The following is a 144,179-nucleotide window of genomic DNA, read 5'->3' as shown; positions in this document are numbered from 1 at the left end:
ACTGTCAGAAAGAAAAACAAAAACAGACATGCTTTTGGATGCAGATAACTTGAAGATCTTAGGAGGAACATCTGTTTGATCTAAAACATTATTATGCCTACTCTAGAACTGAATGTGATTAGAAGAAAGTGGGTGAGGCAGGGTTTATAACAGGGACAATATCTGGGTTTAGACCAACTGATATAACTGAAAAAAAAAACCAGCTAACTTGAAAAGCTTTGTGCCTGAAAGCACATCAAACAATACAACAAAGTTTTAGATCAAAGTTTGTTTATTTTTAAGTGAAGGAACTTACTGGTTTTCAAAGGCTAAGCAGCTACACAGAGTATTTATGGAATATTAGGGCTGGATGGGGCCCCGAGAGGCCACACAAGCTGTTCCCTGCCTCAAGACAAGATCAGCCGTGTTCCTAAAGGCTTCGGTAATAAGAGAAGCTGCAGGTTTCTCAGGCATCTCTCCTGGAGCTTCACCATCTGTACTGGGCTCTGTTCAACTCACTGAAATTTGACCTATGTAGTGTGGTTTTTTTTAACAGAAAGTTTGCGCCATTCCTCGGCAATACAATAGCTTGTGTTATCACTTAGTAGGAAAACATTTCAGAGACTCAGTCCTGTGTTTGAAACCACTGGAAAATGGGCAGCAAGCAGAAATGGTTGAAGCCACAACATTTGCCTCTACAGCTAGGGCTACCGTTTGATCATGGCAGTATTTGAGAAAACGTATCAGGAATGAGGATCGTCAGAGCAGTGGCACTAGAGCTGTGATGAACACAGGAACTGCTGTATTCGGGAAGCCTTTCCTCATCAAATATGATCCGAGACAGCCACGCCGAGTGGCAGGAAGGAAAGCATTTTCTACAGCATCGTTTCCCCCAACCCCTCAGTCATGTTTAAACATCAGCCTCAGCTGAGCATTTCCTTCACAAGCAGCATGCAAAGTGACTGGCTGTGATGTTGCTTGCTGGTACACCAGCCAAAAGAGCTGAGGGTTCACCAGGGAGGAAGGGAAAAACTCTTTAAAAATGCTGTGGGCACAGAAAGTCTGAGCGATGTTTCTCTGGAAAGCTCAGCAAGTTGAAAAACATCCAGATGAAGACAAAAGGGTTTGGTAAGAGGTCGATTCCCTCCCTGCCCCTCACCAATAAACTGCAATGTTTTGTCTGCAGATGCCAAAGAGGATGAATTTGTGTGCTTGCTTGCACTGTTTAGTGAGTACTTGTGCAAAGAAAAAAGCATACTGCTTACGCATGTTAACATCAATTAAGAAAATTAATTTAGTTATTTGTTACCGGAAAGTTTCATTTGCCGAGCAATGGGCCATACCCAAAATGCTGGACTGCACATATAAGGAGAAGCTATGAACGTAGCTATTCAGCCCATTTTTCTTTGCTTTGTCTTTCTCCACCCCTTTCCCCCAATACCAACTTAAATAAGTATGCTAATGAAGAGTGAGCCTTTTCTACTTCAACGCTTTATACTCTTAGATTCACATTGTCTGATCTTCAGCATTTGGCAGTAGCGCTTCCAAACTCGGGGCAGTTTTTACTATCTGCATGAATGAGTCATTATGTTTCACTTACCCTGGTGACATTTTGGCTGACATGAGTATAATCCATTTTGGATCACCATATAAAAGGAATTTATACAGAATCCGCATTTTAACTACTTGCCTGCCCTGGCATGAATTGGCATTGATTTATCTTCATGATCTCTAGAATTCTTTTTCTATGTGTCTGCAGAGGGTTACATGTTAAAAGATAAATAAAAATGAGTTTACCCAAATAAAGCTTTAGAGAAATATTTCTGCAGGTGTTTGAAAGCAAAATTTTATACTGAAGTATTTTACTGGGAGGAACATGACATTTATGAAACCAGCAAAATAGCCATAGCATCTGTGCTTTCCTCTTTGTTGTTCATAAATGTCTGAATTAGTTTAAGCTTACCTCTTATAAGGCCCAGTGAGTCTTTGCAGAGAATCAATAATGTACAACACAACACCAATGCCCAGTATTTTCAAGTAATCAAACCGATTACATTACAATTCTAGCATGTCCATAGATTAGTTTACTAAAAAGAAACACAGTTACCATTTAAAGGGACAAATTAAATGTTAAGTTTCTTTACTGTCTGGGCTTCTGAGGGACTTTGGCAGAGGGTATTGAGACAGAAGCAGACATTTTAAGTAAACAGACATAATAAATGGAAGATTTACTGATACTAGCAAAAACACTTCCCAGTCTTGCTGAATGGCAAAATCTTCTAGAATATGGAAGAAAACCTGAGTTTGCTTTATAAACACCCAAGTCCATTCACTCATTCATTCAGCTATGTAACTTGTTTTAGAACATACAAATTCATTTGTTAAACACACTTTGCATTTCAGGTAGCAGGTTAACCCAAAACGCAAAAAAAATTACAGAAAAAGAAGTCATGAAAATCAAGTTCTCTTGCATGTACTTCTATACATTACCATCAATACGCCCAGGTTTTGAGTTAGCTTATCATTGATGGTTTTGTTAGGATGTATGAAGAAGAAAGAGAAAGACTTCTTGGATTTTCATGATTTAACAATTTGATCTTCTCAAGAGCAAAGGCAGTGCAGAAGTTACTTACTCAGGTGCACACAAGAGTGGTGATCAGCACTTGGTCTAATTTCCACTGTTATAAAAGGTAGAAATGAAAACTTGATCTAAAAATCCATGAGAAAAACCATGGAGCTGGGTCTCCAAAATTTTATAATCCATGAAAAGAGAGAGAAGGAAGCTTTCTCTTAGCAACCAGCTGATCCTCTTTAGCATATAAGCAAAGCATTCACCTTTATATCTATTGCGTGCATACACATCTTCGTCATCTTCAAGGGGTGAATATCCCGATCCTACAATACAAAATAGAGAAAAAAACTACAGCAAGAAAGGAAATATAAATTAAGAATAAAAGAAAGCTTTGCGAAAAGACATGCAAGATTAGGATGCAATAATCTATGCAATGCCATCAGCACAGGCTTCTCTGAAGCTCAGATTCATAGCAGACCCATTTTATAGTGAATTTGGAAGGGGCAAATCGATTTGATAATCAAGTGAAATAGTAAATCTCTTTTAACTGCTCCTAGAGCAACGTTGCGCAATGCCATGTTGCACATGTCAACTCATTGCTCCTCTGTTACGGAAAGCCCACCTACCATGAAGCTGATCTATTGAGCAGAGAGAACAGAGGAGGTACAGGTGAAGGGGCACGTCACAGGTTTCACTATAAAGTGGTTCCATAGCGTCAGTGGCTGTTAACAGCCATCAGGCCAAACAGCAGCAGTAAAATGTGCATAACTCAATAACAACCCTGTTTTATAACCTGTATGATCTTCATACCAAGAACAAAACATTGAGGTACGTTACCTGCAAACACAAGTTACACTCACATCAAAAACACAGTTTGGTATCAAGCAGTCTTCTGGAGTTGTTCAAAATGAAGAGAGAGTATAGTTTTGTACTTTTAAAAACCTGTGCAACAGTTAAAACCTTAAAATACAGGTAGAAACTTCTTTACAAAACCCAGAAACCATTTGGAGCAGGACCGTTCAAGTAATTCATCAGTAAAACACGGAGGTTGGCAAGAAAGCCTTCAAAACATCCTTATGCGACATTTGTTTAAAATCAGCAGCTCCCAATCATGAAGTCTAGTCTAAGTTCTAGACAAGACTTCTCCAAGAAGAAGGTCTCATACAAACTTCCCCTTTGAGAAATCTTTCTAAAAACCTTGCACACAACTGGTACTAAGGAGGCTCAGCACTACACTACAGGAGCTTCTCACACATGATACCTTGAATTGCAGCTGTGGGGATATTTCATCATCATGTGTTGAGGTCTGAGATCATGGTCTGTACAAGCTGCTGCTTAATGTTAGGCTAAATTAAATAATTCAGGCACCTCAATAAGCTACTAATTTCATGTGTAAAGCACATAATTTTCTGCAGAAATCAAACCTAACAGACATTAACAGCTAGAATGGTTTAGCATAAGGATAAAAGGGCTCCCAAAACAAGGTTTGTCTCCCCAAAATTACTGTCAGCATCTGTCAACAGATTTCACTTGTTATAAAAAACAAACTAAACTGCCCAGAAAGCAGTGAAACTCTACTTCTTATTCTACCAGCCTCAGGAAAACCCAGGAGAGAAAGCCAGCCCGTGCATCTGCAGCTGCTCCATGGGAGTAGCCGTAGTGCTTAGGGTCCGTCTACAGACAGGCAGTGCCCTCCACAGCATCGGCCGCCGCACCGCTCGCAAGGGTTCAGACCGCCTGAAGATTAAACTCTTCGCATCTCCCATGACCCTTCTCACCATGTTATTTGCACATCGGGCGCTAGCACCCAGGACCCGTGACCAGCACCCAGCACCCAGCAGCACCTTCCAGGAACCACAGGGAAGAGGGGTATGCGTGCGCTCCACGTCAGACCAAAAGTCTTGCACCAATACTACAGCTATGGGAACCATGCTCCTGCATCTGAAAAATCAAGAGAGTCATGTTCATGTCTACAATAAGTAGCAAAAACCACAATTCACCTTGGACCTGATTCAGAGATTGCTATTATCACCGGGAATCCTTCCACCAGTTTTCAGAAGGCTTTGAGCTGGGACCTGAAGAAGCCACCTTCCAAACGGCTTCTCCCCTGAAATCGAGGGCTTTATATAGCACAGGCTTCCAATCGCTTGAGAGCCGCTTCTCTGGATTTTCAAACTTTTGTTAATGCGGTTGAATTTTTGACACCTAAGCACTGATATCTGAGAAACTTCTCGACATAAAAATGTTAAACTTTGTTGCATTTGAAGTCTGACTGTATAACATACAGAGCAAGCTGTGATCCCCGAGGGCTTCATGGAGGCCTTGATATGCAAATGAATGCCTCTCCAAGCATCAATTATTCTGTCAGAAATTGGGATACTCTTAGCTATTTACTCAATTTGAGGGTGTTACTGTTACCTCAGTGTTATCATTCTTAATTGTCCAAATTTTAGTGTGCAGTGACATTAGCATTTAAAATCAGTAAATGTTACAGCTTATGCAACTCTTACGTATTTACCTTTCCTTAGAGGAGAAATAAACGCTTTTGGAAGTAATCTAACAAAAATTGGCCTTAAGGAGTTATTCAGTACTCTTGCCCTCAAACGAGGGTCAGTTCATGGAGTCTGACATCTCCCATTTCCAGCTCATTTTCTAGCTCGAAATGAGAAGCGAGTTGCGTTTCTTTCCCGCGGCCTCTCCCCGGAGAGCCCACCGGCCGACGCCGTGCCTCAGCGGGGCTGGCAGGGCCTGCGCCAGCTGAAGGCACCAAGGGCAGTTTGGGCACTGCCCACCGGCCCCGGGCCATGCCACGAAGAACCGACCCAGACCAGAGGGCTGATCCTGAAGAGCGGGGCTGGCTGTGGGAGGACGTATCTACACCACCATGCCACCGCCCCGGGCACTGCGGCACCACCTCACACGGGGGAGGTGCTGGATTTTCTCGTGTCTCCATATGCCCTTCTTCACACGTGCCTGGACCTGGTACGCTCCCGTCCCTCTCTCCATCTTCGCCCACCCACGTTGCTCTGACAGACCTGTCCTCACTGCTCCGGGCACGTACAGCCACGTTAGGCGGCAGCCCGCCAAAAAAGCTGTCCCACCTTGGCAGACGGCTTCTGTCCCAGCAGCCACGAGGCCTGGCCTGGCACCTCACTCCCCGCCGGTGCCACCCCATGAGCAATCCTGAGCAAACTGCCATTTCGTCTTCATTTTCTCAGCCGAACTATTTCTGCTTCACGTACGTTCAAAATTAGCTACCAAGCCACGTAAGGACAAAGCGTTGTTCTGCGTTCAAAGTGCTAAAATTACCACAGTACAAAAACTGGGTATTTGAGGAAGAATGAGAAGAACAACAAGTTGTTTTACAGATACCCCACATCACGGTTCAGAGTATCGCAGACTCCCACAAAAAACAGCTGTTGAGTTTTGTGCTGGCAAAAGGCATGAGGTAACACTTTCATTTGAAGACTAATCTATTATGAGATTCATCTATGGACTGAGACAATTCTCCTTATGTTAGGAAAAAAGATTTCTTCATTCACAAAATAATCACCACATTCTTCCAAGCAGGGGATGTACAGGAAAGCTTTCTCTTTACATACATTTTATTAGGGCATAGTTTTAATGAAACGACACGCAACCTAGTAGAAAACACATAGCAGTGTGTGCCACCAAGAACCCAATAGTCTGTGCTGAATGAATAAATCCAGGGATATGACTGACAGACAGGGCAGGAGGAGCTATGACAGAAAGTCAGTAAGCCTTCTGACGAAGTAAAAACCCTCATACAAGAAGAACTCATGATTAAGAGAACACATTTACTTTTAGTGTTCAAACTGGTAAGCTAATGGGACACTCAGACACACAACAGTTACCCATTTGCGCAAAACCTAAATCAGACCATTTCAGGATCAGTTTTGCCTGTGTTTTGTGGTTGCCAAATCAACTCCAAGAGTCCTGAAGCCAGCCTTCAAGCCAATTCTCATTCAGCAAAACACTTAAGTATCTCCTGAATTGGTCTCACCAGCCTCAAGGAGAGCACTCGTTTAACCCTAAACCCACTGGAAATTGATTACGGATGTTTACACTCAACATCAAGCATCTGATGCAGTACTCTCCTGCTTTAGTACCACAATCTACATCCAGTGAAGGCAGCTATTCTCAGTTTCTCATGGCAGCTCCATTTCCACACTTACAGCCCAGCATTTGCTCTCCTGGCCAGGGGCCTTGGTCTGCTGAAAAAGAAAGGGAGGGAAGTGGAGCATATAGCTGCATTCATGAACTAGCAGAGATTACAATGGCACATTCACATATGCACAAAATATAAGATATATAAATTAAATACACGCAGCCAAACATGCATTAAGCAAGATACTTTCTATATTTCTATGATCCCATCATCCTCCCTTTCGCCTGTTTGTTAATTAAGCCTGCAAAAGCTTTGAGAGGCGAGTGCTTCGATTGCTACACAAGAGCAACAACCAATTTGTTGGCATTTGCTGAGACAGAGAAGAAAAATGCTATCAGATTGCAGAGGAAGTTTTAAGAGGACTGCTGTCCCTCAATTTTGCTCAAAACCTGACTTTTAAGTACATTGCTCCTTTGTGCACCACAGATCCCTGAGCAGATAGACACTATTCCAGACAACAAGATCCCAAACTTCACCACACTTGTCAGGCACACTCATTTAGGCCATGGCAGGCAAAACCCTCCACAACAAAACATTTAGGTATTTCAGCTCCAGACAGGGGGACCCAGGCTGGAGCAGTCTGCTCCTGAAGGACGGCACCCCGTGGAAGGGACCCAGGCTGGAGCAGTTCATGAAGAACTGCAGCCCGGTGGAAGGACTCATGTTGGAGAAGTTCATGGAGAACTGTCTCCCGTGGGAGGGATCCCACGCTGGAGCCGGGGAAGAGTGTGAGGATTCCTCCCCCTGAGGAAGAAGGAGCAGCAGAGATAACATGTAATGAACAGACCACCAATTCCCATTCCCTGTCTCCCGGCGCCACGCAGGGGGAGGAGGTAGAGAAAATTGGGAATGAAGTTGAGCCTTAGAAGAAAGGAGGTTTGGGGGGAAGGTGTTTTAAGATTTGGTTTTATTTCTCATTACCCTACTCTGATTTGATTGGTAATAAATGAAATTAATTTCCCCAAGTCAAGTCTGTTTTGCCTGTGATGGTAATTGCTGAGTGATCTCCCTGTCCTTATCTCAACCCATGAGCCTTTCGTCATACTTTTTTCTCCCCCTGCCCAGATGAGAAGGGGAGGGACAGAGCGGCTTCGGTGGGCATCTGGTGTCCAGCCAGGGTCAACCCACTACGTATTGTAAAAATCAGCAGCAAAAGTCAATGTTTCAGTTTATGCTCTACTGAAGCTTGAATTCTTAAATATAGCATCAATTTACTTAAATATGTATTTCAGAAAAGACCACTGCATTTCCAATTTTTTGAACGTTGCTGGGAAATGGAAAACAGAAAAAAACAAGCCTAAAAATACAGTGATAATTTCCGATTTCCAGTTTCAGCTGCATGGCAAATTTCATAGAATAACCAAAAGAAAACAAAGTGGAAAAAAAACCAAACCAAAAAACAGTAGTAATGACACTGTGTGCTGCAAGTTAAATGAGCTTGGATGGCATCTTCTCTGGTCTGCAGGCACTGGTGACTCCTGATACTGGGAGGAAAGAAAAGGCTCATTCTACACGTGTTCTATCTTTCAAAAGAGAGGGAGACTGCTTAGGAATTCCTTCTGTATTCAAACAGCGGATCAGTTTAAGCATGTGTAAGAAGAGGACGATCAGTTTCCACCAATAATTCTGTAACATCTGGACTTAGTTCCTCCAGTGTTTCGCAGAGCTTTACATTCCACAGTACCTTAAGCCATATCAAATATATGAATTTTAAAAAACCCTTAGTTTTATGTGCAGCAGACTGTAGAGCTTCTTGCAGTATGGCAGGACTAGGTCACGCTAAGACCTCAGAAGTCTGGAAGATGTATATGAAGAGGCAGAAAACAATGGTCATGACCTTCACATTTGAGGGCTTTATTCTGTGTATAAAAATACTTGCACCCATTTTATGATGGTAGTAAAAATGGAAAGCCAAGTTCTTAATCTCATTCTTTACTGGTTAAACGTTACACCCCAGTTCTGCAAAGCTCATGCTTAAATGCCATTGGCTTTGGTGGGATTCCAGTATTTGTTTAAAAGCTGTCTGCACACTAAGGTGTTTTGTTGCATCCGGTCTGTAAGGCTTAAAAAAACCCAAAACCAGAAAACAACAAAACAACAGAAAACAAAGATAAAATATATTTTGTTACAGAAATCAAAGCAGAGCAAATAGCAGAGGAAGAGTCAGAAAAATCAGGTAATAAATAGTCAGAGATACTGATTTGCTTTGAACCTTCCTACAGGTGGTTGAGATAGAAATGCAACTGTATTAATGAACATGTTTAAATGCAGAGAATATAATGGCAACTGCTCATATTAAGCAGTCTTCAACATGCATAGTAACTCAAAAGATATCATCTGCCCTCCTCTTTCCTCAAAGGATGTTCCCATTGGCCACACCACTTTCAGTCTCCTGCTTGACTCAATCAGTAGTCCCAACTGTCTTTGCAATGCATGGGAAAGCAAGTTAAAGCACAGAAACCTGACAATCTTGTATTCAGCAAGAGTTGTGCTGAGCTAAGAAGTAAAGGATATAAAGACAGTCATGGCATGCTTCAGAACCCAAATGCAGCTCACCCATCCAGACCAAGTTAATAATCCTGTGTGCAGTTTAGTAGCTGAGATGATTAACTTCCAGAGATGTCTAGAAATTTCCCTGCCTGTATTGGTTTAGATTGGATATTAAGAAAAATTTCTTTACTGAAAGAGCTGTCAAGCATTGGAATAGGCTGTCCAGGGAGGTGGTGGAGTCACCATCATTGGAGGTGTTCAAAAAACGTGTAGACGTGGCACTTTGGGACATGGTTTAGGGGGCACGGTGGCGTTGGGTTGACGGTTGGACTTGACGATCTTAGAGGTCTTTTCCAACCTTAATGATTCTGTGATTCTATGATTTATGGAAATACACATGTAGATAGCACAGATTTGAGCTTCCATGCACAACCGCAAGCTCCAGGCCACTGTTGTGCTTCTATTCCTTGCAGGTGTAAGGTCTTTCAGGCACAGAAAGTAATCCTATACTAAGAAGATCCCCTCGGGGCTATACACAGACTAATTCACTGTGTCTCTGTATTGATTAAGATGCAAACACCAAGTTTTAAAGCACATGTTTTAACTTGCTTCCAGAGAGATGCCTCATAGGAGATTCCATCAAAGTACAGTTCTTTCAAAGTCGTCATAATCAAAGCACAACTGAAATGCAAAACAGAAAGCTTCAGAATTAGCAAGTTCAAAAGAGGTCAGAGATGTCTGAAGTTTGCATGCCAGCAGTACCTTATGCTTTGTGAAATAAAACAGCCCAATTACACAGAAATCACCAATCTGATTCGGAAAATGCAGGCACAAGTTCTTTTCCGAAAAGATAATCTGTTCCCTCTTCCCTTGCCATCTGTGACCCCATGTGACTATGAAGAAACTCTGCAGCTGACACCCAGCCATGAAGGCATTTCAAAACAGATCAATTACACATGTTGAGAAAACTATTGCTTTACATGGAAGTCAGCTAACAAAACAAAACTCGTTTCATGTGCTGGTGAATACTGTGTGACAAAGAAAACACTACCCCTGGCATAAGGTGCCTCGTTCAGTTCCGTGAAGTCACACATCCAGAAGTAGGCAGCCATGCCCGTGCAGTTTACTCTTACAAAAATCAGTGGTGGGATGGAAACTGCATGGACACAGAGGTTAGTGTTAGTCCAGAAAGGCTCTGTGAAGTACAATTCGACTCTGCTTCCTTTTATGTGCACACGTAGCTATCTTAGATACAGCAAATCCAAAGCAAAACACTTTCCACCACTGATTTTTGTTTATTTTTCCCTCTCCAGACTGGCAATAAAAGTGGAAGTTGTTCAAGTGGCTCTGACTCAACCCAGGCAGAAGTCCTGTAACACAGCAGCAGTCAAAGGAAAAGCTGGCAGACTTAACGAGAGGCTACAAACACCTTTGCCAACATGCGTGTGCAGTCCAGGAACCTTAGTGCCTTCGTAGGCTGCTCCCAGTTATCCTACTCCTCTGCAAATGCATTTGCTTTTACTATAATCATGTGTTTAGCGTTAGGATGAGCACTGCATTCAAATACTGCTTGCAGCATACACACATAAAATGACCAAAGGCCTTGGGTTTTTAAATACTATTCACTTGAAGCTGTAAAAAAATAATATCCTTCATGACAATTGTGTCCTTACATTTAATGAAAACAAATGAGGCATTTCCAGAATCCTAATTCTAGAAATTCTGGTTTGCTCTGCGTTGCTCTTGTGATGTGACATTTTGAGTGATTCAATGGGAACTGAGATTTTAATCAAATTTTGCTTTAAATGCAATTTCAGAGTTGTAAGATATATATACATATATATGGCTGGCTTTCAACAGAAAATTAATTTTAAAAATATCTAGACAAAAAGGTATGGATCTAGACAAAAACATATGGATGAAAGGCCTCCGCTATTGAAATAAAGCATTGATTTCGGGACGGGGGCAGGGGGGAAGCAGCTCAACAGGCTAATAAAGATACATTTGGGAGCTGACATTGGTAAATCTTCAAGAGAAATATCAGCCATCTCCTGGGTTGCTCCCTATTTCCCACATAGGCCACATTCCTTTGATTGCTGAACAGTACAACCCACAAGGTACCACAATGATTCATCAAGTAGATGGGCTATGGGGGTCAAGCTGGGAACTTGGCTCGAAGGGAAAAATCTGAACATTATGTATGTGAACAGTGCTCTCACGAAATGCTGATTTTCAACATGATCACTGAGGGATTTTTTATTTGGACTCATCGCCAAACTGAACATTGAAATAACTAGGTGCAGAGAAAGAGGAAGAAGTTAGCTGCTGTGATTTTTTTAAGCTAGCAAGAAAAGGTCCAAGAGCATCTGCCCTCGCTTTTGAAGAGCTCCAACTGATAAGGATCTTGCAATAAACTGAAATTCAGCAAAACAAAATAAAAAACCCCAAAAGACAGGCGAATGAAAGAAGTCCCAGCTAGCTATACCAGCAGGTGACCAACAGGGAGGAGGACGGAGAAAAATGTTTCCTTTGTTTAGGCCATAAGGAACTCAAAGTTTGATTTTTGCTTAAGGAACTCTTCAATAAATAATGCTAAAAAAAGGTAATGGCAGCATCTCTCTTTATGATCAGGAACAGTCACAGTACCACAGACCGTTATCAAAGAAAGGACAAAAAGTGTCATGAACACTAAAATGTAAATCAATTCAGATGAACAAAATGTACATTCTTTAATGAATAGGTTTAAGGAGGGTAAACGCACTGCATTACATCTATGTAAAACACAGCTACCACAGTTGCATACTGCATAATAATTATATTATTTGCTATTCTGAGCACATACGTGGTCTAAGCCAGAGGTTAAGCATATCAGGAAACCAAAACCTTCATTATTTACAGCAGCTATGGGGTTGTGCATGGAAAATACAGACAGTTCTTGATATAGAAGAATTTGCACCCTGTGCCTGACAAGCTACAAGAGCTCTGCAAAGGCTGTCCACACGTTGCCCGTGGTCTGGACATCTGTAAGCATTACTGGTTTCTTTGCTGCTCTCACACAGCATCATCCACCAGTAACACTTGTCTACAGCTGAACCCAGACTCTGTCCCATCCCGTCACATACCAGCTCTTCTCAGTTATTCACAGCTTTGCCACTGGTCAAATGGACTACAATAGCCTAGTCTACCTAAGCATGAGGTTCCAGGCAATTAAGGAAATTCCAGCTATTTTATAACCCTGCACCACATCTCCACGTGCCCTCTGTTTTCTAGTCTAGCTTCTCACAGCACTTCTACTGTTGACGTATGTTTGGCCCTTTTCCCCACAGTGGTTTAGCAGCCTGAGCTGAGAATCGCCCACCTGCATCCTGCTAGCAACCCCTCCTCTTCTGCCAGGACTTCGCAGACCGCGTGACGCCCTAGAGATGCGCGTGACTAGCGCCCGGAGGTGCTCTATTTCCAAAGCTGCTTTGCTGATGGATCTTACTTACACATCCTAAAAAAAAAAAAAAAAAAAAAAAATCAAACTGACGTGTGAATTTGGAGTCATGAGGAAACGATGGGCTGGCAGGGACCTTGCGAGCTTTCACCTCACTGAAAGCAAGCAACACAGGTCTGTTGACAGCATCGTTCAGCTGTGCATACCTGGTCTCATCAGAGTTTCCTAAGAGCTGGGATGGCTGGAGCCATAAGCTGCATACCGGTGAAGCCAACAGCCGCCCTCACGCAACAGCCACACCAACTAGTCTGCCTCCAGGCTACTTGAAAGACTACCTCAGGCATTGGGATGAAACCCTGTTCAGATGCACATACTTGGATGCCGCAGTGGTTTCCATCCCTGACAGCTGGGCACACCTCCATCAGGACAGCAGATCCTGAGGACCAGATCCCACCAGTGGCATAAACTCTTCTGCCACAAAGGGCTCTTACAGGCCATTGCTACCTTCTATGCTAAGCAGAAGCAACTGGGTTTTGGTTGTTTTTTTTTGGGGGGGGGGGGGGTGGTGGTGGTGTTGGTTTTGTTTTTTTGGGTTTGTTTGGTTTTTTGTTTTGGTTTTTTTTAAGATTTTTGTCATGAAATTTCTAAAACTGAGTTTATAACAAATCAAGCCTGAATTACACATGAAGCTCTATACAAACAAGATGCTTCAACAGCTTCTTCAATGGGGAAAGCGTGGGAGGCCAGGGTACGTTGCAGGCAGGCACACCATTAGAGGCACTAGAAGGCTGCAAGGTGGAAAAGCAAACTGCGACTCTGAAGAGACAAACAAATGGTAGCACATATAGACAAGACTGTTATCTTTTAAGAGCCAGAGAAAGAATTCCTGTGAACATACTTCAATATGCTTTTCTTCCCATATACTAAGGTATTACGTGGTCTTTAATGTAGGCCTACATTTTAGGAACAGATTGAAAAGGCAGAAAAACAGGAGGCCACCTAGAGAAGGCCAGTAAGAGACTGTAAAGAGGTGTTACTACTGGTAACTAAAAAGAGGTAGAACTACTAGTAACTGGTTAATTAAGTAAAGAATATTTAAGCTGAAAGTCTCCTTAATGACAAGTTCTAGTGGACTTTGGGATAACTTTCCAAAGGAAGAGACTGAAAACTAATTCAGATTTATTCTGAATTGGTGACAGATGGAAGAAATTTTTTTTTTTTTTTTAAATGCTGACAGTGGAAACTGGCATATCTTAGTATCTAATATTTATTAATACAGCATCAGATACACTGTTTTCTTCTCTTTATCCTTGAGTCACGTGTTATTTCTGAAGTTCTGCCATTTTTAAAGTATTTTTCAGATTTTATGAGGAGACTAAAAGAAAAGCTCCCTAGGAAAAAAATCTTAGCTTTAAGTATCAGACTACACCAACACTTGAAAACTAGCATCAGGAGCTGCCTGTAAACCATAGGAAACTCTCCAACAAGTTCCTAGAAAGCAGAAGGGGAGCAGAAAAATATAAAGTTACTGACTGTGATCCCGTCTTGCTCTTTAGTAAATGGAGTCACACAGTGTCAGAAGCAACAGAGAACTACTGTAACCTCTGCTGGCAGCGAGCTACCTTGAGGAATTCTCCCTTGAGGACGTCTCCCCTGCATAACTTTACCTTACCTTCTCTGCTTAAGTCACCACTTAAAAAAAAAAAATATATATCTTCTGTTGTGGCTCATTATCCTCAACTGGCTCAAGCAGGACTTCTCCCCAAGTTAGTTTCAGCTTGTCAGCTTGCATTTTCTCACTAGTTATCTTATGAATAAATACGACTGCAGTCCACGAGAAGTCTGTCACAGCACACTTTATGTCTCACTTCCACATGAGCAGCTTCCTTTTAGAGAAACTAGAAGCATAAACATTGGTTTACAAAGTCCCTGCTCTAGAAAATTTGTTATTTCATCCATGACACCTGCAAACACTCTGCAAACAGACGAAAGCATTAAGGACTTTTGGTATTAATGCTGGAAGCCCTTCTTGGAAGAAAAATAGAGAGTTCTGAGAACTCCAGGACTACTCATGCTTTACTACTGCTTTGCAAGGGTAACATGAAGGAAAAAAAGCAGTCATTACACTAGGGAGGAAAAGCTGAAGCAAAAACTCAGAGCCATGTAGGGCAGTCAACAGGTCAAAAACTGAGCAAAGACAACAGAAAACCAGGTGGAACTTAAAAAGAAAAGGTGCAGAGGAACTTAAAATTTAATAGCAAACTAATCAATTGAAGGAAAAAGTCAACAACTGCTGTCAAGACTTGGGAGGTAGGAATTTAATTTATTTCTCAAGACTATTATTAAAAGCAGCCTCAAAGCAAACAGTATTTTATATGGAGTTCACAGCCAAAAGCCCAGAAGTTGTATAAACCAACTGACAAGAATTAGCTTGCTCATTTTGTTTAAAATAACAAATGTTAATCATATCCTAAGGCAGATTGAAAAGTTCTTTGCTACAGCCAGCACAAAATAATGCCGATGAGATTTTAAAGGAGCATTTGAGATACTCCCTTGAAACCTTTGCTCATTTTTCATTAATATTCATATCAGTGGCAACTCCCAATTGGATGGATATTCTCCAAGTTCTCAATTCCATCGAAAACACGAGGGTAAACAAGTTTCCTTCTGAAAGAGTGGTTACCAAGGTCATTTGTAAGGATACTGGCTTAGGTGCCCCAGTTTCACTAATGATACATGTGCATCACAAAAGTCACAAGAGTATTAAAAAAAATATACTGTACTGATGGCTTTTGATATGACAGACTTTGATCTTTTGGTGATCCTTTTAAATTATAACCAGTGAAATGACATTATTTGTGAGAAGCATTAGCTTTACATTAAAAAACATATACACAGCCATACTGCCAAAGACAATGCTTAGAAACTCCAAACATCCCAAACTAGAAAGTAAATAAAAATAGATCAACATAAAATTAAATTCTGTCAGTCTTTGCAACCCTAAATAAGGGTTTAAGGTAAAGAAAAACCTGGCAACACCAATATAATAATGCAAACAGAATTAATGACCTCAACGCACTGAAGCCACGTTTCCAGAATTGCACCCTGCTTCTTCAGGAGAGGGAAAAGGGCAGTGAAAATCACTGCCACTACCAGGAACAGCAGAGGTGACTGAAGCACCTGAAGGGCGACACTAAAAGAAACCTTTTTGGAGAGAGGGGGAACGTGTATGTGACCAACCTGCACATTCTTCAAAAGGTATGAGCTTGAAGATGGAATGGAAACATGTTTTTTCCAAGTCCTTGCAGCAAATGCTGAGGGCTTCTCCTTCTCCCTCAGCCAGCCGGTCCCCAGTTCAGCAAAGCCCCCGCGCCCCTCAGCCCAGCAGCGAGTGAGCCGGGGAAGCAGAAGCCAGAAGCACGTCCTCGGCTAGCGCAGGGCAACAGAAACGGTGAGCGTATGTGCCTACCTCTCTCCTCCTCCCGCTTGCACCACACCATTACCCAATACCCCGTAGCACCCCTTTTCCTTCTCCCCCCATCCCTCCCACCCTGCGAGGCCAAGAGCAGATACGGAGAGGCTGTGGCCAGCACCGTGATCCCCAGCTTGGGGGACGATGCCCCATCTCCTGCAGCCGCCTCACCATCGGCCGCAGCCAGTCCAGCCCCAGCCGCCTGACATCCGGACAGGGCGTTCTGGGAGGCTGCAGGGTTAAGCAGGAAAACACGAAGTCGCTGCGTTACCTCAGGATGGCTGTACTCCGGGTGCCTTTCATGAAGGGGAGGCTGATGCCTAGCACTGATGAACAACATCTGGCGGGAACAACCAGCTCCAGCTAGCAAGCTGGCAGGCCGCTTCAAATTACCAAGGTCAGGGTTGACTCAACATACTTAGGATATAATTTTTTAATAGCCAGTTCTATGAGTTTTAGTTGTCGACAAAGGCAGTTTTGTACCGAAAAATTGCTCAAGTTTCATAAACGTCCTGAAGACGGTAACTAGATGCTCTCAAAAAGAACAAGCCAAACTTGCAGCAGAACAGACATTTTTAAATAACAGATTTATGGGTTCGTTTGCATTCTTGTAACACCAAGTTTCTTCTCAGTGTCAAAATATGCTGTTCAAAGAAACCGGGGACATACAGCAAAGATCAGTTGTTTTGTCTCGTAAAGACAGGATGGGGATGCCATCGTACTTCTGTTTCCTCCTCACAGGAGCATCCAACTCTGAAAAACTGACTTGTGAGATTTCGGGGCTTGCCATTACAGGCTGGCTGACAACCTGCAAAAGTTTGTCATACAGACTGGAGATATGGATGTAAAAAGGGAGCATGTCAAACACACTGGGGAAAAAAAAATAATAATCAACACAAGAACTACTAAGCTAGTAATAATTCTGACAGAAAAATGAAATCATTTCCTAATTCGTTACTAAGAATTAATAAACTGTAAACGAAGTGGAATTTAACCCGAACTCCATCTGGAAGTCCAACATGTGAGACCCATCACTCCCCATAACGCTCACACCAGCTCCAACCCCGCCAGCCCCTCACCCATCGGGGCCCCTGGCTCAGCCTCGGAGCCGCCCTGTCCCTGCAGCGGGAGCCAGTCCCCATCCCAGCTCCGCTCCCGGCCTCTGGGCATGGTGGGACCGGGTTGCTGGGGGAGGTCCCTGTCCCACTGCCAGCCCTCGTGGTGCCAAGACAGACCTAACTCTGAAGTCTTCTATGTAGAAACAAGAAATTCGAAAGCTCCCTGCCTCCCCCTTTTTTTTTTTTTAAATAATTGAAAAATATTGACTTTGTTTTCTATGCCTCGCAAGCAAACATGATGTTTCACAGAAAAAAAAAAAAATCAGCTGAGAAGCCTGCACAGCTTCTGGAAAAAGCCGTAGTGATTTGGACAACCCAGACAAGAAAATAAAATCAAGTGCCCAGGTTCCTTGATTTAGTACTCTAGCCTTCCATTTATGAATCCGACCCTGTGCAATTAAAAATGATGAAAGATTTCACGAGGATTTCCACTGCAGACAGACCAAATAATAACCAATGGGTCCATCCACTTGCCTGTCTACAAATGTGCTTTTGAGTTTTATTGATTTCTTTTAATGATTTAAAATTTCCCTTCTTCCCTATGAAATTTTACTATGATATGCAAAATGGGAAACGTACTGTACAATCTGTTCCACAGTGTGGTGTGCCCTGTGTGTAAAAGACAACCAGCATTAACTCCCCCAGTGTTTATATATAGTCCTGTACCAGCCTTTTCACATCAAGGAAAACGGGATGCTGCATTTAGCACGAACGCCTAGCAGAAGGCAAGGGTTTACACAGGCTGTACCCAGCCGCTCGTCCAGTCATCTGCCTCTCACCGCTCTGCCCCTCCGCAGTGGACAGGCTCTTCGGCATCTCTTATTTGCAAAGGCACCAGTTCAACAGCAGCCTGAGACAAGTCAACATTTGCCAGCAAGAAATCAGGCCAAGGGCAACCTCCAACAAGATCTGACAACAGGCTCCTTGGTTCCAACTCCCTCATCCAGCCAGCTCTGAAAGCAGAAATGGTTTTCTGGGAAAAAGCAGCTATATTACAGGTAGTTTTAAACATCACTCAACAACCCACCGCCTCGGCAAGAAGCTGTTAGCAGGACCAGTCCATCAGCCAGCTCCCCGATGTAAATTATGCTCCAGCCTTCAAAAATTTTCAGGAGCTTGTTAGGGGGCTGGAGCACTCTCATCGCAGGCAGCTGAGAACTAAAAGTCCAAAAGAGATGCAATCCTGTATGAACTTGTAAAGCTGCTGTGTATCGTGCAGCCTGCCAAGCCTTCCTCCTCCCCTGCTCACACATACACACCGAGTATCTCACTGTGATGGCAGGGATTCCTCACAGCTTCTTCCACAGTGGAAACCAGAAGTGACTAAGAATTAAGTAGGACCATTTTGGAAGAGCTGTTTGAGCAAATATAATCTGAAACACAAATTGCTGCATCAGCTCTCACAAGGCCTCAGAAGGAGGGCGATGAGGAGAAGAACCTGCAGTTTGTTGAACAGTACTGGTGCATGGGGCTTTCCAGCTGAAGTTTATTTAAATTGTGCCATAATTAATCTGTGCAGCCACAAGATCTTATTGATGCCTTCCCTTTGCGTACTTCTGTTGCCATTCATCAGTCCCACTTACCACGATGTCTTCATCCAAGAAAGACTGAGAACATTTTGGAGGGCACGGCTTGCCGTGAACTGGAACCCTGAGAACCATCAGGCTCTACACCACAAAACCCATTAATAATACATGAATTTATTCTCATGTGTCACGGACTACAATATGATTTTTTTTTTGTTCCCCACCCCGCCTTTCATTGCCTTTGTGCAATAAAGAAAAGCTTTGTTAAAGGAGGCAGAAGAGTAAAGAGAGACCAGGCTTGTGCTTTAGAGATGACATTTACCCACTGCAAATAAATCAAAACCCATTTATATTGTGAGGGGCTTACAAATACGGAAATATTTTATAACTCAAACGGAAGACTTATTTTCAATTCCATTGTACTGATCTGTTTTGGCAAACCGGTTTACTCTTTCAACAGGAGAATCAGCTATAAATCAATCATACTCTCTTTCTGATGAGTTACAAGTTGTCTTTCATTGCACACACGATATATGTGGTTTTTAATGTATGTTATAGTTAAAATGTCCGAGTCACTTTATAAGCATGCCACATATTGAAGATTTCCCTATGAAATGGCAGACAAAAAGATTGCAAAAGGAAGATTTTGGGTAAGAATAAAACAAAAGAACTTCCAGGGCTGCAGTGCACATCCTGCGCTGTTACTGGTATCTAAGAGGTCTGAAATGCCTTGGAGCCATCTAAAGGTAGAGTTTAGTGTTCTTGGTTATGACATTCAGCTGGAGGGAGGCACCAAATCCCCAGTCAGAAGCACTTCTCTTAAAAAGAGAGCCAAAAAAACAATGCAGGTGTTCATGTTTTCCGAAAAGGTGACAAGCTGTCAGCCAGTTGGCCACTGCAAGCTTCAAGTATACTGGTGGAAAGGACAAAAAGGTATCAGTGATACACCAGCGGCGCTGCTGGCATTCATACAAAACGTGCTTCCCTTATTACAGAACTACTCAGGATTTGATGCATCTGACTGGAAGTTTCCTTAAACTCAAAGTCAAAGCAAGTTTACAGCTTACAGTTATCTCCCGTTTCTCCCAGACATATATTTCCCATCTCATTACGACAGTTGCCAAGTACCAATGAGAAGCTCAAAATGTGGTTTCTGATACCTACCAGAAGCTGTAACCAAAGCAGTAACGGGGGCAATGGAAAGACTGGCCAGAAGAGCGCACAGGTACATCCAGAACCACTACCTGTCAGATGCCTTCACAAAAAACACCTTCAGCAAGTCAGCCCTTTTTTCCTTTCTACAGTAACAGGAAAGATCCTCCCTTCAGCATCAAGTATCCTTCTGGGGCACTCACATCCGTTCCTTTGCCAGAAAAGTAAAGTACGGGATAAGTAAGTGAAACCTTTTAATTATTTGTTGGGTTGTTTTTTTATTTAAACATTTCACTACCACCGTAACTCAGAACCAGGCATATTGTTTCTGGTATCTGCCTCTGGGCAGCTTAGAACAGCGAACGTCTGCAAGCCAACACATTTTTAATCTTCAAGAATAGCTGGATAGAGGCATGTTAATTTTGGCCTGTTTTACTTATGAGTGACACAGTGTAACTAGAGAGCCACAATGGAGGGACTCAAGACAGGCAGATTCAAAACAAGTATTTTTCAGTGCACTGCCCTGAAGTTGACAACTCTAAAGAAAAGTGGAATTGGCACAGGCTTGCAACTTCACTCTGAGGCAGGAGGTGGAAGCAGCATCTCCCCTCATCTGGCCAGTCAGTGGCAGGAAGCCTGACTAAAGACTTCTGAGGGACACCAGGAGGGACCACAGACCCTCGCAGGTTAAAACTCTCACGGTACAGCCTAAAATTGGCTTTGCTAAGTGACTCATGTTGCCAGCCCACACTGGTTAAGTGTAGGCTTTGGGTAAACCATGGAGCATGACAAGGCACTGCTGGAGAAGCCTGAATATATGACTGCTTTCAAACTGCAATGCTATTCTTAGTGGATAGATGTACAACACATCTAGATCCAGTACCCTAAATGGCAATGGCATTTCCTGAAAAGAAGAAGAAGAGGGTGAGAAGTACGGAAGAAGAAAATCAGATGTCTTCAATCACACTGCTCAAATTGTAAGAAAACCTGTGTATTCAGAGTTGTGACAAATTTTAAATTTTACACAACTGGAAAAAAAGGGCTTCCTTCTGTAACACCACCACAGTCATTCCAGAATCTTCAAAACAAACTTCCCTTATAATACAAACTTCTAAATCATCCAAATTGTATATATGGAGTATTCTCACATGTGTATTTTTACCCACTGCAAGATCCAGAGCAAAATAGAGCAGTAATGTAAAATGTATTGTTATATATTTTGCTGTAAAGCTGCAGACGTTTCTTCTGTGCCTCCCTGAAGGACACAGCTGCATGTCAGAATTCAAAGACTATACAAATCAAAGACATATATACACATATGTAGGTACTTACTCACCAGCGATAAACAAATGCAATCAAGAATCTTTATGATATGTATCTTGCATGTTTTGGCTGTGGGGTTTTTTTCCCCTCCCTTTGAAAATAGCTCACAATGACCCATCTCACAAGAGCAACCCAGAACATGCATCATTTTAAGCACTCTCACTTCTTTTTGAGCTCTACGCACCGAGCAAAACTCGGTCTCTCCGAGCAGCTAACCTCAACCCCACTGATGCCATCTGTGCTCAGATGGAGACACAGCTTCACTGAGGATGCAAAAAAAGCGTGAAGTTCTACAAACTGTGTCTGTTCAAACGGCAAAAAGCTTTGCCAAAAATGCCCGACTGCCCCCAGCTTGAGTTGCACAGGCTGGCAGAGGCTCAGCGCTCCGGCAGGGCTGGGGGTGTTTCCCTCTCCCAGCCTGTAATTTGCCCTGCACGCTGCCAGGAGGGGACAGCAGCTCCCCCAGCCAACGCTCGACAGCCAAAACCAGGCCACCGAAGACCCGCAGAAGGCCAGCTGAAAGAGGCAGCACCAGCCAAAGCCATAAAACGGGTCCCCACCCTCCCTGCTTATTTCACCCCAAACAGCACGAGAGGGTAAGGGAAGGCACCCTAGCTAAACTTATGTGAGCTGCGTCCCGATTTAGCCTCGCCAGCGGGCTTCCTTCTCCCCGGAGGCTTGCAACAGCTCGCTGCGAGGTCGCGCACGAAGCCACCGCGTTCCTCGCGCTCGGGGGCAGTGGGGAAAGCCGGGCAGCCCGCCTCAAAGTCAAGAGCTAAGCTAAAAAACACAAGCAGGAGAGTAGAAAAGAATTGAAAACTGCCGCCTGGCTGAGAGAAGAGGGGATGTTTCCAGCAGTGCAAAACAGGAACAAAAGTAGCTTTGGGAAAAAGCCACGTTGGAAATCTCTGCTGGACGGCAGACATGCCCGGGAGCCCAGCCCGGGGCCCAGATCCCACTGCGCTAGCACCCCAACAAAGAGGGGCCGAGGTGAGGGACCCTGCCCAAGGCCTTACGTGCCAGGGCCGGGCAGCACAGATGGGTAGCAGCCAGCCCAGGACAGCCAGGGAGAGAACGAGGGGCCCACCCTGATGGGCAAAACCAGGCCAGAGCTGTCCAGTGTGTCCTGGAGAGAAAGCACAACTCCCAAAACGTAACCAAGAAAAGAGACGCTGTTTGAGAAGGATATGAAGGAACGCAGCGTAGCTGCTTTTGCAAGGTAGCACCTGCTAAGTGCCCGAGAAGAAAGCACAAAAATAGCACTAAAAATAAAAATTGGGAGTTCGTGATGAAGGCTAGCCAGCCAAACCGGGGAACCACAGCACAGCCAGTCCAGTAACTTCTGTTCAGGAAACAGGCAAAAACCCATGAGCAACACTTTCTCCTTGAAAAAGCCTTTTAGCAGAAAAGTTTCATTGCAACAGCACCAAGGTATTTTGACAGACTCACTTCGGCAGGCCGCTAGCGGGCTCAACACGTGCTCCCATGTTAAACGCGTTTTCCCTCCATCTTCACAGAAATGAGGAGGGGGATGTAATTTTAGACATTTCTCTCAGGGAAAATCCCTGCAGCTGCCAAGAAACATTAGTTAGAGATACTGGGGGGTGGGGGAAGGATTCCTTATCACCCTAACATTGCACTTGACAGAGCTTTACTCTCCGTGTAACTACTCCTTCCACATTTCTGTGCATTATGTACACAGCAAAGACACCATTTATTTCCTCAAGCACGACAAAATCTTGTCAAGATTGTTCAGGCAAACCAAAAGAAGGTATTGGCAAAGCTGAGTTTCCCATATTTATTAACTTCGCGAAATTTAATTTACTTCCACGGGTCTCAAGAAATATAAAAATCCTTTCTTTCTTCATGTAAAGATACGCCAAATGAAATGTTGAAGTGGTTTCAAACTCTGGCAGAGCTCTTAAGTGGCTATTTCAAGTTACAGGAAAGATCAGAATTGTTAAAGCCTATAATTTAGAGCCACTTTCAAGGTACTGCAGCATAAATTTTCAGTTTGAACAACCTTAACGTTGCCTTTTAAACATTATCAATAGTTAGAAACAGTGGCAGAGAACTGCCAGTCAGCCAGCAATGTCCTGTATGCTGAGCTGTTCATTTACCGCACTAAAAAAATTTAAGTGAATGCCTTGTGAAACAGACAATCTCCACCGTAATTTTTAACATATAGCTTGAAACACCAAATTAAACACCAACACAAAAAAAGCACAACTCCCCCCCCCCCCAAAAACACAACACAAAAAACCCACACACAAAAAAAACCCAAACAACACCAAAACAACACCACGTAGCCATTTCAGAAGCAGAAAAATTAGCCAAGTATTTAAAGGTACATGTAATTTGTTACCCCAGTTGGGGAAAAAACATCTGTACTTTCAGAAGTTTCACAGAAGTACCATGAAAGACACAAAGATTGACCATATTAAATTACAGTTTGTATTACAATACAGTACACATTACAATTTCATGAAAGATTCGATTACCGATATGCTTTCTGGACAAAAAATTAGCAGTGTGATGGGCATGGAGGTAGGGAGGGATGGGAGTGTTGGTGCTTGCCTCTTCATTGCTCTCCACTCCAAACAATCACACTAGTGGGCTGGGGACCCACCCCTCAGAAACAGTCTCTCCCAACGAAGATGCTCCTGGGACACTTACACAACCTAGTCTCATGTATGGCAGCACAGTACGGGGCTCGAGAGTTACGACTAGTGTATTAGTACCAAAAAATTTAAGTATATTTTTACACATCAGTATATATTCATACATGATTCATCATTTGTGTCTTTATAGCACATCCATGCACGGTGCTCCTCACACACTCTCTGGCCTGCAGTCAGTTATGCAAAGTTTAGCAACAGCACATCTCGAGGCATCTGAAAGCATGGGCCAAATTCCATGCTCATCTCCGAACTCCATTCTTTCTGTAAAGCAGTACACAGCAGTATTTAAGTAGTAGACTTTTTACACAAGCATCTCCAATGGGGAAAAGCAAGGAAGAGCAAGTAAGTCTAAGCAACTTGCCTAAGATTATATATCAACTATGTAAAGGAGACTGAATTTTCAACCCAGTGGCTTACTCAACTGAATGCCAATACAACAGCATGCCTAACCTTGTTCCCTGCCACCTTCATGAGCCACAAATTTGACCCAACTGATACCCATCCAATTCATATCTCTAAAGTGAGAGGAAAAAAAAGTGTCTTAGTAACGTTCATTTACAACTACTGGTTTCAACTGTCCAAGAGATGAGCTGACTACAGTAAAATAGACCTCAACAGCAACATTCAGAAATTGTTTTCAGAATCAATGTTTTTGGTAATCCAAGTTATAAACTCATTCGTATTTTCCACAGGCAAGAACCTCACCTATACTGATGGCAATCTCAACTGCAAGTTTTTAAAAATACTGTGTTTATACACTCTAGATGTTCAGGAAGGCCGTGTCATGTCTGCTAGTATTTACTACTGCAGTGGACCGACGATAAAAGGGATCCAGCAGCTTGCAGGCATGCAGAATAACCGCTACTGATTGTTCTGTTGCACCTCCTGTACCGTCTCCAATGCTTTCCTAGACTTAACTACCCAAGCAGTTATATGCAGTTAGCTTTCCTGTGCTCCTTGGCCAGGTGTACTTCACTGTGGGGAAGGACAGCCAAGCAACTCATCAAAAGCACCTATCAGAAAATTTTCTTAATTTCACTCTTTGTTTTAATAATCTCACTCAGGAGATTTCAGTCGCACCGAAGCCCCCAGGTGCTGCTGAAGAGCGAGCAGTCTGAGCAGGTCTGGCACGGAGGATGCGATGACCTGATTACTTAAGGACCACTCAGAGAGACATGTAGTGCTTTGGTAATGCTTTAAGCTGTGAGGAGCTTTCAGTAGGGAATTACTACAGCTCACGAAGATGGCCCACTTCACATGAGAAAATAGGAAAGCAGGGTGAAGGGATGACTTAATATTATTGATTGATATAAACATGACAGATCTGTTGCATTTGAGGTCACTTGAGAATTTTTAATTTCTATTAGGCTTCTCTGCTGCTGGAAGCTGTATTCATCCACATGCAATCATCCAGCGAACTGGAGCTTATGTAGAGGGAGCCAACCCGTCCAAAGCACAACTCTTCGGATAAAGCTGTGCCTGGGGACATACTTATCTGTTTGTATTCATGTGATGGTTTTTGTCCTGTACTTGGACTGCAAGTGATTTGAGGGCAGCCCCTGCCTTTCTGTTCTGCGCTTAGCCAGCACGCACACCACTTCAGTCTGCCTCCACCACCGGCTGGCTATCAGCCCCCTCAGCTTCAGGGGACCAGCGCACACAGAACCAAGAACACGTGTGGATCCTCCATGTAATTCTACAAAACCTGTCACCTAAGATTAACAGGCAGAGAGCAAGCTGTATCTAAAAAAAAAAAAAAAACAAAACAAAAAACCAAAACACAAAAACAACAACAAGAAGGCTCAGCTGACACAACGGGCCCCACCCTTGGCAATGCGGAACACCAGCTGCTTAGGGGCCTGGAGACTATTTCTTGACCATTTTGCAGCTTGGTCTGACGGATAAGAGCTATGAGTGGGAATCAAGATATAAATCACAGTGTCATATCTTTTTGAAGCCTGCCATATGACTCTAAGCAATCTTAAAAATATACTTCCTTCAGTTTTGTCCTCCTATCCTTTGTCTATTAACAGTATAAACTCAATTGGACAAGGACTGCCTCTCTCTGAACGGCTGCAGCACTGAGAAGTCTCACCCACTGATTCACCTCTTGCTCTACAACGCAGCTTTGGTGGTTGTGGAAAGGGTAGCTCTTCTCAAACAGGCTTCCATCCACTCATATTTAATCCAAATATAGACAGATGTTTTCAAGCATACCACTTCTATATATTGTTTTTCACAGAATCACTAGGTTGGAAAGGACCTTCAAGATCATCAAGTCCAACCATTAATCCAGCGCCACCATGTCCCCTAAACCATGTCCTGAAGTGCCACATCCACACGTTTTTTGAACACTTCCAGGGATGGCGACTCCACCACCTCCCGGGGCAGCCTGTTCCAATGCCTGACCACCCTCTCAGTGAAGAAATTTTTCCTAATATCCAATCTAAACCTCCCCTGGCGCAACTTCAGGCCATTTCCTCTTGTCCTATCACTAGTTACTTGGGAGAAGAGACTAACACCCACCTCACCACAACCCCTTTTCAGGTAGTTGTAGAGAGCGATAAGGTCTCCCCTCAGCCTCCTCTTCTCCAGACTAAACGACCCCAGTTCCCTCAGCCACTCCTCATAAGACTTGTGCTCCAGCCCCCTCACCAGCTTCGTTGCCCTTCTCTGGACACGCTCCAGCACCTCAACATCCTTCTTGTAGTGAGGGGCCCAAAACTGAACACAGTATTCAAGCTGCGGCCTCACCAGTGCCGAGTACAGGGGCACCATCACTTTTCATTGAATTAATTCTCATACAGGTTTTGAAAATAGTTCTGCAATATTACATAGTCTTCAAGTGATTTTACTGGCATCTCTCTTGAGGTTCACAGTCCCTTCACACCAATACCCTGTTCCAATGCACAGTTTCTTTTTTAATGCAGTATAACCATACCATTAATTTTGTCATAGATTAGCTTTTCCTTTCATCTGTCTACTAAAAGCATAAAGACATGAGTACAACAGTCTTACACCAGGCAGCGCCACTTGATTTCATCTCTGTGTACCCACAACACCAAACAAGTGATTTCCATACATACATATGTATCTATGTACAGCTGTACCCTCACCCGGCACTACTGGATGGTCAGTAGTGCCGTGCCTGCGCCCAGCCGAGTAAGGATCTACACTGGATTTTCACAGCTCAGAAAACCAGAGATAGGAGGAGCTCTGGGGAAGACTAGAACCACCTGATGAGAAAGAGTCACTGAAGAGCTCAAAGGTGCTCTCTCTCTCTCTCCTTAGTCCTTAGGGAAAAGGTTTTAAGGTTGTTTCACTTCCAGAAGTTGCATCTCTCAAACGCTCTTCAAGAGCAAATGGTGTTTTCTCCAAGTGCTGCTGTCGGGGAGATTTTGTCAGTGCATCGCAGGGCTTTGAATGGAACAACACAAAAAGACCACGGGCATCGTTTCAAGATTCGAAACTAGTTACTGGTCATACAGCAGATGCTTCCAATGCTTTCAAGTGTTTTAAGAATTTTAAGTATTCAGGTACTTTTCAATTGCCTAATGCCAAGGAGATAGTTAATTCAATGACATTTTCACAGACAGAATCCTGTCTTGATTTTTACTGCCTACCGTCAAATACTGATCACAGTACTCTGCTTACGGGAGGTAAATTACTGCTAGTTACTGTGGAGTTCACCATAGTCTTTGGTCTATGGAGCGCAAATGTTCTACACTAAAATCTTCTGTGTTACCAAATTATGAATTCAAGAGCCGATTAGACTATTTCTGATGTTTAGATAACAATCTACTACCAAAAATAAGCATTTTGTATGAATCCAAAATAGATTGTTTGGCTTTGTCTACAAAATAGCCAAGTGTCAACTTCCTGGTAACAGTTCATTAAAGTATGTGCATGTATAATCTGTATTCAAGAGGCCCACATATACACACCTCCTATGGAGATTTTTTGAAGAAGTCTATTTTAGTTTACTTAATGTCATTCCGTACCTAATGTGCACAGTCACCAACACAGCATCATTAAAGAAAATACCCATTTACAGTTTTACTAGATTTCATATTGTGAATAAAGATTTGAAAGAATATCACATTTTCTCTATTAAAAAACAAACAAACAAAAGAAATGGAACCTGAAACCTTAACTTCATATTAGGGTTTACAAATACAGCTGCTGCTGATTTAAGCTCTTTGGAGCCTTTGACACTTAAGCTTAAGAGGAAAATTGGACTTTCAAATGAGCGAAAGCTGAAACAAGCAGGCTATTGTGCAGCCAACTTGAAGATTACATGCAAAAAATTGGATTTTTGAGATTGGATAAGTTACATTTGGCCTTTTAGGAAGAAAGAGAAGGACAGGATATTAGCATCCTCTGCAAACTGATTGAAGACTAACATTCACATGAACCGCAAAGTAAAGCATTCAGTCATCTTCCTAAGAAAATAAAGCAATTTTGGCAGTGCAATAGTCCTCAGAGGAATGCCAGGACAACAGAAACTTCTGTTGTCTTTGTTGATTTAGCAACTGATGTGTCCAATACCTTAGTGTTTTGTAAAGAAAGACCATAAATGCGTGTTCCAGGATCTTTTGTGTTGGAAAGAAGCCACCTGAAGCACACCGACAAACATAAGAAAAGCCAACTTCAACTCACAAACACCATCATTAGGCCATTTTACACGCCTCCACGGGCAGAACTATGGCTTAAATAGGGATGGATAAAAAAAAAAAAATAGGTTATCAGCACCAGAGGTTCTCCACATGAATAGCTGTGGATTGTATTAGCCACTTTTCTGCCCTGTTCATTGCCTCTCTTCCCTGTCAACCCCCAGCAATGCACCTCAATTTGAAGCAATACCCACTTACTCCGAAGGCTCTGTTCTGAGCACAAACTTTTATTGACTACACCTGTCAAACCACCACTGCACTCTGGTTTATACTGGCTTTACTCGCAATGTCCGCCAAATCGGCGATGTTTAATCTGACAAGATGCAGCTGCTTTAAAAGAACAGGCAGACCTACATACTGATTTCCTTTTGCCATGGAAATGGGCCTAAATTCGAGCTTATGTCAAATTTCGCTAAAGCAAATACAAATAATTAGAAGTGAAATTGCATAAGCATACATTATTTTTTAATTACCAGGGGCACAGGAACCCAGCCAGATTTACCCCTTCGTTTGTCACACTGCAAACTGAGATCAGCTTTCTGCATGTGCCGTCACACACGGGCAACAAAAACTGGAGAAAAGCTTTGAAGTGCCAAGGTCCTGGAGCCAGGGTTGGCAGATCAGGCATAAACTCGCCCCATCCCTTTACAGCTAAGGACATCACTGAGTCTCCAAGCCTGCTCAAGCAACTTTTCTCCTCTTTTTTTCCAGTCTTCTGCCAGTTTGCCAGGATAACGGCACGGAGATGCGCATACGACGCCCAATGTGAAAACGGGGTGCGCTACCACCAGCCCGCGCTCCCCGTGCTTAATCCCGAAACAGATCCAAGTTTTGATCATGCCGGAACAACCCGGCGCTCGCACCCGAGGATGAGGCTTCAGCCGAGCGGGCGGTCGTCCCGGGACGAGCCGAGGGGAGGACGCGACGGAGGACGAGACAAAGCAGAAAGGGCCCCCCGCACCCCCCCCACCTCCCCGCCACCGCCCCGGGCCGAGGCGCGGCAGCGCAGCCCCTGCCTTGCCCGGGCGGGACGAGGCGGCTCTGCCGCCGCGCCCCCCGCTCCCCGCCGCGGCTGCGCCGCCGCGGGGGGCTCCCCGGCCCCCGCCGCCCCCTTCCTTCCCCTCCCTACCCTCGTACGCCAGGCTGGGGCAGGCGCCCAGGGCAAGCAGCGCGGCGAGGCGCAGCCAGCAGCTCCCCATGCTGCGCGGCGGCGGCGGCGGCCCTTCCCGGCTGAGGGCTGCGCGGCAAAGGGGCAGGCGGAGGAGGAGTGGGACGGAGACATTCTCCGAGCGGGCTCCGGAGCGCCGCCGGAGACTCCTCCTCCTCCTCCCGCCGCCGCCGAGGCAGGCCGCCCGCCCCGCCCCACCTCGCCTCCCGCTGGGAGCGGGAAGGGGCTCGGGTGAGTGGGAAGGACGCGCTGCCGCCCCCGGGCTCCGGAATCGGTGTGCCCCGCGGTTGCCCCCCGAAGGGCTCCTCCCTCCGACGTGGCCTCCGGGAATGGCCCGGCAGTGCCCTGGCCCAGCGAGAGGTGTGGGGTCCCTCGCCCTGGTGCATGGCCTGGGGTCCCGTGTGACAGCCCCCCTCCTCCGTGCCGTGTGCCCCGACCGCAGCGCCGTCCCCACATCAACCAGGGCGCCGAGCTGGCCGGGACAATGTCGCCTCCAAGGCTGGGCAGGAGCCAGCCCCGCCTGCACCCTCTATGCCTTTTGGGGCGTCGGGGGTCCCCCAGAGCGGGGGCATGGTGCGGAGGGAAAACCGTGCTCCCCCTCCGGGTCCCGTCTCTGGCAACGTGGGGCCCGGCGGGGCCGCTTTTCGGCGCTGGCTCGCCTCCCGTCTAGGCTGCCGGCGCAGGCCCGGGGGGTCGTGCGGGCTGCAATGCGGGGCAACAGACGGCGCTTTTCAAGATGAACTGCACCGGTGGCTCAGCAATTTGCAGACGGACAGCCTTACGTGTTCAAAAATCATGAGTCAGGTCCTCAAGTCATGAGATTATGAAAAAAAATTGAAGTCTTCGCATTTCCCATTAACTTATTGAGCTGCTTGGGTGTTGCGAGGTCACTTTTTCAGGCTTTCTTCCATAACCACAAAGATTAGAGGCTTTTTTTCCACCTTCCAGATGAAATCAAGTTCTCCAATCACTCCTAGCCTACAGAAAGGAAGAGCTTCAGGCAGAGCATCAAATGTTCCAACACTTTTGATTTAATGTTGAGATCTGTCAACCCTGCATCTTGACTCCAGCTAGACTTGAACATTTTTTTTTGTTTTTTCAATTTCCACCATTAGAGGTAGCATCTAATGTGCACTATGAACTGTGAAGGTGCAGGACAGCACTGGCCCCAGCTCGTGTGCTGCCTGTAAAGAGTTTGCATGCTGGGACAGTAAGGTGGAGAGATCCCAAGGGAGTTCCTAGGGTCCCACCTGCATAGAATCATAGAACAATTTATGTTGGAAAAGACCTTTAAGATCATCAGGTCCAATCATTAACCTGGCACTGCCAAGTCCCCCACTAAACAATGTCCCTAAGCACCACATATACATGTCTTTTAAATACCTCCAGGGATGGTGACTCAACCACTTCCTTGGGCAGCCTGTTCCAATGCCTGACAACCCTTTCAGTGAAGAAATTTCTCCCAATATCCAAACTAAACCTCCCCTGGCGCAACTTGAGGCCATTTCCTCTTGTCTTATTGCTTGTTACTTGGGAGAAGAGACCAACATCCACTGCACCACAACCTCCTTTCAGGTAGTTGTAGAGAGCGATGAGGTCTCCCCTCAGCCGTCTCTTATCCAGACTAAACAACCCCAGGTCCCTCAGCTGCTTCTCATGAGACTTGTTCTCCAGACCCCTCATCAGCTTTGTTGCCCTTCTCTGGACACGCTTGAGCACCTCAACATCCTTCTTGTAGTGAGGGGCCCAAAACTGAACACAGCATTTGAGGTGCGGCGTCACCAGTGCCAAGTACAGGGGCACGATCACTTCCCTACTCCTGCTGGCCACACGGTTTCTGATACAGGCCAGGATGCCATTGGCCTTTTTGGCCACCTGGGCACACTGCTGGCTCATGTTCAGCTGGCTGTTGAGCAACACCCCCAGATCCTTTTCTGCCGAGCAGCTCTCCAGCCACTCCTCCCCAAGCCTGGAGCATTGCATGGGGTTGTTGTGACCTAAGTGCAGGACCCTGCACTTGGCCTTATTAAACCTCATACAGTTGACCTCTGCCCATCGATCCAGCGTGTCCAGATCCCTCTGCAGAGCCCTCCTACCCTCCAGCAGATCAACATTCCCACCCAACTTGGTGTCGTCTGCAAACTTACTCAGGGACCACTTGATCCCCTCATCCAGATCATCGATAAAGATATTGAACAAGACCGGCCCCAAAACTGAGCCCTGGGGGACACCACTTGTGACCAGCCACCAGATTTAACTCCATTCTCATGTCGCAGCATTTGCAACGAAGCACAGACAAATAGGGAAATAGTATCTAGTAAGTAAAGGAGTATTTCTTCAAAAATGAGAGACACCAGTTTTCAGAGAAAGGATAATTGTCTCAAGGGGAAATGTTAGTTTTGAAACTGAGGAAGAAGAGGCACTAGTTTTGTCTCGCTCAAAGCTATACCAAAATGCCCTAAGAAAGAAATGGGATCTTGCTGTTAATTACAATAAAAATCTGGATGGGTGTTATGTTTGGGAGCTTGCTCCAAAATGTTTTCTTCTAGTCAGAGTTTTTGTCTGGATCAGGGGTGCACCTGAAGTATACCTCCCCACTGGAATCCACTGCATTTGCTGTCCAAGACTGAAATGTGCCCCAGGAGTGAGTGTACCTCCTGCACCCATGGGTCCAGGCTAGAGCTCCTCTTGAGTAAAATACCCAGATGGGTACGGGTAGGCACTGGGTCCTCAGCACCAGCTCTTCTCCAGCTTGATCATGCTCTGCCCAGTGCAGATGCAGCTTGAGTATGGTAGGCTTCAATATTTGGATTTGATCACTTCATGTTTTTTTTTAAAAAAGCGTAACAAAAACAACAGCGGTATCATCTGAGCCATTGCCTTTTAACAGCCTAAGGAAAGATTAGATTTCCGTGTGAGGTGAGATTAAAAAGACCCACGTTACTCTGTTTGAAAGTAGAAGAATAAGGAAAAAAGTTGAAAGTAGAAGAATAAGGAAAAAAAGGATTGCTTTAGGCTGTTATTATTGGCACAGATATCATAGAAAAGATTAAACTAAAAGGTTAGAAATCTGTAACAAACAGTGATAATCTCTGTCATTTATCGGTGCTGCAAGGCTTTGGTTAAAAGTTCAGTCTGCGAATTTGCTGGAACAATAGAGGTACCTGAAGCAGATTTAACGGGTCAGGTATCTCTTGCTTTCCCTTTGTGTATGTCCTTTTAGCTGCCCTGTGTATGTCCTTTTAGCTGCCCCTTTCCGAATCAGTGGCCTTCCTTTCGACCTTCTTCCTAAGAATATACGGTCTACACTAGGATGATAGCATTGTCCAAGAAGCCGCTGCCAGCAGAAGACTATGCTGCAAGTTACGGCTCAAATTCAGATGCAAGCGCGAGCAAGGCATGCAGCCTCAACGTATCCTTCACAGCCCGTTTGAAATGAGCCGTGTAAACTTGCGAATGCTGCGGTGTGCGTTCATTCAGGTGCCGCTTGGCTCTGGCGTTCCCCCGCGCAATGTAACCCTCATGCTGCGCCTTTGTTAGAATGACAGCTATGTGAAACCACCCCAAAGACTGGGCCTTGAAAGACAAGTTCAAGGCATCTTTAAAAAAACTGTTTTGAATTTGTAATACAAATTCAATTTTTGCAAAGTAGTTTTCTTAAGGGACCTTTTAATAGGAGAAAGCATCTGGAACTAGGAATGTGTTAAACATTAATGTGTTTTGTTTAATGTAAACATTAAAAAAATGTCACATTTATTGAATTTGAAAGCGTAGTCCTGGTCTTTTTTTTCCTCATGGTTCAGCTTTCAGTTTTCATAGAAAAAATTACAAGTATTTAAGCCTGTGGTCATTTGGAGTTCCAGGCAGTACTGGCATTACAGAAGAATTAACCAGCGTGCTTTTCATCGGAGGTTCACAGTTTTTGACTGCTCAGGGGTAAATGAAATGCAGTCCCAGGTTGCATAAAGAAAACTTTCAAAACTGAAGTTAAGCAACAGTACAGGATGAAAGTGTGTGAGAACCTCTTAGCTGAATAAACAATAAGACCCAAAGCAAAGTTAAGTGCTCTTGGAGACTTAAAGATATATTCTTATTATGCCAAAGAGTTAATTTAAGCACATAATTTCTCTTTCATGCTTTTTTTTACTAGCAGTTAGAAGTATAATTTTATTATTCTATACCAGAATAGCTGTAACTTAGCTACAGTTACAGTAATAATAAAAATACAGCTTTTGACGAAGGGGAGAAATTCATTAAAGTACAGTTTTTAATAATTTTTAACAATCTAATCATCTTTCTCCAAATAGTAAAAGAATGATAAGGGGAAAAAAATAACCCAATAACCCATCTGCATGTAATTAAGTTTTGGAAACCCCACATAAGATTTGATTAGTCATGACAAGAGGATGACAAACTGGGGGCCCAATCCAAACTACACTCTGTTTTTAGCCCGGTGGCTAGCCTTACTGAATGAGAATGCTCTAATACTTTTTTAAATATCTGCAGAAATAGAGACAGTCCTAAAATAATAGTGTTAAAAAAAAAAAGCAAAAAAAAAAGCAATTCTTCTGTACAATAGTTACAATTCTTGAAGTCTATTAATTACTTTCTTATGATGCTTAGTGGCAGCAACAGTTAGAAATACTTATTTGTTGCTCAATCTTTGCCGTTATCAGACCCTCCTTCCAGCTGCTTGTAACTGCCAGCTCCCAGAGCCAATTTTTTCCCTCCGGACGTCAGCCGGTTGCGAATGAACCTTGCTAGGACACTGGTCCCTGTGAGCATCCCACTCCGGGGTGTGCTGGGTGCTTGCAGGCTGATGGGGTGCACTTCAGTGTTGGGGTGTTCCTGAAGCTCTGACAAAGGGTCCTGGAGGGAGGGAGAGCGTAGTGGAAGCAAAGATTGGGACCGACCTGCAGAGATAACGGGCGGGAAGAGCAGCTCTGCTGTAGGCACCGCTGAGGTGAGGAACTGGCAGCGTCGAGAGGAAAACAGGTAAGAAAAGAGTCAGGGGAAGACGTGGTCAGAAAGAGGCAGGTGGATGTGTGTCACGTAGAGCACCGTCTGGGGAATGGCAGACAAAACTCCTCAGTCTTACCCGTGCTGCTGCTGTCAGCGCATGCCCGTGAAACCCCGCTGCCAGCACATGTGCTTCTGTTCGTGCGGAGTGGGTGCTTCACTCGGGGCGGCTTCCCAAAGGCATCTCACTGCAGATAGCATGCCTGTCAAAGAGACTTTGCTCATTCTGCGTTTTTAAGTGATAGGTTCATGTTTTCTAACAGAAAGCTGGTTTTCCTAAGATGACGGGCGGAAAAGAAACACTAGAGCCCAGGCTACAAGGCAGTGTCACTGGCTAAAAACATCAGAAGGATGTAGACCAATGGAAATTCTTGTTCCATAAGCTTAAATAACAGAGGTAATGATCAAAGAGTTTCTTGTGTGAAACAACAATCTTAAGTTATATCCTAGTAATTTTCTTTCTTAGGTCAGACCTAAACCTTAATGGCACATTCCTTGACAAAAATACAAAGGAATATACTGCCCTGGCTGTAGAAATAACGTATTTTAGGGAAATTAGATGTTCATCAGGGCAGAGATGTTCATCAGGGCAGCACTCTCTTGCCCGTGTGTTCCATCCCTGAGCAGTTATGTGCTCCATACATCAGTGGTCTGAAGAAGTCTCCCTGGGTTTTCCCCGTTGACGGTGGCCTCACGCCCTCCCTTTCAGCAATGGCATAAAGGAGATGGCTAGACTAACTTGCCCTCAATTTCTCCACTACCAAAAACCTTGCTATGGAAAATTTCAACATGAAAGTCCAGGTCAGGCACATACATAGCATATACGCAGTATACATAGCAAGTCTTTGAAAACACCAGTTGCCTTTCCCCCTTCCGTCTGGTGGGGTGCACGTGTCCTACTCACACAGTGTTTTAGGCAACCAGCAAACCAGAACTTTTTGGGGAAGACAATATTGCATTCTTAGTTAGATAATGAATGATGCATAAATATTTTTAAGAATAGTATGTGGTATATCAGCAGATACATGGTTTAGTGTTTAATAGATATACTGAAAAACAAAACCTCTGTATTTCTGATTTTTTTAAAGCTGTTAACATCTCTCAAAATTCCAACTGTTAACATCTCTTCAGCTTTTGATGAGTGTGACTGGAAACAGCTATGTCTAAACTGTTTCAACATCAAATGAGAATGGGCTTGAAAATGCAAGATTTCTTTGTGTACAAATAAAAGAACAACAGTTTAGATGAATTTAGATTTTGCAATGTTTTTGTTGAGTCATTACTATCTGGTCCTGAAAAAGAGACTGGTAATTATACAGCGTGATTAAAATGTAATTCTAACAGTGTCTTGGAAGGCAAATAGGTGTAAAGTTTGAGACCTCATCAGTATAAGGTGTTGGGCAAAGCAGAGCTACTAGCAAAGCATTAATTTCTCTAATTCTCACCGCTGATAGTGGTCTCATCACACTTAGCCAGGACACTATTTATGCTTTTAAAGGAATTTAGATATAACAGGATGTGAAAATGATGTATACCTCTAAGTAGTGAATAGTATAAATAATATAGCTCTTAAAAACACACTGAGAGAATTTAGAGATAGCTTATTTATATTTTAAAGAGAGAAAATAGTCTGAGGATGCGCTAAATAGTTATAAATTTCCTATAGAATATTTGGGTATTTTTAAACGTGCTCAGTATTGGATTTTAATATCTAACTCAAGTAGATTTCCTTTCTACTACTAATTCAGCTATCTTAGGTATTTTTGGAACTTTTTTTTTCCTGTGTTGTTAAGTATCTGTACTGGCTAGGTGCATGTCATAAATCTAAGTGTTACTCCTTCACCCGGGGGTATTACACGTAGGGAGTAGCAGCAGGAGTATCAGTAGTGGCAGCGTAACTGTGTTGCTTGAAGAAGCACCCCGTCTGGGACAGCAAGGAGCTCGGCCAGCAGTTTCAGCAGAAATTGAGTACAGAATGGGCTTCGTGTGCAGGAAAGCATTTCTGATATACTAAGTACATGTCAAAAATGCTAGATGTCAAAAGCCAGTTGTCAAAAACTGGAGAAGTTAATGTCTTATTGATGAATACATTTTAAGTGAACCCCTTAATATATAACTATTTATACTTAGTTTATAAATTACGTAATGTAAGATTAGCTTGTGTATACATGATTATCAGGACTTACAGTCATTTACCATCATGATATTAATTCAATTTACTTCAACTCCCCGAATGTCAACATTAAAACATGACTTAAAATATTTCCCAGGGACAAAGATTTGATGTAGTTGTATATTATACAACTATTTTCTGAAAGAAAAAGGAAAAAAGTTGCACAAAGTTAATTTAACATATTATTATTATCTTTATGTATATAAAATACTGTCTAAAGAGCATGTTCTCTCCTCTTATACTTCAGTCAGCACAAACTTCCATAGGAATGGTAGCTGCATAAATGAATCCTGTGCTTCCCAGCAATCACTAAACATGCATATGTAAATATATGGATGACATGGAAGTTTCAGGAGGTCAGCTACAGGTTTGATCGTTCATATACATACATACACATACACACACATCCCTATAAATACATGTATCTTTGTATATATACAAACATATATACATATATCAGTGCATATACGTATATGTAGGTATGCAAGATGCACTAACAGACCTTCTTTTTAGATCAAACATGTATACCTAGACTTACATTTGTGTATCAGAATTTGACCACTGAACATCTATGTATACCTTGAGAAACACATGAGTAGCCGTATTTTTCTGCCTTTGCATTTTTACAAATACACATAGTCTAAAACTTCAAAAATACACTACACAAACACGTCAAGGTACCAGAGTACTTCAACGCCAAAAGCAATATGCCAGAAAACATAAAGTGTTCAGAGAATTTTGAATCAGAAAATATGATACAGCGTGAGTATTTTTAACGGCTTTTCAGGGGCCAGGGGAAGGAAAATTTCTGGCTTCAGAGACTGGGTGAGATGAGGCAGTTACACCTTCGCAGAGCACAAACTCCACCTAATGGTAGGTTCGATGGTGAAATTTTAGAAAACTGGCAATTCTAAAGCACAGTCTCAGTTGTATGACAGGGCTGTGAAATCTAGAAATAAAGATTTAGGTTGATACAGTTATATTTGGGAAAGTAAGAAAAAACAGATAAAAATGTACTATAAATGTTTCTACAACTTTTTGCTACTCATCAGTCGATGAAAGCCTTTCAGCAATAAAACCTCCTTACATTTTTACATGAAGGATCGTGAATTTGTTACAAAAACCCTTTAAAATAATACACATGTACATGTAACTTGGTTTATTTGTTTAATATTTTTATTACCGAGGAAGACATGTAAAAAAGACATCTGAATGGATTAATTTGCTCCTACTTCTTCTTAAGTGAAGTGTATGGACCAGACAAATCCCTGAACAAGTCCCTGAACAAGTCCCTGAAACTCCTTTGGGGTACATCAGTTTAGAATCCATTACATAAACTTCTGTAGCATTAGGTCCAAGGGTAATTTCCACTTTAAAGCAATATTTTTCACTAAATTAGTTCACATTTTAAAAAAAGAAATTGTCCTTACAGTAACAATTTTTGTGATTGATCTCCACTTAAAAAAAATTAAAGCTTATTTAAATTAATGAGAACACTCTTTACTTTATTTCTCCTTTTCCACTTCTTTACTATTCACAACAGTATCCAAATAGAACAGAAACCACATGTGCAGTCAGGAAAACAAGAAAATATGTAAATATAATGCACACTGGCAGAAAAAAAACAGCTAATGTAAGGTTCATTGCAGAACTCAAGAGTAGCCCAAAGAAAAATAACAGAAACAAAAGGATCTTAATTAACTCTGGCTTGGGTCATCATCCAAGCATCCAGGTTTTTAGTATGATGCTTACTGTAGCACAGAGGAGGCCCCGTGGAAGAAGCTGGGCACCTGCCATCCTTACAGGGACAAAGTGTTCAGCTGAATCAACTTCTAGGTCGAATACAACTCCATACACTTCTAACTATGTTATATAAAACTTAAGCAACAATGAAAACGGAAAACGGACAAACCAAAGACAAAAATATGGCCAAAGGCATATTAAAATGAGTTCGTATGTCAGTGAAATTATGTAACATTTTCCTAGATTTTCTACAAAGATCATCTGTCCCTTATAAAGTATCCTGAGAAGTACTCAGTTTAGAAATAATTCTTTATTCTATATTTATGCTAGAGCTTGTGTACACTTGTAAAACTAAGCATACTTTAGTGTGATCAGTTTTTCGTTTGGGGGCAAACACAGACCCTGGATCAGAGTCATCATGGTAAGGGTTATATTTCTTATTCTGAAAATTACAAAATTTTCAAAAATCAAATTGTATTTAGAGGGAATGCTGGTAATTAGAATAGTGGGTTTATTGCTTCTGCTTCTTGGACCAATTCAAAAAACCACCATTCTGCTCATCCATACCAATAATGGCATTCATTACTCCTGCTGCTCAGACTCCATCTGAAGAAAAGCCAGGTCGCCTGAGAAAAACATGAATATTTAGCCCATACTGATCTGTTTGCCATACCAATGTATTCCATAGTAACTCTGGTCACATTATTTTCTTCTAAGAAAAGCTACACTGGAGACTCATTAAGGTATGGATGTTCAAAGAATATACGATTAGAATCCAACTGAAACAACAGTGAGGATGACCAGTTTTTATTGGGCCTGATTCTGGGAGCAGAGAGTCCCATCAGCTTATGCCAATTTCAGCAGGAGTGAAGGTGTTCAGCACCTCTCAGAAATGAAAGGTTTCTTCAAGTCCCAGATTGGCAGGATACTTACTTATATACTTACACTACTCTTAGGTACTGTTTCCAGTGGAACTACTGCCATATATAAAATTAGGCACATACTTAAGTAACGTCCTCAATAATGGCCTACATGTTAACTGGAATGTTTTATTGCTATTTTCCTAAGTCAAAACAGAAAGAGGCATATGTATTTCTAAGTAACTGAGTACCCTCTTCAAAACGTGAACTTCAGTATTCTTACCTAGATTGTTAAACCAAATAATATCTTACATAAAATATTATAATTTTGTAAGAGGATCATACTGAAAGTGGTACTCTGTAGACTGAAACAGAATAAAATTATTTCGCAAAAAACATGTAATGCCTGTATTCAACTTTTCACATAAAAAAATATATTTTGTTTTACAACACTAACAGTTAAGGCCACAGAACTCCAGCAAGATGCTGATAAGCATATAAATTGCAACTGTTAAAATTATCAATAAATATCAAGAAAATGGTCTATGGTTTAAAATCACAGCAATCAATTCAATCAAAAAAGCAACTATCAACATCTCTAGTGAGTCATAACTGTGTTCAAGTAAAAACTGCACTATGTGCTTTAAGACTGTCACATTCTTACGTGCTGTAACAGTGTTAGAGTAATATACAAGTAGAAGATTTCACCCTTCTGTCCTGGTTAGTCACAGTTTCCCTGGAATTCTCCAATGTATGATTTTGGTTTTCATCTTTACTGTCTTCACCAGATAAATCTTCCTTTTCTTTTTCTTGTCCACTCTGTAATGGCTTTCCAGATCTGTCCTCCTTTGTGCTACATAGATTCTTTTGGCCTGTCAGTGGCTTTCGCTTAAACAGGGAAAACTGAAGTAAAAAACAGGTCAATAATATGCCTAAAACAGTTACTTGTGAAATTCAAGGTTAAAAACACCACAAAGCCTTTTGTATATACTAAGGTTAACTTAGGTCGTGAATTTCTCTTTGGTAAAAATAAATCGTTTTTTCAAAACAACATGACTACTTAAAAAATGCTCATGAAAAACATTCTGCTGCAATATTTGAAATGTGTCAAAATAGCACAAAGGAATCGGAGAAGTTAAAAGGATTGCATTTTGTCAAATTACACACTGTAGAGTTTGTACAAAATACTGCAAGTGGTGCAAAATTGTTTGTGTTTCTTTCAAACAAGAGTCTGAGGCAGAAATATAGGCTCAGATCTGCAAAGCCCCAGAGCAGTAAATGCTTAATATGCTTCATTATAAACATGTGTGTAGTCCCATTAAAGTTAATGACAATGTGTTTTTCTGTCAGTGAGACCACACACGTGCTTGAAGTTAATTGGTGCTTAAGGTCTTTGTTCAACAGGAAACATAGCAGCCAGTTTCTGCAGAAGTCTTTGGATCCTAAACCTGTAAGAAATTCCATACAAGGTACTCCTCAACATGCATATATATATATATATATAAACAGGCTCTTTAAATCAGTGCATGTTGGAAATAGATACAAGGTCAACTAGCTCAGCTGCTGCTTTCAGAGAAAAATATGGTGGAAAATATTTTTACGTAATGTCCCATAAGAATCAAGTCCTAAGTTTTCACCTCACCAAAATCTGATGTGATTAACAACCTGTCTTTTATGGGCATACTACACATTACCAGGTGATAATGGGCTTTATCTCATTTCTACTGACAGAAGTACTATGACTTATTTTAACAGAGCAATTATTTGGACAATTTTAAGTTATTTTATCACAAAAAGGAACAGATTGCTCAGCAGTTTAACTGTTTATACAGATCAGGTAAATTGGGGTATTTGATTCAGCTTGGTAACTGCCCACCGCCGCATTGGTCACTGCTAAAACTATAAGGAAAAATCAGGCCACGTACCTTTTTCGTCCCAATGATTCCTCCAGTTATTTGGTCATCAGTGTTCTCTGAAGAATTGTTCACAGTGTGATTGTCAGTGCTTGCTTTCTCTACAAAAATATGAACCTTTATATTAACTTCCTTCTCATTCTTGCAAATTAAGAGCAGAGAAAACTGTTCTTCAAATTATTTTTAAAGTAAAAGTCATTAAATAAAATGTGGATCTTAAAAAAAAAAAAATCAGAATATTCAGTTCAACTTGATGCGCAGCCTGGGAAGAATGTTTTTATTTTTTTAATCTCTCTGTATAATGCCCTTGTATTAGTCTCCAGATGCTCGGTTTTCAAGAACAGAACATTTATGGCAGTGACATTATATAAAATGTTTTGATTTGACACTCATAGCTTCCTCTTGCTGACAGAAGACAATGTCTTGCACACTGATTTTGAAAGTATATTCTAATTTGGAAAAGCTGACTTTCAGGGCAGGCGTTATGGTTCAGCATGAATTTTATTCCATAGAAACAATTCTGGGAAAGGAAGAACTTTCCGAGTTGATGTTCCTCTGTTTAAATTTTCCTATACTCCCTGTAGGAATGATATAAATTTAGAACTTAATATCAAAACTTCCAGATCACTGGATGATGGAAAAATATTTAAGCATCCATTCTGGACAAGCTATTTCCATCATAAGATTTAAAATAAATTGCATAGCTTCTTCAGTATTAAGGCAGTGATCTTTTTTATACCACATTTATTATTTTATTTCAAAAGAACAATTACAGATTATTCCAGAAATTCTAAAATAAAAGAAGTATTTTTAAGTTGTCTTGCATATACGGCATGCAACTATATGCTTGCAAGCTTTTCTAAGGAAATACACAGTTCACTCAAACTGTCATGAAGACTACAAGCAACATCTAGACTTACATCTTCAGCATCTCCAAGCAGTGCTCACTAATTAACACATTCCACCTAAAATAATCTGTTTGTGAATGTAATGAGGAAATGTCAGCTGGCAGAGATGAGAAAGACTTTTGACAAGATTCTCTGTTGAAGTAAGAAACACGTACCTAAAGAAATTACCATTACTTTGTGACCACAAAACTAGATCTGCTCTTAGCAAGGAACACACAGTCCTGCTAAAAGAAAGTCCTTCTCGTGGACTTCCTCCAATACATAATTGGGAAAAGTAATATTTTCTTTCAAATCATTAACAATTAGTAATGGTTTGTTGCCTCTCAAATTTCATCACCTCTCAAGAACTGCTTTACCAAATACTGACAATAATTGTATTGTTTGGTATTTTTATAATAGAGATTGTTTAGAAAAGTTTTATCTTTTGAAATGTTTTATTTCCTTTTAGAATGTCCATAATGAGGTTTACACAGCACCGGGCCTGCTGGCAGCAGATGGAGTTCAACTGTCTCCAAAGGGGAAAGGATTCTCGCTTACAAGTTGGCGGGGCTCATCGGGAGGGCTTTAAACTGGATTTGAAGAGGGAAGGGGATAAAACCAGGCTCACTAGAGATGAGCCTAGGTGTGGCATGCTGGAGTTGGGGGCGAAATCGATGGCCCAGCTCAAGTGCATCTACACCAATGCACGCAGCATGGGCAGCAAACAGGAGGAGCTGGAAGCCATTGTGCAGCGGGACAGCTATGATGTAGTTGCCATCACAGAAACATGGTGGGATGCTTCTCATGACTGGAGTGCTGCAATGGATGGCTATAAGCTCTTCCGAAGGGACACGCAAGGAAGGAGAGGCAGTGGAGTGGCTCTGTATGTTAGGGAGTGTTTTGATTATATAGAGCTCAACGACTGTGATGACAACGTCGAGTGCTTATGGGTAAGGATGAGGGGGAAGGCCAACAAGGTAGATATCCTGCTGGCAGTTTGTTACAGACCACCCAACCAGGATGAAGAGGCAGATGAAGCATTCTACAAGCGGCTGACAGAAGTCTCACAATTGCTACCTCTTGTTCTTGTGGGGGACTTCAACTTACTAGATGTCTGCTGGAAATACAACACAGCAGAGAAAACAGTCTAGGAGGTTCCTGGAGTGTGTGGAAGATAACTTCCTGACACAGCTGGTAAGTGAGCCTACCCAAGGAGGTGCCCCACTTGACCTGCTGTTTACAAACAGAGAAAGACTCGTGGGAGATGTGGTGGTCGGAGGCCGTCTTGGGCTTAGCAACCATGAAATGACAGGATTCTCAATTCTTGGTGAAGTAAGGAGGGGGGTCAGCAAAACTGCTACCATGGACTTCGAGACGGCAGACTTTGGCCTGTTCAGGTCACTGGTTGAGAGAGTCCCTTGGGAGACAGGCCTGAAGGACAAAGGGGTCCAGGAAGGCTGGACAGTCTTCAAGAAGGAAATCTTAAAGGCACAGGAGCAGACGGTCCCCATGTGCCGTAAGAAGAGCTGGCGGGAAAGGCGACCGGCCTGGCTGAACAGGGAGATTTTGCTGGGACTCAGGGAAAAAGGAGAGTTTATCATCTTTGGAAGAAGGGGCAGGCAACTCAAGAAGAGTACAAGGAACTCGTTAGGTCATGCAGAGAGAAACCTAGAAAGGCAAAAGCCCAGCTAGAGCTCAATCTGGCCACAGTCATAAGGGACAACAAAAAATGTTTTTACAAATCTATTAACAACAAAAAGAGAGCCAAGGAGAATCTCCATCCTTTATTGGGTGTAGGGGGGAAAATTGCCACCAAGGATGAATAAAAGGCTGAGGTACTTAATGCCACCTTTGCCTCAGTCTTTTAATCGTCAGACCAGTTATCCTGAGCTGGAAGACAGGGATGGAGAGCAAAATAAACTCCCCATAATCCAGGAGGAAGCAGTTAAGGACCTGTTAAGCCACCTGGATACTCACAAGTCTATGGGGCCTGATGGGATCCACCCAAGAGTACTGAGAGAGCTGGCGGAGGACCTTACCAAGCCACTCTCCATCATTTACCAGCAGTCCTGGTTAACAGGGGAGGTCCCAGACGACTGGAGGCTTGCCAGTGTGACACCCATCTACAAGAAGGGCCGGAAGGAGGATCTGGGGAACTACAAGCCTGTCAGCCTGACCTCAGTACCAGGGAAGATTATGAAGCGCTCACAGGGCATGTGGAGGACAACCAAGGGATCAGGCCCAGCCAGCATTGGTTCATGAAAGGCACGTCCTGCCTGACCAACCTGATCTCCTTCTATGACCAGGTGACCCGCCTAGTGGATGAGGGAAAGGCTGTGGATGTTGTCTACCTGGACTTCAGTAAAGCCTTTGACCCCGTCTCCCACAACATTCTCCTAGAGAAACTGGCGGCTCGTGGCTTAGACAGGTTTACTCTTCACTGGGTAAAGAACTGGCTGAATGGCCAAGCCCAGAGAGTTGTGGTGAACGGCGTTAAATCCGGCTGGTGGCTGGTCACAAGCGATGTTCCCCAGGGCTCAGTTCTGGGGCCGGTCTTGTTTAATAACTTTATCAATGATCTGGATGAGGGGATCGAGTGGTCCCTGAGTAAGTTTGCAGATGACATCAAGTTGGGTGGGAATGTTGATCTGCTGGAGAGTAGGAGGGCTCTGCAGAGGGATGTGGACACGCTGGATTGATGGGCCGAGGTCAACTGTTTGAGGTTCAACAAGGTCAAGTGTATGCACTTGGGTCACAACAACCCCATGCAATGCTCCAGGCTTGGCGAGTTGTGGCTGGAAAGCTGCCCGACGGAAAAGGACCTGGGAGTGCTGGTTGACAGCTGGCTGAACATGAGCCAGCAGTGTGCCCAGGTGGCCAAGAAGGCCAACAGCATCCTGGCCTGTACCAGAAATAGTGTGGCCAGCAGGAGTAGGGAAGTGATCGTGCCCCTGTACTCGGCACTGGTGACGCCACACCTCAAATACTGTGTTCAGTTTTGGGCCCCTCACTACCAGAAGGACATTAGGGTTTCTAGAGCGTGCCCCGAGAAGGGCAACGAAGCTGGTGAGGGGTCTGAAGAACAAGTCTCATGAGAAGCGGCTGAGGGAACTGGGGTTGTTTAGTCTGGATAAGAGGAGGCTGAGGGGAGACCTTATCGCTCTCTACAACTACCTGAAAGGAGCTTGTGGTGCAGTGGATGTTGGTCTCTTCTCCCAAGTAACTAGTGATAGGACAAGAGGAAATGTCCTGAAGTTGCACCAGGGGAGGTTTAGATTGGATATTAGGAAAAATTTCTTTACTGACAGAGTAGTCAAACATTGGAACAGGCTGCTGAGGGAGGTGGTGGAGTCAGCATCACTGGAAGTATCCAAAAAATGGGTAGATGTGGCACTTTGGGACATGGTTTAGTGGGCATAGTGGTGTTGGGTTGATGGCTGGACTTGATGATCTTAAAGGTCTTTTCCAGCCTTAATGATTCTATGACCCTGTGATTCTATAATGGTCCAATTCTTAGGAACTGTATTCTTACCCTGCTGAATGATGGTCTCTTTCTGAGTAGTCTCTTCTGTCTATAGAGAGACAAAACAATGAAATCTCTACTTTCAAACTTGTTAAAGAATAAAATATTTAGCTATTAACACCTACATTTGTCTTCCTCCCCCTACCAAAACCACCCCAAACAACAACTTTGCATTTCCAAGATAGCTACACATATGTACAAACTAATGTAAGTTATAGAACCAAATTCTTTCAGAGACCAATAACTTAATAGGAGTAAATTCTTTTACCTCTGCAGCTTCCACTATGCTACTACTGCTTTTCTCTCCCTCAGGTGTTTTATTACATTTCTCTTCATATTTTTCCTCGTCTTTCTCTGTTCCTTCCCCTCTTCCTCCTGCTTCTTCTTCTTCTTCTGCTTCTTCTTCTTCTGCTTCTTCTTCTTCTGCTTCTTCTTCTTCTTCTGCTTCTTCTTCTTCTTTTTCTTCTTCTTCTTCTGCTTCTTCTTCTTCTTTTTCTTCTTCTTCTTCTTCTTCTGCTTCTTCTTCTGCTTCTGCTGCTGCTTCTTCTTCCTCTTCTTCTGTTTCTTCCTCTTCTTCTGTTTCTTCTTCTTCATCAACATCATCTGTCTCTTCATCGCCAGATAAGTTTTGTTCCTTTGACAAAATGGCCAAAACATAATTTTGAAACTCATGCTGCACAATGATATCATGGTGCTCATCCTACACCAGTTAATCATACATCATAATTTGACTAAGAATAAGAAAATTCAAAGACAGGAGCCCTCATTCAAGGTTTGCTAATTTTAACAGATTTTAAAAAAACAGACCTCCAGTGAACATTAGGAGTGCAGCTGACTTTTATGTTTTGCTAACAAGTGTCTCCTTAATGGAAAAGCAATGAAAACAAACTTAGTTTTGGAAACAAAATACTTATTTTAGATGTTTGAAATATGCATAAGTAACCCAAGAAGAGTAAATCCAACACTGAGAAAAATCATTAAAATCTATTCCCCAAGAAAGTTAGTAAAACAATATCAGATACAATCTTCTCAATCATCTGATTCAATATAGGCACTATAATTTAAGTTGGTTTCAGCCTAGAATAAAACTCTAACACAGTAAAATAAAATAGCCACAGGTATTATAAAATAAAATTTAAGAAGTGCAAATACTATTTTTGTAAAAATGCGTAGAAAAAAGAACCAATTATATTCTTTTATTCCATTCAATCAGATTGACATTACTATACCATTTATCTATTTGTAACAGCATGAAATACAGTATTTTAAACAGAAACATTCTCCTTCCCATTGCAGAAATATAGGGGCCTAAACCAACTCCAACATGGACTTCTGATGTCAAATCAAGTGAATCCTTATCATTGCATCAGAGTACCCAGATGTATTATTACATGTTTGCATTCTCATGCTTTTCTTCTATGATTGATTCCAATATTGTTATTGAACCAGTATTTTATGTTAGAGAAAACTGAACAACAAAACACTTCTGTTCCACTGCAGATGAGGTCATGATAGGAACTGGTGTGAACAATCTACATGCTCTTTTGAAACTGTGTTAGGGGAACGGGTCTTACTCTGAACACCCTTATATACTTGGGTCCAAATGCTGTCTCCTATCTTTTGTCAACATTTTCCTTACTCCCTCTTACTTTTTTGAATTTTTGCTTGTTGTCTCCATAATGACTGTCTTCATGCTCATCAGAAGGTAACTTGCTAGTCAGGAGGAGACCATTAGCTAATGTTTCAAGAGGTTGGAACACAAGGATGCTTAGCCAAGAATATCAGAGGTGTGCAAAAGCTTAACAGGTTACAGGTTGATAGGCCTGTACTCTTCTGTGTGAGTTAACTGTGTAGCAAAGTGTCTTTGGACCTTACTTACAAGTTTTCCACCACTTTAAGCACAACAGCACACCTGCAATTAAGAGTCACAATGATACCACAGACATTCAACTTGTACCACTTTCATTGTTTCTTCTGCCCCATTGTCCACAGGCTTGTCTGGTGCCCTTCACAGCTTCAAAGACCAAACTTAGGATAAAAAGCCTGACGACGCGTACCAGCATGTGCAGCAGTTAGTGGGAGTTCTCCACAGTGGCTAGTACCTGTGCCGTACACACCACGTTCTCAGAACTGCTGTGAATCGGGCTAGCAGCAAGGATGAATCCAGCAGGGAGTTCAGGCTACACATTAACCACATGCTGACACCACAGAGAGCACCTGGGAAACTGAAGGTACCTTGGTAGTACGTTATATTGCCAGCTACATATTCCAGCTCTAGAAATGTTAGGAATGGAAGAAAAGCAGAAATCACCATGTGCCACTGGCAGAAAGTCCCTTTTGTAGCATAGCACAATGGTGATCCAAACAATCGGCACTTTGCAACAGATGAACGCTTCAGCTCACACAACTGGGGAAAAGACCTTCCCCTAGCCGAAATCTGCCTGTCTTTCCTTAACTGAGGCTTCTTCCAGTCACCTTTCCAGTCTGGCTCTGTAACTGTGAATTTCACTGCAAACAGCGGAAATGGCAATCTGCTTTCAACTGTAACAAAAGAAAACTAAGCGCAAAATATTTCGGTGAGCTTATTTCTTCTCATGCAGCAAGCAGACCGAGCAGCGGTGCCAACACGTACGGTACCGTTTGGGGAGAGCACACCGTTTGATGTTACCACCTCGTCGCGTGCCCTGGCACACTCCCGGGCAGGCTCCCGGCAGCAGTGCCCGGAGATTCCCAGTGGTGATCTCACCGTCATGTCCTGGGGGTTCTGCGCAGTGGAAAGTCATTCTGAGAAGAAGCACAAGCCCTCTAAGAATCCCGTCTCCCGGCATTTCCAACAGGTAAATAGGCAGGAGGAAAATGACAGCAGGTTTCAGTAGGGGGTGATCTCTTTTTGAAATGTTCTTGATTTTTTTCTTGTTTTAGTGAGAAGATGGATTATGAAGCTAAACATGACAAGCTCTTAACAAACCTGGCTCTTCTATAATATATTCCAGCACCTATGATGGAAAGCAAAAGCTAGTAATTCTTCCACCTTTCTAGGAGGTGAGAAAATGTTGCTCCTTACCTATCCGTATAACTGAGGAATAATGCACAATAAAAACTGAAAATATTTTCATTTAAACTCCTTTGGAAGTGGTGTTTATCATTGCTGTAGTTTATCTGCAGACTTGAATGGTACCACCACGGGTACACTGCAACAGTCAGTACAGAAGTGTTTAGAGATAACATGTGCACAGGCTTTTGTCTTTGTAAAAAAAAACTCTACTGCATAAAATACTGACATTCAATCTTCCAGAGGAGTATCAGATTGACATGGCAGATAAATCTACTGAAAGTAACCAAGAAAACCAGAACTTGCTGTTTATAAATACTTCCTAGCAGCACAGCCTAGTGCTAAATTAAAAAAGATAGGAAGGAAGAACACTTTTTTTGGGTAAATTTGGTGAAAATCTCAGGAGAACTAAATGCTCCAAATGGTTAGGAAAGTTGTCATAGAACAACACTGAAAAAGACCTTTTTTTCTGCTTCTTTATAGAGTCAGCATTGATCAGTGGAACTTAGAATAGCATTATTCTAAGAATAAAACAACATTTTAACAAAGTACAAAGTTACTGTCAGCATTCTAGAACTTGCCTATCATGTGGCAAGCAGAATCAGGTGGACAAATATTTCGCATACTTGCATAAAAAAGCAGAGCACAATCAGTGTGATATCATCCGCATCAACATTTTTATAGCATTTCAGAAACTGTACACCAAGATCCTACAGCAGCCTTATAGAACTTACAAGACTCACGTACAACTCCTATGCCTACAAAAATCACTGCTCTTTTACAGCTACGTAATGGATGAACTTCTACCGTACGACCCCACAGGTTCTGCTTGCAGTGAACTTCTGCATCAGGTTTGGATTCTATCATAAAGACAATTTTTCCTATTAGCCTAAACTAAGATATCTAAATGCAGAAGTCTACAAAGCAGACAGAATCTAAGCTGCCATTGTAGTTAACAGAGATCTTCACTGGAGTTCCTTTGATAAGCACCACTCAGACATCCTAGGAGTCTGAGACATCCTTACATGGGGCTTACGTAGACCTGCATCATTCTGGACCCCAACTCACAGCCATGTAGGATACCCCACAACACCTAAAATCACACTAGACGTGTTTGTTTAGGCAACTGAGCCATGTTCCGCGTAAAAAAAATCAGTGGAGCTGAGAGACACTCATTTCACCCCAAAGAAGACACCTACTGTTGTTAAATCGAACAGCTTCCCAGACTGACCACATTTCCATTTACCACATTTGCAGCTTGCCACGGGTGTCTCTGGCTGTCACCTTGTCTGTTCCAACTTCTCAAATAACCTGTTGTGAACAATAACTTTGATACAACAGTATTATTACTGTCACTTCCGCTTGTCCATTTATAGGCATGTTTTAGAGAGTTTTTACCAATGATAGGAAGGAGAGATGAGAATGTCATACTACAGATACTCTTTTTATTTTAAACAATGAATCATCTGGTCATTAAAAAATACTAATACTACTAATTAATACTATTAATGCTACTAATTAAAGCAAATATGTATATGTATATATGTATATACTATGTTGTATGTATATATTATAAACATAAATAACCTCTGCATTATTCCTTTTCATTGTGCTTTAGGATGTTTCTTTTCTTATTCCACTTTAAATTCCCTATTCATAGAAAGATAATGCTCTAAGAATAACTTCAATAGTTTTACCTGTAAAGTTGAGACACAAAGAAGCTGCTTGGCCAAGGTCACATACAGAAAGTTAAAAGCAGTAAAGAACATATAAGAAAAATACTTGAAATGGTTTTAATTTAAGCCTGAGATTCCAGTTTCTTCAAGGACAAAAAAGTGTTTGGTACTATGAAATAAGCTTAAACATTTTGCACCTCTAGTATAATAAATCAGTACAGCGGAACATCAGTCTCGAAAAGATGACCTTGCAGACTTAACAGATGATACAGATTTTGTATAACTGTTTTGTTTGCTTTATTTTTTTTGCATGCATTTACACTAGGTTTTCCTGCAAACCTAGACCTTCATAACAAGACATTCTTAAGGATCAGTATGCTGTATCCAAGCTTTAGGGGATGAATGACCTTACTAGCTTACGGTTTTGGCAAAAGTATTGCCTCAGTGGGCGTAACTCAGTGGGTATAGCTGTCTTCTGCCAAAATGGCTGCAGCTGGCTTTTCTTTAGGCAGATTAATACAGAATGAAGACATTTCTTTTCCAAATGCTCTGCAAAAATGTGGTCTTACATCTATAGGAGAGAGGGGAAAAAAAGTCACTCAGTTCCATACGGTGTTGTCTCACCTGGTGTCATGCTCTGGCTGAAAGACAGTCTCACTGAAGACTGGAGACATGACTCATGGTAGACCTTGCTCAAATGACAGCTGCAAACTAGGTTTCTCTATATTGCCATAACTATTTCATTGTGGATCCCTCCTGCTTACTTTATGGAAACTGAGCTCTGGCAGACGGGCTGTTCATAATTAGCATTTCAGAAGGGAAGGCTTATGGTATCTTTCCAAGCCTCCTCAAGAAGTCAAAATATTTTATGTTTGCTACCACCATTTTATGTTTCTAGGGAAGAAAATCTCAAAACCACTGATGAGAGAAATTTAGTTGCAGATCTTTTAAAAATCTGGTGAAAACTCTGTGATGAAGAGAAATCTGTAATTACTATGTGTACCACACAGAAATGGAGAGTTCTGGGAAGCTCTGGTTTACAGAAAAGATATTACTGTTTTTAGTTGCCCTGGAAACTGTTAAAAATCCACAGAGAAGATTATTAAAGAGAGCCAAAAATGAGGTAGTTAGCTACGTTCTTCTTCCTTGGCATTGTTCTGCCAAGCAGCCATAATAGAGCAATTGCTTAGCAGAGTTTTTAGACATTTAAGGAACTGATTTCTCACATTACCTTTCCAGCTCATTACCTTTAAAGGCCCAAAAGGATGTCATGGCTCTCTTACACGCCTATTCAACAACTGAACGGAATACACACCTACTGGGTGGTTTCACTACAAAGTAGAAGATTCTTAGTAAGATGGGTATCAGGTCTAAGGAGGTTGGTCAATGGGCATAATGCTGTCGTATGGGACCGAACAATGCTCCCTTTGTAGAGCACAGGTAAAGACAACTACAAAATACGTTTCTACAGACCATCCTTCTTTTTTGATGCAGGACTTAAGAGGAATAGGCAGAAGAATCATATCCTCCACTAGCTATTGTTTTGCCCTCCAAAATACTAGTGCACAACAACGTCACTCCTGAATTGTCCATGCTAGGAAAATGCGCTGTCTTAACATTTTACTAAAACAGCACTTAAAATAACAATATCAGCCACGATTTTACATGAGATGAGATGCAGATGAGATGAGAGGGGAAAAAAAAAAGCTCTGATTACCCTCTGTGGGCTGGAAATATACGGATGGGTAGGCATGTAACATTTTGTTGATATTCATCTTGTCATGAAGTCAAGTTGTATGATATGAAATGACTGGAAATACTGCCTGGCAAAACCCTTAGTAAAGCTAAGACACATACCTTGTGGTTTCTTACTTAGCAGTTACAATGAAAGATTAACATCTTAAAATCCACATAGCGCTAGCCATTTCTCATCAGGAATTTGAACTTGACTTTCATTTTGTAGCTATTAATACAGAAAGGTTATTAGCTCAGCTACTCTAACCCTTAGAGAAGTATCTTTCACTTTAGTGATTACTAAAGAAAGAGCTGCCCAGTTTGATGACTGACAAAATTCAAAGACATAAGTACTCAGATTAGAGTACTCAAATGAAAGATTTACCAGCTTGTTCTTCAATTACAAGCAGTAAGGCAGTCAACAAGCCAAACTAGGCTTTCCTTATATATTGTTATGGAGACAAACAGAAGAGATCACCTGAATACACTTAAAAAAAATTTCAGTAAAAAGCCGAGCCTGTTGCCATAACTTGTCTAAAAGTTAACATCTAGACTTCCAGTAGGTTATACTGGTTTCCTAATTGTACAATTCTACATCAAGAGCACTTGACATGGATTACCTGATACTTAAAGTGACTGTTATAAGTAATGCTTCTGCCATGTAAGTATCCTGGAATACTAATGAAACGCTGAACTCATAATTTCAGGCACACTATGCAGACAGTGAAACAATGGGAAATAATTTTTATGTCAAGCGTGAGTTTCTGTTGCTACATGTCAAGCAAAAATTTAACTTTAAAGATAGTTATGCCTTCTTGTAAATATGATGGAAGGAAACGTTTTGTAGTAGTAGATGCCCACATAGTGATACACTGATTACCCTCATTACCGCAATAGTACTTGTGATACTTCAATTGCATCCTCCAACAGGATGATGTCACTCTGAGAAAAGTGGAATAAAATAGTGGATACATAGCTGTAAATAACGTTGTTAGAAACTGACTGAGCAGACTCATTTTTCATTGTTGTTTTCCTAAGTCTTTTTCTGCCAATACTTTGCTTCACAATATTCACAAGTTTTATTTACTAAAAGCCAAACACAAGGACCTACAAAGTTTCCACAGATCTGTGCACTTTTGTCACAGGCTGGCAGTGCACATACTTTGCATTAAGAGAATTAATCTGATTACATTTATTAATCAAGACTAGGTAGACTATTAATCAAGACTCTGAGGTAGTACACTGACATTTATTACACACTAGCAGACAGTCCTTTTTTTGATGACATTATCTTAAAGTTTATTTCAGTTGGTTTTGGTCTGATTATTCTATGGCTTGCCAGCTTGCTGCTGTAAGATACATCTCTGCATTTTTGAGTAAAAACAACTACTTAACAATGTATAAAATTTTAATGCAAGATTACATCTTAAAAAAGACAGTATTTGTACTTCCAGGTTTCTTTGAAATTTTGACTACTCACTACAAAAACAATTTAAATAGAGTTATCTAAAGGATTCGCTTTCTCCAGTAATTCAGAACAAATTTTTAGTATTTATTCCCCAAGATAAATCAACATCTGGAATAGCTCAGATGTACTACAGCTTTCATATACAAAACCGTTATCTTCCCAAAAAAGTTTGCTTTCTTTGGAGAACAAATAAATAATATCAATTTCCAGGGTGAAAAGAAAAAAAAACCCCTCTACAGAACTAGAAAGAATCTTTAAGGTGTTTTGTGAAGAATTATAAAACAGGTTGGAGACTGTTTACATAAAGTATAATCTCTTATGAGCTATTTTACATAGTAACATGTCCTGGTTTCGGCTGGGATAGAGTTACTTTTCTTCCTAGTAGCTGGTATAGTGCCATGTTTTGGATTTGGGATGAGAATAATGTTAATAACACACTGATGTTTTAACTGTTGCTGAGCAGTGTTTACACTAAGTCAAGGACTTGTCAGCTTCTCACACCACCCTGCCAGCGAGCAGGCTGGGGGGGCACAAGAAGTTGGGAGGGGACACAGCCAGGACAGCTGAACCCAACTGACCAAAGGGATATTCCATACCATATGACATCATGCTCAGTATATAAACTAGGGGGAAAGCTGGACGGGAGGCTGCTGCTTGGGAACTGGCTGGGCATCAATTGGCAGGTGGTAAGCAACTGCATTGGGCATCACTTATTTTGTATATTCTTTTATCATTATTATTATTATTTTCCCTTCCTTTTCTGTCCTATTATACTGTCTTTATCTCAATCCACAAATTTTACTGTTTTTTTCATTATTCTTCTCCATGCCACTGGCGGGGGGGAGTGAGTGAATGGCTGTGTGGTGTTTTAGCTGCGTGCCGCATTAAACCACAACATAACATAAAAGCCCTTTAATATTCAGGCACTTGGAAATAGCATAGCAAAATAACTCCTGGGTCCTTAAGCAAAGTAGATGAAATATAACGAGCAACTCCAAATCAGAGTATGTTGATGTTATCTCAAAAACTAAGTGTGCTTCTGGAAGACATTATGCTGCATAAAATGAATTCTTAATGTGGACACAGAAAAACTAACTTGGGAATATTAGCCCACACTTGGATGCAGTTTGAGCATTTTTTCTGAATTCTTATAGAAAAAAGTTTTAGTGTCTGGAGTTTGTCATGCAGCTCCTATGTATTTGCAAGTGAATGAGGACAGTCACTGCTTTCTGCTTTTATTGTGCCACATTTCTTAGAGTCCTGCAAGTCTCTCCAAAACCCTGTGCTTTTTGTTGAAATCCTGCCTTAATCATGCTGATTATTACTCAGTGCTTAGACAAAAATAGAGCTTGGTGTCGTCAGCAAACTTGCTGAGCGTGCACTCAATCCCACTCTCCATGTCACTGAGAAAGATGTTTAAACGGTGCCAGTCCCAATACCAACCCCTGAGGAACACCACTCATCACTGGTCTCCACTTGGACATCGAGCCGTTGACCACAACTCTTACTCTTTAGTACTACTGTGATCTATATCCTTACAGGTATAGGTGCAGATAAAGGCTTTGTTTAATATAAAATTCTGCTTTGAGCCACCTTTGTTTAGCTCTCTCTCACACTCTCAATATGAAATCACAAATACTTTACATTTCACACAAACCACAAATGCAACTCTGTGTGAACTGTGAGGTACTAATGACAAATTATAAAGCTCTAAACCTCTAACGTTGAACTTGGGACATTCCAGCAGACTGCCCTGCAACCCACCTCAGACAGAAAGAGAGTCATGTCTGATTTTTCAATGCTGGGACATTTATGAAAGCCAGAATCATAAATATCTTTACATTTGACATTTCAGGGCCCTGGTAATAAATATTTTCATAACCAAGTATGGGGTTTTTGAGATAACAATATTAATATGTGTTTAAATTATTATAGCACGAGATTGCCAAGCAAAGAAGCAATGGGCACTATCACAAATCCTTAAAAAGGACAGTGATTAAGTGTACTTGCTTTTTCTTTTGGCAATAGAAAAATAAAGCCCCTGTGGCTCTCAGCAGTGCAATTTTCTGATGCCAAAGCTCTCTCTCCAAATCCTTTCAATATGCAAAAGCTAACTTCTCCTCTCTCTGTTAAAACATATGAAAAAGTGTATAAAAATATTGCAACTCCGTGAGTGACTTCAGATCACAAACACGCTCAGAACTTCACTGAGGACAAAACTATAGGTGTGCCATTTGTGCAAGCAAAATATTTGCTCAGTTGCTTATAGAATGCCACAGTACTAAACACTGTCATTTACTTGAATTGCACATTTAGAAATGAATTGAAAATTTGCCCTTTCACATTTACTTTGCCCTTTTTTTTGGTGTTTTACAGATCTGACAACATTCTTTTGTCTGAAGATCTTGTTAGTGTTTTACGGATCTGACAACATTCTTTTGTCTGAAGATCCTGTTATTTCAGAGCTTGATTCCGCTTCCCATAATACTCATTATAAAATTAAAGACAATGCACAGAAGTTCAGGTGAGTTCACAGTTCATAAATCCAGCCTATATGCACTAAGAAAAAAGACTGCATTAAAAAAGATTAATCACTCTCATTTGTTTTAGAGTATTTAACAATGCTTTTGTTAAATTACTAGATTCACACACAAATTCAATTAGTAAAAATTAAAGACTCTTTGCTATTCTGAGAGGTAAAATCTAGAAGGTAGCATCATCTTTGGAGAAAGTAAGCTAAAATTTATCTTAAAAGATGGATAAAGCTAAGAAAAGCCAGGGAAAAAAACTAAAAGCAATGGAAACAAAAATTAAACGTCCTTTTCTGTGCAATTCCTAAAGGGCCCATCCTAAAGAATCTACCATCTACCTGTGCAGACAAAAAACAGTGAGTGAAAAACAGACATTTTCTGTAGTTTGGAGAAAGACATTTTTGTCATTCAGCATCAGTTATGCAAAGAGAACTATTATCTGAATAGTTTGATATTTTCAGATATAATGAAGAAATTTACCTGCTGAAATTTTGCAGGTAAGGGCTGTGCTACAGCATATTCAAAAGTAATCTAGAGCACCTTCATCTCTAACAGGAGCTGTGTGGCAAGAGCAGACCTGCACCCCGCCCCCCGAAAATGGGATATGTGCTTGTAATTAATGCCTGCTATGAAAGGCAGTATGTGCATATGTAAATCTGTAAGCATATATGTAAGAGTGTGCAGGGGGATTAAAACTTCTGACATTAGCTGCAGAAAGGCCTTTAGAAATTTGCAGGTGCTTAGGAATTTGCAGGTGTTTGTTAACATTTTATGGATGTCTAGTGTTGTTGTTACCTGCTGTATTGCTGCCCTTGATCTTGAATGTGTAGTTGGCTGATTGCTGGTTAACTGTTATTAATAAATCAATACACCACTTTGATCTTGATTTGATTTAAACCACATAGCTGAACAGTTTTTCCATGTGACAATCATGAGGGAATAAACCATGAAGAGGGAATAAATGCTATATTTTCTAATACAAGAACAGAGAGACATCAAATGAAGGTACCAAAACACTGATTCAAGGCAAGAAAAAGGAATTACTTCTTCAAACAACATGTAATGTAATCTAAGAATTGTTTGCCAAAACATGTACTGGATGCTAAATGGGTTAAAAACTGATTGAAAACAATTCATGGAAGAAGAATGGCAATTTAATATAATAGATACATCTGCTGAACCACAAGTTATTGAATATACTGAATATATTCGGTATACTGAATGATTACACAGGAGAAGTAACACTACATGTTTGCTGTATTCTTGTATTCTTTGCCCGGCATTCACCAGTAGCCACTGGTAGAAAAAAGGTATTGGACTAGACAGACCTTTGGTTTGAGCAGTTGTTTGTTGTTTTCTCTCTCTATTGCAGGATTTTTTTTTTCTCTACTAAAAGCTAGTTCAGGAGTACTTCTGCCATGTTGCTTAAGTACTACACATAAATCTTTTTGTATCCCATAATAAATACCAAGGACATACTGAATTTCCACAAAACCACAAGTACCAAACTTTATAAACCAGTGTGACTCAAACTAAATAAAATTCCACTCGTTACGCTAACGGAGTTCCAAAGTCCCCCCAAAGCCCAGAAACATTGGCACAGTGTACAATTTATATAACGATTCTGTGGAAAACCCTTAGAAGTGCTGAAGTAATGCTCTGCTTTTCCCCTACCACAGGAATGATCCACAAAACAATATAAAATCAGTTCTCAATTCAAAGAATTTTCATCCAGACAAAATAAAGAAGAGGAGATGCCCGTAACTCGGCTTCCTTGACTCTCCTAGGAAGTTTTATGCCATCAGCATATGTTGAGACAGGAACAACAAATGGTCCCTATTTGCCTCAGGATTTAGACTAAAAGCTACAGCCGAACAGTAAATGAAGAGCCATTGGAAATCATTTGCTTCAAAGTGCTGTCACTTTTTTCCCCGTCTCTCTAGAAAGTATTTTTCACAAGAAATAACAAATATTTTTCACAGCAAAGTTTTCTTCCAAAGCTGAATTTTAGAATTGCAAATAAGTAGACGTCATATCCAAGAAACACGGTTTTAGGCCTGTAAAAATACTTTTCAATATTACTCTAAGTTTAATCACAGTAACATCCTAATCTATCCTAAGGAAGATAAAATAACACAGCTTAGCTCCACTTAGTTTCAAAAGTAAATTTTTTCACAGCAGTTCAGTGATAAGGCAGCACTTCCGTGAAATAACCAAGGACTCCATTATTAGAGTGAGCTGTTTTTCTTGGGAAGTGCATTTAACTGTTAAACTATTCCACTCTATCAGAATATGAGGATACTTACCCTTTTCCAGAGACTTACACATGCCGATGTCAAGACAATGTATTCCAGAAAATCCCAAAGCTTGAAACAAATTTCACAGGGACAAAATACAGTCACTAGACTAACTTTCAATCTTACCTTCAAATGCAATATATGGAAGGGGTGACTGAGGTAGGAAGGATCAAACTGGACTAGAATCTACTGGCAAACTATTCATCTACTACAGCCTTTTTAGAAAATAAATTCTGGAGACATTGTGTCAAAGATAGTTTAATGCCAGTTATCTTATAAAACAACATTAAAAATGTTTCATAATCTCAACATAATTAACATTTTTATTGAATGACATTTACACATTTTGATTCCTTTCTTCTCCTGTCCTCATTTTCAAACAGGATTTAAAGAACTATTTTTCTAGAGAATGTCAATACTGAGATCTGTTTATAAAGATTTCTCAAACCACTCACTAGCGTAGTATTTAAGAAATAATGCCGTATGACAAGTCCCTATCTCTTCTTTCGCCAGTTCGACCACTAACAGTTGAAACAGTAGTGCAAGATCTTACAAAAATAATTTGCAAGATGTGTTTGTATATTTTAAGGAAACTCCAGAAGTATTAACGTACTTTGTATTTTCCAAAAAGAATTCAGACTTTCATGCCACCTTCTCTACTATTCCATCTGGCTTCTTTGGTTTATTACATTGTCCTCTTTTTGTAGATCACAGATGTGATTTTTAGGAGGGAAAAACACAAATCTCCTCCAATGAGAAGCTTAGGCTCTGATACCGAAAATATACATACATTTCATGCTGCAACAAAATACATTCCCGTCCTCGAGAGCCTTAGAGTTAGGTGACTAATGTAATGTAGTCTTTTGTAGGCAGATATAGAATCTTTTGTGTATTGCACAGTATTAATAAGCAAATAACGTTTAACAGGTGTATATTTTCAAATTTTTATTATATCTAATCACCAAATGTGGTAGTCAGAAATTATCCCTAAACATATGCATTCTTACTCTAATGTAACCTAGGCCAGATTCTGAGACTTGTGTTTGTCTTTTTCTACATAATTGTGTGCTGACACCAACATAAGAAGTCAACCTTAAGGCCTTTGGAAAAGCCCAGGCCACCATTTACCCAGGCCTGCATTACCATTTAGCTCCCATCTACTAACCCATGTAAATTTGGCAACTTGTCCTTTCTTTAATTTACGCTGAGTACTCAAACATTTTACCAATATATGAATGGAATAGAAGTAGGGGAATTAATATGGAGTGATACCAAGATTTAAAAATACCTATCCTTCATAATTTACTGACACTCCTTTCATATAAGGCACATTAGTAAGCAACCTATCTTGCAACTAAAATTGATGTATTAACTTAAGAAATCTGATTCAAAGGCAAAGAAGATTACACTGTTACAATGTGTAATTCATGTTGTCAGCATGACGTTACAATTTGAGGCAAACATATTTTGCCTCCTCAGCAATTATTTTTTTAAACCTGTGCCATACGTGATAAAGATGATTGTGTAAATGACTGTATCAACAATTTATAAGATTTCTCTCATAAAAGCTTCCCAAATCTAAACATTTTCTTCAGCCTTTTTCAAGAAATTGGCACTTAAAGTATATGCATAATAATACATTTTGACTACGTAGAAAAAAATTTTAAGTAATAAAAATCAATCTGCCATAGTTCCAAAGTTTCCTGAATAGGCTTAAAATGCATCTCCAGTAGTCTATGCTACTTTAGTGTTAAATAATGAGGTAGCACATTGTTCCAAAACTGTTCTGAATTATGTAAACCATTTGCTACATGCTGTTTGGACTTCATTTTTTGTTTAGAGCTGTTTGGTAAAGCAGTACCTTGTGTCTTCTCTGGCTTCCTGGTTTTGCTTTTATTTTGTGGAAGCTTATTACTACAATTTTTTCTTTTAACTTTTGCTTTTTCCTCTTCCTCTTCTTCTTTTTCCTCCCCCTCATCCTCTTCTTCCTCCTCTCCCACATCCCCTTCTTTCTCTTCTCCTTCTTCCCCTTCTTCTTCCTCCCCTCCCTCTTCCTCTTTTTCCTCCTCTCTCTCTTCTTCTTCCACTCCCTCTTCTTCTTCCACGTCCTCTTCTCCCTCATCTTTTTCAAGTCCCTCTTCTCCCTCTTCTTCTTCTTCCCCTACTCCCTCATCTTCTTCCACCCCTTCTCCTTCATCTTCATCTTCTTCCCCTTCCTCTTCTTCATTTTCCCACTCCTCCTCTTCCTTGTTTTCATCTTCTTCCTCCTCTTCCCCTTCTGCTTCTGTCTCTGCTCCTTCCTCTTCATCCTCATTTTCTCCTTCCTCTTCCACTTCATCCTCCCCCTCTTCTCCTTCTTCCACTCCATCCCCCTCCATCTCCTTAGTCCTATTTGCATCTTCCTCTTCCTCTTCATCCTCCCCTTCTTCTCCTTCTTCTTCCACTCCATCCTCCCCCACCTCCTTAGTCCTCCTATTTGCATCTTCCTCTTCCTCTTCATCCTCCCCTTCTTCTCCTTCCTCTTCCACTCCATCCTCCCCCACCTCCTTAGTCCTCCTATTTGCATCTTCCTCTTCCTGTTCTTCAGACACCTCTTCTTCTTGCCTCCCTCCCAACGATTCTTCCAACTCCTCCTCTTCACCCTCTTTGTCTTTTTCATTCACCCTTTCTTTGTTTTCTTCATTTTCCTTGTCATCTTCTCCTTCCTCTTCTGCCTCTACCTCTTTTTCTTCCTCTCCCTCTCTATCTTCACCTCCTTCCTCAGTCTCATCTCTTCCCTCACTTTTAACCTGTTCCTCCTTTTCTTTTTCAGTGTTTTCCTCTTTTGCATACTCCTCCTCCTCCTCCTCCTCCTCCTCCTTTTCTCCCTCACTCAGCATTTCTTCTTCCTCCATCAACCTGCCTTCCTCATCTCCTTGCTCTTTGCCATCTTCCTGATCAATCTCTTCAACCTCCTCTGCACCCTCATTCTCACTGTCTCTTTCAGCCTGTGAGTCCTCTCTTTGATTTTCTTCATCATTATCTTTCTCGTCTTCATCTCTTTCTACTGAAACTTCATGCCTATCTTTTTTAACCGCACTCTCTTCTTCTTCCTCCCCTAGTTCACCTTCACTGTCAACTGTTTCATCTAGTTTTTCTTTTTCACTTTCACCCTTTTCACTGCCTTCACTCTCCTGCTCTTGATTAGATTCCTCCTCATTCTTCATTTCTAACCGCCTGTCTTCATGAGACTCGGCTTCAGAGTTTGTTTCTTCCTCATTCAGGCTTTTCATAGCAGTCTCTGCTACATATTCTTTCTCACTGTTTGTAGCTTGCATCTCCTCAATCTTCCTGTCATCTTTTTCTAAGTCCAAATCTCTCACTTTGTCTACTGTTTTCATTGCCTTCTGGACCTGTCTGCCTTCATAGTAGTCCTCTTCTTTTTTCCTACTCTTAAGTACATATTTTGCAAGATCATTACTATTTTCCTCGGTTGAAAATGATGACATAGTTACAGGTATTTGTTTCAAAAATCGATCCTTTTTTTTAAACCCTCTCTGCTCTTCACTAATTTCTTCTCCTGAGACACATATTCTTTCACATTTATCAGACTTTCCAACAACATCCTTTATTTTGTTTTGACTTTCTATTGCTTCTTGACTTCCCTGATTTTTAGCAGGGTTGTATTTTTGTACAATTAATGAATCGGTCTGGGGCTGATCCCTGGATTCAGAAGGAAGTACATCTATTTTAATGGATTGCTTAGATTTAACAGCTTTTGGATTTTTATTGGAAGAATTTGCTTTTTCAGTCAGAATTTGTTTTTCACTCAGAAGATTATAAGTTACATCCTCTCTGACAAATTCAGGATTTTCCACATATCCTTCTTCCCTTTTCACTAGTCTGCATTTGTCGCTAGTAATTTGCTGAGCACCACTTTTTAAAGTACTAACACTTTGTGCCTGCTCAGATTTACCCTTCATTGTATTTTTTTCGGCCACAGGCTTTCCTACAAAGGCACTACTTTTTTCTAAATCTGGTCCTGGCAACTCTGAAAGTGAAGACTGCTTTTGTAAAGAGCCAGAGTCTAATTCTGAGCCCTCTTTTATGAAATCAGAATCCTTGTTCTTCAGCCCACCCTTACCATCTCTTTTCAGTTTCACATTTTTATTGTTCTTCTATTCCACATGAGAAGCAGAAAATTAAAAAGAAAGAAGGAAAGCATTAAGGACAAATGACAGCAAAAGAAAAAGGTTACAAAAACATCTGAACAAGAAAAGAAACAATTTGTGTGAGGGGACTAAAAGATGGCATAAAAGGTAGAGTATTTCACATGAAATGAATTTACAAGTGTACATATTAGAAGAATGTAATATTCTGTTGATGGTAAATGTACTACTATGCCTTTTTCACTACCCAAGCACTCAAAGTGAATGCAATAAGAACTGTGCAGCCAGTACCACGTCCCATAAGCTAGAGCACATGCAATGCCCAAGGCTGTGTAAACAGAAGGAAAGAACTACAGTTCTCTTACACCTCCACCGTTCCCCTTGGGAAATCTGATGCACTCACTGTTATGCTCTTTCTAATAAGTTTGAAAATCTGTTGTCTTTCTGCTTTAAATTTTACATTTATTTAACAAATTCTGCAGAATAATATTTTAAATATAAAATAAAATTATAAGGAAATATACCAAAATGCTAAAATGTTGGGATCAATTTAGGAGTAAAATAGAAAGATAATACAAAAATATTTTAATTTCATAATTAAAACCAGTATTATTGCTCCTTTGAATATACTCCATGGTGAATACCTGTAAATAAAACCTTTACTTACATTGTGTCCCAAAAGTCAATTAAAATATTAAAATATCAACACACCAGTAGAAATGTATGTTATCAGCTTAAGTTACAAAGCATATATGATAGTCTCTTGCTCCTTAAACTGGTGAAGTATTACATACTCTAATCTCAGATGATACTGGATATGATTCTATGTGCCTGAACAAATTCTTTCTGACATCAGTCAGATTCTTAGAATTCTACCTCATGGATATTCAGAAAATTAGCAAGAGGCGATCTATAAAACTTGCCCAGCTTTTTTAAAACTCAAAGCAAAACAATCAAGTACTAGGATAATACAAGAATTATAGATCTTTTAAACATCAGTATAAGTATACATGCATATATAATTAGTTACAGTACCTTTTGTTTTTGGAGTGGTGATAATTTTAAGGACAGGTCACTGGGATTCAATTTCATTGCATGTGTCTGCAAAAATAGTATCTCCATTAAAAAAAAATATAACTAATAGGGAAAGCATCATCAAAGCCCCATTCTACTAAACAGAGCTATTACACGATCATGTTAATATTATCGCACAGTCAGGTTGAGACAAACCTGTATGATCACTCAACTCACCTATCTCCCTTCCACTCCCTCATTTACTGCTTATAAAGTGAGAGTGGTAACCAGCTTAGATGTCAATGTCTAAATTGAAAGCTACATGCCCTCTCTTACAGCCCACAAGCACATTTTAGATCCACCTTCCACTCATCGTGAAATTGCGGCTACAAATATAACACCTTACTCCCTTATCACCACAACCTTCAACTTAAAATCCAGTTTGATACCACAGCCTTGAAAGAACATGTTCAAAGAAACATTACATAGCAGAAATTTTCACTGGAATCTAATGCCTTTCACTCTTCTACATAAAGCAAAAAAACAAAAGGCAAGGCAATGTAGAATACTACCAGGTGAGCAAGTATAGTGAGATTTTAGTCATCCTTTCCCATATACTCCAAATGACAACATAATGTTCTCTGCTGCCGTTTGTTAACTGCTTATGGTTTAACCACCATATTCTTTTTTTTGAACACAGTGAGCATGGACAGTTCTGGTTTCTGACTCCCAAGAATTTGTATCATCAACATGACATTAAAGGCTTTTCCTCCTCTTTTCACACTTCTCAGTAAGATGTATGTTACCACAGTTTAGAAAAATTGAAACAACTATGCTGTAACAGATTATTTTCATTCAGATTCAAGAAGAACAATCATTTTACTTTGTATTTTGACAAGTTCTCCTGACAGACTTTTTTCAAATTTACTGTTTCATTCTGATAAATGTTTTAAAATTGATTCACAATGGGTACAAAAACAAAAAGGAGAAGGAAGTCTAGCACAAAAATTGTGCAATATGTTATAAAAAATGCCTCAGTAAATTAACGGCATGTTGTGCATCATATCTGAAAATATTTTTTTTTGTAAATGAAAATAAAGTTTTATAACTGCTAAATAAATGGTATGCACAAAAAGATTGTTAGATTACTAAGTACTGTTAAGTACAAACAAGTAATAATTCCTGCAAAATGCGCAATCCCTCCAGCATAACTGACAGCGTATCCTGAGCTGAGTCCACAGTGAGTTTCTCATTTTTCCCATTCCACTGAAGTTAAAAAAAGACGACAAAAAATAACACTCCAGTGCACTGCGTTAAGGCCAGGACATGCCCTATCGGCTGAGAGAACAACATGTTTTGGAAGGGTGCACAAGTGATAAGGTGAACATATTTTTTAAATAAAAGAAATACATAGGAACATGCTTGGGGATCAACAAATAATCAAAATGTCTGCATTTTAGTCTTCCCTTTAATATGATCCACCTGTACTAAAAAAAGCTCTTCTAGGAACAGGAAAAGACAGCTCTCTGCTTCATTTCCTGAAGTTCTCTCCCTTGAAATCATAAGATGAGGAAGGTTAGAGATCACCATGTGGTATCCAGTGTCCTCCTTTTCTTTCTGATATTCAGAGATAAAGCATGGGGAGGGGCTGCACTACTTGGACTGCTTCAATCTCATATTACAATGTTATTTGGAAAATGAAAGCAAACTTTAGCATGGGATAATGATGATACGTAACGCATGCTCATTTAACAGTATGTCAGTACTTCTTGATGCCACATATGACGTTCTGGGCTATCCAGGAATTCTGTACTAGAACTTGAAACATTATTTAGCTGTTTTGTTCTTCCCCTGCATAAAAACGACTGAATCACAGATTCATTAGTGCAATACATTACCATATTTAGGATGTCGGTTGTATCTCCAAGGTTTCTGTCATTATTTTCATTATCTGAATCTTCTTCTGCAGAGACTTCACCAGGTTTATCTTTTTGATGATTCTTTTCTTTAAGGTAAAATAGGGGGAAGTAAACAAATACCATAGGAACAAGCAATATATAGTAAACAGAACACTTCACTCTTGTAAAATAGAGACTGACCAAGTCCTGAGATTCCTCATTTCCCTGGCCTCGGACACAGCAGAAACACTTCACCTCCTTTCCATTGGTATTAACATTAGAGGTAGTTCAGCAACCTGGCCTCAGTGCACTGTAGATCTCTCACCATTTTTGCAGGCTTTCAAAGCATAAATACTACAGCGGATAAAGCTTCTTTTGGATTATCTCTTTAATAATAGTCTACCACTTAGACTAAATTAGCTGCAGTCATATTGTCTACATTGCACATTATCTGTGTAATGGATACAGAGACAGTGAGTTTAACTCCAATGCAGCATCATTATTTTTCAAGCTCACCTCAAGTTCATCAGGTATATGACCAATTTCATAGGGCACAAAACCTGAGGTTTTATGCCTCAGAAGACTCTAAAGGCATTTCAAATTTCACTGCATTACTCTCCTGGAACCAGAAATGCTAATGGACATGTTGGCAGCTTTACAAATAGTCATCTTAATTCTAACTGAATTAATTCCTTTCAAATTGGATTTGACTGTCTGATAAATCTGAGCTAACTTTTACACAAAAGCACTGCATTCTGCACTCTTCAGCACCGCTTTTCCCAGGAAATCACACATACCCAGGAACCTAGATGAAGTCCAGAACTGCTCTAGAGAATCTGTGCAGAAGTCCAGCACTGTGTCAGTATCATTGTTATCCAGGCTTTTGCATGAGCTAGAATATTGTAAATCCTTATTATCTTAGATAACAGAGACTGAAGAGTACTTTCACATTTCCAAGTGAAGAAGAAAGCTCCTATAAGAATTAGTAGACCTCTTTTCTTTTTCCAAGGTCTCTTTTAGGCCTTTCTGTGTCTTTATGACTGTTCCTAATAATTTTTTTTCCGTAATTCTTTTTTTTTTGTGAAAATGCAGAAAGTGGTTGCTAATCTTACAGTGTTTTTGTGAAGTCATATTTCTACAGGCTTGAGGAACCTCAGGTACAATTCAGAAGTTGTTTTTCTTTCACTTAAGCCTCCTCTCAATCTTGAAGCACGTTTTCCAAACATGAACCAAGTGTGAGGCAATTTCTTGTATGCATTTCTCAACTCTCATGTCTGTATTCTGTCAGACCTTCTTGAGGTAAGATTGAACTTAAACCTTCTTTCATGTTCAAACTCAGCATTCGTTTATGAATGATGAGAGCCAAACTACATAATTCTCTGAAAACAGCAACAAGATGTGGGGACACTTCACCTTTTTCATGGTCTCTATCCTTCATAGGTTCAGCTTTAGGAAGACTTGTTGCAGAAAAACAGAGTGGGCTAGTGTTGCTAGTCACAGGCAATGAAGATTTTAAGAAGCTTTCTCCCAGTGGAGGCAGAGTTCGTGCCATTCGAATAAACTGTTCTGGTGACTTTTCCTTTAAAAGATTAAAAAAAAAAGTTATTGAGAATAAGAGTAGAAGAATAAAATATAAGCAACCCCTCATACTTAGCAGTGGTATTTTCCTTTAGTTAATGATACATTGTTGTAACTTTGTGTGCAAAGCATAAACAAAACCTCTTGAATATTTCAATTATTTCTAAAAGGTGGAGAGATACAGTGGAGTATTTTACGTTGTTTCTACACAATAATCTCAAGTAGTCTTAAAATACAGACAAAGGATGAAAATAATTTTGATTTTTATTTAAAATGAAAATAATAGTTTCTCAAATAACACTGAGTTACTTAATGCACAGCATCAATACAGTTTTACAAAATAAATGCGGTTTTGTGGTAGAGTTAGTTTTCAGACAGGTAAGTGAAATGATCCAACTCATAGTGCTGCTAAAGAAGTCACATGGAATGTGTAGTGGAGATAAAGGAGAAGAAACTACTGTTTTAAGTAGCTACAGTATCTTAGGATCATTTTAAGCTGATTGTGAAACTTTCCCCTTTCACATTTTATAAACTGTGAACTTGTTTAATCTAGTCAAGGACTCAGAGGGAACACCAAAAAGAGTCAGGTTCTTATTCTTTTTTTTATATTTATGAGGTATTTTTTAAAATGCAAAGGAACGGGCTCTACATTTGAGAGTGTTAAAAATACAAAACCAATCTGAGTCTTTTTCATAGAAATAAGCAAGTAAAATCTGACCAATACCTATCTTTTACTGCATCCATTTTGGGACCAGGGCAGATACTCATTCTTTTTTTTATTCCTTAAAATTAAACATGTATTTTAAGGAGATATATTTATCTGTTGGGTATATGCTGTGATTTTAGTTTAAAAAGTTATTTTGTTTCCTAAAACAAGTATGGCAACTCTAAAGAGCTCTGAATTTACCCTCTCTCGACGTCGCATTCGTGCTGATGTTAGTTGTAAGGTGTTTGTTAGTAATGAGTCTCCACTTATTTTAGAGATAGTAGCAGTCAAATGGCTCTCATATAAATCTTCTAAGAATATTTCTTCAGATCCTTTAGGTCTTGGTGCAGCAAAAACTAGCATGTGACAACCACCACAAGCAACCTACAGTGCCAAAAAAGGTCTGCTTATTTCATTTGCAAGTATCAATACAAGGATCTCATTTCCTTACAATCATCTCTAGGGACTCAGATTATAAGAGAAACATAATAAAAGTAAGAGATGTTAATTAGCTTTAAATTTAGCTCCTAATGATGTTAGCTAGATAAAAGTACATAGTTACAATTATTAATGACTAGTAATCTATGTTCATTTCATCTTACCTAAATTCAATGCATTGTATCGAACAGAACACAAGATAGGTCTATCAAATTATTGATACAGAAGAAAGCAAAGATATTTCCACAGATTTTGAAGGGATTGGAGCTAATTATTTTGATGCAAGTCAAATGTGGGAAATATTGGTAACTTCAGTGATACAAACCTAGATATTTTATCACAAAATCCATAATGCATAATGTAAAATCCTACACCCTCGAACAGACAAAATATAATTACATAAAGATCAGAGTTTTGACTGTCTAAATTTAAAGTTTCAATCCCTTACCACTTCTGATAAAACTTCTTTAAACTCTTAGCTCCAGTAAACAAACAGAAGTGAGCCAAGACTTTTGTCCCAAATTTTGGTCAATCCTGAGTAATGTTTGCATGTTTGATGCTGGCAATTCTGTGATACTTATTTCTTAAACACCTCAGGAAACAGATTAAAACAATGTCCTTAAAAGAAAAGAGTATTTCTCCTTTCTCATCCTGTTTGGATGTACAAATAATCATTAAAATTAAAAAGATGTCCCTCTGGTGTTTTCAGAACAGATATTAGTTTCTCCCTACTGCCAACAGTCTAAGAGCAACAAATATTTAATTTTATAGGCTACTACCAACTCTGTACACCAAAACATTATAGTGCAACACTACTGAATAAAACCCTAAAAAAGTCTGTATGTGTAGTCCAAGCCAAGTACATTGCAAATTAAATGACCAGTGTGAAATAGAATTTCCTTTTTCTTTCAATTTGCGTTGTCTACTAATCAAATGCTGCAGCAAAAAATAATTCTACAATGAGATTTCAACTCTCATTAATAACGTTTCATAAAAATATGAATATTTTGATGTCTGAGAAGCATGAACAAAATTTTTACCGAAAGGACTGTGAACTTCAAGAAATTGTAACATAGAGTGGGATCAAACTGATTTGTAAAATTCTCTTCTCCAAGTCCTAACTTGCCGTGTCGCCCATCTCCAAAAGTAAACATGAGGCCATTCTCTGTATATAGGAAAAAAAAAGAATGTATTAATAACAAAGATTCAGTACAAAACCAGGATAAAACCATCACAAACAAAGTAACAGGCCATGCAAGTATGGAATATTTCTCTTCCAAAAGCAAAACCTGAACAATTATTTTCAGATTTTCAACAGATGAATAAGATCGAAAAATATATTTATTCTCAGACAAAGTACTGTTGGAGATTAGAGTTAGTCTAGACAATTTGGGGAAAAAAACCCCAACAACAAAACACTAAGATTGAAATTGTATAGCAAAACAAAGCCTTCTGAAAAAGAATATTTGTTACAAGGCATGATTATGAGTTTACAATTCAATTCCCCAGGAGATACCATGTACAGAACTATGCATGGCATGGCTGTGAATCAGAAATTTCTAGTATCAAATCTGGCTTTCTCAGTAGCTCACTTAACCTTTAGAACTAGTAAGTCTGCATATGTCTTCTTCTACTGCTCATTTTACAAAGAAAGCTTTTACAGTGTAACAGAGAGTCACATGAAGTGCGTTTCAGAATTTTTCACTTACGTACCTGCAATTACAGCAGTATGATTTTCCCCACATGTAATGTTACATATTTTATGCCTCCTCAAGTGTTTCACAGACTTTGGTACTGAAGTTTCAAAAATAAAAGTACCATGTCCCAGCTGCCCATATTGTCCAAGTCCAAAAGTATATACATCTGTCTCTGAAAATGTACAGGCAAAGTTAACAACAAATATACTGACATATACATTATAACCTGCTTTCTATTAGCCAAATGAAAGTCACATGACATCAGCATCAAAAAAGCAGTGTTTTATCAATTAAAAAATGTACCAACTAATCAATTAGATTTATCAATTAAGAACAAAATATAACAAAATAAAAACCAGGCAATGAAGCACTAAAATATATACAGAAAAGAATTTTGAATGGTTCAATATGCAATATATTTTCTAACATAACTGCAAAATAATCCTGCATGTACATTGTACGACCCTAAATTTAATAGACTAGACCTCTTTAAACCAATGCTAATTTGTGTGTAAGAAGAGACTGGAACAGTAATAGAACAGGTTTCAGTATTCTGTTCAGCTACCAAATCAGCCTTGCATTAAATACACTATAATTTTGTCATCTTGTGACAGAATAATCATCTTTCCACATTTATATTTTGTCCATTTAATGGATTGCCTCAGCCAGGAAAAAGAATAAGAGCTTCTCCAAAGCAATAAAGATTCTTGGTGTGTCCATCCCTGGCACTCCATCACAACAGGGGAAGATTGTGAAGCTTGGAAATCTTGATGAGATCATGCTTGAAAAAGGAAATTCAGAGACTAAGATTTTTTGGGAAAAGGAGAAGTTTTCCTGGAATTTTATTCCCTGCCCCTTTTTCTTCTGCAGGTAGGCAACAAAGGAAAAGCTAGAGAAATACTAATTAAAACTTGAAAAATTGTTATGAAAACCTGTGAAAGATTTGAGAAGCACAAAAAATATTCTACGTCAAGCAAAAAGAACTGAGACTTGGGAGAAATGTATCATTACATTTACTGTCATGAACATGGTGCAGAGCATGCCTGCTCCTGCTGCACAGATAACATCAGGTCAAAAATCTCACCGCCTTCAAAAGCAAGAGAGGAATGGGTATCCACAGCTGAATGTGTGGAACCAGAATCGATGGAGAATCTTTGCTTTTTGAGCACTTCCTTGTGTCAAGGAAACAAGATCACTGGAATAGCAAAGTAAGTTCCAGTGCCACAAAATTAATTTATACTGTGCAACCAAGTTCTCAGAGCAGCCACAAACTGGAGAAATATTAAGAACAAATTATGTTACCATTCCCCCAAACTAATCCTTCACTACTATCAGAGAGAAAGAAAGCGGAGAACAGACCAGATTCCATATTACTACCACAGTAGACTTAACAACTTACACTGAACTTTCTGATTTCAAAGGAACCATGATGAAATACTGTAACACTACATATGGAAATGTTCTTCCTAGGAAAGGGTTTGCCCTTTCTGCTCCTTTTAGATTGTTCCATATTAATATGTCATGAATTCACAACATAAAAAACCCCAATGGTCTCACATTTTTTCAGATTGTAGATGAAAAACATTCAGTAAATCTGTTTTTTTTACTAAATATAATGGTAAAGCTCCCTCTGCTGGAAATTTCAGTGCAAGAAAGCAACACCTTCTCAAGATCTTTACAAAGTAAAACAAGAAGGAAGAAATTTTCTGTAACATTTAGACTTTCTGCAGAAGAATCAAGAAACTATCCCTGAATGACAGGAGCCTTCTCTAAGGCAACCAAAGTCTCATCTTCATTTTAGTAAATGGCTTTCTCATTCAGACGGCTGGAACACCTCTCCTCTGAGGACAGTCTGACAGAGTTGGGGTGGTTCAGGCTGAAGAAGAAAAGGCTCTGGGGAGACCTTCTTGCAGCCTTCCAATACTTAAAGGGGGCTTATAAGAAAGATCAGGACAGACTTTTTAGAAGGGTCTGTAGCAATAGGACAAGGGGTAATAGTTTTAAACTAAAAGAGGGGAGATTTAGACTAGATGTAAGGAAGACTTTTTTTTACAGTGAGGGTGGTGAAACACTGGCACAGGTTGCCCAGAGAGGTGGTAGATGCCCCAACCCTGGCAACATTCAGGGTCAGGTTGGACTGGGCTCTGAACAGCCTGATCTGGTTGAAGATGTCTCTGATCATTGCAGGGGTTTGGACTACATGGCCTTTAAAGGTCCCTTCCAACCCAAACTAGTCTATGATTCCATGTTTCTATTCCATAAATTCTGTTTAAAAGTACTGTATTTGTCTTAACATTTCTTTGTAAACTGGAAGATCTTGTAATTTTCAAACTATATGGCTTGATCGGATTAACATAATTATTTTGAGTGAAGTTGGAGCTATTCTCTTTAATCCTAGCTTGAAACATGCAACACCTTTTTCATAAAACCAGTTAGACCTCTAAAGGCATTTGTGTTTAGAGGGAGATGTTCTCAAATGATAACTTTAAAAATACAAGAAATTATTTTCGTTTCCCAATTTCTAGTGACAATGAGGAGAACGGGCCAACCCAAAACCAAGTTAGAGTGCTTTTTATAAGAATGATTTTTTCTACTGCCTGTACAGACCAGGCCACCTAAATTTTGGTCCTCCTAAAATTCACATATTAGCCCATTATCAAGGCACAGGAAGACAAAAACCTTGCACCCTAAACTATTCACCATTCTGGTGCAGAAGTGAGGCCAAACCTCAGTAAGAATCCAATTTAGCAGAAATGAGGCATTTCCTCCAATTCGTCTTTATAAATACATGGAAAGAGAAGTCTCTGGCAAAGCAACTTCAGAGACTTAGTGAGAAAATGACAGAGGTGAATTTCATAATTCTGAGCTTGAATGTGCAAATGAATTTGCTGACAGTGTAAATCCAAAAGTGGATATAGCCCCACTGTCACCTTCTTACTGTCCTCAGTCCCAGTAAGGGCATGGTTGAATGAAACAAATGAAACGTACTGCCAGCAAAAGGGCAGCTCTCGCTCTCCCATTCTCTCTCTTCAGTCCCCACTGGCACTGTCTCTACTGTCCACCTGGCTACGTGGTGAGCCAGCTCACCTCAGTAAGCCAGGTTTTGGGGGTTTTTGCTGATACAGTTTCCTGTGGAATGGTCAAGGCAGCACCAGGGCGGTACAAGGGGAGAGGACAGACATACGGCCATGGCAGCATGAGGGAAGCAGCGCTGCCTCCAAGTGCATGAGTGAATCACAAGGAAGGCTCAGCCATACTAACAGCACCCAGAGGAAACTGAACAAAAGTCCTGCCTTGGCTTTGAGGAAGGAACTGCTGCCTCCACAGCAGCAGCTCATGAGAAGGGTCCTTGAAGGATGAAGAGAAATGGCTTCAGAGCTTGCACAGAAGCCAAGGGCTTCACTGTTCCAAGTGACCTCCAGCACTTGAGTGCTGGGACTGCTTCCTCTCTAGTTCTTACATTTCTTTTTTGGATGAACAGGCATATTTCCCTGTAACTGTCTATTGTCCACCTTTGCAGTTATCTTCTGGAGTATGTAATAGCTCTTTGATGTCCAGGACTGTTGTCACTATAAATAAAATAGATTAGGGAAAAATCTATATAGCTTTCAGATTTGTTTTTAACACATACTATTTGCTTAAAGAACTCAGTGAGCTCCAAGAGTGTTTTTTTAAAATTCCTGCATTCTTTGCTATGTATTTAAGGCTACAGACAAAGTTAAAAAACCATGGAAGGAAACAGAAATAGACAGGTATGCTTATATCTCTCCACAGAGATTCATTTCCCTTGAATATTATTATTATTATTATTGTTATTATTATGATTACCACTACTACTACTACTGCTACTACTGCTAGTATGTCAATGGGCTATTCACTCTTACTATAGCTTTATTTTTAAACAGTTTATGCTGAAAAATGTTACTGTAAAAATAAGCTGTAGACACAATACTCATTTTTACCAGAGCTAGTAATTGAATTTGAGGATTCCAGTACAAATAGTATACAGACTTAAGAATGGTTTGAAAAATCTAGATAATCCTATACGGCTTGAACAGTCAGTTCTGTCATGAAAAGGTAGAGCTTTTTCATCCGTTTCATTCTCTGTCAAAAGGGTATCTTGACTTTGTTTTCTTTTTAAAAGACCTTGAGACAGAAGATGAAAAATCCAACATTTTACATACTAACACACTAATGTGCTGTATTTTTATGTCAAAAGATCTATGCTTGAAGGACTGCTTTACTTTTTCCTTTGAAGAGATATCTTTGCTTTCCCTCTCTTCAGGGAATAAATGGAGGTAATATATCCGTTTATAGAGAGGATTATTCGCAGAGGATCTGTCATCATCTGAAAAAATGGAAGATATTAAGGCCATTCCCAATCATGTTTCTTCTCCAACTTCTAGATTCACAAGTTATTGTTATTCTACCTTTTTTAAAGTTTTATTGAAAAAGTACACAAATTGGGATTGCTGCACTCTCATGTTTCTTTTGAAAGTGACGATGCCAACAGCTTTCATTTTCAGTAGGAAGCATTTGCAAGCATTGTAGGTAGTGGATGCATTTTTTTCATCTCTGAGAGAAGTCATCTGGGATGAGAATAGGATCCTCTTGAATTGGCTGATAGGCTGTCATGAAATGAATAGTTTTGTGCTGCTACAGTGAGAGAAAGCTTTTGTAGGATAGAATTTTTAACTGAGATTCTGTTTATTCCCTAGAACAACTGCAAATACTAAAGGCAGAACTAACAATAAGATTTGTGAAAAAGATCATTTCTAATACCATCCAAACCAAGTTTTTTTTCCTAATCATTGCTCTCAACAGTTTAATTTTTTGTTCTCTGGGAAAAAATTAGATTTTCCCATTTTGGAGTTTCAGAGAAAAAAAATGAATTACTTTAATATACACTTTCTACCATTTACTCTGATACTTGCTGGAGAGGTGCCAAACAGTAGTTTGATTTAATAATCCAGATAACGGTGGTTCTTACCATACTAAATTGCCAATAGAATAGACAAGACAGTCATAAAAAAAAAATCAACTGAAGTGCTTTGGAATAGACTAATTACGTATCACAGTCAGGAAGAAACTTGCCTCGTACTAAGATAACTGGACTTCCGGAGGGCAGACTTTGGCCTGTTCAGGTCACTGGTTGAGAGAGTCCCTTGGGAGACAGTCCTGAAGGACAAAGGGGTCCAGGAAGGCTGGACAGTCTTCAAGAAGGAAATCTTAAAGGCGCAGGAGCAAACAGTCCCCATGTGCCATAAGAAGAGCTGGCGGGGAAGGCGACCGGCCTGGCTGAACAGGGAGATTTTGCTGGGACTCAGGGAAAAGAGGAGAGTTTATCACCTCTGGAAGAAGGGGCAGGCAACTCATGAAGAGTACAAGGAACTCGTTAGGTCAAGCAGGGACAAAATTAGAAAGGCAAAAGCCCAGCTAGAGCTCAGTCTGGCCACGGTCACAAAGGATAATAAAAAATGCTTCTACAAATATATTAACAACAAAAAGAGAGGCAAGGAGAATCTCCATCCCTTACTGGATATGGCAGGGAACATTGTCTCCAAGGACGAGGACAAGGCTGAGGTACTTAATGCCTTCTTTGCCTCAGTCTTTAATAGCCAGTCTAGGTACCTGCAGGGTATTCAGCCCCCTGAGCTGGAAGATGGGGATGGAGAGCACAATATACTCCTCATAATCCAGGAGGAAGCAGTCAAGGACATGCTAAACCACCTGGACACCCACAAGTCTATGGGGCCTGATGGGATCCACCTGAGAGTACTGAGAGAGCTGGCGGAGGAGCTTGCCAAGCCACTCTCCATCATTTATCAGCAGTCGTGGTTAACAGGGGAGGTCCCAGAAGACTGGAGGCTTGCCAATGTGACGCCCGTCTACAAGAAAGGCCGGGAGGAGGATCCTGGGAACTACAGGCCTGTCAGCCTGACCTCTGTACTGGGGAAGATTATGGAGCGGTTGGTCTTGAGAGTGCTCAAAGGGCATCTGCAGGACAACCAAGGGATCAGGCCCAGCCAGCATGGGTTCATGAAAGGCAGGTCCTGCTTGACCAACCTGATTTCCTTCTATGACCAGGTGACCCTCCTAGAGGATGAAGGAAAGACTGTGGAGGTTGTCTACCTGGACTTTAGTAAAGCCTTTGACCCCGTCTCCCACAGCATTCTCCTGGAGAAACTGGCGGCTCGTGGCTTAGACAGGTTTACTCTTCACTGGGTGAGGAACTGGCTGGATGGCCGAGCCCAGAGAGTTGTGGTGAATGGCGTTAAATCCGGCTGGCGGCCGGTCACAAGCGGTGTTCCCCAGGGCTCGGTTCTGGGGCCGGTCATGTTCAATATCTTTATAGATGATCTGGATGAGGGCATCGAGTGCTCCCTGAGTAAGTTTGCACATGACATCAAGTTGGGTGGGAGTGTTGATCTGCTGGAGGGTAGGAAGGCTCTGCAGAGGGATCTGGACACGCTGGATCGATGGGCAGAGGTCAACTGTATGAGGTTTAATAAGGCCAAGTGCAGGGTCCTGCACTTGGGCCACAACAACCCCATGCAACGCTCCAGGCTTGGGGAGGAGTGGCTGGAGAGCAGCCCAGTGGAAAGGGACCTGGGGGTGCTGGTTGACAGCTGGCTGAACATGAGCCGGCAGTGTGCCCAGGTGGCCAAGAAGGCCAACAGCGTCCTGGCCTGTATCAGGAATAGTGTGGCCAGCAGGAGTAGGGAAGTGATCGTGCCCCTGTACTCGGCACTGGTGACGCCACACCTCCAATCCTGTGTTCAGTTTTGGGCCCCTCACTACAAGAAGGATGTTGAGGTGCTCAAGCGTGTCCAGAGAAAGGCAACGAAGCTGGTGAGGGGTCTGGAGCACAAGTCTTATGAGGAGCAGCTGAGGGAACTGGGGTTGTTCAGCCTGGAGAAGAGGAGGCTGAGAGGAGACCTTATCGCTCTCTACAACTACCTGAAAGGGGGTTGTGGCGATGAGAGTGTTGGCCTCTTCTCCCAATTAACTAGCGATAGGACAAGAGGAAATGGCCTCAAGTTGCGCCAGGGGGGGTTTAGATTGGATATTAGGAAAAATTTCTTCACTGAGAGGGTGGTCAGGCATTGGAACAGGCTGCCCAGGGAGGTGGTGGAGTTGCCATCTCTGGAAGTGTTCAAAAAACGTGTGGATGTGGCGCTTCAGGACATGGTTTAGGGGACATGGTGGCGCTGGATTAATGGTTGGACTTGATCATCTTGAAGGTCCTTTCCAACCTAGTGATTCTGTGATTCTGTGAAGATAACTGGATTATGCTGTCTTTTATTTTCATAAACCCTAACTAGAGCTGATGACAAGAAATGAGCCAAGATGTGCAACAGCTTCTCCATTTTCTCCTATCTTATTCCTATGTTAAATAAGACAGATGAAACAGGGAATATACAATAGTCAGACACTCGTTATTTTTTAAGACTGAAACGACACACCCTGAAAAACTGGAAAGACCCTGAAAAGATTAAAACCGCATCAGTATATATGGTGTTACTAAAGCCAAACAGCACCCGTTTGCTTGGAAGATAATACATGAAATTCAGAATTTCTTCAAAATTGTACTACATTCTTAATTTAGGAAAATAAGCTGAAAAGAGGTATAAGTGTTTCTGCTCCTCTCTGAAGATGTATCCCACATCAGAATTCTCAATTTGTGGTCACACCACTTCATCTCAAGATGCATTACACACTTCAGTACTGATTTCAAGTTAAGTTTCTGGTGCAAAGCCTACGATGCATGTATGCTACACTCACCTTTTAAATGATTACAGTGCCCAATTCTATCTCGTTTCCCAATTTTTTCCCCAAGTATTTTTCCCAAATTTTGTTTTAAGTGGGAAAAAGTTCTGTACGTCAACACTCCTGACTAAGTATCTTTCATTTGAGGCAGTATTTCCATTATCCTCTACTCTTTTGTTCAAAGTGTCTTAGGCAGAAGTTCATACCTGTAGCCTATTTAATAATAGCTGAATTACATTAAAAAACATCTATCGGATGTTTCACTATCACAACAACTATTACTCTTTAGGAAAATGTATTTTGTTGGAGGATATTGTTTTCCTCTCCTCTTGACTCAACTGGATCTTCCGGCACTCAGCATGACAATCATGGACTGCCACCTAAGCCAGAACCGAATTTCTTATTTACCTTCAACTACAAAATCTATTTCTATAGACAAGTAAATCTTACCTAATAAGACACTGACTTACTATGGTAGTTTCTTCACTGTATGTGGTTTTTTGGCATTTATATGTTGCCTTTTTGTTCCAGCTCTTGTACAGATGTCACTATAACGCTGATGTCATCCAGGGCTACGTCTTACTACTAAATCTCTTCGTAACAGTCATTTGTTACAATGAAATTTTATCACATGAAATACCATTAAAACAAAATATCTATCGGTTGGCTTCAGATTTATGGTTAAAAAAGTAATCAATAATGATAATCAAATTCTTTCTGCAGAACTTCACTTTATAATTCATAAAATAATGCTACGATTTATACATTTGCTGGCCCCAAATTTATGGTAATTTTTTTCCTAATAATGATAATCTGATTTCATGTAAAGAAATTTATTTTATGACATAGAATACTGCCAGAGTAAGACTGTATGTTGGTGGAAGAAGAGAGACAAAGGCACTCAAAGGTAAACAAATGTTTGCATTATTTCTTGGATTGGTTACTGTTATTTCCTCTTCATAGTTTTCCCAAAGGATTTTTAACCTACCCAGAATCTTGCAGCTTGACTCATCGTTACACATAACCTTTTCCAGCACATCACTTCCACCTTTACTGTCTCCAGTGGCTTGCAGTACAATGCCACATCATATTACTTACTTTCAGTTAGATTTTCAATTTATATTTTAGAAATTTTGGTTACATAAACTTGAAGGCATTCCACCAGATTGACAAGAGATGACTTTAGTATTTTCAAAATGCAGATTTAAGGACTGATATCTATACATCCTACTTTTTTTATAGTTTTTTTGCATTTTGGTAGGAGTTTAATTACAGGCATAATATACAGCTGTGGAATTCATTACTAGCTAAAGATGGTATTTTTTAAATCATCAGTGGGCAACGTCAAACTCCCCTTTCCTGCTTCTACAGTACTATAGTTCAGGATAGAACTTGTGGAAATAAATAGCTAGCAATGCTTTGCATATACCTCTTTGAAAAGCTAATTTACCATTGGGACGCAACTATTTAATAGTACGGTAATATACACCATAATTCATCTTCTAAGTACTATACATACAACCCTGTGAACTAATATATAACAGTTTGTATCTGCTGACTTTTATAACTTGTACGCTATGTTGAATGTCTATATCTGTACTAGTTTCATACATATGTTAAAGATTCTGCTTAAAGTCACAGGCAATTTCTGTATCACAAAAGAGATATTTAATACACTTAGGCAGCCAGTAGATTGTGCAACTCCATGACTATCAACAGACAGTTACTTGAAAAGTGACTTCCTAAATATTCAGGGTCATTTGAATTTACTACAGAATGGAAGCTTTCCTCTAAAATTTCGTCCCACACACACCAATACCACTTTCAAGCTCCTCAGAAGAAATAAACGTCGATCATCTGTGTTGTGCTCAGAGGCACTGGCTTCTTATAATCCCAGTAAGAAAGATACTCAAACTCTGTAAAGTATCTCTTAAAATGCTGTTTATTGGAGCTAACACTATAGAGAAGAAGAAGATAGCATCAATAATCTTACATCTCTTCAGATGCTGGGAATCCTGAGCTGTGTGGAATTGAACAGGCCTCCGTAACAGGTTACGCCGTTTTGGTCATTTGAGTTCTTAGAGGATTTTCTTACAAGCAAAACAACTCTATTCATCATTTATACTGCCAAATAAAAAGGACATTCACACAGAAACTTGCTGCTGAAGTTTTAGATAAAGGCAAGGACACGCAGGTGGTGTAACCACTCGTACCAACGAGGAGCTGCCTGTACGCTCCTCCGTTACAATTAGCTGGCAAAGTTTATCCTGCAGCAAAGGGATATGCACAGCACAGGTCTGACTGTCAAACTATATGCGCAGCACAGCACAGCACAGGCCTACATTTAGGTTAACTGTCATGTGGATTTCTACCTCCTTGATGTACAATGGTCTTCCAATTAGGTTCACTACAGCACCTTACATTTCAGCGGGATGTAAATTCTTTAAAGTAAATTGCATACCTGTCAGCACCACTGTGTGTTCTCCACCACAAGCAACCTTATTAACCTTTTCCATAATTCCCAGTACAGGCTGTGGGACTCTATTGTTCTTCAGCTGTTCAGGTAGTAATCCCAGTTTCCCATTCTCAGGTTCTCCAAAAGTATAGAGCTTACCATCTCCTGTGAAAATACAGAACAGAGCAGGATTTCCAGCATGTGCTCAGAAGCAAGGCTGGGTTGTCAAGACTGCTGCAGTCACAAATCAGTAAGGTAGAAAAGTGTATGCACATTACAAGATAATTGAACATATTTGTATAATGTCCAAACAGCTGTGCAAAGCAGTCTGCTTTGACGGGACAAGAAGGGGCTAAATTTTAGTCCCTCTCCAAGATGAGAACCACAAAATATAGCCTGCAAGGCATCTAGCCAAGGGAAAAACAAAACCATATACATCTTGCTTCTGAGAGGTTATAAATCCCTCTGTTATCAGTATCTATGTTAACTAAAGTTGCTTGTAAAAATCTCAATTAAAACAGAAAACCATTTTGCACAGAATTTTGATGGAAAATCCACACTTTCTTCTTGTAAGATGCAGAGAAAAAAAGAAAAAAGCAAAGTAAATTACATGAAACTGTGTGTGGTCTGGACAGCAAGAAGAGAGCTATATATCCAACAACAAGAACACAGCTGTGGTTCCATAGCAGTAACTGCACCAGAACCAAGTTAAGAAAAATACCGAGAGGTCTTTACAGACTTCCTGTAACTTCTTTCTGATCTCTTACATAATCATACATGAAGACCCTTCTCATTCACCCAGACTTTTTAAGAATGCAGTTCAAAAACTGCTCAATCCCAAATTTGGGTAATTCGTTTTACTTTCAAGCTTCCTTTGTTTCATATTTTCCAATCACTGCCTTTGCTTTTTCACTGTGTCCTGGTTTTGGCTGCTATGTAAGTCTGAATTACCATTCAAGACAGCATTCTATATATCCTTCTACCATAGTTAGAACGTGTAAAATGTACTTTCCATTGCTATATTTACAGTTTATCTACAATTATCTACTTCTTTTACATTTATCTGCATCTTTGCTTTTTACAAGTCATCTACATTTCTGATATTCTGTGCTGAGGGGCCCCAAACTATTCTAACAGGTTAGAGTGAGGTTTAGGTAGAAAACATTTCCTTATTGCCAGGAAAGCTTCAAGTTAATAGCTGAGTGTTCTCCACTCCTGAATAGATCATCTGTGGAGTAGTGTCCTCATAGGAAATTGTGGTCCACAGTCTGAATTTGAAATTACTTACAAAAAAAATCATCATACGCTATTATGTAAGAATTTGGTTTTTAATCCCATTTGGTTATAACAAAGCACAAGGATAAACAAAACTCTCACATGGAGCCAGTCCAAGATAAAGAAATGTTTAAACTAGTGTAGGAGCTGTCTGCTAAAGGAAATTCGAAAAGATAGCCACAGTTACATAAGCAACATAATAACAAACCCCAGACATATACTCCATTATCAAAGCTCAGTCATCAGAAGCACCCATCTACAATATTTTTGGAAACACGCAGATTTGTACTTCAGTACAAAATGTACTTTTACTTTCAAAGGGATATGTCTAGTGTTTTCAGAGGGCTACATTTAGTGTTCACAAATTTACAGCATTTAGAGGCATTACTATTCCATGATGTACAAGTATCTGAGAGATTCTTATTCAAAAGTGAAGAATTCCCTGCCAACACCAAAGTTGGGTTAACCTTAGAAATGCTGGTCTTTCCCCACAGACAATGAAACAGATGAGTTTAAAGGAAGTTTCAAAGATGAAGCCTTATTTAGCTGTTCAGGATTGACCATTAGAGAATTCCATCCCTCTCTCCATTGAACAGAGGCGGGAGCACAAGAAAACAAGCTTATCATTAGCTTTCTGTAAGCCTTTGTGACTATTCCCCCATTTGTATAGCTGATGCATTTGTTCCTCTTCCCTTGCACTTTGTCACCCACAACTTAAAATTTGGGAATTTAAGGACAATGGCAACAACCAAAAAAATAAGCCTACACAGAAATAGGAAATATGGAAGAGCTAAAAGTAAACCTATGAATAAAAATGTAAAATAGAAAAAATGAAGCTACACATGCATTCTAAAAAGCAAATGAGATTAGTCAAATTAGTAAAATCAGGTTAATAAAAATTGAAGGATATTATTCAAAACTGAAGTCTATTAAAACTCAGGCATACCAAGCCAAGATGGGAAAGGAATTTTTTTTTCTTTGTGGCACTTGGCTCTTAGTGCTAAAGAGGGACTACAGCAGTGAGTGCATAGAACAGAGCAGCACAGACTGCTGTTGCCAGGACCCTCCATCAGAAGGGCTTTGATTCATTCTGAAAACCCTTAAACTACTATGTCTTTTAACAAAGCAGTGCTTCTCCTCCCATCCTCTCAGAGAAAGTAATTCTGGAGCAGTCATGTTCATCCGTGATGTATGTTACCTTTGGTATCAACAGTCCATAATAAGCAAAAAAAATCATCTAAATTATGATCCATTTTTTTCAAAGGAAGCCTGAGGATAGTTTTTCAATTCATTTTAACTATAGGGAAAATGTGAAGTATGTCTCTTATCATATGCTAAAGTTCATACAGGAGAAAAAAAAAAGAAAAAGAGATCAAGTATTTTGAAAGATAACTCAGTTTCAAATGTATTTAAATGCATAAATTTATCAATTAACTTGAAAATTCTGAAAAAAATGTATGACATACTCAAAGAGCAAAAACTGTAAAGAGGACTTTTTTTCATAAAAGCTGAATTCCTGCTTTAAATCTAAAATGGGTCCTAAGTCTAACACAAAGCTGCAACCCAGCACTTGCACCAAAGACTTAGAACCTAACTTTGGTGGCACAATATTTATTTGTAAAGCTTACAAGACCTAAGAAATTTAGGCTCTGCCTTAGTCACAGAAACCCCAGACTATTTTATATGGTTTCTGTATTTTCCAAGATCACTTCTACCATTCACAACAGCACATTCTTCAAGTACCATGCTTATGGGCCACTAAAGCTAGCAACAGGACTTACTATATTTACTGAATGCTCTAACTGCACAGCGAGGCAATCAGGGAATGACAATAATACAGTCTTACTCAATGTCAAGCTTCCTGCAGGGTTTCACAGGGCTCAGGCTATTAAGAGTAGCCACCCACAATCTATTCACAGAGCTACATCCTCTTCAGCAAGACAATGAAACAGGATAGCAGCTGTATTTCCCAACTATCATCACCAGAGGTGTAACCCCATCCTCCTAGCTGTCCTTATTTTTCCTATCATTCTGATATTTTCTTTCCTGCACACACAAACTATATCAATAACATGATAACACTTCATTTACCTGCATGTATCTGTACAGAAATAACCTTTGTTGTATTCTTCTACACTTCTTTTCTAAGAGGTATTTTGCAGTCATTTCAATCTGTCTGTGTTTTTTAAGAAACAGCAAATGATCTCAGCTGCAGAAAAGTGTATTTCATTTCATTTCTAAACTATGGACTGTGTTTAGGCTTCTCTGTTCAGTTTGATTTTCTGTTTTAATTCTGATCATTAATCTTATACCTACATGCAGAAATATTCCAAACAAGCTGATACTTGCACTTATTTGCAGCAGCATCAATTTTCTATTCTAAAACCGTAGCCCAACTAACAACAACAAAAATCAACTGCAACGTGCGGCTTTCTATAACCAAAAAATTCCACAGACAGAAAGAGATTTTATTAGGAATTCTAAGTGAAAAGAAAGAAAAAACACAACAGAAAGAACCCTGTATTTTTTGGAAGGTAAGTATTGTTTTTATAGTCTTGGATCTGACATGTATTTCTAGAAAAAAGCTGATAAACTGCCAAAAGCACTTGGGAGTTAACTACTTACGCAGTTCTCTGAAGAGGCCAGCATTTTTTTTTAAACAGTACTGCACTGCAAATATTAATCCAATCACAATCTAATTAATAGGATTAGAGATTCAAATGGCCAAGCTTCCACAGACTTCCCAAACTAATCAAGTTTATTACATTTTTTCAACTTAATAATCCAGCTAACGAAGATAAACCCATTTATTAAAGCAGTTTTTGAATACATTACACATCCCTTTAAGGCAAATAGTAGTCAAAAAGCTATGAAAAATAGCTATTAAGCATAAAAAGAATCCAGTCAAACCCAGATAAACTTTGAGTACAGTATGTGTGCAGTACATCTGCATTTTAAGGACATTCTGTTCACAATGCAACCTGGTTATTTCATTTTCTCCTTTCATATGAGTCACACTCTCACGCATTGAAGTTTCCCTAGTGTGGCACATTTCCTGTATCACTAAACTTTAGGTCACAGGAGCATCTCAAGGAAATGGGCAAGCGAATGGAAAACTATCTTTGCCCCTCAAAGGCAAAGGAGCACACTGCAGATGAAAGAAGATATGAGACCTAGCTGATGGCAAATGAGGGCAGTAGACAAAAGAATTGGATCACTCTATTATACCTTAAATAAATGAAGAAAAAAAAAAGAAGTATTTATTAAAGACCAAATTGGTTGAAACCACCTCAAATGCTGAAGTTCTGAGCATAGAAATGTTTGTGGAATGGATGATCTTTAAAACTGGTCCTTAAAAATAATTACAAAGTACATTTAAAAAAAGGAATTCACAGAACCCGCAAAGCTCTCTATGAAGAGGCATCATCTCAGTGAGACTCTATCTTGACCTTGCTTATAGTAACAGTTCAAGGTAGGGGAAACATCAGAAGAGGTCTAATATATTCAATTCCTTTTTGGCTCCATGAATGTAATTCTGCTGTAGACACCAGAGTAGTGATTACATACATGGGCTTTTCCTGCTCTCCATCTCCTCCAGTGGACAAATGAGCTATATATGTTTGCCAAGCTTAATGCTTTCTGAAAAATTGTCTTGGGTGAGTGTGGTAAGTAAAGATCTGTATATGGACTCAAAATTGTTGCTACACTCTTTCAGCTTTTTCCTTCTCTGTTGTTTTGTTTGAGACATACCTCTAATAGGGGGATCTAACGTCTCAAGGCTGCAAAAAGAACGGAAAGGAAACAGATACTGAGAAAAAGTCCTAAAGAAGACTGGAAAGTATAAACTAAAAACTTCTTTTCAGTGGGACTCTTTGAGGAATGCAAAGTGAGAGGAAAAAGGAGCAAACAATCATCTTTCAAACATGAAGTGAGTAACTAGACCAGCTTCCTAATTTGCATATGGAAATGAGCTAGCCATTGCCTGTGCTTGTGACTGGTCTAAATTTCGGAAGTGTTTTTTATTAAAAATAATTCAGGACACATTCTAGTCTTCTATTCTACAACTACTTCTGGTGTCAGTGGGGCCCACATGTACATGGTAGAATACAGGTGACGTTTAGTAGCTGAATTATCAGCTGCAAAGAAGGCATTCTAAAAAGCAAAAGTAAGAAAGATGACAAATCATCTTTTTGGAACTAATAGATTCAAGAAACTTCAGGGGTGGGAGGAGGGCTGTAGAACTGAAGTACAAATTCAGATGATTGAATGCCGTACAATTACCATAAAACAAGTTTTTATCTACTAAAGGTTTGCATCAGGATTCCACTCTACTTTTCATTGACATTGCACTTGGCTTTATAGTAGTTAAACACCTTAAAGACAAAGGCCTACTAAGCAATTTTTTATAAAACCATTTGTTTCAAAGAAATAACAACTTTAGCTTAAAAAACCCAAAAAACTGGAATCCATACTTCACCACTTTTTTTCTCAATAGTCTCTTATTAATGAACATCCTGCCCTGGAGAGGGCACTGTGTGACCACACTATGTATTCTAGTAGCCTCATTAACCACCTTTTAGTTTTAATCGAGATATGCCTGTGATCCTAACAGTTTGCTTAGCCAGTATACAGCTTATGCCAAACAGAAATATATTAAGAAAGGGAACCATATGGTGCCATGCTCATCAGTTCAGCGCGGCAACATGTATCAAGTCCAACATCCTGCAACTATGTTTTATTATTAAAGACAGTATATTATTTGGTGCTTTTTTATGTACAAGTCATGTTTAAAAAGTCAAAATGTAGTAAATCTATAGTATTCTAAAAACTGATAAGTTACGGGTGTTGAAAGCTTGTGTGTTACTCCCATTTCTTCCACAGTAACAGCAACCACAATCTAAAAAAGTTTCTCTGGTATACTTTATTGATGTTGAGAGAATTAATACAAATTATACACTTACCTATTCAGTTCAAATTTTATTTCTGGAAATACAGAACCACTTTCTTTTCCAGATATTTCCTCCAAATTATGTATTAAAAATAACACTAATCACCCTAAACTCTAGTATACAAGATAAAACCATACAATACAAATACATGGAAAACCCCCTGTGATAGGCAAACTCTCAAACATACTTCAAGGCATAATTCAATGACTAACTAGCAATGTGGGGGAAAAAAACCCTATCCCTGTAATACGAATATTCCAAATACTCCATAATTATCTAGTTTGCTATGTTCTACCACCCCTCCGAAGCAGAATACTGAGGATGTGAACCACTGTTCTGAGCCTGTCTAGCAAGTCCTACAGGCAAGTGTTTTCCATAAGTGAAAAAAGAATCTGAGTAATACTAGTGCCTTGACATTCTTCCTAACTAGGCTGTAAGAAAAATAAGGTAACTATTTGTACTACATTTGTACTCAAACAGACTCAGCTTGCAGAATGTCCATATTAATACTTTAATGGCTAACTTCATAGCTAAAATAATGTGTGACTATGGTACAATTTGTTTTTAAACACTGTCTGGATATACACTGACGCTGCTGCAACAGAAGATCAATTCAGTAAAAGTACCTGATGTCCAACACTAAATTTCTATGGTAGTTAAAGTATCAGTCAAATAAAACTGTCAGCAAGAGCCCAAGTGAAAATAGTAAAAAAATATTTCTCCTTTCACCACAAAAGAGGTCATCCACGTGTCAGTATTTTCAGCAAGAGAGACTGAAGACAAATTTGTGCAGGATTTGCAGATTCTAAGGCTGAAAATTAAGATTTTCCATCTCACACCCAGGCTTGTTTAAACATAAACGGGTTCAACAACTCCCCATTTTCACAGGCGATACAGTTCATCTTCTTATTAATATTTTAAGAGGCTCCATTTCTCTTACCCAGCTGCTACCCTAATCATTTGTTCTCATCCCCCTCCATTAAAAATTTCCACTCCCTTAGAGCACCTGGCACATACTGTTCTCTCCTTGCTCTTAGATGCTTGTTCTCAACCCTTCTTCCAATGAGAGCTTTTGTCAAATCCCACTGCAGTCCTGTCAGAGCTTCAGCTCTTGGCTCTAAGGCAGAAATACACACTTTCTTACTACATCCTTGAAGTAAGGATCTTTCCCCGCCATTTATTTCGAGTTTAGGAAGCTGTAGATTTCCTAACAGGTGCTGAGCTCCTGATCAGTCAGAGGCACTTCATTCATCTACTGTAATAAAGCATCTGTAATACGAGTTGCACACTACCAGCATAACACCTAATTAGTATTTGACCACCATAGGAAGCTCTCATTCTGTTAACAGCATATTCTCAGAGAGCTATACAGATATTGTATGTGGAAAAGTAACATTTATCAAGTAACCTGCGAAAAGTATCTGACTGAAGAGTTCCTGCGTACCCATTAAAAGTTTTACAATCAAAACTACTGATCCTTTGAAATATTTAATTACTCTGAGGGGACTAAATTGTAAAGCTTAATAAAGTAAATCTGTATGGGTGAGAGGAATTAATGGCTGCTCATATATAATACCATCAGTACTGACTGGTAAATTCACCCATATTGACATTATTAAAAAATGAGTGGTATCATCACTTTGGAAACCAACAAAGAGGTGGAAAGAGAGAGGAGGAAAGCAGCAGAGAGGTGAGTTGGAGATCAGACACCGACTCACTGTAGCGTATACTTCTTCTCATATCATATACTGCCTGTTTAACTGACTTCAAAACTTAAAATGTAACACATAACATCAAACTTCGACAACAATCTTGCACCGAGATTTAATTTTTCCTTAAAACATAGTAAGCCTATTCAATAATTATATTTCTAGAGAAGATGAAGATGATTATTTGATCATCACAAAAATTAATAATCTCAAGAAAAGTTGGATTACTGAAACCATAATACTAATCCACAACACTTGTCATAACCTTCATGTAAATAGTGTGGCAAGATAGTGGTTCTTCCCAATATACTTTTGCACAACAATGAGCAAATGCAGAAAATTAACTGCAGTTTTTTCTCACAGTATTATTAATTCAACAATAATATACAATTACATAGTAGATTACATACAAGTTTCCCAAATAAATCAATTAGGACCACATTTTAGAGAACATGTCTCTGGTAAAATCTCCCAAAGTGATACAAAACTACATAGATGACTTTCTGCCACATAGCAGTTTTTAACAACTATGGTGTATCTAGTTTCAAAAGTAATGAATGCCTCTTTAGCTACCTTTACAAAGATAACAATTTGAGAACCACTGACTTGTGTCCACTGACCGCTATTCCCTTTCTCTTACCTGTTATCAAGGCAGAGTGATAATATCCACAGGATACAGAGGAAACAGGTTTTCCAACATCCACTTGACAAGGGACACTGACACAGGCTTCATCAGCCAAGCCAATCTGACCTTCCGAATTGTCACCCCACACAAAAAGCTGCCCATCCTCTAAAATGAAAACACAGAGAGTTAATGGATTTAAAACCAAAATTAACAAAAAGTTAATCTACCCAGTTAAGAGCATTTCATAAACTCTGCGTATGATGCTACTAAATATCATGGTCTCAGGGACATAAAATGGTATTTAACATAACGCAACAAAAACTAGCCATCAACTGATGTTAGACCACAAATAGTAATGGGAAAAGTACTATGTAAAACATTCCTTCAAAAAGGAATATTGAGCATATGAGACAATTCAGTTGCCAGAGGTCAGTATGAAAATATTACGGTGATTTTAAGGCATCTTCTCATTTCTAGTAGCAAGTCACCACTTTCTCATTCTTCCAAACTTACTCTCTGTTCTGACTTTGATACACAGCCCACTTATTCTTGCCTTATCTTTCAGTTCTCTTCACAGGTGATTATATTGCCCAGCTTCATTTTGTTTTCCTTAAACTATCACAATAGTTGTTCCAGGTTTATTAAGACCAGTCTCTGTTGACACAAAGACCAATGGCAGCAGTAAAAAACCAAAAAAAGGTAGTGAACAAGAAAAATCTCTAGATTTTTCTAGAAGAGATGAGGTCCTCTCTCTGCATATTTCTTATTGGTGGGAAATAAGTTGTGAATAAAAAACTGTACCATCTACAGTGATACTGAGATGCCGCTGGGAAGTAAAATAATTCAAAGTTGACTTAGAAGTCTCAGGAGAATGTTAGCGATTGTCACAAAAAAATACAAACCAAATGAGCAGGCTAGCATCTCTTTCATACACTCTTACGCTCTCTGTCACATTCTGAGATGACAGCCTCAGTAACTTATCCTAAACATGTACAGGAACAGCTGCTTTACAGCAAAACTTGAGAAATTACATTATAAGGTAATAAAGGACCACCCATCCAATGGTTGAAGGCATTATAACTGTGTGGACTTCAAAATGTCGCAATTATATAATTCTGCCATCAGAGAAATAGGTCATAGGCATAAGAATTAGTAATGACTCTCAGAAGAGAATTCTCTCTCAGAATTAGTAATGACACAGCTGTGTAGCCTGTACCAGTAGACCAAAATAGTTGCAGTAAGATGTGGAATTAGAGAAACTTAAGTTTTCATAGGATTAGTGTTTTATATCTGGCTTCCCTGGAAATGGACTGAAGATTTTTCCCATTTTGAGGGTAAAAAGTCTCTCCTTTGCAAGTATTCCTACTAACCTAGCAGAGGTTGAGCTCCCATTGCAGGCTATTGCTCACGGAAAAGGTCTATTTTCACAAAAACTGTAGGAAGTTAATGAGACTGCCACCACTTACCAGATTGTGTTGAAATACGCAATTTGCCATCAAAAAATGACTGTGGTTACTAGCGAAAGAAGACAGGGAGGCATAGAAAATACACCCACATATGCAAACAGAATGCTGGAATAAACGTTTCCCCAGAACAACAGGTTGGACACATATAAATAGATTTTATTAGCAGTTGCTCTTACCAGTTACTGCTGCTGAGGTGTATGATCCAGCCGCTAGCTGTTTGATCTTGTGCTGGTTGGTAAAAAAACTAATTAAATGAAATGTGGTCCTTTCCTCTGTGTCACCTAATCCCAACTGACCTTCACTGTTACCTCCAGCAGCATACACATTTCCTTTTTCTGCATACAGAAAAGCACATGTAATGCACAGAATGAAGACATTCTCATTAGTGGTAAAAAGTCAGAGAAACCGAGCAAGTCATTTAATTTTCAGTGGTAAACCACTACAGAAAAGTTCGGGTCTACTGCCCTAAAATATCCTCAAGTTGACATTATCAGTTTCTGTTGTAGCTAGCAAGGAGGCTTTCCTGCACACGCTTGGATCACAACTTTCTAAAGGCCTTACATGTACTTAGACTGACCGCGTTTCCCACCATTCTGGAGACTGATCTAGAAAGCAAAATATAATTTGAAGTTCTGCAAGAGTTCTGAGAAAATGACTACTCGTAGCCCTGGCAGCCCAAAGAAGCTCCTTCCCCCAAAAATGTGTATTTTAAGACAAAGGAGGAGGAAAATGGTGAATGATGTCACAGACAAGAAAATTGAAGTTGTATTAGTATGTAAATTAAAGAGATGCATAACTTGATAGGTTTGAGTACTGTGAATTAAATACATTTTTGCTTAGATTTTTATTAGAAATATTTTAATCATTTTAATAGTTAAATCACTTTTGATTTAATTAACTAGGTCTTTATTTTTTTTTAGAATCTTAAAATGGAATTTAAAGCTGATGACTGGTATCTTCAACTTAAGAGAACTTCAAGATTTATATTTTCAGTTTTAGTACGTTTCACATCTAAAGTGCTCATCTATGATGAGAAAGGTAAGGCCCATTAATAACACAAATCCAGACACAAATGTGATAAGCAACTGACATGCAATGTATAAATGGTCCTTGCTATATAAATGCCAACAAATTATCTAGCCAGCATGTACAATAAAAGTGACTAATATTTACCTGTGAAATCTTGCATACTCATCTGTTATTAAAATGTTCTGTGTTATTCTAATGGTCTTATTTACAGTGCTCAGGGTCTCCACATAAATAAACCTCCTAATAATCACACAATCCTCTTTATAACATTACTACAAGCTAAAGAATTGCAACCACAAAGGCGGCTATTCCATTACATAAATTTTAGAAGCATGACAAGAATTTGCATCAAATCTCTGTATACTGTCTCTAAAAATTTATTTTCTAGTTTAAACTTACAGTTTCTTTATTTATAGCTTAATAAAGCAACTTGTCATTGAAATAGCAGGCTACCTTGTCTAACAAACTGCAACAAAATTTGAAGACTTGAAAACATTCAGTTCTACTATATTTACTCAAATATATAACTTCACACTAATAAAGATAAATTACTTGTCAAAGGTAAATTTGAGTACAGATATATAAAAAATACTAATATACCTTTACAGGGCTTAAATGAAATATTGATAATTGTTAACTACACCTCAAATGCCAGCACGAAATTTTTTCATCTGTCTATTGCTAGCAAACACCTATATAACATTATTTTATAAATGCATTGGCTCAGAATAAATCACGCATTAAAGAAATGGATATCAAAGCCCCAAGTTTTAACAGTCCCATTTTCATTTATTTTTCCTTCTTAACACTCCTGGGGTTCTGAATGCAATTTTGCATGAAAGCAAAGGAAGAAATCTGTATTTAATATGTATATAACATACGTTACATACCTGTGTAAACTAAAGTGTGGTTTCTTCCACAAACAGCAAGTTTTGTTTTTTCTGGTTTTAAAGCTATGAATTAAAGCCAAAGGGGGTGAAAAGTTATAAACAAGCTGATCGCTGGTTCAACACAAAATGTTCTATGTTCTAGAGGAAGCTTTCATTTTTTTCGTATTTTTACCAACAGAATGATTACAAGATTCGTTGCCCATTTGAACTTAGAACACAACTTCTTAAATCAGGATTCCCTCAAGACAAGAAAACAGAGACCTTAGAAACTTATAGCTCACACTCAGGTTAACTTGATGATGGCTACTTCACCCCAGTGACACATTCCCCAGAACTTACCATTTATGGGATATGCCTCAAAGACTATATCAAGCTGCAGGACAAAATGCATGCTTCAAGCTGTCTTCAGTTTTCATTAAGAGTACAATTCTTAACTCCCTCTTATGCTTTTCCCACTATCTTAAATCTTTAAAATTATACCGTTCTTTTGTCTTATCATCCCTATCTTCCTTTGTCATGCACAGCTACCTTTTTTGCTAGACTTTTGCTCTGCACTGCCCTCTTATTGATCCCTAACTCAATTGCTAAGGACAGTCCTATCCGGACTACTGCCTAAAATTTTTGCATATACCATCCTGTCTCAACTTCAGCTCACTTACCACCCACCCACTGCATGTACTTCTCTGCAGTCTGGTCACTGTGAAAGACTGGGAATGTATGCAAGAGGAGTCAAGAGTTATTTTGGTGGGAAAGAGCGTATACAGGGGTGCCTTTTCTGCCATGGCAAGTGCACTCCATTTCAGAAACAGAGGGGAAAAAATCTCACTGACTTTTCCATCCTCTCTCCAATTATTGATCGTTGCCAACAATTTATCTTCTCTCAGCCATGTCCATGTGCCCTATACAATGCCCTTAAAACAGCACTCTTTTTACATAATAAATCTTTAATTGCTTTTACACTGCACTAGTCCATGGCAAAGCCAACAACTATCATCCCTTTCACAAACCCCTTTTCAGTCCTTCCAAATCAACTTTCATCAGCTCCATAACATTCAGATTGAAGTCCCTTCTACCTTCTACCAAGTCACCAAATAAATCTATCTACTTAAGCATCAACTTCCTCTGGTCTATCACACAGACACAAACATAAATTGTCCAAATTCAGGTTCCTGCCTATCCTGTCTGACACCTACTACTACCAGCAGGCTGGAACCATAACACTTCCAATGTTGGCTTCTTCCTACAATCTTAACTGGCTGCTTTATATCCCAAAACTCTGCCTCCAACTTCAGAGATTATCTTAATCAGCTCTTCAGAAGCCTGTGCTCCCTAACCTTCCTCCCACTTAGGCTATTTCATGAGCCATGCTACATCTACATCGTTGCTGGCAATGTTACATAACCAATTTCATTAGTCAAGTCCCAGAACATATTTTCTCATAAAACATGCAACCATAACCATTTGGCCCCAAGCAGAAACTGAAACATGTCCTTGCAACCCCATTCCCAAAGCCAAGTGGTGACTGAAAGCTAGTGAGAAAAGCACCAGGACTTCCTCCTGCTGCCTACTGCCAAGAGAAGATACCCCCCTTGTGATTTTTTTCAATGGTTGCCAGATCTGGTTTGAATTGCTGTCATCTTCTCTTCGTGTTTTATTCTCCATTGCAATTTGACAGTAAAAAAAAAACTTTACACTCAATCCATTTAAGCCAAGGTAAGAATCAATCACATGGCTGACAGAAGATGTGAACCCAAGAGTAGCTGCTTTTCTCCCTCTGAAGTGAAATAGAGAGGAGCAGATAAAGGACAGTAGAATAAACTAAATCACGAAAAAAAGTTTGAACAAGCAGGATAATTTGTTTTTAACAATAAGCTAACAGATCAATCTGCTGGCAGAAAGGATGAGGATAAACTCTTAATGGTGAAAAGAAATGTGTTAATGGGATAGATCTGACTTGACATAAGGGGACAGGGAAAAAGTATTGACTTAGTTTTGTTTGACAAAGGAAAACTGGTTAGGAAAGATCAAGAAGATAACAGTGCAATGAAAACATATTTCACAAGACATGAAAGAATATCGGCATTTATTTTACTGCTTCATACAAATATATTAACATTTATGTCCCCTTGGGCACTTCTTATACTTGCTAAAAATATAGCAGTACTTGTAGAAAGTTCCCCATAGATTTTTTCATTTATAAAGGTGCTAAGACAAAAGTGATACAAAGGTTACAGAATGCTGTTGGAACTCTGATTTCTAACACACAGACAACACTGAAGAGACCAAGCATGTGATTAATGTCTTTGCAGTCACAATGAAGATGTAGTTTGTCAGGAAAGGCAAAGATTACATAAAATAAGAGCCCTCAAAAAAGACAGTAATCTTCCGATGCAAAAGGACCCAGAATCTGGAACTGATGGAAAACTAGTCAGGGATCCTTTTAAGCTATCTTTACAAGTTTGTTTAGTAATATGCTATACACGATGAGTAAAGAAGGCAGAATCAGTTATTTTGGAGCTGCATCTTATAAAGTACCTTTTCAAAAGGGTCTCCTTTCAAAAAGACAAAAAAAAAAAAAAAGAAAAATTAAACAAACCTTTAACACATGTTGGTTTGCTGACAGTGTTCTTTGATCCTAGTCCTAACTGGCCCCAGTTGTTACTTCCGAACATGTACAGTTTACCATTCCCTGAAAAAAAATGCACAGTGAGAATCCATACAAGTGTTTGAATACCTCATGCAAGACAAGATGGTCATTCACACACTATGCCATTTATTACTTTCTTTTTGATGTAAGTTTTAAGATTAGGCAATTCAATACTTAAGTGTAAACAATAATTAATGTCCTTGTGATTTTTCAGTACAGGAGTAGTAACTGCATTGTTTAAGTAAGAAATTCCCAGCCAGAACAAGGGACAAAAAACCAGAACAAACACCCACTTCTTTAATTACAGCACAGATAAAGGGCTCTTCAGAGAACAAAATATTGTACCTTTGGACAGACCCTGCGGTTCAGAAACTACAGTACCTATAGGCCTATTTATAAAACAATGGCACATTTAACTGGCCACCCACTCTTTCACCCCAAAGATAGGAATGAATAATGCAGCTATAGAATTAAAACAAACACAAATTTGTATCATTCAGCCTGTTTTATTGTTTAGGGGGGGCTATTTCTTTTACTGCTAAATGTCTTCTCTTAAAATGATTTACAAATTTGCACTTGTACAGAACATAGTTTCTGACAAATTTTCAAATGTGTTCACAAATTGTATTAATAATATATACAACAAATTGTATTAATTTGTTACTCTGCATGTAAAGAAAGAATGCATAAAACCACCATGCAGTCAGGGAGTTTTGTAAAGCTATATGCAGACATTACATTACAAAACTTCAACAGAAGCAATCCTAAAATCGTATTTCAGAAACTGGTATGACATGTAACTGAACTTGCAGGTTTGACCATTACAAACAGTGAATTGTTGTAATTCTGAATAACCAGTGTTTTTTTAAGAAGATGGTATATGAACAGATGAAACTTCTGTCATCAGGCATGCAAATTTGACAGCCAAAACTAACTACTGACAATACCTTCAAATGAATTAAGTTAATTTCATTTCTTTTCATTCTTTAAACTATTACCTTTTGTAAAGCTGTGAAGCTCACACCCAAAGATAAAATCCTTGTTCCAAGAGAAATCTTTGCAAAACAATAGAAACTGATTTGACCAAAAAAACACACTGTTTTACAACTGTTAAAAGGAGTTTGGTTACTTTTGATGAATGTCTGCAGAGCTTTGTGAGTTACACTCCATCACAAGGATGTCATGTAAATAAACTCTATCACCCTAGCCATCAACAATTATCACTAGTGCAATGCATAACAGCAATTCCACATAGTAATGCCAAAATATTATGTCTGTTTGTACTTCAGTAGTGTAGGTCCTTAGTGAAGGTTCTGAATGTGATTTATGGAGGCTTCAAAATATGATATTGAAATGTTTAAAATATAACAAAAATTCTTACTCTATTAAAAAAAATCCATTTATTTTTTAAAATATAACCACATAGTTAAAACAAACAAATAAACCACCAACAGCTGACAATAAGTAGTATCTAAAGTGCCAATCAAATTGTTGGATTTGACAGTTTTTGGAACATGGGGCTATGTGTCAATGTTATGCCTTTCCAAGAAAGTTGGAAGGGAAAGGGGAAGAAAGTCTGAGGTCAAATGTATGATCACAGTGTTTTACTAATAGCATTTATATCACCATCCCGATTTTGATAATACAATCACATCAAAACACATGCACAGCTCTATCATTGAAAGCAAAACACACCTTAACAGAAAGAATTTTTATTAGCAAATGGCATCCTATATTGGTATATGCTTCCTTGTGTCCTTGGTTTATACTTTTTAACTGCCTTTATAAGACAGCAGTACTCCTGTGGGAATATGATGCCAAGCTGCCGTAATTCAATTTAAGCACATTCTCTTTTATCCATTCAAAATTCCAACAGGCCAAGCTTTTCATCCTGTAATCTGCTGTTTCTTATACCAGTCTTTAAATTCTAAGGCATTGCTTTATAAGTCAAGGAGCTTAATAGATGAGAGGAATTTTTTTACTTTCTTTTACAACTGAGTGACAGCCTTTTATAATTTCAGGCTTCCAACTCTTAGCAATGTAACAGAAAAAAATAGAAAAGTGGGAAGCAGGTAATTCAGTGAATGAAGACTAATAGGCACTACAGATGAACCTAAACAAATGGCTGTAATGAAGCAACATTTATAGGTCTGTACAGCAAATCAGGTTTTGGAACAAACATGATGCAATCTAAGCCGGCCAGGAAACATGACAATTATGTATGCAAAAGGCCCTATTTTCATAATTGGAGATATCTGAGATTATGTCTGTTTTATCTGAAGATGTAAGAAAAGACATTGAAGACATTTTGAAAAAAAGATTTGAAGACATTTTGAAAAAAAGATTTGAAGACATTTTGAAACAGCCATCATCATTGAGATATCTCCAGCTATCACCGCAGATACATTGAAGTGAGAACTAATTCAACAGCAGACAAATAGGCAAGGATCATATTTCAAAACTCCGCAAACTCAGATCGTTCTTGGGTTTTTGCTTCCACTTTGGTGCTGATACAGAGATTGTGGCCCTCTGCCATCTGGAATGGCTGGCAGAAGACAGGTCCGGCAGAGTAAGATTATGACTGTGCAGCAGAAGGGAAACAACAGGATATAAAGAAATGGACCACTCAGATGGTTTTGGAGATTAAAACAGATTTCCAACACCAATCTCCACCTTCATCCTGAGGCAAGACTGGAGTATTTCTCCAAAGTATGTATACATTGGCTTACCAACAGCAGGTGTTTCACCAACATTAATTCAGGACCATTAGGGAAGCCACAAGATGCTTACATCTTTAGGAATAGAGGTTTTGTGAGAGACTTCAGGACGAGAGTGTCTCCTAACCAGTACATTTCTCATATGAATAGCTGCTATCACAACTGTGATTCCTGGGAACTCTGTCATGTGTTCCCTTGGTTCATGAAGCACTACTAACAGCATTCATTCAGCAGCTGGGAAATACCAGCTGAAATCCTCAACATACTTCATGATAATAGCAGGCAGCCAAGTATTCCTATCCTCTATGTTTAAAGGTATGTTTTACATATTCCCCTCCTTGCTTTCTAAATTATATAATCTAGGGAAATAAAATGGGGAGACAATGTATGGACTTTGAGCATTTATTACAAGATTCTATTGAGAAGTTACATCTGAAGAAAACGTAAAAGGTAGTATTTTGGAAACAGGATCATATGCCAGGCACCATGTTTTTTTTTTTAATTTATTTGTGCTGTTTTGTGAATAAACTATGTTAACGGTTCATTTAAAATTTGTATACAATTCAAATACATCTCACCAAAATGGGAATGACATCAGGTTTTTTAGGCAAGTCACTACATTCTCAAAATAAAAGTTGAGAATATTGCATTTATTGAGCAGTAAGAACAGTCACGCTTAGGACACTTAGCATCACACAAACAAAAATGGCACGGTATGTTGCTGGCTTCAGCAACATACCAAAGATCAACACAAACATGTACTAGTCCTTCTCATTTTCCCCTTACAGTTGATGCAAAAGATATTGTGCCATGTTTCGATGGCCTGCTGGTAGGCAGAAACAATAGAAGGAATCTGGTGCCCAAAGACCTGGAGAGATTCCAAGGTCTCTTTGGTGTAAATTGTTGAATGTTTAATGCCTTACAAAACTGAAAATTATGAGCATACTATCTTGTTGTGGTTCCACATGCACCTCTTTTCACTCCTACTTCTACACTTGTTACTTCTTTCTTTTCTTCTACTCTCTTGCATTGGCGACTTAAATTCTTTCCAGAGCTCTGAGTTCAGAAAATGTGTCTTCCATCATCACCATTTTCCCCCTTGTGAACAGGATCAGTTCTTTGATCAAACGTGGGCAAGCTGCCTAGGATACTCTAATCAAGACAAATAAACAGTAAGACAGCTGTTAACTTTAAGAGTTTTGTAGAAAAGAAAATTAATAGAAAGGTATTGGGAGAAGATTCTCAAAAATATGCGTAGTATCACTTACTTCACAGCAGCTCCCAACAGGATGAATAAATTGCTTTCCAAAGCCTGCAGTTATAGAAGATGTAGGGAGTGGGCTGTCAGTATTCTTGGGCCAAAAAAATATAGAAATGGGGCAAGAAACATTATTAAACATATTACAAGTGATGCTGGAAGATATACTGCACATGACTGCATTAAAGAACTAATGAAGACAACTGCTTAAACAAATCCTGCTTGAACATTTTAATGAAGATTGTGCTAAAGGTAGAGAGCAAATGAATAAAGAAAAACAAATTTCAATCCCAAACTCCGAAACTGGAGAAGGAAACGTTTCTCTGACTAGCTCAGCAAGCCAACTCAAGTCAGCAAGTAACTACTACTTTCTTTTCCAACATCAGCCACAGAATGTAAATAACATTTTGGACTCTAACTCCTGACCTAGAAAGCCAAGGAACAGAGTGTTTTATATTTACTTCACACTTTTCTTCCTAAAAGTCATGTGGGAATATTGATGCTGGATTAGATGAAAGATGTATTTGAAAATTTCTAAGTATTTTGTTTGAATGCCAAATATTAGTTCCTCTACATTTTCTTCATTTGTATTCAGTAAAGATTCAGTGCTAGATGTTGCTGTCTCTCCTGCCCACAACCAGCTTTAAGTAATGTTTTGTATCAGTTTTGGTGATTGTTTTACTTATGATTGTTAAGACATGTTAGTGTAAAATTGATATATTTCTACTAGATTTGAATCTACTTCATATTCCCACTGTCCCCTACATACACAGGTCCCACTGCCTCTTCTAGGGGGTGGAAAAAAAAGGAAGGGGAAATTTTGTGACCTGTAAATAAAGAATGAAAATAAAATGAAGCATGCATTAACACACACCTGCTTGAGGTATTTTTCCTTCCTCGGTGATGTTTGTTTTTTATCTCTTCCAGGCCAAGTTCAGCTGGATTTCAAGAAGTTCCTGGTTTCCCACAAGGTCTGTACCCTTCTCAGTAAACTCACTATCGGCATGCACTTCTGGAGCTTTTATTCCAGGTGTTACTGCAGTTCAATGTCATTCACCAAGGGCTGTAATTCCACTGTATCATCCAACTCCATCTAACAGCAGAAATGTGAGGCGCACATGGGCATGCACAGGTGTGAAGAACAAATGAGGGACAAAGGTTTTCTGTTTCCCTTCACTTTTTTTGTATGACTCTTGCAGTTTCTCTACCTTTGCTCATTGTTGATCAATATTTTACTCTCACTTTTGCCTCTACTTTACAATGTCCCAAAAAACCTTTTGGTACGAAAGAAATTTTGTACTCCTGTTTCTATAGTTCCTTCTCCTCAAAAGCTTTGAGACAATAAAGATCTGATTATCTAGAAGTTTCCCTGGTGATGTATTTGCATACCACAACAGCAAAGGCCAGCTACAGAGACAGTCTTTTTTGAAACATGCTGCATGTATTAAAATTACAAGCAGAAGGGGAGATAGCAGAGAAACGGTGCTGCATACAAACCTATGCAAGTTGACTTCTTCAAAAGCTTTACCTAGGTGGCCACTATTACAGTGACATGGGAATTAGGGGATCGTTGCTGATTAGGGTAACACTGCTGGCACAGACACATGCTGGGGGAACTCAAGGAGGCAATTTAAATTGACTAGTCTAAACTGAGAATTATACTAGTGTTATTTCAAACTGGGTGTGGGCATACAAAACGATATATAAAAAAAAAAATTTCATAAGGAAAATTTCACTGTGCTCCAGATTACATTCCAATTAATTTTATCTGTGCTCCAGATTACATTCCGATTAATTTTCACTGTGCTCCAGATTACATTCCGATTAATTTTATCTGTGCTCCAGATTACATTCCGATTAATTTTATCTGTGCTCCAGATTACATTCCGATTAATTTTCACTGTGCTCCAGATTACATTCCGATTAATTTTATGCAACAAGCAATTTAATAGAACTGGTTCAATCCAAGAAAAAAAGTCAATTTTTGTTCAAAATAAACTATTCATGGATAATTCATCTTCTATGAAGTCAGGCTTGAAAAATTAATTGTATAATTTCACCTCAAGATGTTCTGCAGTCCGTGAAATATGTACTCTTTTTTTATCATGCCTGGAATAGTTCATTCTAGAAATCCAGCATCTGCAGCTTTGTGTGGGGACATAGCAAGAAATCCTCAAGAAATTATTTAATGAGCAATGACCAGCTGGGCATTGATGAAGCATAAATACATTCCAATAAAAAAAGTCCTGAAAATACACATATAAATTTCATAACAGCAAAGTCTTATTATCTATCAGCAGTTGATTTTCAATACAATTGACACATAGGCTCATCAACAGAAGAGTAGTCCCTTCCACGTAAAATAAGTTGAACAAATTCTTCAATGAGTATTGTTTCCATCATTTCAAAGAACTGAAAATAAACATTAACACTGCTCACTGTATTGTATCTGAGCTTCTTTGAATGCTTTTGCAATTTATTTCTGATTTTAGTGGAATTTTCTGAAGTTTTTTGAGGTGCTCTTTCAACGGTTATTTTCAGTTGACAGTTAACAGTAATTCAAATCTTCATTTCAGAGACACAATTTTATCTGTTGTTTCAGGCAGATTCCTAGTGAACTTCTTGACTGTGTTCAACAGATACCATTTACTTCCATGATACAAACCCCTGTATTTAAGATTGCCTACTAAACACTGTCAGACTCACAAGAAACATTCAAGCTGAATAAAGTCATGCTTACTTTAAATCCTGTGTCATACATTCAGTTATTACAGATTCCCTCATGACAGTTCTTGGGCATGCCTTGTGAAAACCTTCAGTGACCTCATACTAACTTCAAAGGCATCTGATAGTTCCCACAGAACAGTCCTCTCTTCTCTCCACAACCTCATTTGATATATTACCTCAGGATTCAAATAAGAATAACTTTCCAGGCTGTCCAAATATATAACCTTTTATAATATACTCAATTTCCAATACTGACCTGTAACAATAGCGGTATGTTCATCTCCACATGATATAAGTACAGGCTTGTCATTTTTGAACCAGAACTTGCTAGGAATATCTTCTGCAAATTTGCTTTTTCCAAATGTGAAAACAGCACCTGATTCTAACACACAAAAAGATAACGTCAATTTTAGTGAAAACAGCTTTTGCCTCATAAATTTCGAAATAGTAATTTCCTATTAATTAAATTGCACATTTTAGTTTCCTGTCTTTTTCTTTCTATAAAAAATGGCTAAAGCATTTTCTTCTATTCTGTTTAACCAAGACTACTTCATTTTTAGGCTCACATTTTAGTCCTTCCGATTCTTCTTAGCCTCCACGAATTTCCTAATAGAATAGATATCATTGCTGGTATACTGTGTTCTGAGGATACAATAATTTATTTTGAAGTACACTAATGTACTTTATCACTACCCTCTAAGAAAAACTACTATATGTGTAAAGGAAAGAATAAAGAACTCTGAATGGACTGCCCCCAGAAAGTAAAATAAAAAGCTCATCCTGAAAGCACGTTGAGACAAAGAATTCTCACTTACGTTTATACTTGAATTCAAACAGGTTTTCCAAATCGGATTAGAGAGGGAGAGAGCGAGAGACACACACACACACTGTAAAGAGGTGACAGGCTCCAAACTGACCACTCTTCCTCACCCATCTGAAAGGATACACGTGCTCTAAAAAAGGCCCTCTAAAAATCAAAGATCTCAGCCTTCAAAACGTGGGTTGGCACAATTGTCTTTGATCATAAGACCATGATCTAAAAAACCCAAACAAAAACATCCCCCCAAAAGTCCCAACAGTTCTTCTGCTCTTATAATCTGTCTTGTTTTCTCAATTCTTCCCACTTTCAAAAGTGTCAGCAATGTTGTTTTAAAACAGAATGTTAACTATTCATTCACCTTTTGGTTAAGCATGTGGCTTGACACAGGAAGTATTAATGCTACAGGAAAATAAATGAACTTACAAGTTAATTAACTTGCCAAAAGCCATACAGACAAATGTGGCAAAGCACAATTAGACCTCCTATTTCAAAAAGTCAAATCTTCTGCTTTAAGCATAGAATCATTTTTTATAAAAGAAAACAAAAAAAAAATCAAACTTTTTCCTTACAGACTTTTTGTTAACATGTAAGCTATGATAACACAAATACACACAGTAACACTAGACTGCATCTGTAAAATGGTGTATAATTTGATAGTAACATTGAAATATCCTTGTGTATTTACTTTCAATAAAAACAATCAATAGTCTGCAACCAGCTCCAAAACCCAAAGTGCTCTCTTAAAACTGTAAATTTGACATTAATTTTGAAATTATTCTTTAATACAAGTTTCCCATATTTGCAAATGGCGTGTTATTTGACGCATCAGGTTCAGCAGACACGTATAAAAATGCATTTGCTACCTCTCTAGATGTGTTTCACTTGCACTGTTTTATTAAAAACAAGCCTTATGTAGACAAATTCAAGCCTTTTAAAGAAAGGGTGGAATTCTTCCTCATTTTATATAGACACACCTAAACCACAGACATGCTAAAAGGAATCTGAAAATTCTTATTTTATCTCCAGCCAGACAGCCATGCTACATCTTTGAACATGCTTACAGTGATCTCTTTAGCACTCATGCCAAAGTAGAGCTCCCTGGGTTCCTTTATCTTTCAGAAGTGTTAACATGCAAATATACATATATTTTTAATTCAATGCATACAAAAAGCAGCCATTTTAATCCACAAACATCCTTCGGATCCCATTCATTTCACAACTGACACCTAAGACATCAGTTTGGAAGTTAAATCCTACGAATTCATAAAATTGAATCCCACAGAACATAAACAAGTTTTTTTTCTGTCCCGGCACCGAGGAAATGTTTAAAAATTACCGTAGGTCAAACGACGGACCAAAACTCGTTTATTAACTGAAAAAAATCTGCCTGCTTAACACTGCACCTCTATACTATGCCTGTGACGACAGCAAGGTTGCCCCCGTCTAATCTCTGACGTCAGCATACGTACTTCTTCCCAGACGCCGGAAGACAGCGGCCCGAGCCGGCACTCGCAGGCCGGAGGGAGCCGGGGGCGGCCGCGAAGTGCAGAGCGGGGCGACCAGAGGCCGCAGCTGCATGCCGGGGCGGGGAGTCGGCCGGTGAGCCGCCGGTGATGGCGCCGAGCGCCGCCGCGGGTGGGGGAACCGGGCAGAGACCGCCACAGGCGGACGAGGTCCCCCCCGCCCCGGCCCGCAGCTCCCTCCCCTGTGAGAGACCGGGCACTACTCACCGGGCACCGGCAGCTCGTCCTCTTCGGCAGGCTCAGCCATGGCAGCTGGCGGCGGGCGGCCGCCCCCGCGCCCCATGCAGAGCGGCGCCGGGCCGCCGGAAGTAAACAGAGGCCTTGCCACGGGCAACGGCCATAGAGAGCGGCACAGCCCGCCGCGGAGGCCAGCCGCCGGGAAGAGGCCAGGCCTGGCGGCTGGCGGTGGGGCGCGGCGAGCGCCCCCTGGCGGCTGGCGGTGGGGCAGTCACCGGGGGCCTGCTGTTGCCGCCCCGCCATCTTCAGCTTCCCCTAAGCTGGAGGTGATGTGTCGGTGGCTCCCCGTCTTAGGGGGAGCGCAAAACGGCCACCGCACGCCAGGCAGGGGCTCACCGGTGCTGAAAGGAGGGAACAATCACCTCCCTTGAAGGCCCCTTGCGTGTCTCATCTCCAGTAGAGCTTTGCTTTCCTGGCACCGTCCCTACATGCCTAGGTATCATTTCTGTGTCCCTCCTCTGTAGCCTGTCCCTGCCTCTGGCTCCCAAAGCAGCCATCTCACACGGGGGCTCAGGTTTGAGCTCGCTGCTTAGCCAAGCCAGGCTGCTGGTATGTCTGCTTGCTTTGCTGAGTGAGTGGAGAGGCTGCCTTGCCTCAGCCGGGTGAACAGAATGTAACTCAGAAACTTCATTTTGTTGCCACTGGGATTCTGCGGTTCAAAAAGATAAGTTTCCTCTGTTTGATGGTCGCTCCTTCACCAGGATGCCAGTGTAAAGTCTTCTGATCAAGTGCACAAGAAGACGTTCAGTCACCCAGCCAGTGACACTTAGGTGATGGCTGTTGTGCAGACCCCACTGGAATAAGTCCAGGGGCTTGTAGCCTTTTAACCACATTTTATATGCAGTCCAAAACTCCTAGTGGAGCTTTTCCCTCCCCAAAAAAGTCTATGGTCATTTATGGACTTCCATTTTTGTGCTATTCCTGTGTGTTTCACATACACTAGGTCATCCCTTGCCAAAAGATAAAGGTCTTCCTTTCAGGATGATGTGCTGGAATAGAGGCTGCAGCTGGCAGCCTGGACAATCAATTTTTGTTTTATGCAAAGTTTAATGAATATAGTTGTTGGTGCGTAAGATGAGTTATCCATATCAGGATACAGAAAGAACGTTTGTTTTCAACAAAAGGCCACGTTTTCAAAAGGGAACATGAAGTGTTTGTCATTTGAAGCAGGGATTTAATCTCTTTGAACCCCAGTACCCCTCTGAAGCTTTCTGCCTTAACTGCTTCTCCTAAGTCTGGAGCAAGGGGATATCTAGCAAAAGTTGTTCCAAATAAAACTGAACAAACATTGTTCCACAAAGTGATGCCTGAGATTATAATTACCCACATACTGTGGTTGCCAAGAATATAAATGGGTCATGAAACGATTAGGAAGATTCATGGGAAGAAGGTGTCTGCAGCAGGGTTTTGGTTTCTATGACTGTGGGATCCTATTTGAGGATCAGCATCTGGTTGGGAGAGATGGGAGCCAGCTCACAAAGTGGTATAAATGTATCTCTGCTGGTAGGATGGCTGGTCTGGTAAGGAGGTCATTGAATAAGGAAAGGACAGAGTTACCAGCAGCGACTGCGAGTCACCAGACACTGAGCTCCTGGAAGTCTTCATTGACCACCACTGAGTGCAGAATGGATGGGAAAGGCTGTTTATAGAGTGGGCATTTGGTTTTGGTTTTGGATGACCACTGCGTGCAGACAAAACAGAAGTCGTGCTGGCAGGGGTCCGGTTACACTAGGTTGTCCCAGTTGTCCAAGCAAGACACATATCACTGCAAGATGCAGCTATGGGCATGGCGGGGTGCAGCAGGCTGGGAGCTGCTCCCCTTTGGAAGTGCCCCAGCTGCTGAAACCCCACTCTGCAAGAGAGGCACTGAGGTCTGGCCCTTCCTTGGGGCCGGAGGTCAGGGAGCGGATGAGCTGTGAAATGATATTGACCTCCCAAGGTGTTTCTTTTGGGTTGAAAGGAAGCAGCATGGGCACTCTTGGTGCACCACCCCACAGCCACTGCTGTATAAGTGCTTTTCTTACCTTTCCCTACCCTGACTACTGCTTTCCCTCAAGAAAGGAGGTATCAAGGGTCAGTCTCCTGCCTGTTCAGGGAGGAGAGAGGCCTTATGTTCATATTAGATGACTATATCAATAACATTCCTTTATCTCAATCTACTTTTCTCTTACACTACATTATTCTTTTTTCACCAGTATGTGTCAACCTAGGTACTGCTACAACTCCATTTTCAATACCAAGCCCCAGAATACAGAAATATGCCAAAACAATTCAAGGCTGATTCCAACATTGAAGCATTTTATGGTGTTGAGATGAGTAAGTTTTTCACATGGTAACACATTGAGCCCTGGCAGCCCGAGGGCAGCTAGCAGGAGCAGGTGGTGGCTCCGGGGCTCCACACTGAGAGATGCTGCTGTCACCCCAAATGTAAGAGAAGTGTGTCGCACCAACAGCAATGCCGACACTGGTCCCAGTCCACCTCTCCTCCCGCGCCTGGCGCTGCTGCTCGCTCACAGGAGCTTACAAGGGAATTGGTCCATGTGGGAACTGGGGTCGAGCAGTCCCTGTACAGGGGTGAGCTGACGCAGGGGCACCGGCACTGTCCTCTCCCTGCGGGGCTGCAGGATGAGTCTGGGGGCTTTGGCACCTCGACCACCTTTCTTTTCCCCTCCGTCTTTTCTCCTGGGTACCACTAGTGACACATGCTCAGTCCCCAGGGGCTGGGCTTGAAGGCCATGGGAGTCATTTGCCAGAGAAGGGCAACCAAAAGGGAAAACATGACTTGGCTTTCTTCTCTATGTGCAAGCTCTTCTGGCTCTTTCATTCCTTTCCCATTCATTTCTGTTGTGTTTTGCTTCTGCCTGACATTTTCCCTGGCAACTGCTGCATTTTCCAAGCATCTCAGGGTTGGTTTGGCGAGAGGGGTCCTGAACAATCCCGCCAAGAGCTATCACCTTGCATGACTTCTTCACAGCAGTCTCTCTTTCTGGGGAAGTCAAACTTTTTTTTCTATGTGTTTTAATTATATGATCCTCACACTGCAATTTCAACATAGCGCTTTCTCTGACAGATATGCCGTCACCTTGATTTACACAAGTACCCTGCTTCTTACACAGGGGAGGAAATGAGAAAGTAATGGTCATGTTTCAGAACCACCTCATCTACAGTGCAGGTGGCATAAAATCTTATCTGACAATTATATTTGAAGGTAGAAATTTAAATGAAATCACTTTAATATTTAGCAATTGACCAACATCAGATTACACAGCAAGCAATTTAACGTAAGGAGGTATGCAGGCCACAGTATTTAAGTTTCTGGGCCTCACTGCAGGCTGTTTAATGCTACCATAGCACAGTTGAAAACTTGGTCCAAAAAAACCACAGGAAATGATACATTTTTTAATGTGGCCTTTCTCATTTCTTGTCAGGGCCCTGAGGGCACAAATAAGCCTTAATGGCCCTGCCCAGCCCCACACCTGTGGGCCCAGGGCCTTCATTTCAGCTCAGCACGGGGCCATCAGTCCCTGCCCAGGCCATGCTAGGGCCAGGGAGCGCCCACGGTCCCGGTCCTGTCCCCAGGGGAGCCACCCTGCTTGTGCTGCACCCACACAAATCTTCTTTTGCCTTTTTCTACTAGCACATGCTCCTGTACAAATATTTAACAAACGGGAAATTGCTGCGAAATGTTATGGACACAGGTATGATATGATGGGCCCACAGAGAAGAGCATGAACCGCGAGTGGTGCAATGGGCCCTGTGAGAAATCTCTTATCTGTAGAGTTTGGCCAAGGTAAAGCTTCAGTGTCAGCCCCCGCCAGGCCCAGCCCTGTCTGGGACAACCAAAGCGAAGACTTTGGTTCTTGGTTTTCCTTCGTTTGCACAGCAGCACAGCTCGCTCTCTGCTTCATACGCCTGTGTTTTTCTTAACTTTATTTCTGCGATTGAGAGAAGTCTAACACGAACAGAAGATGCTGTTTAACCTGAGGAACTTCTGCAGTATTGCAAAACTAACAGGGACCAGAAAGCAGCTGCTGCGACAGTTTTGGTAAGCTTATCCTTTAGTTTTGTTTGGTGTTCAGTGACATTTAGTCAGAAACCTGGAGACAAAAGCAGCTGAATCCTGTGAAGGAGTGAGTGTTTCAGAGAAAGGTCCCTTTTTTCCTGCATTTTAAAGCGCCCTTTTGCCTCCCAAGACAGCAAACTCTGCGTCTGCAGGAGACTAGAGGATTTAATCTTCTAATGTTTCTGAAATGCTGTTAATTCTTTCTGTGGGATTTAGCAGCAAAGTCAAGAAGGAATGTTTCTTCTTGAGGTCAGTGTATGTTGCAGGTACTGTAATCCATAAATAACTATCTGAATAAAGTACAGGAAATTCTTATGCATTTAGATAATTTTCATGGCCAGTACTGGGTGGGAAATTCTCTCCTTGAAGCTGCAAGGTAAAATCTCTTCTTCTGTATTTTTTTGTCTCTATATACACTGGAGGTGTGCAGGAAGAGCATGATGTGATACGAGGGTCAAAATTAACTGTGTAGTCCTGGCTTTGTGACCTGTCTTTGGATTCTTTCTTCAGCTGTGTAGACACACCTGTCCCCCATGCCTTCAGAAAAGCACCTGTATGACAGTATTTCAGTAAGCTGCTTCTCATGTTTGTCACATCTCCAGAATCAGGTTAAAATCAAAGACTTGAAACTTAATTCCACATCTTCCTATTTTTTCATGTCAGTGTCAATAAGACTGGCATTAACAGTGTTATGTAACAAATGATTAGTGCTAGAAAACAATGTACGGGAATTTCACATTCACAGGAATCCTAATACGCAATAAGTCATTTTTATTTATTGCTTCTATATTACAACAGATGAAAAACAAATGTTTTCCAAGTTCTGTGATTTATTTCCTACGGTTTTAAAGTGGTCCTGAAGCCTGGGTGATAATTCTTTAATGGATTTTGGATTTTCACTGCTGGAAATCAGTAGGAACTTTCTCTGGTTAGCAGAGATGATAGAAAAGCAAGTTTGGAAAACAACTGCAATAAAGCTTGTTTTCCAATAAAGTCATCCAATTTGTTAAGCTCCCCACATAATGGTGTTTGTTATTTTTAGGGTTTTTTTTAACATTGTATCATAAGGTTGGCCTAAGCTATCACCACTGTCTATGAGCATTACAAGTTAAGCACACTGTGGTTGATACTGCAGGATAAGCTAATATGTATCAGTCTGTGCTAATAGTCTGAAGTAATAGCTGTCCCTGCTTAGAAAGGAGTAAGCCAACTGCTTGACCTTGCAATTCTGCCTGTTACATTTTAACTTTCGTATATTGTCTCATGTTCCTTCTGGAATTTATTTGGCCACTTCTGCCTCTCTTTCAGAGGATGTGGACAACAGGGAAGGGAACACATTTCTTGAAGGTCATAGCAATAAAACAGAATCATCATGGGAACAGAGAGGTCAGGAGCAGACCTCTAGTCCAACTTTCTGCTTGTAGCCTGACAACAGCATATGAGGCCAGCTATGTCTTTGCTTAGCCACATCTTGAAAATCTCCGAGGATGGTACTTCCAAATCCTCTCTAGGTAGCCAATTTTAGTGTTTCACAATCTACCAGTGCAGAAATTAATGGTGGATATTTCTCAGTCCACTTCTCAATCATGCCAAGTGATTAAACAAGACCAATGAATAGAAGTTCTGGCTTGGCGGGTTGATATTAGGTAATCTCTAACTCCCTGGAAGGAATTGTAGGCTGCAATTAGAAACTTGAGGAGCAGCACCAAAGCTGCTGTGGAAACAGTGCAGCACAGGATTGTAGAGTGACCAAGCAGCAAGCAGTTGTATAGATTTTAAAACAGGACAAGTATTTTGTTCCCCCAAACTGGACAGAGTAGCAAATTCCTATTCTGAAAAATAATAATAATAATAAAGTCACAGTTATGAAACTAATTTCTGTACTAACTGTATTTTACTAATGATTGTAATGCTATGAAAATTAGTCTTTATGGCTTGGAAATGTGCATTATTATTTTAAACGGTACTGCCACAAATATTTAGTACTTAAGTCACAGATACAGTTTAGATTGTATTTCGCTTAAGAATCAGTTTTCAGAGACAGTCTAAGAAAATACACAGGCAACATTACTCTAAACTTAGAAAACAAGAAATCTACTCCTTTATCTGCACAGTGCTACAGAAAATCCAGCCTTCCTGTAGTTTGGGGGCCTGCGCAGAGACCGGACTCTGACAGTGCACATTGGTGGGAATCTTTGTGGTGCTTTGTGCTTAGCTTAGCAGTGGAGCCTCTGGCAGTCTGCATAATCTCTGGAGCACATTTCCCTGATATATGACAGCATATATTGAGTTCCAGCAATATTAATCTACCGGGCTTCTGCATGGATTACTTCTCCATATATTCTCTGTGTTTCTGCTTTTACACATAATCCTTTTCACTGTGAAAAAAATCTTCTTAGTAATGATGGTGGTATAATGTGCATCTAAAGCACCTTTAAGGTGTCTAGAAGGAAAACACACAGCATTAAGATATCTTCAGGTAAAGAAAAAATTCTGCTACATTATTTGAAAAGTTATGCAGTTTGTGCTGTGATGTCAAATGGACAGTAATAATGTATGGTACCATTCCCTTAAGAGCTCTCTTCCTCCAGTTTCAGTTGCAGCCTATGCCACAAAATTCTACAGAAAAAGATTTTCTCTTCAGATTTAACTAACATAACACCAAAATCTTCAGAAGCCATAATGGGCCTATCCACTGCCAAGGCTTTTATTCATTGGAAAAGTTCTAATTTTTTTTCCCCTGAATATTCCTAGCTGTGGGCTCCAGGACGTGGTAGCTGGCAGGTGCTGTAACTGAGCCTGGCCTCAAAGGTGAGCTAAAGGGAAGCCTGCTTGGAAATACAAAAGCAACAGCTGCACTCAGTGCATTGGTTTGCATTGCTTTGGTCTCCATTCCATCAGATCAGTCTAGAAATGCTGCCTTTAATTAAAAAGACATGTTTGGCTTGTACCCATCCAAACCTTAGCAAGAGTACAGTGCGGGCTGTGTTTTGCTAAGGAGGGCTGTAGATACAGTGCCAGAGAAGGGGCTAAGCTCCTTCTGTCCCTTATTAATCTTAAGCCTGTGGAAACATGGGCTTGGACGTGAATTTCATTAAGACACCTCATCTAAACTAGAGGAAATTTGATCATGCAACTTCTGTTGGTGATTATCAGCAACCAATTTCATGTGATTCTGAAGTCGTAAATCTGGCTGGAGGCCAGAATACACTGAATAAATACACTGCACATGCCCAGAAGGTCTCTTGTGTGGTAGGAGAAGGACCAGAGCACATGGCTATTTTGTTGGGGTTTTTTACCCTCTTCCCCAGTGGCATCAAGAGACTTCATACACATTTATAGAAATGACACCATTTGTGTTGGTGAGGGTGAAACATGACAAGCGTCTACTCATCCACAAAGCACAAAGGAGGAAGAAAGAGCACCAAGATCAGTTCCTCGTATTCTGTGCACCCAAAGAGCAGCTTTGTGGTCTACATGTAAGCCATTTACCAAGCCCTGAATGGCTTTATGCATTTGGGTTTATTTGATCAGACAGCATGCAGTCAAGTCATATGCATATCAAAAGGCAAAAGAAACTACATCTAATGTACAGCTTAGAATACAATTTGAGAGACTGTTAGGGTGGTGATCAATATAGTTCATAGTGGCATGTTGTGTCTGTCTGACAGTATTTAACACAGTCCATCGAGCTGATCCATCTGGGTCAAATGAAGGCAGTGGGAGAGATTTCAGTTGCTTGCTCATTGGCTTTAGCATGAGCACAGTTCAGTGTCAAATGACAAAAAGTGTGTATTTTTTGCCTTTTTGACACAGGTGTGGGCCACCAGCTCAAATGAATGTTCATCTGAAAGGTCGTGACCTCCTTACTCTACAGAACTACACAGCAGATGAGCTGAAGTATTTGCTGTGGATGGCCTCAGATTTGAAACAAAGGATAAAGCATGAAGGAGAGGTAAAATGCTTTAGCTGTCATTTAGGTCACTGAGATGCTGAAATAAATATTGTTCCGAAGAGTATTGGGGATGAGCCATTCAGCTGTCTTGTCCTAAGCAACATTACCTGAGCTCTTAAATCTGTAAATCATGTGCTACAAATCAAAGACCCTTCCTGTACTTCCTGTAAAGTGTTCAGGGATATTCTTTAAATACTTCAGAGGACTTCACAAGTAAAAAGGTTAAACAGCTTTTCCCAGCTAACTCCCTGTTGTCAGCTAACTCCATCCATCCATCTACACACAGTGTACATGCAGCACTAAATGTAGGAAATAGAAGACACTTCCCTGCATGGGGTTAAATTAGTATCAGGGTTCTCCTTAAAGCTAGCTCAAATTGAGTGCCAAAATGCAGTTGCTTTTTGCCCCTAGAATTACTTCTTTCCTTTTAACCTTTCCACTGCTAATAAATTCCTTGAAGGTCAGGAGAACAAAGCTATGGTTAAAAAAAAAACTGTGTAATTTTTCTAATGCTGAATTAAAATCTGGAAGAAGTATTTAACACTGTAAAGTGTATAATGACTATAAAATTGAAATGCCTTCAATTTTCATGTTCCAGTATTTGCCTTTGATGCAAGGAAAGTCTTTGGCCATGATTTTTGAGAAGAGAAGCACAAGAACAAGATTATCTGCAGAAACAGGTAGGTCTGAGCAATGGCACGGTCAGATTTTATATGAAATTGTAGACTCTGAGTATGTACTGAAAAACACTGCATAATTTTGTATTTAGCAATTTCTACTCAGGAGGAACCTAAAATTTGAAAGCAAAAATAGGAAAAGAATGGTAGCTAATTGTGTTTCACCTTGCATATTAATATCACAAGCACATCCCTTTGGTCACTGAAAGTTCGCCAGATCATTCCAAAACATGATAGATCAGAAATAAAGTAACAGGCAGAAGTAAGCATTTTGGGTGTAAGCTCCTCGTTGTACTGGCAAGATGCATATTTCCTAACATCTGTTTTAGTAAGCATCACAAATCTAGTTCCGTGCAAACTCTAATAAATATTTTCCTAATGTATTATGCATTACCGTTGTCACATTTCAGAGTATGTGTTTAGACTGGGAATTGTAGTAATGCCTTGATATAAATTAGGGGAAAAAATTTAACATCATTACCTACAGGGGAAGATAGCTTGATGGAGACTCCAGGGTATTAGCCTAATAAGATCAGGCACTGGCACATTATTCTTTTAGGATACAGTCCCCCAAACACTGAAACACATACATATCTTTATTTATATGGTAGTTGTTCTGATGTCAATGGGACCACTGAAATAATTCATGCACGTTCTTGCATGTTAGCAAGGAATAACTATGAATTGGTGACTGTCTGATGGGTACATTTTTACACATTAAGGAAGAAGAAGCCTGCCCTTCTCACATTTAAGTTGACCCAATATCCCTTAGGTTGACTTCTCCCTGGTGAAGGGACAGGACACTTGTTGAGCATTCACATTTCTTTACAAGGTGTAAGGGAGAAGGTAAAAATAATGGAAGAAAGAAGCAGATATGTTATCTGCAAGCATTTCTGAATTTGCCTTTTTATTCTCTGGCACAGCCATTTACCTGCTGATCCTGGTATTTATGTAGACTTGTTGTTGCTATCTGTTTTCTCCAGATAAGCAGAACTTATGAATGGGTTTCACTTGTGCATTCCCTCTCTGTGAAGACCACCCATCTTTTAATTCCGGAGTTTTTAAGTCCAGTTTCTAGTTGCCTGCCATACTGGTACATGGGCAGGTAATGACGAATTCTCTGAATCTGTTTATCCTTCATGCTTCTGTATTCAGAGGGAAGCACTATTTAGTCCTTGGATTTTGAAGTCTCATGGAAGGGGGAAGCTCAGGAAAATTCAAATGAATTAACTTAAGGATGGGAGTTAATGCACATAAATTCATCCAAGAGGAATTAAGCTCCAGTGAAATAAAACCAATTTATTTCTGAGTGAGAGCCTCCACAAGGGATTCTAATGCAGTTTAACTTCTGTGAATTAACTTCACATCTTCAGTTAATTGGTCTTAAGTTCCCTAAGCCTCAGACTTTGTTTCCAAGGCAGACTCAAGTTTTTTCAGACCATGGAAATTCTACATATTTCAGCGGCTTTTTAACATAAATGACTTCTCCCTTGGAATTTCTAACTCAAAACAAATGTGAGGTGACATGTGTTCCTTTTAGCTAAATAAGCTAATTTAATACCAACTTTATAATGTCCAGTGAAAGTGGACATTGAAATGGATTGGGGTGTTTATTTATAAAATACCCAAACCATCTCAAATAGCATTTCTCACGAGTTGCACCTTCAGTATGTTGAAAGAGGTCACTTATGGGACAAGGTTCTGGTGGTGAGATTAATCTAAACAAACTTTGCAACTCTCAGGAACAACCAGATGAAATTTCATTATAAAAGAGCAGAGATTTGAAAAGCGCTTGTTACAAAATCTGCTCTGTGCAGTGTCTAGGAGATTGTTGCCATATATTAACACCATGGAAGTGTTTTCAGAAGCCCTGCTGTCCCTATGCCTATATAGAACACCATTATATATTTAACCGCTGGAGGTCCTTTGGTCCAACCCCCCTGCTTAAGCAGGGTCATCTAGAGCCAGTTGCCCAGGACTATGTCCAGAAGGCTTTTAAATAGCTCCAAGGATGGAAACTCCACAACCTCCTGGGACAACATATGCCAGTGCTTAATCAGCCTTTCAGTAAAAAAGTGTTTTGTGATGTTCAAAGGGAACCTCCTGTGTTTCAGTTTGTGCCCATTGCACCACTGAAAAGCACCCGGCTCCATCCTCTTTGCATCCTCCCTTCAGGTAGTAATATACATTAGTAAGATTTCCTCTAAGTCTTCTCTTTTCTAGGCTATGGAGTTTTAGCTCTCAGACTTTCCTTATACAAGAGGTGCTCTAGTCACTTAGTCATCTTTGTGGCCCTTTGCTGACATGGACATAGTGACTCTCTCCAATATATCCATGTCTCTCATGTACTGAGGAGCCCAGAACTGGATGATCCAGGTGTGGCCTCACCAGTGCTGAATAAAAGGGAAGGATCACTTCCCTCCACCTGCTGGCAACATTTTGTCTAATGCAGCCCAGGATACCATTTGCCACCTTGGCTGAAAAGCCATATCTGGCTCATGTTCAACTCAGTGTCCACCAGGATGCCCAGACCTTTTTCTGCCAAGCTGCTTCCTGGCCGGGTGGCTCCCAGCATGTACTGGTGCATGGGGTTGTTCTTCCTCAGGTACAGGACTTTGCACTTCCCTTTGCTGAACTTCATGGGGTTCCTGACAGCCCATTGCTCTATCCTGTTGAGGTCCCTCTGGATGGCAACAAAACCCTCTGGTGTATCAGCCACTCCTCCCAGTTTTGTGTTATCAGCAAACTTTCTGAGAGCACACTCTGCCCCATCATCCAGATCATTAATAAAAATGTTAAACAGGACTGGACCCACTATTGCCCCCTGGGGTACACCACTAGTCACTGGCCTCCAAATAGACTTTGTGCCACTGATTACCACCTTCTGGACCCAGCCATTCCTCCAGTTTTCAACCCACCTCACTGCTCATCCAGCCTGTACATCAGCAGCTTGTCTATGAGGATCTTATGGGAGACAGTATCAAGGGCCATAATTAAGTCCAGGTAGACAATACCCATTGCTCTCTCCTTATTTACCAGGCCAGTCATCCTTTCCAGGGATCAAGGTGAGGCTGACCTTTCTTTACCTTTCCAGAGATCAAGGTGAGGCTGACCAGCCTGTAATTTTCTGGGTCATCCTTCTTGACTTTCTTGAAGATAGGGGTGACATTTGCTTTCCTTCAGTCTTTGGCCACTTTACCCAGTCACCAAGAATGTACAGCTCCTTGTGGTATAATTCATTGCTGCTTTACACTCTTGAACAAATATAATCTTGTCCTAATGCATATTTCTGAAACCCATATTATTTTACCATTTCTAAGAGTGGTAGTGGTGTTGTAAGTTTAATGAAGAACTACAAGTAACTTCCATAGGGTATTGGCAAAGTAAATCCAGTTTTCTGAATTCTACTATATTTATTGCTATCACTGGCTATTGTATTGGAAAATGTGACAGCTCTGCTATTATACTGGAAATTGTCATCTGTTTGCAGTCAGAATCCTGTACCCATAATGGGTATAAAATCTTGCATACTTTTTGAAAACAAAGATATTCCACATGGTCATATATTACTTGTAAAATAAACATCATCAGGCATGGCATAAAGGAGAATGCCCTGCTTTTGTTATAGTTTTGATGTAAAATATTCTCATTGTCACTGATACTCTTAAAATATACAGCTGCAGTTACATTTTAGTGAACAAATTATAAATAAATCCAACCATTTCACAGATGCTAAATGCAGACACTATGTCACCAGGTAGAAATGGGGAGGAAACAATATAGGCAGAAAAGTTCTCTATACCTTCGTTTGTGGTGATCTGGAATACACAAGGTCTTAACAGCTTTACCAAAGTTCACTGCCACTGACTGCAGTGGAATTACTCCCAATTCACTCCTCTTACACAGCTGGGTGAGAGGAACATGATGACCATGCCTGAAGACTACTACATATAGTCACAGAAATAATCACATCACTTCATATATTCTAACATAGTGTGGTGGGTTTGACATTGGCTAGATTCCAGGTGCCCACCAAAGCCACTCTATCACTCCACCTCCTCAGCTGGACAGTGGAGAGAAAAATAGAGTGAGAAGCTTATGGGTTGAAATAATGACAGGGAGAGATCATTCAGCAGTTATTGTCATGGGCAAAACAGCCTCAACTTCAGAAAATTAGTTTAATTTATTGCCAATCAAAATTAGAGTAGGATAATGAGAAATTAGACCAAATCTTAGAACACCTTCCCCCCACCTCTCCCTTCTTCTCAGGCTCAACTTTGCTCCCTATTTCTCTACCTCCTCCCACCGAGTGGTGCAGTGGGACAGGGAATGGGGGTTGTGGTCTGTTCATCATATATTGTTTTCTGGCGCTCCTTCCTCCTCAAGGGAAGAACTCCTCACTTTCTTCCCCTGCTGCAGCGTGGGGTCTCTCCCAGGGGAGACAGTTCTCCATGAACTTCTCCAACGTGAGTCCTTCCAACAGGCTGCAGTTCTTCACGAACAGCTCCAGCCTGGATCCCTTCCACGGGATGCCGTCCTTCAGGAACAGGCTGCTCCAGCATGGGTCCCCATGGGGTCACAAATCCTGCCAGCAAACCTGCTCCAGCCTGGGCCCCTCTCTCCATGGGTCCACAGGTCTTGCCAGGAGCCTGCTCCAGCATGGACTTCCCACGGGGTCACGGTCTCCTTTGGCCATCCACCTGCTCTGGCATGGGGTCCTCCATGGGCTGCAGGTGGAGATCTGCTCCAACGTGGAACTCCGTGGGCTGCAGGGGTCAGCCTGCCTCACCGTGGTCTTCATCACAGCCTGCAGAGGCACCTCTACTGTGGCACCTGGAGCACCTTCTGCCCCTCCTTTTCACTGACCTTGGTGTCTGCAGAGCTGTTTTCACATTCTCACGGCTCGCTCTGGCTGCAAATGCTGCGTGCCATTTTTTTTCCCTTCTTAAATCTGTTACCCCAGAGGCACTACCACCGTTGCTGATGGGCTCAGCCTTGGCCAGTGGTGGGTCCATCTTGGAGCCGGCTGGCACTGGCTCTGTCGGACACTTGGGGAAGCATCTAGCAGCTTCTCACAGAAGCCACCCCTGCAACCCCCACGGCTACCAAAACCTTGCCATGCAAACCCAATACATGTAGTGGGAACGGTATTACATGGCAGGAATACAGCATCTGGTTTTCGTTGGAATGGCTAGCAGTATTTAGCTTGGCCACATTACAGAGGGGCAAGAGTACTCTTTTAGCTCACTCTCCATTTAAAGGGGTAGCTTTAAAAACTGCTTATCAGTTTTTAGGTTTCTACTTTAGGAATATTCCTATAATTGCTGCCTAGAAGAGTTCTTTGTTATCAGTCTAAACTGAAAAATGCTTTCTAGATTGTAAGTCCTGGCAGACAGTGAGGAAACTAACAAATCCAAATGCAGATGTCTTGAAATACAAAAAAAGATCCTTTAAGTTTGAGAAGATGGCTGTGTATGTCTCCTGGTGATGGCAGGGCAGCCCCACAATTGTGTATCCAACCTGTGAACTAGAAGGTTCACTTTGTCCCACTTACCTAATGTGTCAGGGACAGGCTGGAATGGAGATTTCACCCATGTCTGTACAACCACCAGCACTTGTGTCCTATGTGAAAGAATTTGCATAAGTGGGCTCAAAAATATGCCACAGCCTGAGGTATAAAACTGTCCATTTTTGAAAACTAACAGCAGTGACAAGTGTGGACATGAGATAATAATCTATTCTGGCTCTGCAGTATGAACATTTAGTATAGTTTGTTGAAGATACCAAGATTCATATAAACACTTTGCATGTGGCTTTGGATATGACCAGCTTGTGACAACAAAGAGGACTAGATTTTCCAGTTTAACACAGTACTCCAGCGTGTGCTTATTTGCTGATTGGTGCCTGCATATCTTCAAAAGTCATCATTTTATTCTTTCTACTAGTAGTCTGGATGAAAGAATCTGAAGCAAAAATTCTTTCTCTGCAACTATATACAAAGCTAGAGCACAGAGCTCCTGTATTTCCAGATGGAAAGTTTTGGATGGAAATATGTTCCCAGGCCCTGCACAAATGGCCAGTTCATGAGCAGAAAGCCCAACACATTAGGATTCTGCTATGTACACAGACTCCAGGTGGTAGCTCTGAGCTGCCTGACGTCTGGTAATTCTGAATAAATGGCCAGATTCCTCTTTTTCTACCTGGGCATCATTTATAGAAAACAGAACATGTCCATGGGAGCCTGCCTGGACTGTGAAACATCTACCAAAGTGTATGCATTTAGAAGCCTAAAATGTTGTATTGTGTGGAACTTGCAGGGATAAATCACTGACATAATTGTATATGACTTTGAAACAAACCACAAGAAGCTGGACGGGAAAAGTTACTGCAAACAACATTTCATCCTTGAGGTCTTGAGTTAAAAACTTGCATTGAATAGATAGGCTGTAATGACTAGGCAACAGTTTGCATACACATTCCCATAAATACAGTGTTTGTGTCTGAGCTGTGGAGAGGAGGTGAAAGTATTTGAGGAAACCTAAATATTTTTCCTGCCTTAATAAAAAAATGCTTCTGAATAACCAAGAAAGGAGGGCAAAGCAACCAGCAAATGTATAGTGCTTTTCTAACAGCAAAAAGTAATAGTCAAATAAGTGATGCTTCATCCTTAAAAGTTTGTTATGCCCGACTCTAATCTTATTGAGATTTGGAGCAATACTTAATGGTGACAAGGGGAAAGTAAAATCAGGCCCATTCAATAAAATGAGTATACACTGGCTGGACAGAGCAGATGTTTGCCCTTCAGGTGGGGTCTGGAGCATCGTTATTTTTAATTTGACTTTTAAGGAAATTGAGGCAGTCAAAAGGCAATGATCTGCCAGTATTATTTTTATCTATTGCATTTTAAAGTCTAGAGACCGGCTGAACTGATGCAAAGTGGAAAACCTCACCTCAACCCTGATGTCCGCATTGGATAGAAGTTAGTAAGGCTGCTCTGTGTTTGGGCCCAGTTGTGGCGCCCAGGCTTGCTGCCTGAACCTAGTTACTTGGATTTATCTGTGAAAGGTTTCAGTGTTCACTCCTGGTTTAATGCTTTTTTGAAGAGTAGCTGTGGGGATCAACTTTTTGATCTTTGACAGGCCTGTAAAAACATGTTGAAGCTGCAGTCCTGGCGATGTCTGCAGTGCCATCTAATGGCTACAACCAGCCCAAGCAGCTTTTAACCTTTTTTTCTTTATTTTTTTTTCCTCTTTTTTTCTTTTTTTTTTTAACAACACGAAATTTGTTACAGCACCTCCAAGAGATCACAGTTTGGTAGAGAAGTGGGGTCTCTGCTCTTCTGTGCTGTATGCAGCCTTTCTTTTCCTGGAAAATAAAGTAAGATGGGTTTCCTTCTAGATTTTCATCACACTAAAAGGCTCACTCCCCCTCACTGTTGTCTCAACAAGGTTAGTTTGTCCACACCGAGATTCTCTGGAAATTTCCTCCATCAGGGATATTAGTGACAGGGCAAGATCTCCCTGACAATTTCTCTACTAGAAGGGAGTTATTCTTCTGTGGAAAATCTTCCCCAGAGCACAGAAAATGCTTTACAGGTCTACCTACAATCCAGTTCAAAGCCTACACTTTGTACGTCCCCAGTTGTAGGATCTTTTTTTCTTGTGTTAGGCTTATGCTAAACCATTTGTGACAGTTCATAAAACAGGCCCCCTCAGTCTCCATCCTCCCAATATGTGGCCACGATGCACTTTACACTGAGATTCAGTGGAGGGAGGCTTTAGGCTTAAATCAGGCAAATGCAGGGAGACTCAAGTGTTGGTGAAAAAAAGCTGTTCTCCTCCTTGTCTGTGTTAGCTGGTTGCTTGTGGTAGCTTTGTAGTGGTGGTGCAACGGAACTAAGGCAAGACAGAACCTGAGAGTTGCCCTTAGCATGTAATTTGTCTTTATTCAAAGTATCCAGACACCTTTTAAGTTCCCCAAAGTGTTTTATATTCTTCCATGATACTCAGGTCTTCCCATGGTTTCCTGTTCAGGAAAGGATTTAATTCTTCAGACATAATCCTTCCAGTTTCTTGGCTCACCTTGTAAATTCCTAACTATTGCAGGGTGGAGGGATGCTGGCAGTGCCCAAGATCTTTCCTTTTCTTTCTGTCACATTATAATTTTTAAGGCACTTTGTAATTTGTGACCAAGCTCAAGTTTGTTATAGTGTATGAGGAGACTTGGTGTTTTCTATCTGACTGAATATACTTGAAGCTTCTTGCAAGGATGTGGAATTACATCTAGTGACTCAGATGGCCCTTCTAGGATGCTAAATCCCTTGAAGTAGAAATTCAGCATGATGAATGGATTACCTAGCTCTTAACAGGGAGCCACGGTGATGCTTTTGGCAATATGTGCCTTGTAGCTTGAACGACTGTTCCTATGAGCACACATCATAACTCACGCTTAAGGATTTCAGCAAAGCATCACATTTGAAGTGGTTTTATTCCAGAATACATTTATTTGTGTCTTGTGTGTCAGACTTTAAGTGTTTGAACCGTTTGGGTGCCCTGCTGAGTTTTATTGCTGTAAATATCTTTTATATGAAGAAGATTTTAAATCTTGCCTGTAAGTATGAGGTGCTGATGTTTAATTTCTTTTTTATTTGTCCTCACTGTAGGATTTGCTCTCCTCGGAGGACATCCTTGCTTCCTTACTACACAAGACATACATCTGGGCACTAATGAGAGCCTCACAGATACAGCAAGGTTGGTAAAATGTCACTTGATTGATCACTATGTATTTGGTAGCTTATCAGGCTGAAACCTGTCTCACAGAATTTTGGAAACTAATATTTTATTTCTAGAAAATGTCAGAAGGCACTCCAGATTTCTTAAATATTTACAGATCAGCTCCCAGAATCTGTAGTTCGGTATACCATCATTCCATCCACCCTATCTCTCCAAAACATCTCACAACGAGAAATATTTTTATCAAATTTGGCTTACAGAGAGAGTGGCATACAAATGGAAACATTTTATGAACCTCAGTAGTATAGGTCCACTGATGTCAGCACATGCATTCAAACAAGACTAGAACCTTCTGGTTCTGTTGCTCCTCATGGAGCTAGAAGTACAGGTGACTGGCAAATCAAAAAGCAAAATCAAAAAGAAAAGACTTTTTAAATCCTAGTTAGGCCAGCTGCTGGTGGGCCTTAGCCTAGCTGTAGTGACAGGGGAGCACTGAAGGCCACTCTGATCCCCCTATTTCAGCAGCATCAAACTTGACCAAGACTTTGCAGCCAGTTTCTGATTTCATGGGCCCACCTCCACAGCTGTACCCACTGTCAGGACTGCTGTGAAGGCTTGGCTATGGCATTGTTCTCTTGCAGAGAACAATCCCTTGTTCTCTTCCAATTCCTTGGAAGATCTTAGTCATGCCCAGTCCCACATGCATGCAGGGGTGGGTAGATAGCAGCCTATCCCCATTGCCATAGCAGGGAAGAACCCAGCTCAAGGTTTTTCTCCAGTGGATTCCCGCCAACATTGCAGAAAATAGGCAGAACATGAGGTTATCTTTTGCAGGCGCTCTTGCTGTTTTTCATAGCACTCCATGTACCAAAGACTCATCCAATCTCAGTATTGTGCTACTTTCTAGGCAGCCCTTTTGCAGACTGAGGCTGATTCAGTCACGCTCAGCTGTTGGAAGGTTTGTAGTGTCTGAAAGGTCCTTTTTGTTCCGGTGAAAGGTATGCATTGTCAAACTTGTCAGGCTCAATTCAAAATATACAGTCAGCCAGCTGAAGTTCCATTGCCTCTGCTGTATACTACATTTTTCACAGTCAGTGGGAGAGATTGTTTGAGAACTGTGTTGCTGTTCTCTCTGTGATGAAGTCCAAGGAAAATGTAAGAAAAAGACCAAACTTTCTTGCTTTTAACTACTGAAGTGGAAGATGTATGGGTGTTGATAGTAAAAAGTCAAAATTTCAGTCTCTTAGGGCTTGAAAGTACTTAGCTCTCATTGCCTGCTAGATACGTAACTCCACCAGTATCAAAGAAGTCAGCTGCAACAATAGTGTTCAGATGTTTCAACAAAACTGAGGCCCACTGCCTTGCTTTGGTAACTACAAGTTTAAAAGAAAATTGTGTAAACTTGTGGGCCTACAAAGGGAACAGATTAATCTGAGACTTAACAGTCAAGTCTGAGGTACATTAGGCTACTGTGTCCCGTGGCCAGTGGGGCCAGTTCAGCAGAGCTCATACACTGCCATGGGATTCAAATGCATCCCCTCAAAAGAAATTCTTCATACATCATGGGACATAGCGCCAGATTAAGCTGGACAGCTATAGCTTCATCAAAGTATGCTATTTAAATGCTTCAGAGTACATGCAACCCTGCTACAACTCTATTGTCCTGAGAGACAGAGGGTTTTTCAAATCAAACATACATAGCTTACTATGTCATATTAAAGGTGAATGGGAAACATATCAAAGGTAAATCCCTCACACTGATGTAAATAAATATTATTATTCTCCAAGCATCTTGCCTTTTCTTCCATTCTCACTGGACCATTGTAAGCAGAGTGCCTCTCTGCAGAGAATGGGGAGAAGGAGAGGATGCTGGCAGTGGGGCAGTAGGAGGGACATGGGAGGCTGGTGCTGAGAGATGGGGACTGAAGAGACAGAACCTGACAAGGTGAGAAGGGGTACCAGCACGCCAGGCTGGAAAGATGAAGATCAGCTATTTACATCTGCTTAAAGGAACTGAAATTGAGAAGAGGTGGGACACACCAGAGCAGTAGAGAATGAATGAATGAAAAAGTGCAGAGTTGACACATTTGGGAAGGAATGAATTCAGGCTCCAAGACAAAATTATGTGGAAGGATTGCAGTGCCACCAAAGGTGGCAGGTGAAGCCAAAGGAAGGGTTGATTTACCGGGGCCGATGTGAGATTGCACTGTGGCACTTGTGAATAGGGAGGGAAGGACAAACAGTGAGACTCTTCAGAGCAGTATGTCAGGGTGCCATGTGGGCTGGTGGCTCCCTGGGGACTGGGAAGACTTGGGTGCCAGGGGCTCCCCCTGCGTCAGGCAGGGTAGGGCCTCTTCAGCCAGCACCCATCCCACTGCCCCCAGCCAGGGAGCAGCACAGCCCGGAGGCAGTCAGGGGCAGCCAGAGCCCCCGACTGTGCCCCACATCGGGCACCTCTGTGAGGATGGGGGTAGGTCAAAGCCAGGCTGAGACATCAGCCTGCAGGTGGGGGTCCAGGTCAGGATAAGCATGGGGATGGTTACAAGAGATGTGACTCCCAAGAGAAGAGGATTGGCCCTGATGGAGGCTTCTTGTGGTGTTGTTTGGGAGCCTCAACCCCTGACATCAGAGTGATGAGGGGTAGCCCTTAGCTGCACTATTGCAAAGTTGGCTCTGAGCCCCAGCAGCCAAGCCTCCAGGAAGGGGAAGGATGCGGTCAGGGTCCTTATGCAGTGCTCCCCTGCAGTAACCTCTCCAAGCACCATCCCACCAGACATGTAGGACTGTCATCCAGAGGCTTTCTGCCATTCAGATGCCAATGCTGCAGCAAATCCAGGTGTGTTCCGATACACAAATGGACATGCTATGTATAGGCCAGTTTTCATTTCTTCTCCCCAAATGGGATAATAAAGGACCATTAAATCTGTGGTTCACAGTCTCTTGAATGACCTTTGACTGCACAAGCGAAAGGGAAAAAGAAAGACAGTAAGATACAAGAAATAAGGCAAAAAGTAGAAGCAAGCAATTCTTCAGCCATTCTGGAGGAGTCCCCATTCTGTGGAGAAAGCTCCCATGATACCCTTAATCTCCCCTTTCTCTGTCACTGCTTGCTCTTCCAGGTCAAGTCCCTATTTATGACCCTGATTTGCGGATTTTGCTCCTCTTCTGAGTCACAGCACTCACGTCCTACAGTGGAGTGAGGGCTTTCCCAAGTCCTTGCAGAGCCCCACATGCCCTGCTTCACTCCTGCTCTCATTAACAGAGTTATTATTGACTTTGCATAATAAAGGCTGAGCAGTTTACCCAAAAGAACAACCTGGCATTTCTTGTGAATGAAGGATAATACGCCAACCTCATTCAGTTAATGTAAGAATGAAAAAAGAATGCCTGTAGAATCATAGAATCATTAAGGTTGGAAAAGACCTCTGAGATCACCAAGTCCAACCATCAACCTAACACCACCATGCCCACTAAACCATGTCCTGAAGTGCCACATCCACACGTTTTTTGAACACTTCCAGAGATGGTGACTCCACCACCTCCCTGGGCAGCCTGTTCCAATGCTTGACCACCCTCTTGGTGAAGAAATTTTTCCTAATACCCAATCTAAACCTCCCCTGGTGCAACTTGAGGCCATTTCCTCTCGTCCTATCACTAGTCACTTGGGAGAAGAGGCCAACACCCATGTTGCCACAACCCCCTTTCAGGTAGTTATAGAGAGCGATAAGGTCTCCCCTCAGCCTCCTCTTCTCCAGGCTGAACAACCCCAGTTCCCTCAGCCGCTCTTCATAAGACTTGTGCTCCAGACCCCTCACCAGCTTCGTTGCCCTTCTCTGGACACGCTTGAGCACCTCAACGTCCTTCTTGTAGTGAGCGGCCCAAAGCTGAACACAGGATTCGAGGTGTGGCGTCACCAGTGCCGAGTTCAGGGGCACGATCACTTCCCTACTCCTGCTGGCCACACTATTTCTGATACAGGCCAGGACGCTGTTGGCCTTCTTGGCCACCTGGGCACACTGCTGGCTCATGTTCAGTTGGTATTTCAAAATATTTACAGCCATGTGTCTAGGCTCTGAAGGCCTTAGAAGTACTTGAGATTGAGACTTAAAACAAAAGGGGCATAGGTCTACAAAAGTCCCCAGTTTTTATTAGAATTGCTGCAGGTCAGGGCTGAAAGCATTTCTGCTGTGAACATATTTTAGTGACTTATTACCGGCTCATAACACAGTTCTTCCATGCTTCACAAGACATTTACATTTATGATGACACAGTAGCCAAAAGTTACCTCCCATTAAGGAGCTCTAAGCCTTTCAGTGCTGTTCAGCATGTCTGATACATTACGTGAAATGAAATAGGAGTAGTGCATCTGTACTTTCCGCTGCAGAGCAGTTCCATTGTGCACCACTACAGCTCAATGGCTGTAAGGTTCAGTGACAGCACTGAAGAGTTCGTAGGATGATTTTACCAGTCCACTGGCATTATTAGGGGATGAATCTCTGCACCTATGGGGGAATGGGTTTACTTGTCACTGCTTACTGAGAACACGTCCACCATATATGTCCTTGTAAGACTATCAATGACAATGAAGTAGTTTTGCCAGAAATTTAAACCCTTTGAATGGATACATACTTTCAAAACAAAAGCAAAACTACCTTGGATAGCAATATTCTAAAAAAAATATATGTAAATGCCTCATTTTCAAATTCAGAGATCAGACACACCAAAAAGGCACACTTTTATTTGTGTTTAATTTTGAATTCCTCAGAGGATACACTTGAATAAAAATTTCCAGCTTTTCTCAGTAGAAATAAAAGTTATTTTGAAAAGGGAGATATGCAGCGTTCCAATACACTCATACATTTCCAAGCTCTGGAATTTTGAAGTTCAAGGCTCACAATCTTGCAAAAAAAAAAAAAAAAAGGAAAAAAAGACTTTGTAGTTGGTGATAACACAGGAACCTTAAACGAAAAGTCACCTGATGAGCCTGTACTTACTCCCCCTCACCTTCCAAAATTTCATCTTTACTAATGACTCTTATCTAGCCAGGTCTTTTTTCCTATGCAATCCCAGCCTTACATGGTTTCCTTTAAACAGATTTAATTACAGGAGAATTCATCTCCTCAGATGACGTCTATTTTATTTTTTCTGAGTTCAGTTTGGTTTTGAGTTCACAAAGAATAAACCCAGTTTCCACCTGGGTTTCCTACTATAAGATATGACATCTAGAAATGCTGGCAGGACTGTCTGATGTCTTGCTGGTAAGTGTCTCATAATTCTAGTATCTACTTTCAACAGATTAAGGAAGAAAATCCAGCAGTTTTCACTAGCTGGTAATTAATCATGACTGAATTTCCTCTAATGCCATGCCCTGTGAAGGAACCATCTTGAAATTCTATATCAGTCACATCAAGTAGGAATCAGCTGTCCTGACATCCTAAAAATCTCTAAGAAAAATGACCAATGTCCTAGTCTTGACTGGTGGGACCGGCTATGGCTCGTTTAGGATGGACACCTGTTAGATGGCTAATAAAACGGACTATGCATCCCATCCCTGATACCTAGTTCAGAACAGAACAGGTTTTCCACAGTCACATGATTCAAGCTAGAATAAACACACACAGAAAAAGAAACTTGTGAACTAAGAAGAAATAATGGCACAAACAGCAACAGTTCCAATACCTTGCAATCAGTAGACACCTTGTTCAGTACCTCCTTTTAACTTGTAGCTGCTATTGGCAGTCTTTTCTTCAGAGAGCTCTCTACAGGGAATCTTGTAACATTTTGTAAGAGTTTTGCTTGTGTGAGGAATGTCTAGTGTCAGTAGAAGATATTTGTTACTGACTCCATCAGGAGATCTGTCTGTGTAAAGGCCGTGGCATTAACAACCATATTTCCACAAGAGGAGATACCAGAATTCTTCATGGCTCATCAGGAAGATAGATACCGCAAGGGTTTTTCATACTCTTCTATTCAGGCTCTTCCTTGTTTTGTTTTGATGTCCTATTAGAGATAACATGGAAAAATACAAAATGCTACTTCAAAGTCATGCTTCAGGGCCTGATTAAAACACAGAAATGCAGAGAAATGCAGAGCTCCAATCCGTGTTTGATTTATCTGAGGAATTCAGAGCATACCGAGTGCGCTATGCTAATCTCTGAGTCTTCCACACTTCGGCAAACGCGGCTAAGGCCAGCGTGGTACAGTGACTCCTACCCGTATACCGAGTTTCAAACCTGAGCATTACTTTAACGTTGATATTTTGTATGTCAATACACAGGTGTGTAGGTAGGAGAAAGAACAGGCTGGTTATGTTTGCCTCCTGTTTCTGTGTTCATTAAGATCAGTAAATAAATGCAGTAATCTGAGATAGATCTGTATTCCTAATCCTCACAAAGGTCAGGCTACCATACAGAGGCACTAATATTCAGTCAATGCTACATTTGTCCTTTGCTAAAAGGCTCAAGAAATCTTATCTCTTCTGAAGTTATCAAATTCTTCAAAAGTTAGTGTCACACAATCTCTTATCTTAGTTCAGATACCTTAACATTTATCGATGTTGCATCTGGAGCTACAATCAAAAGCTGAAGAGAAAAAAACCAACATAAAATACAGCAGCAGTTCTCATTTACTTACTATAGTTTGTTAATCAGTAAAACTGCTTACCTATTAGCAGCTTGTTAAATGTCTGCATTTAACTGTGTTATGTAGGCATGATAAATTATTCAGATAGCTGAAAAAATTTGCTTCATTACCACTTCTCATTAATGTGTTGCACGCTGAAGAGTGCAACAGGATTATATTTATTATGTTTGACTTGAGTATTTTCTGCCGTCCTCTAGGGTGCTGTCCAGCATGACAAATGCAATCTTGGCTCGCGTTTATAAGCATAATGATCTGGACCTAATGACGAAAGAAGCCACAATCCCAATAATCAATGGATTGTCTGATTTATACCATCCTCTCCAGATTTTAGCCGATTACCTAACTCTTCAGGTAATGATATAATCCCTGTTTAATAACAACTTTTTTTTTTTCTAAGTCTTGGTCTTGGTAAGTATTTGGGGAAGTTGGGATGAAAACCATTTATTCCTAGGTTTTTCTAAGTGGTAATTACATGGCACTTGTTATTTAAAGAGATCTTCATCCAGCAATATAATTAAGGACCTGTTTAATTTAAAACAATTACCTAGTCCTATCAGCTGTAGTGGGACTGAAGTTAAGCATAAAATTAAGTACTTCATTGGAATTAGGCTGCAATTCAAAAAATGTGCAGGGGGCTTTACAAATTAAGAAAAAGGTGAGGTATTGGCTCAACCAAAGCCATTGGAAGTTTTTCCACTAACTTAAAAAAATTCAGTAGTTCACTGTTGATTCCACCCTAACCTGTGAACAGTTTAAAAAGAATCACTGTCCATATATTAGGAAATTGGTTGAACAAATTTGTTTTGAAAAGCCAGTTAATGCTACCAGTGCAAATGCCTAGTGTTCAGGCACTCAAACCTATGTAAACTTTGCTCACATCAAAGAATAGATAAAAATGATCATATTTTGTAGTTTAATCTAATGAAATATTTGATTTGACAGCAGGATAATGTTTTACACATAGAATACCAGATGTTTATCTGTGAACAGAAGGACTATGCTGTTTTACAATCAATCGAAGAACTGACTTATAAAAAAGATTATTATAGTGCAGTGCTGGTTGACAACTATGATGAACTCCTCTGACCTTGTTTACTTTCTGAATGAATAAAAATCACACTGCTTGTAAAAGGGAGGGCAGAATAATTTCCTTATTCATTCAGCTGTGTTTCTCAGCTGTTGAAGACTTTGCTATGGGACATTCAGTATGTGGAAAAGATCTAGTGAGAGTAGTATCAAATTATTCATACATTAAACTTTAAATACTGAAAGACTCATGTTTAGTGAAAACTTTTCCTTTGCTTTGATTAGTATTTTAATAAAATTTTCAAAACTAAAAGTGAAGACACCAGCAAAAATCAGTGAACTTTAGACTAAAATGCTTCACATAACTCAGGATAAAGTACATTTGTGAGATCACACTGAGACAGCCTCAATGAACTGTTCAAATTATGTAAGACAGTAGGCTGTAATAAGAATGTCATCAATCGTTAAATGTCATAATTTCCTTTAAACACGGTGTGCAACTGTAAACCAGCTGACTCTTATTGTTGTGTTTTGGGGGGTGGTCTGTCTTGCAAACACTTCAGTTATTAGCATTTTGTCACTTGTGATACAAAGGCTTCAGGAATAATCGGTGACTCATAGTCTACACAGCTATTGATGTCTCTGCCCCTAAACCTGGTTTTATCCAGGCCGCTGACTACAGCACCAAAGTTCAGAGTGCTGTTGCCCTGTACTCCATCTCCAGTCAATGAAGAGAGACCACTAAGCATCTCAGTCACCCTCTAGAGCTGCATCTCTTTCTCCACCGATCTTAGGGAGAAACCTGTGGAGATCAGAAGAATGAGTACATGCCCTGTTGATCATCCTCTGCTCCTCCTCCTTGTATAAGGCAGCCACAGTAGAAGCTCCAGGTGAACATGAGCCCACAGGCTGGAATTTTCCTTAGTTTGAATACCTAGGGCAGCAGCGACAGCAGGTGGCTGTCCTTGTTGCATCAAGCACTGGGGAGGACTTCTTTGGAAAGAGTGTCCCTGCCCATTTTACATGATGAAGAAACAGGACTATAAGAGTTGGTGCTCAAACAAAAGAAACATTTGAAGTGGAGAGGTATCATGACAAAGCGAACGCTTACAGAGATCTCAAGGAATGGCTCAGCTTTTGGACAGCCCTGGAAGCTTCTTAAAATCTGCAGCACTTTCCCAGTCAGCATGATAAGCAGAGCACTGTTTCCTCCAGCTGTGCCCATCTCTCCCCCCGTCTTTCCAGCATGTTCCTTAACCTAGAGTTTGTCAGGAGATCTTTAGAGAGCAGCTGGGTGGCTGCCCCACTTTGCCAAGGGCATGCTGCGCCTCTGGCTTCTGACCCACCCTCCGCTCTTGCGTTCATACCCAGAAGAGAGGCGGCAGGCGGGGGGGCTCTCAGCAGCGCTGTGGGTGCTGGCACTGCCTGCTCTCTCCCTCTCTGACCTGCCTGTCTGCTGCCTTTGTTCCTCCCTGCCCTGTACGCTGAGGTGGAGAAGACTGGTCTTACAGCCAGTAGCATGTAATAAAACGGTGTTTTAATCATGTAATGAACTTTACCAGGTCACAGAAGTAGGGTTAACACTTGAAGAAGTGGGAGCCACAGGGTCTAGTTGTTACTTACCACAATCAAACTTCTAGTGGGATTTTTGGCAGGGTAAAAAGGTGTTATCCAAGTACTGCCTGCAAGGAGTTTAGTAAGGGGCTGTTGCGTAGTACCACTGGTTCTGTAAGTGAGTTGCAGAGCCACTTTACTTCTCTGTCTGTGCTGGAGGCATGTAACAACCACTTGCTGAGTCCACCCAGTGCCTCTCGGTCTCCTGGGCAGGAGCTATGGCTCACAACTTCTGCTCTGCAAAGCTTGGCTGGAGGGCAGCATCACACAATTTTTATTCCAGGGATGAACCGGGTATTGACATTGATTCAATTGATATTAATGTCACCGGCCAAATCAGCTAGCTTGAAGACTGCAGGATGGCCAGACTGGTAATTAGAGTGGATCCATATGCCACTAGCGTTTTGTGTCATTGGTCTGAAGGAAAATTTCTTTTTCAGAAAGAAATGTTTGGCGTAAGAAATACATCAGTGATTCCTTTTTAAATAGCGTAGCAAATTACAGTGTTGCCCAGCTTGGAGGACTGCCATATATTTTCAACTTCTCCTCAATGTGTGACCCAAAGAGCTCAAATTATTATAGTCTTCAAATTCATCACCATCATCATCATTATTCTAACAGTTAGAAATCCCAACTAAGACCTGGACTGATCCTCTAGAATATACTGTTGAAATAACCATGACAAACACCAAGGTAGAAGTAAGCAAGATGACTGGCCCAGCATCTGCCTTCAGCTCAATTTGAGAGCCGGTAGATCCAAGTTTGCCCAGTTTCTCATTTGCTGGATTACAGTGTCTCCCTAAGGGCTAGAGCTTTGACTAGTCCCCTGCTTTCCATTTTAAATGTTGACAGTTTATTGATTCATTATTCAAAAGCTTGTTTTAATTGAGGGCTGTTATGACTGTTGTGGTCAAACATTTCAGAAGTAATCTATAATGGTGTCAGAGTTTCAGCCGAGCTGGAAGCAAGTCCAGGCAGAGGCAGTCACAAATGTCTCTAATTAGTTAAACCAACCTTCTCTAAACATACAACAGTGGTAAATCACTGAGTGTGCTTATTTTTTCCCAGGATTTGATACGCTGATACACTGCAACCATGGATAAGAATAGAATGAAATATTGTAAAAGAAGCATGAGGATGAGAAAGTTGACTGTAAAATGGCCATTAATTATTTAGCAGGGATTTTTCATGAGAATAGCAAAGCCAAGTTTTGTGGCACTACTAGCAGCAGTCACTAGCAGCAGTCACTAGTTTGCCAAAGAGGCCTTCATAAAGGAGAAGGGCTTTAGATTTTCTAAATGTGTTATTTTTGTGTGGCTTTACTAGGAATATAAATATTTTGAAGTCAGGTTCCACACATAAAGAGAAACTGCAGAACACCCAAGCAGGTAAAATGCCTACATCAATATAACAGAGTTTGGAAAAATTGGCGAGGGATGTAAGGGGAAAAATATCCTCAGAAGCTCAGGTGGTCAGCATGTATTGTAAAGGTTCTCGTTTAACCTAGAGCGTTACCATCGTGGCAAAACACTTTTAGCAGGATTTTCTCTGTGCAGTCGTATAAACGTATACCGTAAAACAGGGAAAAAAAGATGTATGTCTCATATACAGTAGCTTTCGTATTGCCTCAAAGCCTTCTGGTTCTGAGCAACACAGTCATCTCCTCTTTCTTGGAAGCTGAGGATGTATGCGCATAAGCACTACAGTCACAGCCATAGTGAGCTGGCTTTACATGAAGAGGTTTGAGTTTCAGCAGCAGTGTACCAGTGGCAGCATAAAGCTTAGCACAGGAGATAAAATAGGCTCCACTGGCGCACACACAGCTTGATTCTGCCTTGTCTATGACTCCTTCCATTAGCTAAACATCTTCATTAAGATTAGCTCAGCTTTGTCCACTCTATATAGTAGTCACTGCAGATGCAGCTTTGCAATTTGGAGTGCAGATTGAGGGTCATTATACAGACATTTCCAGCACTTCATATTTTATCTGTAATGGCTAGTAGCTTGGGAAAATGGAGAGAAGTATTTAGTACTCACTGTGCTGCTTTTAATGCAGAGTAGCAGCTGGTAATAAGGTGGAAGTTATTTAACATAGCAGTGTATTTGTGACTCACTAGTCAGTGCTTTGAGCATTACAGGCTGCAATGTCTATTTTTAAACAGTAAGACCAAAAGAAGGCAGGGCTGTCTCATTTGCTCCTGTCTGTGGGTTCATGTCTCAGCTATCACTAAGCCCTAGCTGGAAACAACCCCTTAAATAAATGCTTTAGTTTGGCCTTCTCCTAGGAGCACCATTGCTAGGAGCTGTGGAAGGACTTTGAAAGATGCTTATGGACTTGCGTAACTTCCGTGTCCACAAAGTCCTGCTTTGCTCTTCTGGAAACGCCCTTGCATCACAGCTCTGCCCATGAGCCTGCTGCTAACAAACTTCAACTGAAAAAGCAATAATTGTACAATACCATAGTTTGAGTCCTTAAGCTGTAGGCAGCCTAGGACTCTCTTAATAGAGGTTTAGATTTCACTAGCATTTTAATGTCATTCAATATTTCAAGTGCTACTATTTTTGACTCAAAATTGTGGTCACTGGCAGAAATGCCAATAACTTTGTTCTGCAACAACGTCACAACTATTTGTTTAGGAGAAGCCGCTTCCAGGAGAGGAGAGAGTAGTCCCAGCCCTTCTGTTCCGTCTTTTGGCATCTTTGCTGCGACTGCCTGCAGGGTTGCCAGTTAGTACAGCTCTACAACGTGGATGCTTATCCTCTCTGACAAGCATTGAATCATGTCACACAAAGTGTTGAAACGCTGCCTGGCTTCCAGCTACTACAATGCAATAGTAGCATGGCCCAGTTTTGAACTAAGAATAAAAGGCTGTCCATCATGCCTTTAGTCTTTTCAGTCATGAGGCGGAGTCGGACAGAGCAGGCATGTAGAAGTATTTGGCTATGTCTTTACAAAATTTCTGGTGTCAACTTAAGTACCTATGAACGCGCATATTTAAAACAAGCCTTGCTTAAAGGGCCTCACATTGTCTTGTTCTGGAAATGTGAAACTCCTGTTACTGTTGTTCCTCCTTAGGCCTTATCTGTTGGTGGCTGAGTGCCTGAGCTGCTGCACATGTACGGGCTGTAAGTGCCATCAGGCAAAGCTACAGTTAACGCTGTAATGCTGTTTCAAGTTTGGGTAACCCACACTTTAAAAAAAAAATCACTGCATTTCTTGGCTGTACAACAGAGAGCAAACCCCGCAGGCCATGAGTGGCACAGCTGCTTTCCAAGTATTGCTCTTTGCTGTCCTGTACAGCTCTGGTGCTTAAGACGCACCCCAAGGGCATGGCCACTGCCGTGGCCACCGGGAATGCTGTGTAGAGACAACCCAACCTGAATAGGGATGTTTTCACAGTTTTGGGGAAGGCTGAAAGGAGCGCTATCTTAGGCGTTAGGACTGCCTGTAAATTAAGAATTTCTACCATTCACTGATATTTATGAGCACCAAACCATGGCTGTACAGCTTTGGTGCCAAAGTTACTGTACGTCTGGTGCTGTGTCTCTCAAGCCTGGGCCTCACCATATGCCATATGTGTCAACGTGTCCTTCATCAGAGGAAGCTGCAGCACTTGGGTCTTCATGTAAGATGCAGGGGGCTTTCCCTCCCTGACCATCTTGTAGCTGCAGTGAGTTCAGTTAAAGCTATGGTCCCATGCAGCCACCATGGGAAGGTGGCCAGCCTTCTTTGCACCAGACCTGCGTGATCACTGCCTCCTGCCTATGGCACCAGCTCATTCAGCTCGCACGGAACATAACCCCAGGGCTGCCTGATTCATTTGGCAGGAGCATTATGGTGGGCTGAATGGGCTCACCATCACCTGGATCGGGGACGGAAACAACGTCCTCCACTCCATCATGACGAGTGCTGCAAAGCTGGGAATGCATCTGCGTATTGCGACTCCCAAGGTAAGAAAGCCATGCACATGGAGTAAGGAAGGCAAACTTCACCCGTTCTCATCTCAGCCTCTTGGATAATTCCCAAGGGCCTCAGCAAGTGGTGCTTGCATGTATCTTGAGTGTCAGCCTTCAGAACCAAGGTTCAGAATCCTGATTCAGTTATTTTATGCAAGCCAGGAGTAATTCCACTGAGTCCAACTTCAGAAGGGCTATGGGGAATTCATGACTGCAGTATAAATCACAGAGGAAGATAATTCCATTTGTTACAAAGTCACCCAATGCCCTCTCCACCCCAAAAAAATGTGAAAGTTGTTTCAGATAGATTGATGGAAGTGTTGCATCTTGGTTGGTTCAGGTTGGTGGTGCAGCTTTTTAGAATGCTCCGTTGCATTAAAATATAAAATGTAAAACAAAGAATCAGTTTAGAAGAAAAAATTAAATGATGTATAGGCATTTCATTCTATAACTGTTGAAATAAATTTTTCTTACCTTATCTGAACACTTTCCACCAGTTTATCTCCAAAAAAATCTTTCAACAAAATCAAGATAATTTCCTCAAGTTTTACAGTTCCGAAAGACATTCCTCTTCCCATGGCAAATGGTTCAATCAGTATTTTTCTAGCCAGTGTTAATAATCAGGAAAGATCTTGCATACGTTCCGTAATATGTTACCTATAATCTCTTTTCTAAGTGGTAAGAGTGGTATCTCTTTTCTCTTTCGGCAGGGCTTTGAACCAGACCCCAGAATAACTAAAATAACTGAACAATACTCCAGAGAGGTAGGAGCCTAAGAAATAGCCTAAGATAGTAGCTTGAATAGAGTTTATTGTCATTATAAATGAAGCTGAAGTTCTTTGTTTTCCTTGTCTTCCTTATTTCATTCACATTAGTATGGCACCAAGCTACTTCTCACAGCAGACCCTTTGGAAGCTGCAGACGGTGCCAATGTCTTAGTTACAGATACGTGGGTAAGTATGGGACAAGAAGAGGAAAAGAAAGAAAGACTAAAGGCATTTCAAGGCTATCAGATTACAATGCAGGTAAAAATTTAGATTTAGTTTTTTGTTGATGCTTTTACAGTTTGTATTTATAAGAATCAATGTCAGAAAAGCATGGGTTTGGTATTTTTGTGAGTGGGGCCATGGAACAACCACATGCAAACCTCCCTCCAGCTTGAAAAATTCACAAAGGTAACGAAGTTTGAGTTATCTTATACACTTCACATGGCTTGGCCTCTCTCAGAGCTTCCCAACAAGATCTAACTCCAGAACACGACCAGTGCAAGAGAGCTAACCCTTTACGTTTTTATGACCTAAAAACTATTTCTAACTTTGCATCTCCTCTTTGCTACCAGAAATGATCCCTTATATCATATTTAGAATGAGTAGCTCACAGATTAACTCATAAATGCCTGGGCAGCATTATCAGCACAAAATCAGTTAGATAAAATGTAAAGTCATAAACTATTAATTGTCCAAGATAATCCTTGCTGATAGAATTACTGGTCTAATTGACTGTATTTTAACATAAGTTCACAAAATACTATTGATGGGTATGTCTCTGAACTGGCCTAAAATGGTTTAACTGTTCATTGGTATTAGATCAATATATTATGATTGACAATATAAAAAAAAAAATTGTAGCTTTTAAAATCACGGTTTAGTATGTTCTTGTTGCAATTATTGATAGCATTGTATTCCTGTATGTCATTCAAATAAAGATTGCACTTTATTGATCCACTAGGTCACCGGAGTTTTTACTCCCCTACTAAAGCCAGAAAAATAGGAGTAAAAATTTGTCTTTTGTGAAGTCAACACTGAACTCTTTCTGACTTAAATGGGGATATTCCCATCTTATTCACAGATGAGGAATTCTTTTGAAGTCAGTGGAATTCTTCTGAGCTCATCATCAAAGTAACTAGAGTGGGAGCTAATATAAAATTTGTTAACCTTTATACTAGTTAAAGATTTTATTAATGTCCTCACATATTTCTTTACTTTAATATGTTTTTTGATCTACAGACTGCAAAATCTGCTGCTTCCAACTGGACTTTTTTACATTGCTTACCCAGAAAACCTGAAGAAGTTGATGATGAAGTATTTTATTCTTCACGATCATTGGTTTTCCAAGAGGCTGAAAACAGAAAATGGACAATTATGGTAAAAAAAGGAGGACAGCAGTAGTTAGAGGTTAGGGTCAGCTCCTATGCTGCCTTACCCTACAGGCTTGGATTCAGCTTTGTTCCTCAATAAATAGTAAATGTTAATACATATGTTCCAAATGCACCCCACAGCACGTCACGATTTTGACTATAGGCGGCATATATATGTAGCACAAATACTTCTGGACACAAATGTGACCTGTTTTGATGTTAATGTGCTGTTGCATGACCCAGTTTTTATAATTAAGTGAAATCTACAGTATAAACTGTAGTTTTTTGCTATTTAAATCACTGGGTTTACTCTAATAATTAACTCAGCTGCTCAGTTTTCAAAAATGTTAAATGCTGAGGTCCCAGGGACTGGTCTATAAGAGGTCTTAGAAAGTGCAATTTCCCAAACACTTAAAGCTAGAGATTCTGCAGTTTCCTCTCAAGAAAAACTGCCACTGAAACCAATGGGAACTTTCCCTGAGAAAGCGCTGCAGGAGCAAAGCTTTGAAAGACCCTGGAAAGTTATGGTGTGGGTAATACTGAGTGATCCATGGGAACCATGAAAGGACACTTGGCATTTAACATAAACCCTAACTCCCCTCTCAGCATTCCTAGAATTTCAGAAAATTACTGCCAGATCTCAGTAGCCTGTTATTTATTGCTGGCTTTAGAACCGTCGTGTTGACAAAGCTAGTGAAAGCTTTCAGAGGTGAAAAAAACCAACAACAGAAATGGCATTGTTGTAGCTCTCACATGAACTCTAGATGTGCTCCAAGTGAGTAAGTGTTTGAGTATTGTATTTACCAAAAACTCAGGCTTTGGACATAGTAAAAATTATTAACAAGTGCCTCTTAAATTCATAGTTTTGGCCTTAAAAATCAAAAAAGTGCTCATATTTTTTTATTTTAATATTGCAATGTTTCTAATTGCCCTAAATATTAATTTTTAAAAAGAAAATAAACCCTTTACTTCGGGTTCCAGCTGCACGTTTTTTGGGGGGTAAGAAAAATGTCATATATTTATTTTATCAAGCTATAAAAACAATGAATGTACGGGTCTTGTTTATATATTATTTTTTACCACTTTCAGCTCAGGCTGCAAACTGAAAAATAAATTATTTGCTCAGCTGTAGTTCCAAACAGGGCTGAGCGCAGCTACGACATGGGTAGCAGCGAGGGGCTGCACAGCCGCGTGTTCAGTCCCCGCTGTGTGCCTGGGACTGCCTGTCACCTCGAGCAGTGCTGAAGGGAAAGGAAGGACAGGCAACAAGACCACAACCCCCGGAGAACCCCTGTAAATCCAGTTCTGGGCCAAAACAACCATTTGCAGTCAGACAATTGCTGTGAAATCACAACAGTGTGTGCCAGGTAATACCTTGTCAAAGCCAAGCAAGCGTAGGGCTTGCTACGTACACAGGTGTGGGGGGGACGGCAGCGCCGCTGCCACACCAGGAGTTATTTAGCTGATGTTCCCACTGCGCTCATTTCACTAAGGTTTGTTGGAGTACTCGGGGAGGGCAGGAAGGGTGGATGACACGCTGTTAACCTCCGTGAGGGTTTTCCATGTTTTACCACAGAAAGTACAGCTAAACTGCGACGAATTTCGAAGTCCTTATTCTAGCGTGGCTCTCGCTGGTGCTGATGGAAGTCCTGCTGAAATCCACGAGCAAGCCCGGGTGCTGCCTGGGTGCCTGCAGCCCCTCCTAGCAGTGGCCGAGGATACAATATAACACGCCAAAAAGGCCTCAGCACTTGATCTAAACGCTTTGTCTGAATTTCTCCTCGGCTGTCCATTAATACATTTTGTCCGCTACAATACAGAGCATCCTAACTGATTTTCAGCTCTTTCCTGATTCATCATCAGAAATTCTAGAAAATAAATCTAAGTGTGCAGTTTTTGTCAGGACGATAATTTTCAACACAAGACTTTGGAGCTGGAAAATATTTCCCCCTTATTTATTTTTATGGAGTATCTGTTTCCAATGTGATCGGATTTTTTCTTTTCTTCCTTCTCTAGGCTGTCATGGTTTCCCTGCTGACAGATTACTCACCACAGCTACAAAAGCCTACGTTTTGATGCTTGGATTCCTGCCAAGAGAAAAATATTCCTCATCGGCAGAATATTCGGGTCCGCAAATACATAGACCTTCTTCAGAAAGGATCAAGGCAATGAATGATTCTTTAATAAAACCGTATAGTTAGCTGTATAATATTGCATTACCTCCGTGAAAATGTTCACGACAATAAACACCATTGCAAAAGCTGCTTCTCATCTCGATGCTCCACGTTGGCTATCCATTCTTTCTAGTGATCAGCATCACAGAAAATGTTCCGAGGTTGTACTTTGATGATTGGCTCTACCAGCGTCATAGGCATAGCATAGTCTACACAGAGCTGTGGTGGAACTCATATAGTGTAATATGACAGACATAAACTTCTCCCTAAACCTGTCCATTTAAACGCTGACCTCAGGAAGTGTGCGCAGAGAAGCAGTGCTGTAGTTTGCCGTGGTTGCCTCCACTTCTGGGCATCCTGGCCCCTGTTTCTGTCCTCCAGCCAACCTCCAAATCCTACTCCAGTTTGACACCGAAAATATAGAAGCCTTGTGAGCGTTATCTTCCTCCATGACATTCCTGTGGGCTGGCACAGGAGGATTTTGCTGCAGAATTGGAATAGAGCAGCTTCCCCAGAGTTGGATGCAGTAGAGAGAGACAGCTGGAAGGAACCGGTTCATTCTTTGTCCATCTCCCCTAGACCTTCACTCCCTAAACAGAATTTTGGCTAAGGAAGCGAGTTTTCTATTTCTTTTTTTCTAAGCAAACATGAGGGGCACCATATGATGGAACTGTATACAGCTCCTTTGCGGAAAGAATTTGCTGCATTTTGCCTGGCTCTGTAACATGGTGTACATTTCAGCTAATCCTTCCCAGTAGTAAACAGAATCATGACATTTGTAGTTTTTATGATGGCTGGATGTGTGCATTTAATATTTCAGGTAAAGCTTTGAGTACTATTAAAAAACACCTCCTTTGTTGTTTCTAATTTGTTTCAAGAATCTGTTAATGTTTCCCTGCTGTAATACTGGAACAACGCCTGTGATTTCTTTTAAAAATTCTACAAATGGGTTTCCATTTTCTGACCAGCTGCAAAGCATTATTTAATTCCTTTCAAAGTTGGAGTTCACTGCTGGGCCACACAGATCACTGAAATGAAAATAAAAATACATTTGTTTATCTACCCACTTACGACTGTTTCGTTGTTTTCGCAGGCATTTGTGTGTGTCTTGTTAAAATTAACATCTTCCATCGCAACATCACAAGAGTTTCAATAATTCAGTGGTTATTTACACTTCAGCAGAAATCTAGCTGTGTCAATGATGGAGGAATAGGGTATGCGCTAGGAATCAATGTTTTGTTTCCCAGTTCAGGATGTGGAGGAAAATGCATGCAATACAGTATTTTTCTGGTTGTAGTAGGTCCTGCTTTGTGAATTAGGTTCCAGTTCAGCAAGGTAGTTAAAAGTATGGTTGGTCCTCTTGGAGCTAGTGAGCTGTTCAAGTGCTTAGAATTGTAGACGACCTTACTAACCTGATTTTAGTGCTATCTGAAGAGTAAGACAACTCATTTTGCTAGTCCTTTCATAAAAACAGCATTAATATCAGCTTTATTGTGTTGATTAATGTACTATCAGTGAAGTCGGGCAGATTTATAATAATGAAGCTGTATTGTTAAATGTTTTGTGGTGAACAGGTCAACAATTATCTGCTACACTCTTGCTTCTCTGTGCTCTGATTAGAGCTAACGTGCATCTAGGTTATTGCAGGCTCTTTCTATACTTAGGAATCCAAGCAGGATGCCAGACATCTGAACTCCCTCGACATTTTTAAAACACTTGCATAGATCTGCTGCATAGCACGTCAGCAACGGGGTCCAAAATTTCCAGGGGGGTAATTTCATATGGTTCTATTCCTCTGTGAACGTATATGGCAAAGGATGATAGTCCTTGCTCTGTCTTGCACAAGCTGCTCACAGCATCAGCTATTCTGATACTTTTCAGAAGTACAGGGTGGACTTAATGCACGTGTGCTGAGCGACTGACCCTCGTGTGAACATACTGCACTTTTCTGCACATGCAATATCCAGTTTGTGTGCTGGGAGCCAGACACAGCCCGGCGGGGCAGATTTACTGAACATGTGCAGGCTGTCTGCCCAGCGCACGCGGAGCGGATCCTAGAGGCGTTGGGTTGGTACCAAATAGTTGTGTACATTCCTGCCCCAGGGACCCAGAAACGTGGTGCCCTGAAGGGTTTCTGTTCTGCCCGAAGGGACTTTCAGTGCTGCGGAACAGCGCTGCGAGGCTTAATCCACTTGCGCAGGTTAAGCAGCCTGGAACTGCCGGGTGGTAGCTGTGGTAGTGTGCAAGATAGTATTATTATGCCATCCAGACTCCTCATGAATTCATTACTTGAATTTACAAGTAATGGCTGCAAATGTGGTGAGTAAAGGAAACAGCAATAACGTAGAAGGATTTTCTAGGAGAAAAAAATAGTTATCAGTATTCAAAGGGCTTAAAACAAATGCATAACAGGTAACAGTCACTAATGGCTTACAGTGTTTTTCATTACATTTATTATGCTTTAATCAGTAGAAGTGCTGTTTTCATTGCTGAGTGCTCTTGAAGGATAGGGTGTTGTTTTCTCAGTCTTCTTACAGAGAGGCTCCTGCCTGGCTCCTGATAGCCTAGACCTTCCTTCCACAAAAGCCCCACTCTTCTGTTTGACGTAGAGAACAGTCCTGGGCCAGTTCGGGTCTACCAAGTCTTACCCACATCTGACTCATTTAAGAACCTGCTGCTCCAATATCTCACCTTCACGCGCCTGCAGTGCTGCGTTCTGGTCCCTCTCCAGGACCACGCACCGGCAGGGGCAGCTGCCAGCCTAACCCCTCACCTGCTCAGAGGCACAACGGCAGGGCTGACCCCCCTGCCCTCTTCTTCCTCGCTGTGGGGCTGGCTGTGTGCTACCGCATGTACAGCCACATCCAGACCTCACACGCAGACGGGCACTGCGGTTGGGCTGTGTCCCACGGGGGTATATGCATGCTGCCTGCGGTGCCCAAAGCCCAGCCGCAGCTCCAGAGCTAGTACTAGATCTGGCTTTGGTATGACCAGGGTAAGTCTGATTCCAGCTGAGGTCCTGGGGGAGGATTAAGATACGGAGGTACTTTAATGCCATTTTAGACAGCTGAGGGTCTTGGAGACAACTGCACAGACCTGGCAGATGTGACAACAGGACCAATGGGGCACTTAGAGCAGAAAAACTTGGCCAGCAGGGACATCCTACGGCATCTCAAACGGCCCTAGGTCTTGTGCTTTGGCACCCTATCTGCTCCCTCAGTATCTTCATGGCCCTTTAGAGGGTTACTCCTCTTCTACACCTAGAGTTAGAAAAGCAGTATTGCGTATTGGCAATTTACGCCCTCTGTAAGCACTTGTTCTGCAGCTCGTTACCAGCAGTGGTGGGATCCTCTGGTTACCCTCACGTGATCTTCTGAAAGTGATATAACATTAGGTAGAGATTCAGTAAAGAAAGAGCTGCAAAATGTTTCTTTATAATTTTCTCAAGGACTAAGAACAACTTTTTTTCCCTGTGTACTACAAAGCTCAGAGACAACACAGTAACTACAGCAGGTGAGAGGCCTGCAGAAAGAATTTACAAATAATTAATATCCCTACGAAGATGAGGAACAGTAATCTAGGAAGGCCTGAGTGAGGAGCCTGGACAATCAGGAGGGAACAAAGAAAAGTAAGAATTCTCAAATAGAATTAAATATTTTATTTGCACCAGCTTGCAACAGGAATGACACTGGAAAAAAAAATCTACAGCAGATCTACTCATTGTCTGGTAGAAGAAGCAGTCTCCTGTGAGAAACTGAGTTGCTAAAAGAGAAATACAGGAATAATTAGATAAATTAAGTAGCAAGGAGGCACCCAGGTTTGGTTGCATGAAGTCCTCCAGAACTCTTGAATTAACATTTACCCCTTATAAGACAGGCCAGTAAGTTAGCCATAATTATTTTGCTGCCTTTCAGATTTTGGGAGGGAGGGTGGAGGGGCTGCATGAAGGTCTGAGCGATGCACCGAGCTGATCATTCAGCCTGAGGAGAGCTTTCATGACTGCGTTGAGGTATTTTGAGCTTAATTTTGTTTTCCAGGAATGGGTAATACTGGTGGAAAGTCTGAAAAACAGACTTCACACAGAGGGAAAGGTTTCTTCTTTCTTCTGGGTCTCCCATTACTCAGTTAATCACTTGGTTAATGTATTGAGCAAATAAACAATGCTTTTTTTGATTATTTTGCCACAGCTATTTAACCAGATGCCTTTCAAATGCAGAGCCCAGAATTTCTGGGTCTTGCCCAAGGTTATGTGTACAGAGACACTTCATAAGCCACAATAAACATTTTATTCAGCCCAGCATTTGCAGTCGTGACTAATGGGATACAGCTATTTGCAAGGCTATTTGATTCTTACACAATCTTGTTACTGACTCTTTGAAGAAATCCCAAACCTTTGTGGCCTCTGTAAATGCTGATGATCCCTTCCATGCGTATGCGTGTAGAGGATTTTTCTCTAGCGGCAAGCACTCTGAGGTGACTCCATTCAGAGAGCAGATCTTTCACAACCACAGTCAAAGCATTGCCTGACCCTGCCAAATCCCTTGGAAAGCTCCTTGTGGTCTCTGTTATATTTTAGAGGACTATTGAATTCTGCTGCTCTCTAATGGGCCTGTTTTACAGGGATTGGCACCCGTGCAAAGGAGGCTCCAACACAAGCATAATACATCTAAAAAGAGGGATGAGCATCAAAATTGCAAACTTAGCTGATCAAAGCTACTTAGTTTAGCCAAGACTTAAGTCCAACTGTGAGGAACAGCAGCAATAGCTGGAGAAGAGTTACTGAAGAGCGAACGGGTCAGATGCAGGTCACGCGTCGTGATTTAAACACAAAGTAATGTTCATTGGAGGGAGAAAGCTAAACTACTCACACAGGTTTCTGGGACTTCACAGGTCCCTCTCCAGCTCATAGCCAGCAAGTTCAATGGTGTCGCCCCTGACTGCTGTCCTCTCCAGCATCCTCATCTGAAACGC

The 144,179-nt window shown here is 40.7% G+C and overlaps 4 protein-coding genes across 4 annotated transcripts in view; 1 reads left to right on the top strand and 3 right to left on the bottom strand.

The window, feature by feature from the left end:
- Positions 1-29,810, bottom strand: part of SRPX (sushi repeat containing protein X-linked) — a gene marked incomplete at its 5' end in the record, with an annotated part of 48,964 nt that extends 19,154 nt beyond the window's left edge. Inside the window, 2 exons of the mRNA XM_082000156.1 lie at positions 2,815-2,874; positions 29,741-29,810. Coding sequence (XP_081856282.1) covers positions 2,815-2,874; positions 29,741-29,810 — 130 coding nt within the window. The remainder of the gene's footprint in view (positions 1-2,814; positions 2,875-29,740) is intronic.
- Positions 29,811-40,252: 10,442 nt separating this feature from the next.
- Positions 40,253-48,649, bottom strand: LOC309416762 (uncharacterized protein; the record flags this gene model as incomplete). Its single annotated transcript, XM_082014122.1, has 5 exons — positions 40,253-40,477; positions 41,500-41,588; positions 45,907-45,946; positions 46,166-46,597; positions 48,566-48,649. 5 exons carry the CDS (start codon positions 48,647-48,649, stop codon positions 40,253-40,255), a joined length of 870 nt encoding a protein of 289 aa, XP_081870248.1.
- Positions 48,650-60,394: 11,745 nt separating this feature from the next.
- On the bottom strand, positions 60,395-104,277 carry RPGR (retinitis pigmentosa GTPase regulator; the record flags this gene model as incomplete). Its single annotated transcript, XM_082005104.1, has 14 exons — positions 60,395-62,812; positions 63,839-63,904; positions 65,716-65,822; positions 67,129-67,294; positions 68,201-68,383; positions 69,478-69,602; positions 70,151-70,306; positions 80,366-80,524; positions 88,933-89,082; positions 90,560-90,718; positions 92,303-92,365; positions 94,899-94,991; positions 101,908-102,033; positions 104,202-104,277. 14 exons carry the CDS (start codon positions 104,275-104,277, stop codon positions 60,395-60,397), a joined length of 4,047 nt encoding a protein of 1,348 aa, XP_081861230.1.
- Positions 104,278-112,120: 7,843 nt separating this feature from the next.
- On the top strand, positions 112,121-139,110 carry OTC (ornithine transcarbamylase; the record flags this gene model as incomplete). The annotated part of the gene is made up of 9 exons (XM_082014362.1): positions 112,121-112,249; positions 112,848-112,929; positions 121,589-121,676; positions 128,498-128,651; positions 134,769-134,891; positions 135,608-135,661; positions 135,773-135,922; positions 136,904-137,041; positions 139,051-139,110. The coding sequence occupies exons 1-9, from the start codon at positions 112,130-112,132 to the stop codon at positions 139,108-139,110; spliced, it is 969 nt and encodes a 322-aa protein (XP_081870488.1). The 5' UTR covers positions 112,121-112,129.
- Positions 139,111-144,179: the final 5,069 nt, after the last annotated feature.

This window comes from Phaethon aethereus (assembly GCF_964289735.1).
Source record: "Phaethon aethereus genome assembly, chromosome: 1".
NCBI lineage: Eukaryota > Metazoa > Chordata > Aves > Phaethontiformes > Phaethontidae > Phaethon > Phaethon aethereus.
This window is presented reverse-complemented; position numbering and strand designations above follow the sequence as displayed.